The sequence below is a fragment of the Odontesthes bonariensis genome, chromosome 20, assembly GCF_027942865.1.
Source record: "Odontesthes bonariensis isolate fOdoBon6 chromosome 20, fOdoBon6.hap1, whole genome shotgun sequence".
Taxonomy (NCBI): domain Eukaryota; kingdom Metazoa; phylum Chordata; class Actinopteri; order Atheriniformes; family Atherinopsidae; genus Odontesthes; species Odontesthes bonariensis.
Genome location: NC_134525.1, coordinates 8470219 through 8582113, shown reverse-complemented (window position 1 = coordinate 8582113; position 111895 = coordinate 8470219). Strand labels below are relative to the sequence as shown.

The window sequence follows — 111895 nt, the reverse complement described above, 5'->3', positions numbered from 1 at the left end:
TTTCACTGCTTTTTTGCATTTTGATCGACCAAAACAAGGTCCTATATGGAAACTACAAAAGTTACACTGCTCAAATCTGGATGGAATTATTCTAAAGAGGCTATAGATTCATTAAAATCTTGTTTGGGATTTGTGAAACCTTTTTCTGATTTGTAAAAATACAGAACAGGGCCATTTCACTTCTTTTTTGTTATTCTGATCACCCTGAACTGGATCCTGTATGGAAACTACATTACTTAGACAGCTCAAATCTTGATATAATTATTCTAAAGAGGCTATAGATTCATTAAAACCTTGTTTGGGATTTGTGAAACCTTTTTCTGATTTGTGAAAATACAGAACAGGGCCATTTCACTGCTTTTTTGTTATTCTGATCACCCTGAACTGGGTCCTGTATGGAAACTATATTACTTAGACAGCTCAAATCTTGATATAATTATTCTAAAGAGGCTATAGATTCATTAAAACCTTGTTTGGGATTTGTGAAACCTTTTTCTGATTTGTGAAAATGCAGAATAGGGCCATTTCACTGCTTTTTTGGTATTCTGATCACCCTGAACTTGGTCCTGTATGGAAACTACATTACTTAGACTGCTCAAATCTGGATGGAATTATTCTAAAGAGGCTATAGATTCATTAAAACCTTGTTTGGGATTTGTGAAACCTTTTTCTGATTTGTGAAAATAAAGAACAGGGCCATTTCACTGCTTTTTTGGTATTCTGATCACCCTGAACTGGGTCCTGTATGGAAACTATATTACTTAGACTGCTCAAATCTGGATAGAATTATTCTAAAGAGGGTACAGAGTCTTTAAAACACATTTTATTATTTGTGAAAACTTTATTTGGTCATTGAAAATTCAAAAAGTTCCTCTGAGCTTTCTTTCTTCTTTTCATTTGGACCATCCAAAACCAGAACCTGTATGAAAAATGATTAAATATGGGTTTAATCATTGATCACATGATATAAATCATATCAAACACACTTTAGAATTTGTGAAACCTTTCTTTGTCCCAAAATTCACTGGAGTCCTCGCCTCTCCATGTTCATTTTAATTTCCATGAGGATCTCCTGTCTTTCACTACATAGGAAAAAGAAAAAGTTCATGCATTTTACGTCACTAACTACTTACAAGAGTCTTCTTTACTTGTTGACTTTATTATCATGTTCTTTTATCTAGAAACAATGACTTCTCTCACCTTTCTTCCATCTGCCCGTGGTCAACCTCTGCCACCGATTCAATCCGTTTCATTTTTCTGACTACTTCCAGAGCCTTTATTGTTGCCTGCATCAGACATCCCATAGTCCAACCATTAATATGCTCTATTCTGTATTGGATGCTTTGATGAAATCTGCATCACACATTTATTGCTGTCATCTCATGAATCTTTCCACTAACATGTGCTATCATTTCAGACCCTGCTTGTCTTCTCCTGCTCCCATCATAGTCATCTTACCTCCCATCTGAGTGCAGACAGGACCTTCTTCATCCCATTATTAACACTATCTTAGATGTCTGTAAAACAACTGTTCAACATTGTCTTTGCCTTGCAGCCCTTTAGCCTATTTGTGAATGTGATAACCTGCCATTGTAATAATGAGATTAAAAACTGTCTATTTGGCTAAAGTTTGTTTCCAGTTGCCATTTTACAAGACACGTCAAGAAAATAAAAATTAATTTTATTTGACATATTTAATGTAAAATAATGGGTGGTTAAGATCAACAGTAATCATTACGTTGTGCTTACATGATTTAGAATACTGTACATGGACATATGTATCTGTTAGGATGGCCATGTAGCAGCTGGATACGCAAGGTAGGAGACTTGAGGCAGAGGTAGTGATGAACCAACCGGGTGTTTTATTCACCAACATTTACATCAATCATACACTTTAACATGGACACATACTGCGGACCAGGAGCACTGTGGTCCTAGCAGCATTCGTAGTAACAGGACCAACTCTCTCACGTGGTCCAACTGGCAGCCTTATATCCTACTCTGGCTCCACCAACCAAACCCGTAGGGGATTCTGCTCCTCCCATTACACATCCCCATAACAACAACACACAAAAACCTTAAAATACATTTACCCTCTATTATAAAATCAATCAATTCCTAGCATGTCTAAACAAAAGTACCAAATCTACCAAAGACTTCCCCTAACTGATTCTGGTGCACTCCCCCCTACACTAATCAGCACATGGTACGACCCGGAACCTTCAAACGCTGCAGACTGAATGTAGGGACTCTTTTGACTGAGCACCCTGGAGAGGAGACATAGGTGAATGACTTTACACACAAATTTCAGAATTCACAATTCCAAACAGCATAGTCACCTCACAGTTTATCACATCCTTTAGCTACACGTATCCTTATCACAGAGCATTTCAGGCTACTAACTGACTGGATGTTTCCCTTTACAGGCCTGGTCCCCCCTCACTCCCCGCTGAGGGCAACACAGGACCTGCACACCCACCTGTTGTTAATATACACATTCAATAAAACATTTGACAATTTATTTATGCCACATTATTAAAAATACTACTCATGTGACCTCAAAGACCAAAAGTCAGTAATGAAGATTACCTTCATTACAGTAGCCCATTTTCCCATTGTAATTTATTTTACTCTACTCTGGAGCCACAACAACACTACACATTTTTAACTGACCAAACTACACACTGTACTATCTATATTACAACAACTTAACAAGAAGTTTATTTCTCACTGGCAACCACTTGGAGATATGAAGAAATAGTTTAACCCAAAAGACATCTTCAACATTCCAGAAAGACAAATCTTGATTAAGTAAATGTATTTCAACCTTACATTCACAAATTGTCTGGTATAGGGTGAACTCTAACAGCAAAATGTAATGTTTAATATCCAATTCATCAGTGCACATAACACATAATGGCAAAATACTACAGGTTTGATAGACGATATAATCAGGAAGTTGTGGTACAGTATCTAAGATAGTGTTAATAATGGGATGAAGAAGGTCCTGTCTGCACTCAGATGGGAGGTAAGATGACTATGATGGGAGCAGGAGAAGACAAGCAGGGTCTGAAATGATAGCACATGTTAGTGGAAAGATTCATGAGATGACAGCAATAAATGTGTGATGCAGATTTCATCAAAGCATCCAATACAGAATAGAGCATATTAATGGTTGGACTATGGGATGTCTGATGCAGGCAACAATAAAGGCTCTGGAAGTAGTCAGAAAAATGAAACGGATTGAATCGGTGGCAGAGGTTGACCACGGGCAGATGGAAGAAAGGTGAGAGAAGTCATTGTTTCTAGATAAAAGAACATGATAATAAAGTCAACAAGTAAAGAAGACTCTTGTAAGTAGTTAGTGACGTAAAATGCATGAACTTTTTCTTTTTCCTATGTAGTGAAAGACAGGAGATCCTCATGGAAATTAAAATGAACATGGAGAGGCGAGGACTCCAGTGAATTTTGGGACAAAGAAAGGTTTCACAAATTCTAAAGTGTGTTTGATATGATTTATATCATGTGATCAATGATTAAACCCATATTTAATCATTTTTCATACAGGTTCTGGTTTTGGATGGTCCAAATGAAAAGAAGAAAGAAAGCTCAGAGGAACTTTTTGAATTTTCAATGACCAAATAAAGTTTTCACAAATAATAAAATGTGTTTTAAAGACTCTGTACCCTCTTTAGAATAATTCTATCCAGATTTGAGCTGTCTAAGTAATATAGTTTCCATACAGGATCCAGTTCAGGGTGATCAGAATAACAAAAAAGCAGTGAAATGGCCCTGTTCTGTATTTTCACAAATCAGAAAAAGGTTTCACAAATCCCAAACAAGATTTTAATGAATCTACAACCTCTTTAGAATAATTCCATCCAGATTTGATCAGTGTAACTTTTGTAGTTTCCATACAGGACCTTGTTTTGGTCGATCAAAATGCAAAAAAAGCAGTGAAATGGCCCTGTTCTGTATTTTCACAAATCAGAAAAAGGTTTCACAAATCCCAAACAAGGTTTTAATGAATCTATAGCCTCTTTAGAATAATTCCATCCAGATTTGAGCTGTCTAAGTAATGTAGTTTCCATACAGGACCCAGTTCAGGGTGATCAGAATACCAAAAAAGCAGTGAAATGGCCCTGTTCTGTATTTTCACAAATCAGAAAAAGGTTTCACAAATCCCAAACAAGGTTTTAATGAATCTATAGCCTCTTTAGAATAATTCCATCCAGATTTGAGCTGTCTAAGTAATGTAGTTTCCATACAGGACCAAGTTCAGGGTGATCAGAATACCAAAAAAGCAGTGAAATGGCCCTGTTCTTTATTTTCACAAATCAGAAAAAGGTTTCACAAATCCCAAACAAGATTTTAATGAATCTACAACCTCTTTAGAATAATTCCATCCAGATTTGATCAGTGTAACTTTTGTAGTTTCCATACAGGACCTTGTTTTGGTCGATCAAAATGCAAAAAAAGCAGTGAAATGGCCCTGTTCTGTATTTTCACAAATCAGAAAAAGGTTTCACAAATCCCAAACAAGGTTTTAATGAATCTATAGCCTCTTTAGAATAATTATATCAAGATTTGAGCTGTCTAAGTAATGTAGTTTCCATACAGGACCCAGTTCAGGGTGATCAGAATAACAAAAAAGAAGTGAAATGGCCCTGTTCTGTATTTTTACAAATCAGAAAAAGGTTTCACAAATCCCAAACAAGATTTTAATGAATCTATAGCCTCTTTAGAATAATTCCATCCAGATTTGAGCAGTGTAACTTTTGTAGCTTCCATATAGGACCTTGTTTTGGTCGATCAAAATGCAAAAAAGCAGTGAAATGGCCCTTTATGCCCACCCCTTTAATGCGCGAATCGGAGGCTGGCGAATCGGATGCCAACTTCAGCGTCGTGTAATCCTGTGGGCTGTGTGAGAAGATAGACTCAGGCTCTGCATGACCTGTTGCTGCTAAACAGGCAGCGCTGTGGGCAACAGTTGGCCTGTGGACTGTTGTTTGACCACTAATGACGTTACGTATTATAACACAATATAGCACTAGCACATAGCAAGCCTCTGTAACGTTACTTAAGTGAAATAAACAATTCAATTAGCCGTTAGCGCACCCTGCTAGCCTGCCTGACAATATGAGGCGTCAGATATCTAACACAATCACACAAATTAGTCAACGTGAGCTAAGTTAGCAAGCTGTATGTTTAATCGAAATATCAAACAGAGTAGGCTAATAACGTGACACCAATCATTTTAATACGGTTTTATCTACTTACCAACAACTCCACCACTGCCTGACCACTGCTTCCTGGCTCGCTGGCGAGTGGCGACCATGACTTGCTTGTCAGAAAGACGTCGTTGGTGTAGACACTTGTCACTCAAACATGTCTGACCAATGGGGAAGCACCCGCCCACTGCGGTACGTTTGTGTCAAAATGATTTAAAAAAAAAACGACTTCAAAACTTTTTTCACTTCATTAAAAAAAAAAGAAAGTTCAATCAAAAAAAAAAACACTTCAAATGATTTTTTTTTTTTTTTGCATTTAAACAGTTTTTTCTTTGATTGAAAATATTTTTTTTTGATTGAAAATGTTTTTTTTTGATTGAAGCAACTTTTTTGGGATTGAATAATTAAGACACAAATGTCCTACCCATAACATGGTCCAAACACAAAAAAGATTACTTCAATCAAAGAAAACATTTTCAATCAAAAAAAAAGTGTTCAAGTGCAATTTTTCGAGTCTCAAATATTTTTTTGCATTCAAAAACATTTTTTCTATGATTGAAAAGGTTTATTTTTTGATTGAAGTGATTTTTTTATTGAAAATATTTTTTGTTTGTTTGAAGCAACTTCTTTTTTGATTGAATTATAAAGACACAAATGTCCTACCCATAATATGGCCCAAACACAAAACAACAATACTTCAATCAAAAAAGTTGCTTCAAACAAAAAAACCTTCACTTCTATCAAAAAAAATATTTTCAAGCAAAAAAAAATAGTGTTCAAATGCATTTTTTTGAGTCTCAAATATATTTTTGCATTCAAACACTTTTTTTCTTTGATTGAAACGGGTTTTTTTGATTGAAAATATATTTTTTGATTGAAGCAACCTTTTTTTTGATTGAATAATAAAGAAACAAATCTACCTCCATACATATACACAAAGAAACTACTATATCTGATACTTAGGTCAGATTAGTAGACAGATTAAACAGAGTTGAGAGCAACCAAATATTAGGAAAGGTTCAGCACAAAAGGACCAAAATATTTAGAAAAGTACATATAATTCAAATTGAACTAGACATTTAAAGCAAACAAGATATGTATTTTGTTTTTAATCTACAAATAACTCGAAATTAAAGCTATGGAATAAATGCAGTGGTGTAAAAAGTACACCCCAGTCTTGAAATGCTGGAGTAGCATGAAATAGTACGGATTACGGAAGCTGAATGTCAGAAAAAGCAGTAATAAAGCAGTAAAGTAGCGCGAGTAAATAGTGGTTTTTAACCGGTGACCAGAATGAACCAGCTTCCACGCCTTATTGTAATTGTTATGTAACAACGCCTCCAATTGGCCCGCTCTTAAATTCCAAATTTAAACTGGCCCTGTGATTGGGTAACGCCTCAGCGAGGGGGCAAGTGGAGGGGCGGAGCTCCAGCCGAGTAGGCAGGGAGATTCGTCAATCTATGTTCATATTGTCGCGCCGCCAACCGGGACCACGTAGGAGTACACGTTACTTTTTTTTTTTTTTTTTTGTCTCTACATGGGGGAAATTTAGCATCGAATTGAAGCTCGGAAATGCAGGGACATGAATGAACACCGCGGGTTAATTTTCGGTGGCGTCTCCCTGACAGAGAAATGCACGCGGAGGGGCGTTTACCGTGTATTTTTCAGTGTGTTTTTCCTAACAGGTAGTGAGCGTCAGCGGTCAGAAGGAGACTGAATATCCCGCTTTCTAACCTCCTGACAGCCTTTTTAAACCCACCTTTGGATCGACGGAACCAAAATATGGACGGTTTTGTGTTTTGGCTCGTTTGGGGGCAGTTGTTTTAATTTGTACCAGGTAGGTTTTGTTCGCAGTTATAGCAACAACCTGTCGTCCGCCTTGTTAGCTCCTATGCGTGAACAGCGGCTCGTGGTAACGGGCGGTATGTGCATTTAAAAATGAAAAATAACAGTGTTTTTCCCGCTTGTGTGCCATGCAATAGACAGCATTGTTTACCTTGTGGTGTGACTAGGTTCATAATGGCTGTTATAGCGCTTTTACACTGCAGCTCTTACTGTAATTGCCTCGTTGTGCACTTTCCCTCCCATAGAGAGCCATGAATCCCTGCTTTATTTCACACGCAGGTCTCCTGTTTACGACTTTGTGTGGAAATGTTTTTAAAGGTGTCACCTGCCTGTCTTTTTTTTTTTAATCCACGGTAACTAAACCATTAAGAAGCCTTGACTGTGCACCTGCCATTGTTGACCCATGTCTGTTATTGCGCGTGCAAGAGTCAAGCCTCACCATCTGAATAGCACTCCTCTTTAGTGCCTTTTTGTGGATTTTACTGTCATAATCCTTATCATATACTTTCAGAGCATAATGCATTATAGACATTTGGAGAGTTGGTGTTTTTCTTATGAGAATTAGAAGGAAAAGTTGTGTTTCATTGTTGCCAAACTGACTCATTTCCACAATTTTTCTGCAGATTTCAGTCTCTGACATGAAGCAGGAGGACGGTGTGGATTAGGATCTTTTTCCTTTTTTTTCTTTTTCCTTCTTTCTATTCGGGGCTTCATCATCCTCACTTCAATGTGGGCTCTGAAGGACTTCTTCCCCCTCTGTGGTTTGATATGAAATGATGGCAGCACGTTGGAGTGATTCGCCCCAGGACAATGAAGAGCACAAACTCACAGCTGCAACTCCGTCTCACCAGGTAGGACTTTGGATAAACCGAGGTGCTTGTGCAGCAGCAGGACGGCGGGCGCTTGCCTCTTGAGCTGCTTTGTTCTGCTTGTGTTCCACCGTTTTTTTTTGGAGTGTAAGACACAGGATTTAATCTTTGACACTTTTTGGCCGTGTGGCAGAGAGTTATAACAGCCGGACTCCTTATGGAAGATCTATATCTGACACAATGCACGCTCTGTGCTGCTGCACTGGTGTGCAAAAATGCTTGCATGAGGATTCGCCTGTTAACGTGTTATAGCCGCCATGAAAACGCTGACTTTGCTTAACTTGGTCTGGGCTGTTTCAAATGCTTTCTCGCTTTGCAGAACGCTTGTGACATGCCTCAGAAGCGCTGTTCACTCTGAGCTGGAAGGGACCAACGTGAGCTAAGTGTTGCAGCACATCTGCCAGTGTTCGGGGTGATGGGGTTCGTTTTCTTCCTCCCTGACAACTGTTTAAGCGCACAAAGAGAGTTTTATACTTGCTGCGCTGATGTTGCTGGGCTCTTTGTGGGTCTGCGTGCCAAACTCTGAAAAATGGCACATTGTCAAGCTCATCCTTTTCCAGTAGTTTAAGTGGTTACATCATCATAATCATCGCAGCAGTCCAGCTCGGCTAGATGAATGTCATAACAGCAGTGCAGCGGTGGCATGTTTTGGATTAATCCACCATCAGGAAATGGCAACAGTGCTGTGTGTATGTGTGTGTGGGTCTAATCCTCTTATTGTACCAGAACTAGCTACGGATGGATGACATAAATCTTTGCTAAGGGGGGTAACTCAGCATCCTGACCGACCTGGAGTTTATGAAATGGTTGATGGAGTCAAAGAGGAGCTCAATACGCAGGTATCTGTTGTTGCTTTTTATTTAAAAGAAATCTTTCAAGAGGCATAGTTAAAAGAGGTAGTTTCTCTGTAGTCGTGGCAGATTTTTGCTCACAGTGTGTGTCTGTAAAAAAACTGACAGCGAGGCGCGTCTGACGTCGATCTCACCGTCTTTATCAGTCCGCAAGCTTCCGTCAGTATCAAGTAAACACAGTTATTTTAGATAATCATCCTCCTTCTGTTGCTTGAAAACAGCAAACAGAAGAAAATGTTGGGTTTTCATCCTTTAATGAAACTGACACCCTTTTAATGATGCACCTGTCTTCTTCTGAGGGCCGAGCATGTGGTCCAGGTCCGGTTTTCTCTTTAAAAGCCTGATTTCTGACAAAGTTTCACCATTTGAAATGAATGGCGGATACGCTTTGAAAGGGTTTGGTGGATTATTAGATCGTTGGTGGATTTGATAATGTGTTTAAACTGGTTTTTAAGCTTTGGATCTCTTCCCACTGTCTGTAGCAGCAGCTGCTCTGAAGCCCGGACTGTCACCACCCAACACTGTTTTCTAAAGTCACAACAATCTGAAACGACGAGGTTATTTTGCCATTTTTGACTCGACCCGGGGAGTCGGCAGAACAGAGAAGTTAGTTTGCGCACGTGAACACGGGAGCCGTGTACTCCGGCTTAACTTTTTTCTTTTCATCTCTCTGGCTGCAGTTAGTGTTACAGTGGTGAGGCTGACCTCGTATCCATCTCTGCAATGTAATAAATGCTTCCCGCAACAACACTTAAGTCTCCGTCTGCACCTCATCCTCAGAAGCTCTCAGCCGCTCACAGACGTCACAACAGAAACTTCCTTTCTGCTGAACCTCTCAGGTGACATTTGATTCCTCCTGTTTCCTCATAACCGGTGGATCAGAATGATTGTCCTCAACGCTGACTCACTTGCACGTCAGTGGCGCTTGTTTAGCCTTGTTCGCAGCCCGGGGAGCGTGTTTTTATCTACCTGATGCTTCAAAAATCTCACCCTGACTTTGAAGCTTCGATGCAGATGAACGGCCGTCTCCTCGGGGTCTATTGAGAGCTGAGACCGCAGGCGGGCGGGGCGAGGCTTCCCTCTCCCCCTTCCTCTCCTCCTCCTGCTCCCCTCCATCATTGTGGCTCGCTAATGAGGCAAAAATTTCAAGGGGTGTCTTCTTCTGAGACAGACCCTGCAGCACACGCAGATACACCCCACCCTGGTGCTGCCAAAAGCACGAGAGCAATTTACCACGGTGTGGTAATTTAAGCACAGCTGCTCTGAATATTAAGAGAAAAACACCCCTTGTGTACCATGCCAGCTCCTCTGTTTCTGTCTTCTTCACTCAACCTGCTGTCACACTCCAGCAGCTGAGGCCCTTCCTTGTTTTGAGGGGAAAAAAATGATAAATAAAAGATTTTTCCGTTGCATTTATGTTCATAAAAACCTGCAAACTTTTCAGTTGCTGTTAAGATTGGGTGCTATCGATGTATTTGTACCTTTTGTGGGCTGAAACGGTGAGAGTGAAGCTTTAATAAGAAGTGTGTTCAAACCGTAAAGAGTAAAGGTGGCAGTGAAGCTATCCAGGATATGTTTACTACATCCCTCATTCATGTAGGAGGATGAGACCAATGGCGGTCCCCAGAGCGATGCTCTCTGTGTTGGACTAAATATAGCCCCTCCTAACTCTATAAAGCCCCTGCTCTTTTTTTCTTTTTTTTCCTCCCCCGTCCACATTCTTGCCTTTCACCCGTCCTCTATTCCCGCGTGTTTTCAGTGATGCTATATTTAACCCGTGGAAAGATGAATGTTAAGGGGAAAAATAGAATCACTGTCTCTTTCTCCTTAATGTTGTTTAAAGCTGCAGCTATGCGAGTGTCGGTCAGCACGGTATCATTTTAGGAGTCTGGGAATGTGGCGGTGGTCAGTTTGGGTCGTGTGAGAGCTTGTTTGCTTTTTCCATGGAAGCTAAGAAGAGCTCATGCGCTTTTTTTTCTTCTTTTTGCCACAGAAAAAAGAACATATCAAGAGACAACTCAGTTTTCCAGTTTGAAACCTAATTGGGTGCTTTGTGATCTCGTTTTTTAAGTCATTGTGGGGGAAAAACAAAGAGTAAAGGGTCTCCAGAGGATAAGGACACACACATTCAGCCTTTAGAGACATGGCAGCTCATCAGTCAAAGCAGAGACGGGCTGATTTTGGTTTGCACACATCTGAGAGGCAAATGTGCTGCTCTGCCATGTTCAACAAACAAGACATTGACCTGGATGTGACCAGACTGCTGCCGTAGCGCAGAGCCGAGGTGTCACTGCACGCTCTCCCACCCAGATTATCGCTCTGATGCCTGAATCGGACGGCGTGTTTCGTCATCTCGTTTCAGACTCAAACTTTCCCCGATTCCCTGATTCTATTTCCTCAGAGGAGACGAAATAAAAGGAAATCTGAGCTTCTCGTTCTGGCTCCGAATCAAGGTCACCCAGAATACGGGTGCGCAAGTGTGTCATCTTTTCCTCACGTGGAGGGGTGACGTCCGCGCTCGGCCCGGCTCCTCTGCGTGGCGCTTCCTGTCACGCTGGAAGCTGCTCGGTTAGATGGATGATTGACTGTTTGGATGTGAAGGGAGGGGGGGGGGCATGGCTCAAAGTTCAAGTCAGAGTTCAAGTCATCTCCTGTTTTTTTCTTTTTTTTTGGTCGTATATTGGCTCAGTGTCACCATTTCTCCTGCCTGGATGCCCCCGACCCTCGTCAGATAAAGGCGATGCTGAGCGGTGGAGGTTTGAGGGGGAGAGGGTTTGGCAGACATGCAGAACAGAACCAGTCTAATGCTCAGTGAGCATGAGACGCTATCCATTACACACGCCCAAAGGCATCTCTGTCATTACTTACCCGCTATCAGACTCCATCTTTAGCTCTAATGCATGGCATTGGTCATCTCTCTGTGTGTGTGTGTGTGTGAATCGGATAAGACTTCAGTTTATCTGCACAGCACATTTCTCAAGGCAGTATTCACACTCCTCTTCCAGCCCGTCATATTTTGCACCCTGCAGGCTTCATAATCTACAGATGATGCAACGTACCGTGTCCTAGTTTATAGATAGTGAGTTTTTAGACTCCCAAACATTTTAAGATGACTCCTCACACTTCTCCGTACAGAGTTTATCCTGCAGACATTTTGTTTTTGGTGTGTAAAGCACAAATATCAGCATGTGCAGTGGCAGTATTTGCTTTTTTTTAATGAAGCCTTATGTAACACGATGTTATCAGGACCCGTGTTGGTGTGGGCTTTGAGGTCTTGGCAGGAAAACCACATTATTTCCTGCAAGTATTAGGAGTGGAAATGAACAAGGGCACTCTGATGAGGGAAGGATTTCATGAATGGATGGCAGAAAAGTGACAGAATGGCAGAGCCAGCGTGTTTCCGGAGCACCGGACAAGGCAAGGCCGATCGACTGTTGAAGCTGCTGGAATTCAGCACTGAGCTGCTGCACTTGTTCCAGGCAAACATTGGGGATTATAGACTAACCTTACTTTACTTGCGTGCAGTTAAATCTCTCTGTCTGACGTCCTTTGAACATCTTTAGAACTCAACGTTTGCCCTGTTGTTTAGAACGGGAGGCTGTGTGGCACTGAGAGCGCCACGGGATCCATAACTCGACATTGATTGGATTATGTGGGCTTCGTCGTGGGGGCAGGGCGCATGCTTTTACTCTTTACTGAACTATTTCTGGCTTGTGATGGCAGGGGGCTTTTTTTTTTTTTGCAGCTGCATGCTGCTTTATGATGTCACAGTTGTTTACTGTGTGGATTGCTGTGCCTCACTAATGTGGCATTTCATGCTTTGAATTTCCAAATGGCTGCACGACTGTTTCTATAAGAAGTGCATGCTCCTTCACCCACCGCGGTGGTAATGTTCAGCACATTTAAAAGGTGGCTCATCGTTTAGAGCAGTGATACTCACTATTGTTTTCACAAGAGCCACATTGGCAGAGCAAAATCAAGGGAAGAGCCACTTTTATGACAACATACTGAGTCCCCTTTTGCAAATATGCATTTCTACATATAAAACATCCCACAAAAAAAGAAACAACACAGCCAATACATTTTCAACTAAGACCATATTTACCTTAATACTGGGATGAGCGGAACCTGGCGTGCATGTCCTTGACTTTCTTCATGTTGTATTTGTAGTTTGTTGTTGTAATCATAGTGAGACATTGAAGATCAGCATGGTTTTTGTGCTGGTTTTTGCCCTTTTTTAATGAAAAACCGATCCATTGTGCCTGCATCTCGCGCTGGCTAAAGGAGCTAGCGTGCACTGCTGTCAAGTGTGAGGTGGTTTAAACGGGCTGCTTTGCCAGGTTTAACAGTGGCCCCCTTTTAGGAAACACCATTAAGCCTTAATTAATACTGAATAAAAATACTTAATACTACAAAAACGCAAACTTAATAAAAATACCAAATACTGTGCAGTATTCGCTGTGTGTTATTGGAAAAAATGTATTGTTATTGTTACCATATTGTTATAAGCTACTATGTGAGTGCGAGCCGCCAATTAGAGCTTGAGGAGCCGCGCAATGAGTATCTCTGATTTTGAATGTTTGCCCACAGAGTCGCCTGCCCGGATTTATTGGGAGCTGTGTCATTTGGGACTTAAGGAAAAAACTCACACTTTAAACTGAAACAAGAGGAGAGCACTGAGTGATTGTGTCACATTTTTGTGGTCCTTTGAGAGTCGAGCTGCCCAATATCGATATCACAATGGCCACAAATCACATTTCAAGACGTGTGATGTCAGCGAAGACCAACTCCTCATGAAGCAACCTATTAAACATGGCAGCACAGAGCAGAAAAATCCCATCTCATGTGTGTCATGGGTCCTGGGGAGGCTTGTCTGACCTCTCTGACCAGACTGCGTGCATAGCCTCCTGACCCAACACGCTCTCGTGTCTGCATGATTACTCAAGCTGTCTGGCTCGGCTTTTTAGAACCGTGCACGTTGCAGTTTTTGTTCCACTCCCCCATTTATAGTTTATAACCGCCGGAGCTGCACTCGATGTTTGATCTGCTGACATCCAGAGAAAAAAAGACCGATAAAGCCCCACTCCAGGTTACTCCTTCCTACTAATTACTTAAAGCTTTTCTCATTTGAAGGGAGCTCAGCATCTCAAACAAAGCTGGCTGATGTCGGAAGGAACATAAACTATCCCAGACAACTATTCACTGGCATCCAGTAGCTTCTAAAGTTTGTCCCTCACATACTGAATGACTGCTGAGCTCACTCTGAGAAGAAGTCTTCTTACATGATTCCTGCCATGGTGGGGGGGGCTGCTGCACTCCTCTTGTTGTAGAGTGAGGAATTTAATAAATAAATCAGGCTGCACGGCATACTGCATTTCCGGCAAAGTGCAGAAAGAGTAAGGTTTGGACTTTGAGGCAACACAGTCGTCTTCTGCAGCTCGATGCGGGACGACCCGAAACCTTCCGAGGTTTTACGAGCCTTCAGTGTGAGACGGTGGAGGAAGGTGCAGATTGAGACACTGAATGAGACGTTTTCAGAGTCAGGAGTTGAAGGGGTAAAATCTTCCCTGCATTGCGGCCTGATGCATGTTAATGTGGAGTGATCTCTGGCTGCCTCTGCCTGGCACCGCTGCAGAGACGAGCACAGGGAGGCACAGCCGGCTGGAAAGAGACGCAGAGTGCACCAAAAACAGGGTGGCTGACCGAAATGCAGAGGCAGATAAGGAGAAACGGTGCACCCTCCTCTGCCGTCTTTTCTGCTTCCTTTTCACCGGCAGGCAGCTTGCATTCTGCTGCGTAATGGTGGGATGCTTCTCCCGTACGTCGACACCCAGGTGGATTTCTTTTCATTGCACCGGACCGCTCATAGAGGAGCTTTCTTAATGCTCTGTTTCTGATAATCCCAGGAGCTTGCGTGGAGCATGAGTCATTAACATACTGCTAATGAAGCGTGTCCAGGCCGACGGCCGCAGCTGACGGGACGCCCGCTGGGCTCGCAGATGGGCGAGGAGGTGCACCCTTTGCTTTCTGCTGGTGACTCCGGCTCGCCTCCTCGCACTCGCCACTGAATCGAGGTGGCTTCAAGAAGCACTGCTGCCAGCGGGGTGCCACAGGGCACAGCAGGGCTCGGTACACTGAGCTGAAGGGCAGGTGTCCCGGCAGCTTGTATTACTTCCAGTGCAAATGGCTCATCTTAAAGTTCTGGACTGTATGGTTAACAACAACTGGAGCCTGATCTGCGATCTGTACTGCGCCTGGAACAATCAGGTCGGTTTTACCTTCGATTTTCTTTTAGCACATCATTTATCATACTAAAAACAAGTCTGGAATAAGTCTCTTTCTGACACACACACAGGTTTTCAGACACAATTTACAGTACTGTGCAAAAGTCTCCAGCCACCAATCATATGTTTATAATTAGTTTTTGATTGATTGATAGATTTCTATTTTCTAACATGTATAAAATAGAAAATGTATGTAACTATTTGTACATACAAAAGAGAAATAAAATAGAAATTTTTTAAAAATTCAATCACATAAAGTGCTAATACATAACAAAACACCACATGTTCGAAAAAGGAATGGGAAGAAGTACAATACTTTTTTAGTTTCCCACCCCTTTTTAACTACTCTTCAGTTTGTAAATATCCTAACTACAATACACCTATATAAATATATGCCATATATACACTTACTAAATATCTAAATAAATATATAATCACAAAAATAAATATATACTACACACATATCCATGTTTCCAAGGAGTGAAATCTTCTTGTAATCTTTTAAAGTGGTCTTGAGCAACAGTTCTGCTGGTTTCTGAAGGTCTTTCTTTGGGCGTTTGCTGCTTTTTCACTCGTTTTCAGTCCAGTCAAGAGGCTCGTAACTCAAGGGATGAACCGGTGTTGTGCTACAGGCCTAACAGTATCTGAAACGGATGTCCTTAAGAAACAGGAGTCTGTGCCTTCAGCTGATCCATCTGCTGTTGGCCCAAGCCTCATCAGAAATGGGCTCCATGGAAGGGTGGCTGTCAGGAAGCCGTTCTTAAGGAAGGGAAACAGGGAGAAAAGGCTGAGCTGTGCCAAATGACACAAGAAGTGGGCTGAAAATCAGTGGCAACAGGTCTGATGGATGGATGAATCCTCCCCAGCTGCAGCTAGAAATCTCATCAGAAATGAGTCCTGCAGACTTTGGTCACCTCTTCTCACCCTTCCTATGAGCTTGAACTCCTCTTTGCCCCCTGTTGCACTCAGGAGTTCTCCAGGAAAGGCATCCCTGACATGTTGGGTATTAATAGCCGGCATTCATTCAGAAGTGCAGTGCGGAACAGGAGCCCGTGGACTGCTCGGCATGCTGACCTCTGAGTGTCCCTGCCTCTCCATACAGAGTATGTCACGCAGCCTCGTGTGGCTCGACGATAAACTCTTGTAAATAGACCTTTTCATGAAGGATATTTGGTTAGCGCGTTGCTTCATGGAGATAAAAGCGAAATCCTGGAACATTCTCAGATGCAAACACGTCCTGCAACAAGTGTAAGTTCGTCCAAAATCGGAGCAACTGTTCATCCCGCTGACTACAAATTTAGGAGTATGAACGTGATGAACAGGATGTTTAAGGGTCAAAGCTGTCAGAGAGCAGCATCTGAACATAGAAATATGAATGTTCTCCGTCATAAAGTTCTCTTCTTTGTCGCGTTATCTAGAATATGTCATTTCGTCTCCATATGCATAGAAGTCAGCTTGGCACCCTTACAAACACTTCACATCTCTGACATGCCTCTTTGGCTTTTTCTCTGGAAACTCACACAGACAACTCATTGTTTCACAAATCCCCCCCCCCCCTCTTTCTCTCCCGTTTTTCATTTCGCCATGGAATGCCTGATGTGAGGAGTAAAGAAGTCTTGCCGTGTAGAGCAATGTGTGCAGCTCTGCTCTCTGGCTTGCCCCCTTCCCCTAATTTAATTTTAGCTGTGCTGAAAATTGTTTGCGTCCCGAGCTGAACTGATGGGCCTCTGTTTCCAGAGGGCCGGTGCTGTCCGAGGCGCTGAAAACAGCCTTTGTGTGCCAGTAGCACGGCACCGAGGCCTCATGAAATATTTACAGGCCGACACCTGGTGCGAGATTGAGAGAGAGAGGAGCCAGGGAACCAACAACACTGCCAACGATTACCGTGCGGGTCCACTTCTACTCAGATATTGGCTCTCTGAACAACTATGTCTTATAATTTAAACAAATTATCGCATGTGTGACATGCAAATATGTTTTCACTCTTCTTTGCGTGCGGTCAGTGCAGGTATTTATGCATGAACATATGTTTTCCACCTTATTGGTAAAGTTAATAAGGTTTTAAAACTTGAAAATAGCACAGTTTCAAAGAAAACAGACTCTTTGTTTATTTGTTACTCAGTTTTTCTTTTGTGCTTCCAACATTTTTAGTGTCTACTTGGAGAGATAAAAATGTGTGCCATTATCCGCCTTGTTTAATAAAAGATTGCATCTCTCACAATTATGACCATCTTTTTGTAATGAGCCATTATAAAACACTCGGGTTACTGAAGAACTGGCTCTGAGAGGCCACAGTTTGTCCCCTTTGCGGTAAGGATGCACCGGTCCGATATTTGTATCGGTATCGGTACCGATCGGGTATCGTGACAATGGGCCGATCCATATCGGCCGATCTTTATGGCAGCAGAATTGTAATCTGAATACCGTTTATGCCAAACACATTTGCTTTGCCAAGGGAAGCTTTATTACTGCTTATTTATTTATTCTTGTTACAATACTTCACATGTAATGGTGCCGAACCGGACCAGGGGAAAGAGGAAGAGCAAAGAAAAAGAAACGGAACAGAATAGAAAGAAACAATAAGAGAAAACAATGAAAAAACAGACAACCAGCTGCTACATCTGTAAAACCTGTAAAACAGAATGATCCCAGACTTTTCCACACTATGAAACTTACCGTTTGTTACCATAATTCCACACTGTTTTTCTGTTTCGGTATTGGATCGGTATCGGCCGATACTAAACCTCAGATATCGGTATCGGAGGTGAAAAAAAAACAGATTGGTGCCATGATTGGAGTCATGATTAAAGTTTAGAGAAGGACCCCAATTGCTGCAGCAGAACTAGAGATGGCAGCATTTTAACCTACCTGCTGAACAAAAGCCGAGACCTAAAAAATACCTGCAAAGCTACTTTTGGACTAACACACCCAGATAATGCAGTTAAGGATCGAATCATCTCTGTGCATGCTCGGAAATTCGCCTGCATTGAAGTGTACGTGTACATTGACAAGTCCAAGTTAAATGGCCCAGTCGAGCTGTAAACGAGCACAGATTACCTCGCCTCTTTCTAACTTTGTATCTCTGCTTCGGACACACAAAGAGACCATAACTAATAACCATGCTTTAATGTGTAAAATTGGTTGTGGTACTGGCCCAGAAGCAGTGAAATAAAAGATCAAAGATTGCATTATTTTTGCTGTGATTCTTATATTTGTTGTGAGGAGCATTGGGGGGGGTTAAACAGGAGAGAGTTTGCATGTCAGAGGGCACATTGTCACAACTATACACTGTCCTAAACCTCAAAAAGAAGCAGGCTTAATAATTCATAGATGAGGAAAGTAATTATCCAAGGCTTCTGTCGCATGTGGGTGGGGGGACCCAGGGGACTCTAATTGGCCCACCTGCTCCCTGTCTCCGAGGGGTTGGCGGAGATGGCCGTGTGGGTGTAAGGGTGGTGTGTGTGTGTGTGTGTGTGTGTGTGTGTGTGTGTGTGTGTGTGTGTGTGTGTGTGTGTGTGTGTGTGTGTCCTCTCTTTGTTCGGCTGTCTCTGAGCTTTTCTCGTGGGGGGATGGCTTCCTCTCTGGTATGTCGACAGTGGTCTCAGCTGGACATCCCTGTACTGACGGACCACGCCCAACACAGCAGGGAGGCTGCAAAAGTTCGGAGTTGCTCGGCTATTCTGTGTCACTTCTGCCTCCATTCACGAGGTTCTTGGTCTATAAGTAAAACAATAAGAATATGTTTTACACTGAATTGCAAACTCTTCTTTTTCTGTCCACGTCCGGTGGATTTATGGATTCAGCTTTTAATAGTAACAGTGGATTTGTTGAGCTTCTTGTCCTATTTTGACCAGTGGTTTGGACCTCTGTTGTGTGTCAGTCCACTATCGTCTGTTTTTTTCTTTCTGTCTATCTGTCCCTTTCTCTTCCATCTCCATTTCCCCTTTGTGGGCAGGAATTTGAGGCTGTTGGCTCGCACAATTGGGCTTTCATTAACATATGAAAGCAGCCGAGGGGCAGTGAGATGAGGCGGGAAAAAGGGAGGGAAGGAGGGTCATAAAACTTCCAAATCAGTCCCGAGCAGACATCAGAACCTTAATCAGCCTCATGCAAACTCATGTGCCTGTGCGGCGCAGATTGCTATCAGAAATCTCTTCATTCTTCAGCGTAAAAACAGCAGAGATATGTCTTCTCTTTGTTTCGTCCTGAGAGTTTCATGTGTGAACAATGTCCAGTTTTGCTTTGCAACTCAAACATTTACCAGTTTATCTTTAAATCCACTCGTCTTATGGTCATATTGACCGCTCCCTGTACGCTCGTGCGTCTCAGGCATAAAATCAATCAATCAATCAGTCTAAAGAAGTGGCTTCACTGTCTGTAGATCTTGATGTGATGGGGGAATCTAATGATACTGTGTTTACACGTGCACAAGTGTTTCTGGTGTTTTTCAAAGGTTTTAATTGCCAAAGGAGACCAGCATGCAGTCGGTACACAAATCTCACAGCCACGCCTGCTTTTTATGGTTGATTTCTGAGGAAATGACTTCGCTCAGAACAGTTAGCCTGCCAAGCTAATGGTCCACTTTGACTGTTTTAGTGTGAGTGGCTGAGTTTTGGAGGTAGAGTGACCTTAGAAATGAAAATAACTGGACAGCAGTGTCTCTAAAGCAGAGATACTCATTGCGCGGCTCGCGAGCCACATGCGGCTCCACAAGCTTTAATTGGCGGCTCGCACTCGCATAGTAGCTTATAACAATATGGTAACAATAACAATACATTTTTTCAAATAACACACAGCGAATACTGCACAGTATTAAGTATTTTTATTAAGTATTAATTAAGGCTTAATGGTGCTTCCTAAAGGGGGCTCTGTTAAACCTGGCAACGCAGCCCGCTTAAACCACCGTGGCTCCTTTAGCCAGCGAGATGCAGGCACAATGGATCGGTTTTTAATTAAAAAAGGGCAAAAACCAGCACAAAAAACATGCTGATCTTGGATGTCTCACTATGATTACAACAACAAACTACAAATACAACATTAATAAAGTCAAGGACATGCACACCAGCTTCTGCTCATCCCAGTATTAAGGTACATGTGGTCTTAATTGAAAATATATTGGCTGTGTTATTTGTTTTATATGTAGAAATGCATATTTGCAAAAGGGGACTCAGTATGTTGTCGTAAAAGTGGCTCTTCCCTTGATTTTGCTGCCAATGTGGCTCTTGTGAAAACAATAGTGAGTATCACTGCTCTAATGCAAAGGTTTACCTGCAGATTGAAGTGTTTTTGCTCGGAAACAGGAAGCCGTTGTACTCGGTGCTATGTGAGGAAACATGCTGAAACTTCTCAGGGATCCGAGTGCCCGAGATGAACAACTAAAACTATGATATACTGACAACCGGGGCTTCCATGGCTCTGCAATGTATTTATTTGTTGTGTTATAGGAATAGTAACGTTGTAATGGTTCGACTCATGAAGAAGAGTAGCTGTTTATTCTGCACGTGGCAGATACGTGGATGACCGAACCTCAGCCGATGACGCCATTAACAGGGCGGAAACTCAGCTGACTCATTAAATAGTAGAAGTTATTTTCATAAAAGGGAATGGAGACAGTTATTAGGCAGACGTGATCGCGATTATCACAAATAATTGCAATTGCACGACTGTTAAATGAGACGGGCCCACCAGGAACTTGTCCCAACATGCCTGCTGTCACTAGTAGAGCGTGATTCTTTCTGCTCGGTGGTTCGGTTTGTGGGTGTCGTTTGGTGGAAGGAAAATACTCAAAGGTACTTGGGTTGGGTCGGCATTAATCCTCAGGAAAGCAAAGCAGAATCTTATCGTATGAACAGGTATTTTGTACGTCTGTATCGTCTTGTTGAGTGAATGACTGAAGATCTAACTGAAACAACAAGACCTTTATTAATCCACCCCATAGAAACTAATAGATAGTAAATATTTAATAGGTTTTATGGTTGATTAAACTGGTAAATAGTAGAATTAGTAATGCGTGGAAACGTTGTAATTCTAAGCGCTTTATTTACTTAAGTTGCAATATTTTTAGGTAGTGAACAGCTTGGGAGGTTAAGCATCACCCCTGCTTTTCCGCCTCCCGTCGGGTCCACTCGTCCTCCCCCACGTGCGTTCTCCTCCCAACTGGGAGCTCAAACAGTGTCAGTGGATTGCCTGGAAATGTGAAATGGTTATCACTTAAATGGATATGGTATTAATTCTCTTTCAGTCTGACTTTGAGATCGTTTTATTGACCAGGATAGAGAATGGCCTTGGCAACGCTTGGCTTGTTGCCTGTGAAAGAAGGCAGACATGATGCAGATCCAGTGTGTTGTGTGTGCTGTATGGGTTGAAAAAGTGGTCGTTTGGGCCCCAACGATTCACAGAAAAGACTCAAATTGGACGTTTACCGATCGATTAGGGCCTTGAGGCCGATATCTACAGAAGTCGCACAAAAAAAGAACGTATTTGTTTGACTTTTGATCAACCTAGCCTTTAACAATGTCAGAATAAATCAAAAAGAGGAGTAGAAGGTTCATGCGTCTTGTGTGGAAGCGTAAAATCTGGACGCACTTAAGCGTGAAACCATGAAGTAATGCCTCCCACTGAGACCGGTTGGTATTTACACACATTTAACTCTCTGACACTGATTGTTTCTATGTGCTTTCACATCCAAATATTTTCACAGGATCTTGTTACAAGCAGCACTCAGTGGAAACCTGAAAACACAACCGATGCATAAATCCCTAATTTGATTAGGAAAATGGTGGGTTCAGACTGTGCTTTTTCTACCCATCGAAGAAAAGCCACGATTTGCCCCTTTGCCGCAGCAACGTTGCTGCAGCTTCGGCTGGCTGCGGCGCTTTGGCACGGCTGCCCCGCGGTCGTAAATTTCAGCTGTGCTGTCGTCCTCGGCAGTTGTAGTGAACGGAATGCTGATTCACCTCACACTGCCACAGTAACCCCTTCACTCCCCCGCCACTCGCAGCCGCACGGGCGCATAATCCCAGCGACATATGTGCGCGCTGCTGTTCTGCAGAGCAGCAAAGGCAGCGGCCGTCTCCAGATGCAAAAACCAAGAAACACCTCGTCCTTGGAGTGTAACCTTGGAAACGCAGAAAAGGATGGTACATGAAAACGACCCTCCTTTACAACCCCCCCCACCCCCCCCCCCCCCCCCAGATAAAGCCAGATAAAGGGTCAGGGAGGGAGAAGTGAGTGCAAGTTGTGAATAAGAAGTAGCTGGATGCTGCTGAGTGTGCCCGGCCCTCGCTGGTGGAAAACAAGCTTGGAAAAGATGCAGCTCTCTTTGGTGCAATGCAGACGGAGGCTGGTGGGGGCATCGCTGGTGGGTGGAGCTGTGCGAGCATGCATGTGTGATTGTTTTTATTGGAAAGTAGCGTTTTCATCCATAATTGTTTACACATTGCCCCCCCCCCCCCCCCCCCCCCCCCCCTTCAAGCTCTCTTGGGGTAATGTTATAAAAAATCACCGGGAAGCTGGAATAGAAAAAGGTTGCTATGTCGATTTTCCCTTTCTTTTTTTTTTTAACTCATCATCTCATGTTTTTCTCATTGCTTGAATGCTCGAGCTGCACTTTAAACGACTCAGAGTGGTGACGTCATGCATGACGGTGAGTGGGAGGAGCAGAGCGGGGTTGAATAATCCCTCTGCAGAGTCCTGACAGGGAATCTATAGATCACTGGTGTGTGTTGGTCACCCTCTCCAGCCCTGCTCCTGCCCCCCTCTCTGCTATCGGGGCAAAACAATCATCCCTTTGCATTCTCATCTTTCTAAGATGGATTGACTTTGGGTAAATAGTCAATTATTGGTTTTAAAAACCTGAAATATAAACACGCCGCCGTGTCCTTCCTCTGTCCTCTCGGCTCTGAAATGTTTTCCTGTTCTCCTCGTACAGCCCGTAGGCATCGCAGGAAAAAAGGCGGTAACTGGCTGCCTGTTTGCAGCCGGAGCGTGTGATTGGCCGGAGCTCATTGTGATAACGATGCTCTCTGTCCCCCCCGTCAGTCAGCCTGCGTGCGCCGCTTTGTTCTCCTGCTGATGGCTGCATTAACATTCAGAGCACATCCACACCTATGCTCCTCTGACAGCGTGACAGAGATGAGCTGATTTATAAATCGGCCGTGATGAATTGCGAGCAAAACCAAGTTGACAGTGTCAGAGGTGAGGTCAGCAGAGGAAGACGGTGCCTGCACGCGTCTCCGTTGGCCCCTGGAACCGTTTTCCCACTTCACATTTTCTGCTTTTATGAGACAAACGACATCCATCTGTTTTCCTTTTATTTTTTAAAGGCGTTTTTGCATGCCAGAGCGAGTGGCTCACTGGCTGACTGGGTGTTTACTGTGGCCATGGAGAATGCAGCGGACACGCCCTCTCTGTAAGATGGCCCGTGCGTGATTATCAAACCATCCGATGTGGACGGACAAAGTAAACAGTTGAGCAAACGGAGAGTGGGTGAAAGAGCCTGGGGATTGAGAAGCTGAAGTAGTTGGTGTGAAGCGTGGTGAGGTTGGTGAGGGGCAGGAGGCTGCCGGGCCCAGGTGTGGTCATCATGGCCTGGAGACTTGCTGTGTTTTGTTCCTCCTTCACAGCCTCTGACACTAACTGACTCCACTGTGCTGTTTCTTCACGTGTCCTCGCAGGGATAATTCACTTATTTTGTCTCATTTTCACCACTTAAAAACGACTCGATCCTCAAAGAGAAATCCTAGTGGCTCGTATGAAAGCTCTGTGAAATTCATCTTCCACCTTCTCCCTTTGGATTCAGACGTTTTTATTCAACCGAATAATGTGCGTGTTGTTCCGTATCATTGCATGCACTGTGGCTGATCAGTGTGTTCTGTAAACGTCTGCTGGTTTAATCTCAGATTATCCTCTGTAAGACAGTGAAAATGAGTGAAAAGCACAAACACAGCGAGTCTGACACAACTCCCGACGGACTCAGCTGATCTCCCGCAGGATACGTTGACCGGCAGTGCAGATGGGAACTGGTAAACCAGTTTAAAAAGGATAGTTTTCTGAGATGGGGGGGGCCTAAAAATGATTTTAAATGGTCAAGTTTCATGTTGATGTTCTTATCAGTTCAGTATTTTAGACATATGGAGCTGACAAGGACACTAAAGTCAAAGTAGATTCTGTTTGGGATATCAAACACCCCTTTAACGGTATTTTATTGTCATTTCAAAGTGAAATTGTTCCATTTTTGGGGTTCATGTGCAGATTTTCTGTATTCACTGTGTAGCTGCAGGACTCACATAAGCTAATGTTATTTTCACTTCCTGTACACAACAATTGAATGAAATGTTTGGTAAGCTAACGGGTGGAATATGTGTCCTCAGGCTGCAGCTGTCTGTGATAGGAAGACAAACAAAGCAGATGCATTTTTCAAATTTCTTTATGAGAGTTGAAGAATTCCATGTGTCAGCGTCCAGAAAAGCTAAAAACACCTGCAGCTTCATCACTGCTTTGTGCAGTTGTGCAGATATATTCCCTGTTGCACCACATTTTTGAGTAAGATTCAACACTGTGTACGAATAGAACGGAAAAAGCAACAAAAATCATCCAGGACGACAAAACAAACATCCAAGTGGTTACGGGAAGAGAGCAGGCAGCCAGATGGTCTGTGAAAAGGCTCCATTAGTGAGAACATGGCTTGAATGGGCTGTTATTAGCCAAACTGAATTATACAGCATGGATCCAGTTACATAACATGATGCTGCCCTTCAACCTGCAGCGTTGGCGATCACTTTGATTGATAAATCCGTTGTGTCACTCAGGGCAGGATTGGGTTTTGGCATGTTAAAGATAATGAAAGTGTCGCTGACAGCCGCGCAGCTTATAAAAAGAGCGAAGCATTCGGCCCTCGCCGCATGATACTCCTCTGGCAGCTTTTTGGTGCAGTCTTGGTCGTGTGGTTTTTTCCTTCCCTCTCATCTCCTTATTATTCAATTAAGCAGTAAAACACACGTTGGGTCTAATATTTACCGCACGGACGAGCCCCCGTTGGGCCGACGGCTGTGAAGATCAACGGCGGGCTCTTATGCCGTCAGCGGGGATGAGATTCTCCGCCTGGTTTGCATTTGACCGAGGTGATGCTGCGCAACGGGTGCAGCCAGTAAATAGTTTGGTTTAGAGGGTGCAAGTGCAGATATCCAGGTTGGATGAGAAGCAGAAGGGTTGTCAGTAAAGCAGAAAATAGCTCAGAGATGTTTTAGCTTTTCTGTTGCTGTGATTCAGGTGCTCCAGTGCTCCCATTCAGCCAAACCATCAGTCCCAGTGGAGGCATCCATCAACCCAACTCGGGGGGCCATTTATTCTCAGATTTTGATTGATCGCTGTTGACTGCCACTAATGGACACGTGGCTCCACGCGGACATGTGATCCAACGACGACGCACGAAGCACGCAGAGTATCACATACGCATTGCAGACATTTACACACCTCAGACACACTTATTCTGGGCCTTTCCACAGCTCCAGCATTCCACTGGCCGTATCTCACCGAAGGCCCCAACTGTTTTTAATCAGTTGGGTCACGAGGCGCTCCAGATGGGCCTCAGCGTTGGGTGGGACTGCCGTGGCCGTGGTGGAGGAGGAGGAGGAGGGGGCTCCTGCTCGTAATAGTCAACATATTTGTGCCTCCTCTCCTCTCTTCTCAGCATCCCCTCCCGTCCTGTATTGCGTCACCCTCCTCAGAGACCTGCGTTGGACAGCGTTGCGCTGCACTGGCCTGGCCATGCAGACTCCCACTTTTCCAGCGTTTTTTACTAGTTTAATATTTTCCATCGTCAGACTGCCGACTCCGGGTGTTTTGAAAGGAGCACTGTGTGCTTTTGGAGACCCTCATCACAGGATGTGCTTTTACAGTCAGAGGAAAGATGTAGGTGCACATTGCAATTTAGTGTTACAGCCCATTACATTCAGTTCACTGAGTCCAAATTGTCTTGATCATGCAATGGTTGGCAGGGAGACATAATATGTGCAGAATGTGTCTTTTAGCCCAGTTTGTAGTGACCTAATCAAAGCAGCAGTTAAACCTTTTGGATGTAACATCTCTAGTTGGAGAAAGTACTCTCAGAAGCAGCCCAGTGTTATTCACTTTCCTCCTTATTCATATAGTCTAAACAGCATGTGCATATGCTGAGTAATATCATCCTTTCAGTTGTTTAACCACAACAATAGCTGGTCTCTGTCAGCATATAATTACGCCTTCTCTTTCACTGATTTGCTCAGCGTTCAGTCTTGCTTTGACTGTGTTTACAGCTGTTACCTGGATACTGTAGGACTAATCTTCCCTTTCCTGTCTCCCTTCATCACCTCTCCCCCTTAATGTTGAGGTTTCACATTACAGGGCCTGACGTTGCCTCATTCCCATCATTGGACCGTTGGGATAATGCTCACACAGCCTGGGTGAAGGTCACAACACAATCGTGTTACAGGAAACTTCTGGGATGGTCTCAGACAGATCGTTCCTCAAAGCTCAATCCCGTCAGAGTCGTCCGTGTCCTCGCGCTGAAAGCATTTTCAAAATGTGACGTGTTTTTGAGATCAGGAGCTGCCCGAGGATGCCCGCCTGGCAGCCTCCAAGAACAAAGAGTCACAGCTAAGAGAAGAGAGATTCAGATTCTAGTCTTTATGTGAAAGTTTACCAGAAAGTTTCCTCTCAAGAAGAGCAGATCATTTGTCTCAGGAAGTGATAAGTTCATGCTAAACCAACACAGCTGCATAGCTGTGGTTTAACTATGGGATTAAAACAAGGAAGTCATGTTCGTATGGAGGGTAATAATCGAGTAATAACACAAGCAACTAATCACTTCAAGTTGTTCTTAACACATTATTTGACTGGTTCATCTGTTTTTTTCCTGCAGGCCAAGCCTGTATGTTGGGTTGAAATGAGATGTTGCAAAACTTTCTATGAATGAAAGCATTTTATTTAACTTTTCATCAAGGTGGAGTGACAGATTTTTTTCTTTTTTGTTGTCTTTTTATAAACAATACCATGATAACTAAGCACTGCCAAATGAGCATCATGTGATATGACTCAACATGCAAATATGGATTCCATAAAGACATTGTAGTTCATATAGTTTGAGCTGCGTGAAACAGAACTATCACCCCTCTCTGTCTTCATTTCTCCTTAACTCACACTCTAACACACTCTCAAACATCTCTCCGTCTCACTCTTTAGAGCAGAGATACTCATAGTGCGGTTAGCGAGCCACATGCGGCTCCTCAAGCTTTAATTGGTGGCTCGCACTCGCATAGTAGCTTATAACAATATGGTAACAATAACAATACATTTTTTCAAACAACATACAACGAATACTGCACAGTATTAAGTATTTTTATTCAGTATTAATTAAGGCTTAATGGTGTTTCCTAAAGGGGGCTCTGTTAAACCTGGCAACGCAGCCCGCTTAAACCACCGTCACACTTGACCACAGTGCACGCTAGCTCCTTTAGCCAGCGCAAGATGCAGGCACAATGGATCGGTTTTTAATTAAAAAAGGGCAAAAACCAGCACAAAAACCATGCTCATCTTGAATGTCTCACTATGATTACAACAACAAACTACAAATACAACATGAAGAAAGTCAAGGACATGCACGCCAGGTTCTGCTCATCCCAGTATTAAGGGAAATGTGGTCTTGATTGAAAATGTATTGGCTGTGTTGTTTCTTTTTTTGTGGGATGTTTTATATGTAGAAATTTGCAAAAAAAGTGGCTCTTCCCTTGATTTTGCTCTGCCTATGTGGCTCTTGAAAAAAATAGTGAGTATCACTGATTTAGAAGCTCAATCATTGGACTGAAGGCTTTATGCAGCAGAGCAGGGCTGCAGAGTGACTCCTGTAACTATTTCTGACACAGTGTGGCAACACAGCTGTCGATGGGATTGACTGAGTTAGGTTTGCTCAGTTTAGCAGCTGATCTTGTATCTCTCAGAAGGATTAAAGAGGTTGCACCAATAGGATAGACGCTGGGTATCCTTTGACTTCTGCACCGTTGCTTAAAGTTGTCTGTGACGGCACAGTCCTGCGCTCACCTGCAGTCTTATCCTCATACTCAGTTTATATTGTCATGGTGCTAAACTAAAGCATTTAATCACGGCTTTCATCTGTTTTACAGGTGCTAATTGGCAAAAGAAGAAAGAAAAAGACACTTTATTGTGATAAAATACTACTTTTTAATGGGGGGGGGTACATTTGCAGTGTTTCCCACAGATGTGAAGGCAATGTGTGGTGGTGGGCGGGGGGGGGCGTGTTGGTTGGGTGTAAAAAATTAAAATTCTTCAAAATAATTCCTTCGTTAATAATTGGTCACACAAAACTTTATTGTATTAACCCTTAAGAACCCAGACCCATTTCTACTTAAATGAAAATTAAGGGGGTTATAACACAGACTAAATAGACCACATAAGCCCTTTTTCCATCAGATTCTGTAGCGAATTAAAAGTTATATCGCATTACTTTGTTGCGATATAAGATGCGTTCGGTTGGTTTTCCATCAAACAGGACGATTCTAGCGAAATAAAATGACATCACCGGAACGTGCTGATGCGCATTATTCTGACTCGACCAGATGATTTTCCATTACAAAAGTGGCAAATTGTAGCGAATTAGAATTTCTCGGTAGCGGGAATTTAATTGCTCGCGCTGTTATTGTCAGCCTCCTGTTATAACAGTTGCTATAACTTTCAAGGCTACGTACCTTTTCACCACCGGCTTTCGTTTTATTTAGTAGGCTAGTTACTTATTTAGAGTTATGGACCGCAGGATAGGACTAAACATGCTGCTAGTGCTGCTATGTCAGCTTATAATAGCCGTCAGAAATTTAAGAAGGAGGATCCTTCATCTGCAGGATCCGCAGCATAATTAATTCTCGCCTCGCTCTCATCGATGAGAGCGAGGCGAGAATTAATTATGCTGCTTCAGGACCTCCCGAATTGTGTTTAAAAAAAGCAGAGTCTCTGCTCTCGACCAGTTGTTTCTTTTATCATCGGACATTGTTGTTACTAGTTGTTGCTGCTGTTTTGATACCGACAGGATAGGTGAAATGGGGCGGCTGAGCGGCTCAACAACAACATTCGAATCCTCCCGCTTTACCAATACCATCTGCGCATGTGTGGCTAGTCTGAATCGCATTAACCTTTTCCATCACTTCTGTAGCGATACAACATAGCCCTGAACCACCTATTTCGAGCGAATTGATTTAATGCGACAAAACAGGCGTTCTAGCGATTTAACCGTTTTTCCATCACATGTATCGCACTAACTTCTTGATGCGCATCAAATTAAAGCGAATCATGTCGTTGATGGAAAGAGGGCTATAGAACCCATTTCAGAATTTTTTTCCAGAACACCACCCCCCACTGTCAGAGATCTGTAATGTGACATATATGTCACATTGGGAGTTAAGAACCTGGATAATTTCTCCATCAAGGAAAATTATGGGGGACGTAAGGATGTGTGACACCGGCTTATCTGCAGATATTCACATCTTCATTGTAAACAAATGAATAACATAGCTAATTACACCGGTCGGACTGTTCAGCTCTGTTTCAGACTAGGGCTGAACGATCTATCGTTTTCGACCGAAAATCGCGATCTCAGACAACACGATTCGTCAAAGCTGCGGTTTTTTATGGTGCATTTTTTTTTTTTTTTTTTTTGAAAAGCTGCCGTCGGCAGGTTTTCAAAATTACGAGTCTAAACTCGGAAAATTCGAACTGATACAACTTTCAGGTCCCTCTCCAACCTCTAACAAGCTCCGAATCGCCCCCCCCAAACCCCTCCCCCTCTGTGGAGGTTGTGCACGTGAGTTCACACCAGTGTTGAGCGCACACAAGCTGGGGCAGACTCACGCTCAGCAGCGTGTGCACAAGCTGTGATTGACAGGTTGGATTCCTCCACCCTAACTTGATTGGTTAAAAACAGCCGGGAGCGCTCGGTTTTTGCAAGCATGATTACAGGCTTCAGAGGGAGCTACAGATTTCGTTATTTTTCCTAAACAGCCTATTTAATATTCTACTTCCAGAATCCCATGACAGTTCAAGCTAATATGACTAAAAAAAAGTTGCCGACCGCAGCTATTTTTTGGGGCTTTTTATGCCTTTAATGTTAGGACAGTTTGAGAGAGACAGGAAGCAGGGGGCAGAGAGAGGGGAAAGACACGCAGCACAGGGCCGCCCGGTGCGGGAGTCGGCCGCATTGAATTAATTTACACTGAAACTTGATTTAAAGAAAATAAATCGTGGTTGAAATCGAAATCGCAATCTCTGCCAGAAAAATCGCAATTTCAATTTTTTCTTAAAATCGTTCAGCCCTATTTCAGACTGATACCTCCGGTTCAGGCTGCTCCTCGATCATCATCAACACCCACTTCTCTTTTTCAATCGCGGAAAATATTTTTCAATACTCATCTGGATTGAAGCAGCAAACATTCAGTGTAAGAGTTTAAAAAAACTACTTTATTTGATTCACAGCTGCTAGTGTTTAGACCTCGACAACCCAACTACATTTTTTTTTTTACGGCAAACTTGCAACTAGTTAACTTTATAAAGAAGGCGTAATCGCTTGCTATGGGTCGGGACGGGACGGGACAACATTGTATTAAAAATATAAAATATTTTTATAGGACTTTTTAATGTGTGATTTTATAAAGGTGCACGTGATACCAACCTTTCGTGAATTCTTTCGGTTGAGCTAATCTACGCGACGCTGAGACTAGCAAGCTTCCACGCTTCCAGGGAAGCACGGAGGGGAGGGGCTGTGTGTGTGAGTAGGCTATGCGAGAGAGACGCAAGGGACAGAGAGACGGAGGGAGAGCAGGGAAAGGAAATGCAGCTTAACGAATACGAGTATTTTTTAAATAGTGTTAAAAAAAAATAATAATAACGAAACGCAATATGTGGCGGCCGATGTTTAATCTGTGGCGCACCGCCACGATTTAGTCTATGTGTGGGAAACACTGATTTGGTATTAGAAAGTAGAAAAATCCTTTGCAGAGCATAATAAACTACTATAACATACTATTTTTTTGCCAATTTGCACATGTAGTAGCAGACATCCTGCAGGTTTCTGAAATGAAACCAACCCACCTGATCTGATTCTGTGCTGTGTGACACAGTGTGAAGAGCCTTCATCTGTTTAAGTCTCTAAGTGTGCTGCTCACTCCTAACCCTTGACCTGTAGCCTTTAGCTTGAAACCTAATTCCATTAAAAAGGTCAATATTTTCCATCGGTTTTCTGTTTAGTCTCATTATGAATGAAAATCAGGTAAAAAGTGCCCTGCAGGTTTGAATAGAAAACACTTGCTGAGTAGCAGATTACAGATTTAATGCTTTTTAGTGCAGGTGATCTCGCTCAGCACCACTTCCATCACTCGCTTCTTCTCCACAATAGCACGGATACACTCTCCCAACACTCCTCCCTCCCCCACGAGCAGGCGGCAGTCACAGGGGTTTGCTGGTGGAACCATCTGGCCTTCAATCTGGGCTTGCAGGAGCACCAACAGCCCTTTCCCTTTTACATTAACCTGTGAGGTCACACATTTTCCACATCCCAACACAAACAACAGATCCTGTGCCACAGCGATGGACACGTTTGGTTCATATGGACAAGTGATCATTTGTATTGTTGGGCAGTTATTTTATTTCCTCTCTATTATAGAGTATATTTGTTTTCTTTTGATTAAGGCGGTCTCTTTAGCAACAGAGTATTTTGTTTGAATGTGTGCAAATATGGAATGTGTTTGGTTACTTTTGCAGTCAGAAGAGCTTCCTTCCAAAGGACAAGAAGTAAAGGGAAATGATTAGCACAGAGGAGGTGATGATGCTCACACACACATTCACCGATATTTCTGCAGCAGTGGGGGTAACAAAGGGCGTTTTTACACTCCTAGCTTAAGGCCTCGGTATGCTTCTCCGTCGCTATCCGTCAATCCGACTCCGTGGTCACGCAGAGGCTATTAAACCTTTTGAAGTTCTCCGTCGGGATGTCGGATACGCAAGGCAATTCACCTCCCGATCAGTAGGCGTCGCTACGTTAAACGACCCAATCTCGCGACGTCCATCGTGAAAGTCGTTGATTGATTGTTTACCTTCCGGCTCCGTTCCACTCCTCACAGTGAACGATGGCGACCGAGAGAGAATAGAATAGAAAAATACTTTATTCATCCCTGTTAGATTCGGTTATTTAATTGGAAGCTCAAGAACGGACCGGAGTAATTCAAGGGAAAATGAAATCTTTATTGATAGCAACAAGTGAAGTATCTCAGCGCTGGTCTCGGTATGACAGAACTCTGGCAGGAATCCGTCAGACAGAGCCTCGACTTCCGGTTATCATTTGTATTTATAGCCTCATAGGTTGGACTCACACTCGACCGAGTATGATTGGACATGAGTAGGTTCAACATGCTTCGTCATATTCTCTGGATCAGCCCAAAGCAATGTGTGTGTGTGTGAATCTGCCCTTGCTTTCCCAGGCTTTCCCAATTGTTTTGTCTTCCTATTCCTGGATCACTTTAGGTCATCATGGAAAAGTACTGAGACTATTTCATTCCTAATGTCTAAGAACAAAGCCAATTTTTACATCCCCCAATGGGGGGAAATTCAAATTAGTCAAGTACAAGTAGCTCAAAAAAAATAATTTATATTTACAATGATTGTATATTAACAACAACAATAATACCAATTCTAATAAAAATACTACTACTAGGTAATAATAATGATAATAATAATAATAAATGACTAAATAAATAGAAAAAAATCAATCAATCAATTTGAGAAGAACTCAGCAGTCACTGTTAAAAAGCCTTATGGCTGTGGGAACAAAGGACCCAGAAAGAGAGAAAGACTGTTGTTGGAGTTGGAGCTTGTTGAGATTGAAATGCAAATAATTTTGACCAAATGTTGACCGGCCACACAGTAAACTCTTTCAAAAATGGCGGTGTTGTTGTTCTGAGAGGAAGGAGCTAAACCGGAAAAGTGATTCCGGAAATGACGTAGTTAGTCGACCAATCACAACCCTTGAGGCCTCCCAGAGTCTCCATTGCCTCGACGGATAGATGGGAATGTTGGCCGACGCACGCAAGCGACGGAGAGCGTCTCCGGGAGGGTCTCCGTCGTACGTAGGCGACCATAAATCAGCCTCAAGTCTGCCTCCTGTGAAACACGTTGTGTGTTTGTAAACCAGTAAAAATTATTAAAGATGAGTTTTTTTTTTTCTCTGAAGGTCGCAATCATCCCAGCAGGAACCACCCTCGAGTCTCCTTGCTGGTTTGAGCTCGTAGTCCACTTTGCATGAGCAGATTTAACTGGTGATGAGCTGGTGGGTCACACTGGTCAAACAGGTCAGCAGCCATCACGTCCAGCTGAAGTCCTGAGAGGCGACACGTCAACCTTCCCCCAAATGACAATGTGGAAACGGGTGCGATTCATATAGCGTGGATGAAAAGGATAGAAATGAGTGAGAAAAGCAGTTTTCTCTCGAGTTTCGGTCATTGGAGACGAGCTGAGCCGGGATCAACTTCATGCAAACAGTTCACCCTGTGGTGTCGCAGTTTTGATGTTAAATGCTCCGGACCTCAGCCTTTTTATTGACTTAAAATGCCCAGAAATGACACAGTCGATAGTCGAAAATAACAAGAAGAGAAAGGTTTGTTCGCTAAGGTACCTGCATGTTGCGTTGCTGGAAGTTCTGGCCTTTAGAAACACGCTGTTAGCCTTCAGTTGGAGCACAACTGAAGCTCTCCTGCTGGGTTATCTGCCCGGTGCAATTACACCCAGTTTAGAATCGGACCAGGTTGGATTTTTACATGAGAACTGGATCGATGCGACTTAAACAAAAGTGCAGCTTAAAGTTCATTCTCTAGTTGTTATTTACATTGTAAGCTTGGTCTATTCTCCCATCTTTTATCCTCATTTTGTGAGATAAACATTCCATATTGTGTATTTTCCATTCAACCATCTTGTGCTGCCTCATAATTATTTATTACATGCTGCCAACAAGATTTGCTACATTCTTGTCCTTCTTATACATGACACGATCGATAGTCCAGATTTTTTTGTAATGCTACCAAACTGTGCTGTTGTTTTCAACATGGTTGCACAGTTTTAGGGTGAAAGTAGGTGTTTTTCCTCACATTTCTGTTCAGTTGCAGGAGGTTTGCATGCAGAACAAAGTTTTGAGGTGGAGCCAGACCTACAGTCTCCCGGAGTGAATTGAGTTTAATCTGTTTAAAGACATTTATACGGAGCACATGACACACGACTAGGGGCGATGTTAAAGATAACAAGCGTTTGATTTAAGGTGTAACCTTTTTGGAGTCGGCCCGTTCTTGCTCCTTTAGCTGTGAGCTGCTTGTTTTGTTGGTTTGCAGCCTCGCTCACAGTGTTGACTGCACCAAAACGAATCCTTATGGAGGACAGCGGTGTTGTTTTTTTCTCTGGAGCGTTTAAATGTTGGGTGTGTATGTTGATGAAATTAGTCAGAAATCATTCTGTGAAGTGGTTCCTCTAAAGGGTTACTCATTAGTCAACTTGGAGTCATTTACTCCAGATTAAGAAAACACAGACGGCCCCTCGGAGGACTGATTCGTCAGCCCTGAGGTTTTCGGGGTCCCGGCCCCCCAGGACAAACATGGGAGGAAAACATTCCAGTGAATAATGGTTGAGCCGCTCCACGCTGCGGGCAGAGAGGTGAAGAGCTAAATAGTCTTTTCTTGGGCTCATCTGGCCCACGTCCTTATTACATAACCGGGTTTTGTTGGACAGGCTCACAGAGAGCAGAATGGAACGGGTCCAAGCCGTTAAGAGAGACACTGTTTTGGGTAAGGCAAGGCAAGTTTATTTGTACAGCACAATTCAACTACAAGGCGATTCAAAGTGCTTTACAGATACATTAAAACAGTAGAAATAAAAAGCATGATTTAAATTTTAAACAAAAAAGAAAGAAATAAGAACAATAGATGGAATCAGATAAAATCAGAAGTTAAAATGTGATTAAGTTTTGAAACTCAAGCTTCAGATTTGGAGCTTTATTCAAATGCAGCTGAAAATAGGTGGTGGGTAAACGCACCATGAGATGGGTCAGACTCAGTGGCATACGTCGGTCAGTAATTTACATTTGGCAAAGGAAGCAGACAGCCATCAAACGGCATCAGCCAGAGAGCCGTTCTCAAGCAAAGTCACGTTAGAGCTCAGCTGAAAGACGACATTCTTCCCTCCTCGGCTAATACAGGACATTACTGTTCGGTCACACCTGCCCCGCCCTGTACAAATCCCATGTCTGTGTCTGTGTCTGCAGCAGGTCACATGAACTCTGTGGAACCTCGCCCTGAGCAGTCCTGGCAGACGTTAGCTGAGCACATCACCTCCCGGGGCTCCTGCTTTAAACTCAGTAATGACTCCTTTTTCTTCTCGGGATGCGTTCCTCATCCCCATCCTACCTGCAGCCCGACACCTGGCACCGACCCGAGTGAGAAGTAGCAACTCAGCTGACATCAAACAGCAGCTCAGACACGATTGCTTGATCCCCAGAATCAGACCTGCGTCCTGTGCTGCCAAATGAGCTCAGAAGGAATGGCTTTCCCTGGAGCAACACGAAAGCAGCTGACTGACATAAATCTCCTCCCACAGAGATGAAATCAAACTGTGTGATCCCGTCCCAGGAATCTTGTTGGGTTTTTCTTGGGCCATGACATTTGAGTTTTTCACTTGCCACATCACAACTGGATCGTGGTTTTCCTATTCTTCTGTGACACCGGCCCGTGTGGCGCTGTGGAGCTTCAGCATGCAGCAGCCGGGGTTTTAGCAGAGACCTCTCGGCCAAACGCCACAACGGGTCGATTGGATGTGATGCAACATGATGTCATAGAGGGAATCTGGGCAGCCATGACAGGATCTTAATTGTTTAAATCTCTGCGGCTGGACTCAAAGGTATGATGAAGTGCAGCAAAGTGCGTCTGGAGAAGGAGGAGGAGAGAGGGGGGATGGTTGAGTGGACACACCCTATTGGCAGAAAAGGGAGGGATGAAAGGAAGTGGAGAAATGAAGAGGGGAGGGCAGATCTCGCTGTACCGTATGTGCTGCAGCTCAGGCTGTGCACACAGGGGAAGCACCGTGGTGCTTTCCAAAGACCGTCCCCTCTCAGACACCACCGACCTCCACGTTGAATCAGAGAAACGGCTTTTTTCCTCTTTCTCTCCCGTTGTTTCTCTCTGTTTTTGATCACGCTTCCTAATAGTGGTAACAGTGATGTAATTTACAGCTTTTCAACTGGGTTTTGTGTGTGTTGTTTGAAGGGCGTGTCCCTCAGTCTTCATCATTGTTGGCTCCAGTGTACGGTGCCTCTCTTTGTAACACATACCAGATTTGTCCCATACCAAATCTCTTACAGTCCACTGAGCGCCTCAGCAGGAACGCCACGGCAGACACGGACAGAAGATGTTTCAGCTGTCCGTTTATGAGAAGTTAAAAGGTTAAAAGATGGATGAGCATTAAAATCCTGTTTTTTTTAACCTGAACATCTTACAAAAGCTTCAGTTATTATTTTCACTTTCAAATATGGTTATTAATGGAGGACAATCCTGTTTTGCCCGTAAAGCAACAATAGATATGTGAACAGGGCTTATATCTCACTTGTGCGTCTTGACCACAAAGCCGACGTGGCAGTAGGGATGCACCGATCCGCTTTTTTTCACCTCCGATACCGACACAGAAAAACAGCGTGGAATTCACAAACGGTAAGTTTCATTGTGTGGAAAATACTGGGATGATCAGACTTGACTTAAACGTTTCTCTCCTATTTTTAAAAAAATAAATAAATAAACAGATATTAATGTGCTGAATTACTTATTTATTTAATAATTGTGCACCAGGGGCGGTCTGTGGCGTAGTGGGTACAGCAGGCGCCCCATATACAAGAGGCTATAGCCTCGCTGCAGCTGGCCCCAGTTCGAATCCCGCATTGGACGGCCCTTTGCTGCGTGTTGTTCCCCCTCTCTCTGCCCCCTGCTTCCTGTCTCTGTACACTGTCCTATCTAATAAAGGCATAAAAATAAATAAATAAAATAAAATAATTGTGCACAAGTAGTAGTAATAATAATAAGTGTAACTGGTTAAGTCGGTGCAATATAGGGATTCAAAATCCATATTTGATATTTATTATAAATAATAAAGGAGCTGAAATTGAGAAAAAAAACAATAGCTACACCAGCTTGGTTGGAAGACTTTCAAAAACTGAATAGATCGGCCGATAATGGATAGGCCCCTTGTCACCGATACCCGTTCTAGAATTTTCTTCAATATCGGGGCATCCCAATGTGGTAGGAGTGTGTCACAGCTCCTTCTCACCTGTCTCTGCCCTCCATGTGCAGCTGGGGTTGTGCCAAATGGGGGAAATGTCTCTGGCCTGGGGAGTTTTTGCACTAAAGCTCTAAAGCTCTTTGTTTTTAACACTTCTTACACTAGGAGTTACCCCACTTATTGCTGGGGTTTAAACAGCCAAAATGCCTCCATATTGTTTCAATCCTCTGCCCCTTCCTTTTAACACTGTCCTCGTCTTTTGAGACCGTGGGTGTCTTCTTTACTAATGCTGTCACTCCAGTTTTGGTGTGCACGGTCTCGGTTTTTAGCCACGGTTTCAGCCATGCGATTGGTTCAACGTGGCGCTACTTCCGTTATTATTGGTTTATCCACCAGCTAACATTCAAGTAATGGATAGCTGATAAAGAGCCAGGTGACAGGAAAAAGTGTCCCAGTTTCCCAGCAGCACAGTTGACATAATCTAACAGTAAGAAACCCAAATATCGCAGTGATGCACCCTGGATTCTGGCTCTTTGTGCGTGTCCTTCCAGACAATCACCTTTATTTGGTCTACACACCTCACATGCACGCAGTCAGGACCGCACTTCCTCAGGTCACCCACAGCCAGTCAACGCTCACTTTTTGGTGAATTAACGCGTTTCATAAACACTCCTATCTGTCAAAATCCCGACTCCTGACATTACAGTTGAAAGAGATGCTAAGAATGTCACCAGAAGCCTGTGAAGTGGTGAGACGACCTTGTGTCAGGCCTTGTGTGAACCCTCCAAACAATCAGGAGCACGGCAGCTGCTGCTTTGGCTGCAGCGTCCTGCAGCTGCTGCACGTGAGACGAGTGTTCACCAGACCGGCAGGCATGGCCCAAAGCTTCATACCAACATGCATATTTCATATTCTGTTACGCATTTGTGGGTATTTTTAGAGTTTGGTCGCATCTCACAAGTCACTTATGAATTTTGGATGACAGTTTTGAATATTTTACTCCAGGACTAGAATAGCTGAGCTGGATGCAGGAGCAGATATGTTTGGTATTTCCTGGGTGGATGCATCCATACGTGGTGGTCCTCATCTGTCCTGGAGCTTTGGCTTGTTTATGAGGTCGATGGTTCTTTATTTACAACAAATTCAGATAGATTGTTTATGGTTTTAGTTTTAAAATGCTTTTAGATTCTGATTATCATCCCAGTCTAAGCAGTGTATTATCAGAGAAAAACGTAACGTCCTTAAATGTGACGGTCATGAACAATAGAAACATTTCACTGTTTAAGGTTATACCGTAGAATAAGCTAATGTTTGGTATTTATGTTGAGGCAACTTAAAGTTGAATATTTTTCTCATTATTATATGTTATTTTGAATCATGTTTGAGCTCCAGTTGCATTCTTAATAATTTTTTTTTTTTGGCTTTGTATGCCTTTAATGATAGAACAGTTTGGAGAGAGACAGGAAGCAGAGAGAGGGGGAAGACATGCAGCAAAGGGCCGTCCGGTGCGGGACTTGAACCGGGGTCCACTGCAGTGAGGACTGTAGCCTCTGTACATGGGGCGGCTGCTCAACCCACTACGCCACCGTCCGCCCCTCCAGTTGCATTCCTGTAGAATATATTCAGGGTTTTGAGCAGCACGAGCAGATTAATTCACCAGTTGACGAACAGAAAAACAGTTATTTTTAACCTAATGTTGCTGTTCTTGATACATTTAGGCTCTTTTAAATGCTAAATGTGTTCGTTTTGTTTCGTCTCCAGTGTTTAGGAGCCTCAGTGAATACAGATGCAGGGTTCGTTTGGGTTTTTGTCTTTTGTCAGGGTTATAGCTTTGCTAAAACTGCTCCCCAGCTCGTCTTTGTTGAGGTAGAAACCTGTATAGATAGGATAAGATAACACGGTGATCTTTTTTAAACCTGAACCTTATTTCTGGCATAAAATACGTTCATCTACTCACCGATAACAATTTGGTGAAAGTCGGTGTCCTTCGGAAGATATTTAGATCCATATAATGGGAGAGAATACAGCCTCTAAATACGTGGCCTTTATTTCACCAATATTTTAAGAGGAATGAATGAATGAACGCGTACTATTGCACTGTTAGCTCAGAGCTGCCGTGTTGTTGTTGGGATGACGTCATCGACGCGCCGCTGCAGCACAGCTCATTCACTCCGTGCTCTGTGGCGGTCGGCTAACTTCACACGGAGTTTGCGACTGCCGGTTTTGTGCAACATGGCAGGATATTTATCAGATTCTGACGACTGCTTTGAGTACGATGGACGTCCTTACCGTTTTGAGCCAGAGTATACGGATGAGGAGCTCCTGGAAAGGAGGATGCAGAAGCAGAGAGAGGAACAGCTGGCCAGAGGTGGCCGACTTTCACCAGACTGTTATCGGTGAGTGGATGAATGTATTTTATGCCAGAAATAAAGTCCAGGTTTAAAAAAAAAAAAAACGCATTTCCCCTTAAAGATCTATAAAGTAGATCCTCCTGTTTGAGTCTTACTGGACGTGGGAAAGGCTTGGATGTGCGCTGGATTATGATGGTCCAACACTATGATGGAGAAGGGACGTCATGGAGGAAGGAAGAGGAAAGGTGGACATTTCCAGGAATACTGGAGTTGTGCTGCTGAATGTGAGGCTTTTAAAACCTGGAATTGTACGTAGAAATGGACTGAGATATGAGTTTCAGAGGCTGATTCTACAGTTTGAGTGAAGGATTCAGGGTCTGTAGGAGACCTGCAGAGCAAACGGGAACCAAACTAATGATGACGTGCCGTGCATAATGTGGTGAAAATGATGGACTTTTTGTCAGAGCACTCTTTCTATTTATATATCGGATTACCAAATAAGGAATGCAAGGTCATTCAAGTTATTTTCTGCTCCTCAGATAGTGCTTTGTCTCTTACTCCGACTCCTTTCTGAACTGTTTGAAGCCATGGAAACCACATCACAAGCCTTGACTCTGTTCAGGCAGCATAAATAACTCAGTCTTATTCATATCTTTGGCTTTTCCTTCACCGTCAGGCTCCATGGTGTCAAAACGCTCTCCACTGTCGCCCTTTCATCGTGTTAATCCAGTTTAAAAAGAGTATTCCATCCTTCTGTGCTCAGGGTTGTATTGACAGCTCACTGTTAATCTCGTGTGATTTATACACACCTGCTGCATCATAGAGAAAGCCTCGAGTCAACTTCTTAATACATGACGCTGAGCCCCACAGAGCTTCATGTGTCTGCCTGGCTGTAACTATTCCATCTCTGCCCCTCCTCTGATTCCACAGCAGTCCAACCTCAAACCAGCTGCAGGAATTCCACGATCCCCTTACGCCGCCGCTATATGGGCTCTTTATGAAGCGCTCGCCGGCTAATGGAGGCGCTGCAGCTTCTTAAAGGAGCCTTTCAGGCAGCTCGAGCACCAAAGTTTACATTCAGGGTGGACAGGTTGGTCTGAGTTTCCAGGTGGGGTGGTTTGTAGTGTAACCGATGAACAGTGGTGTCTTATGTATGTGGAAACCTGCTTCACTTTGGGGTCTAATTTCCCTCCACCGCTTCAGTTGGCTCTATAGAGGTACACCAGCCGGAGGAAGGAACTTTTGTTTTGTTTTCTTGCTTTATTACGTCTTAGAACGATCTGGAGAAACATCTGGAGTTAAATGTTAAGGCTGCTATCTACTACAAAAACCTTTAAAAGCTGGAAGAATAATTCTTACTATCCATGAAGTCTTCACTTTTTAACACAAGCAGTGGTGAAACTTAAGTATTATTTATTAATCAAATCAAATCAAATCAAATTTATTTGTATAGCACATTTCATGTACAAAACAGTTCAAAGTGCTTTACATAAAATAAAAGCATTGCAGCAGGGAGTGGAAGAAGCATTAAAAATACACAAAAGAATATAAAGAGAAACAAATAAAATCATTTAAATGAATTTAAAAACAAGCAACAGTATAAATTAAAAGATATCGTGCAGATTTCATGCATAGACACCTGAGAACAGAAATGTCTTTAACCTGGATTTAAAAATGTCTCCATTTGGTGAAAGTTTAATCTCCACTGGCAGTTTGTTCCACTTGTTTGCAGCATAACAGCTAAATGCTGCTTCTCCATGTTTAGTCTGGACTCTGGACTGGACCAGCTGACCTGAGTCCTTGGATCTAAGAGCTCTGATCTTATATTCTCTGAACAGCATTAAGTGCTATTATGATAGTCTTTGTGTTTTTATTGGACTTGAAAGGAAGAAGTCTCCCTCGTTCTTTGACTTCCTTTTCAGTTTTACTTGATTCAAATACCGAAGAATGACATCATCTGGTGCCCAGCTCTGGTTCTGGAAGTTGTGATAATGCCGTGTGATGTTAGTTTTGGGTAATAGGTGGACGTGGCTGCATCGCAGTGTTGTGAAGGCAGATAAAATGATGGATGTTGACCCCGTGACACTGAGCCTACACCCTGGTTAATCTGAGATCCCCCTGACAGGGAATCTCTTTGTCTTCTCAGCACTCCTGAGCCACATGCCCTCTCCCTAAGGGAGCCCCTCTGAGTGATGAGGAGATGCAATAATTAGACTTAGCCGATATTTTTTTTTATTTCGATTTCAAGAGGTGTGAATCGGGGTGTCATCACAAACAAATCTGCTGCTTTTTTTTTGGCTGTGTGAGAGCAGCTGTTGGGGAGTGAATGCGCAGCCTCCTGAATGCTTGATTGGCAGCCGCATTTATCTGAAGGTGTCTGGGGACCTCTGGAGACAATTGTCCAGATCAAGCAGGGCTCCTTCACGGGGGAGCTCAGAGACACACCGAGCAACTCCCTCCTCCTGGGTTCAAGCATTTGTGCAACACACACACACACACACACACACACACACACACACACACTCTCCTCACTGCACCCTCGGCTCACTTCTGATGGAAATCCCCTGCATTTTTTTTTCCTCCTGGAAGTTTGAGGCTGTCCTGCATTTCTTATGCGCTGTACACACATGGTCTCCATAGCAAACTGTGAACTGCGAGGGTTGTTTTTGCCATTGGAAGAGAAGTGATGCTCTGGGTCATAAATACGTGGTGGGCATGACTCACAGGGAGTAAATGCGGTGGCTTTTGGAGTTGTAGTGTCATGATTTATGTTTAAGTCGGATGCATGTAGGAATGAATTGAAAGCTTGTGCCAATTTCCTCCTCACAACCAAAGCATGCAAGACAAGAAAGTCGACGATTGTACTGATTTTAACCTCGAGTTCAGCATGAAAATAAATGCAGAAGTGAGTAGAAACTGAGCTGATTTCCACAAGATGACAATGAAACGATCTTTCCAACAGTTAAGAAGGATTATTGTTATTTTTTTCCAGAGATTTAATGTAAAACAAGCAAAGGCTTGTTCTCAGTTATGGCAAAGAAAGGAAGAGGGATATGAATTTCAAAGCTTTTTATATGTTTGGACTCCTCAAACCTACAAATAAGTTCCACAGGGGAGTGAAGTGAAATGAAACGTTTTGGCTGCAATGGGCAGAGATATATTTGGAGGCTAGATTAATTTAAGGAAAAACTACATCTCTGGCTGTTAAGCACAGGGCTGGAGCAACTTTGCTATGAGCTTGTATTTCAGCCAGAGCTAAGATGTCAGTGGAAGACGGAGGAGGAATGGATTTAATTAAACACCAGAACATTCAGGACATCGCATTGTCAGAATGCTCATGCATACTTTCACTGTCCTGTCCATTTAAATTCCATCATGGATCTGTTGAAAAGGCAGTGCAAGCAAGACGGTCCAAGAATCTCTCCGAGTTTGATGGTTTCTGCAGCAGAAATGAGCAAAAATGTCCTGGACAAGAATAAAAATTACTCTTAACTGGCTCCGAAACCGTTTCCAAGTCGTGTTTTTGCAGGGTTATTAAAGAACGTCCCCGAACTTCTGCTTTGGGTCTATTTTCTTTTTCATTTTGAATCCATAAAGCAATCTTACCGCATGTAAATGATAAATGTGGTTGCGCTTTGCAATGTAATTTAGATTAAAGCAGCTTGGAACGGGGTCAGTGGATGTTTACGTGAACATATTTCCACTCCTGCCCGCCCAGTGGCAGCTGGGACAGGCTCCAGGTCCCCCTGAACTGGGTAAAAGCAGGTAATGGAAATGGACGGATGGATGTGACTCATATCAGACTTGTAATAAATCACTTTCTTTTTCACTTTTACTGTCTCAGTTTCTTCCCTTCCCTCAGGGCAAAGGAGGCCTGGCTGCGTGTGCGCAGCCTCCCTCCTCCTGGTGTGTTGGCACATGAGAGTGCTGTGAAATTATATTATAAGCCTATCATCCCTCACATGCACGATGTGAGTCAACCCCTGGCTGCTACACTCAGACTGAGCCTAAAACAATGTCGGTGGTGGGGTTCGTACCCGTCTGCATCGAAGAGGGGTCTGTCCCCTGGCCCTCATTAGCCGGCTCTTTGTTACCTCACGGAGCTCAGATGCAGCATGTCCAGATTAGATCTTCCACCCGCCGGGGTCCTGAAAAGCCACCCCTGAATCGAGCCTAATCCTCCTGCAAGACTTTTTCTTTTTCTTCTGCCTCTCCGTGCCACACACAGACACAAAAACACATTCAAAGCCACAGATACGTGGAGCTGGTCACACACCAGCACCGACTGCAGACTTCCAAATGACATATTGTAGTTCTTGGAGCCCCGTCGCTGCCTTATGTCTTTAATCCCCGTCCAGAGACCCTGTCGGCTCCCTTTGTTGAGCTGCAGATAGTCATCTAATAAGTCCTGGACTCCGAGATTTTAGTAGATTAAAACAAAGCAGCGCCATGAAAGCACCTGGTTTTTATTGTGTTTTGTCCTCCAGAAATGTAAACATCTGAAATGAGTTTCCCAACTGAGAAAACACAGCTTTGGCCGACAGATTTCTTTTGTTTTTTAGGGTATTTCTGTGTTGGTGTTCAGCTCTTACTGGGAAGGACGGAGCAGTTTCCAGCTCCCTCGGCCTCGGCAAACTGGAGTCTGGACCCGTCTCTTGTCCGCCCTGGTGCTTCAGCACACCGCTCGCGTGATTTAATCTTACAGAGTCACGCAAGGCTTTAACAGTCCTACGCCAGCCCCCGTAAAGCTTGTTGATTTCTCCATCCCTGTTATTTCACAACAGTAGCAGCCTGTAAGTTGTGTTTGGCTCTTCATGTGAGGTTATGTGAAGCCACAAGACCAGCAGCAGGGGGACTCCGAGACCAAACTGCACCACGTCGGGCCCAGAAACCGGCGGCGACGGCGCAGGAAGGGGCAACAAACCCCGCCTCTGATTGGTCGGTTATTCACGGTGCCGGCCTCCACACCCACCGGTAGAATTTCACAGACTTCTGTCACACCGGTCCCATTCCGGGATGGACGGGCCTAGAGTTTACCCCTTGGTGTCATCTCATAAACGTCTTCAAAGCGTTTTCCTTGCTTGTGTTAAAGAGCTGTTTTATTGTGTGTTTGAACACGGCCAGCACCTCATTAACCTGTTACTGCCTCTCTGTTTTATATCAAACAGAGCCGAGTGCTAAAGCAGCCTTTTAGCAGTGAGCCCAACCTTGATAAAAGCTTGGTTTCCAGAGGAAACCAGCATGCGGCTTTCAGAAACGTCTCCGTAAACAAACACTGATGGTTCACAATGGGTGAAAGACTGAATTTATGTTGCCTTTGCAGAGCTAAGAAGCTTCATGAAGGGATGATTTGTTCGAGGCTGTTAAATGTGCTGAAGTTGTTGCAGCTTTTGCAGCTCTTCAGTGGTTTCCCAGAACCCGACTCCTCTGTTTACTTTACTCTTCAGCCACGGTACCTGATATGAGCAGAATTACCCCCGAAGCTGTGCGAGTTCTGCTCGGACGTTGAAACACGCCCCAGATTCCCTGCTGCTAAGACAAAGCCAAGTCCACGGCTTACCCACAAATCCTCCTCTCCACTTTTTGCCCTGTGTTTGCACATCGAGCCGCAGAGAGCATTTCCATCCTTTAATCCCGTGTGTGGCCAATCAGCCGGAGTGCCATCGACCTCAGTGAGATGGACGGCCGGTCTCGGGCCTTAAATCCCTTGTTTGCTATCTTTCACGGTGCCTGCGGCCACACTCGTCTGCACACACAAACCGTGACATCACATGATCGCCCACGGAGAACAACCCAGCTCTTTTGGACTGGACGGCATTGTTGTGGCCTTGCTCGTTGCCTCGGTAACGGCACAACATTTCTGGGTGGCGCGCCTTGTGTTTTGTGCTTTGCGTGGCACCGAGCGTCTCTCCCTGCCAACCGGTCCTTTCCCTTATCATGTGCTTTGGATTTACAGGGATCCCAGAGACGCATACGATGCGGTTCGAGGCCTCGTAACAGTCTGAGTGAAGTGTTGTTTGGCTGGAAGTTGGACCTCAGCTGGTCATGTGGCGCACAAACACAAACTGTGCGGCTCTCATGGATAACAATCCCCGTTTTAGCTTCCTCAGCTGGGTGTTCGGCGGCTTCTATCTCGGCTGTCTTCTCCGTACAGAATACCGCACGCTATGTGAATGTGGTAACAAGATGCTCATCGGGAACATTCCACGCCTGGATTCCTGATGTTCCTTTCATGGTCGCTGCTGTCTCGGATGGCAAATATTCCTCTGAATCAAAATAGACTGGTATTTGCATTTTTGGCTGTTTAGCAGATGCTCTCATCCAGAGCAGCTTAGGAAACCACATGTTCTCCGACATGCTTTAGCTGATGAGCCACTGCTCACTGTACAGCTAATAACTGCTGCGGACATGGGGAGGAATTCAGTGTTCAACTGGCTTATTTAAGCTTTGTTAGCAGGTCTCAGAGCAGCACGGAGTCTTAAAGTCACTGCTGGAGTGGCACAAGTGGCTCCCCACGGGTTAAATTATAAAGAAATGATAAAGTGATGTGTTGGCGCGGCTCTCCTCCAGAGAGATGAACTCAAATGTGTCGGAGTCGTGTTCATCCAGCTCTCAGTCACTGCTCCGAAAATAAGGGCAGTTGCCAGGCCTCTGTGGAGTTTGTTTACCTGGAGGGATTAAGGAGGTATTCCCTTGTTGAAGTGTGAATGTGTGTGTGTGTGTGTGTGTGTGCTGCTGCAGCTTTATATTTACGTGTGAGCTAAAGCTGTAAACGGGAACAAAATGTTCCGAGCAAAACGGGAGGGTGACACCGTGATGCACGAGGTCATTTCAGTAAAGTTTAAGGGATTGGATGTCTGTCTTTCTTTAGTAGGTGGGGTTATGTGTTGTGGGGTTTCCTGACAGATGGGCAAAGCTAAAAGAAAGAATGGAACTGACTTTATTGATATGCAGTTAGACCCATTGGTTAGGAGGTGGCTGATTGGTCTGAGGAGTTGGAGACGGGGAAGGAGGCAGGTTACACTTAGAGTGATGGAGCTCAGGATGAAAAGCCTGAACACAAGGAACTGAAGGCAGATGTGAGGGTGAAGATCTCCCTTCTTGAACTTAAGCTTCATTCACACAAACTTGGTCCACGTAGCCTCGAGCATAACGCACGTGTTTGACGAAGGATAAATAACTTGTCTGATGTTGAAGTGACACGGCGTGAAAATTGAGGTTTGAGTTGTTTTTGTTGTTCTCATGACGAGGGCTGTAGCGATACACTAATCTCACGATACGATACGATGCACGATATTCAGCCAACGATACGATTCGATAGGATAGGATTCGATACACTTACATCATTTTCTGGAGGAAAAAAGGGGACAGTGTGGGGACTATTCATGACCCCCTTCTGAGTAGCTTTTAGCTTTTCTTTTAGCTTAGCTCACCCATTTGGAGTCTGACGATATCCCAACAGACGAATAAACATCCCGAGCAGGGATAATTGTGCCAGTTGTCTCTTTCCATCTGCACACAGTTCACAGACTTGCAGGTGAAGTTAGATAACACTTTGAGCCACATAAAACTTTAAAAATGTCCTTTTATATGCGTCTAAAAGAGGCTGCACAAAGGTACTCGATGGTTCGCACTACTTCAAAACCTCAAGACAAATTTGAATCCGTGCGAAAGACACACGAGATGAATCAGAGCGAGACAAATGTGGGTTCTCCTTGGCAGAAATATCCAGATTTACTTCAACCAATCTGGAAACAATCTGCAGTTCCTATCTGTAAGTAGGTTTTATAACACATCATCTTTGCTGTGGTGTGGGCACATTTTGGTTTTAAGGTAAATTTAAGGTCAGCTTTGCTGACAAAAGGCGCCAAAATCAAACTTTGACTTTGTCAAGTGAGTCGAGGCGGGCACTAAAAATGGGTAAAAAGCCAATCGAAAGACGGGCTTTGATTAAACGCCTCATATGAATGAGATCCGCTGCATCACGCATCCTTATATGACCAGGTTTTACTGTCCTGTTCCTGTTAGATGGGCACATAGATGAGTTCTATATATGCTGCGCCTTCGTGCAACGCATGGTGTTCCCTCAGGCGTTTGTCCTCTTGTTGCCAGATGAGGTGCAGGAATTCAAAGGGGTGGATTAGTAGTGCATTTTTGTGCCTTATACATTTCACAGCATCCACATGCTTCCTTATCCACGCGTGACCTGCTCCACATATTCCAGTTGCTTTGAGTTATTTCGTGTCCTGCTTTTTGGTGCCTTTCGTTCCTACTCTGAAACCTTTCTTAAAGTATTTTTCTTTTCTCGCGCTCACGTGCGTCTGGTTTCATCCCTTGGTTTGTTATTATGATTAATTGATCAGCCTCGGCACGTGTGAGCGCTCGGCTAAAACTTTTAAAAGGCTCCCTGCTGAAGAACAGCGAGGGAGGCGGATGAAGGAGACGGGGAAAGAAGGAAAACTCACTTCAGGCTGCCTGGTGTGTGCGTGTGTGTGTGTGTGCATACTTCAGAGAGACTTTAGTGTGGTGAGTGGGTGGGTGCATCAGTCAGTCGGCCTGGGCTCTCTGCAGTGCACTCAGCTGCTGCTCTCCTCCCGGCTGAGTGGAAACATCATGTGTCTTTGGGACGCTCGCAGGAACAGCCCCGTTTCTCCGAACTGAGACCAGAACAGACGGACTTGAGGAGGACAGAGGACGCAAAGCGTTCATCCTTGCACCACCTGGACCCACCAACCCAGACTTGGCTATGCCATGCTGGCCCAGAGGAACGGGCTCCCTCCAGGCTGTAAGCCGGTCCCGCTGAAGGATCGCCCCGACCTGCGGGACGTGGACGCGGCCGCCGAAGGCTGCTGCTCCCTGTCGCCTTCCCCGTCCTCTGGAGGTTGTCCTTGGGCTCGGCTCGCCGGGGTGGACGGCTGCCTGTCGGAGACGTACTGTCTCTGGTTCCAGCTTTTAGCCCGAGCCTACTGGGGTGAGGTGGAGCTGGGGCTCACCGGTCCCGCCCGCAGCGTGTCCTGGGCTCGGCTTCGAGAAGCCTCCAGGAAGAACTGCGTCCAGTCTCGGGTAAGGAGCGGAAAGCATTCCTCGCTCGGCGCAGATTTTGTGTTCCATTTTTTGAGGCAGAAGGATGTTGGTGACTGGCAGAGGCACATAGGTTTACATAGGAAACGTTTGAGAGAGGGGAGGAGAGGTGGGGGGGCGGCTACATTTTGTTGTGCTGTCTCAGGAATTTCGTGTGCGTCATCCCGCTCTCCAGCAGCAGGGTAGTCCTGTTTCGCTGACCGATATCTTTTGTAACGTGAGTGTGTCTGTGTGTGTTTGGTTTAGCTTTCGTTTATTGTTATTGGTGCCCGTGGAGGTTCCAGCAACTCTTTTCTGTTTGCTGTGAGAGGACGGCGTGTTTTTTTTTTTTTTTTGGTTCCAGCTGAGCATATAAAGAAAGCTCATATTTGCAGTATTGCTTCTAAACTAAAAAAAAAACAATCGTTTGTTGTTTTGGTGTCGAGGCAACTAAAAGATATTAGTATAAAGTCAGTCATTGTTTGCCTAAACGTGGGGAATCGGACAAACATTTTCCTATCATAAAGGGAATGAGGGTGACTAATGTGGGGAGAAAAAGCATGAGAGTGAAAGCTGCACTGCGCCAACTTTTGAGTGACTCACAGACTTAGAAACACAGTTTGGAGAAAAGCTGAGACCACAATTAACGGCGTTCAAATTCAGTCAAACTCCTCATCTCACATGCATAAACAAGCAGGGAAGGGCATGCAAATGCACCATCCTGCAGGCTGTGCCACCATATGGCAACAAAGCTCAGCTTGCACAATGATAATGACTGTTTTGATGAGCCGTCTGCATGCATAATTGAGTGATATTTATCAGGTAATTGCGTGAGCTTGTTGGGAGCAGAATTACAGCATCGTGCCCGTTAAATACGACCATTTCCACTGAAGCATCGTGGGAGTCTTTGGAAGAGGCAGTTGCACCTCAGCCTGTGCTTTCCCGCAGCTTCTCTTGCTCTATAATTCAACATGTAGATTATATACAAAGAAAGACAAAGTGTATGTGTGCGTGCGTCACTTTAAACAAACGGCACTCCCTCAGCTCCTCTCGACTCTTTCCTCTCAGTTACATGATGGACTGTGGCTCACGTCCAGCTCCACACCGCTGGGTATTGGTAGTGATTTCACCAGCCAAACCATTAAGCCCACACCCTCCCACTCTCCAGAGGCTTCTTCATCTCCTGCTCCCAGACAAGCAGCGGAGAGGTGGGGAAAGAGAAGCCCGATGGGCGGTGGGGGAGGATGTCTTTGTTTTGGATCCATACCCCAGATATATTTTGGTAGGCGAAGAGCCTGCAGAGTGATCTGAACTGAGGCTGAATCTCTTGGCTGGCTGGAGCCACTGTGGTAGTGTTAGGATTAACCGCTAACGCACGCCCTGCGGTGCAGCGGTTCAGCTCCGTCGTTATGTTGATGATGGATGTGACAGAAGCCTCACAGCAGCAGGAAAGATCAGCCATGGAGTGGCTTTCATTAAGAGTAACTGAGTATTTCCCACTTCACGAGTGAGGGGACGTTGAATCTGTCTGATGGTTTGACTCCACTCTTTCATTTTTAACAACTCTCAGGATTAAAGGGTTCATGCAACAGTTATGTTATTGATTCGTCACCTGCTTTAAAACACCGTTCAGCCGAGGTTCCCACGGGGTGTGTTTGTGCATCTATTTTCTGAATTTCAGAGCCCAAACGGCCTTGAAAAGCCTCTGCAGATCATGCTGAATGTTGATCACGATCAACACTGCCATGATCAGTTTCTCCTGCTGACATCACAGGTCCTTCCCCTTCTTGATTTTGATTGGTTAATTAAAGCACTGATGGTAGTTTGACACCAAAGACATGATTGGACCTGTTGGGATTCTTATTGGGGTCTTCCATTGGACACATTAAGACGGTATCAATAATTATCGGACATTCCACTGATGTTATATCTTAGGTGATAAATGGGGCTGCATTTATATTGGGCTTTACTCAAGTAACCCTAACCTTATGCGGCCGTGCTTTCTTTCTTTCAGGAGCCCCTTTCCTTGTGTTAATTTCCCACATGATTGTTCAGAGGAATCCAACAGTTCTGATTGGACAGATAAGTAGCAGTGCTGTTAAAATGGTTTAACCCATGATACTGTGTATCTGTGTGATATTGCGACTTCATTGTAAAACATGTTAGGACTTACAGAGGTGTGTTCAGGGGTGAGGCTTCACCTCTGACCACCAGCAGTGAGGGCGACTGATTTGGGTTTTCTGATTGGCTGATCTCCTCCAAATGAAAGCAGCTGATGGCTGATATAGGAGCCTGTTAATGGCAAATGTTATCAATACAGTTTAATTTCATCTCTATAAAGCTAATTAGTGTGTTTTCACTGGAGAAACTGCTAATTAGAACAGCTAAAGCTAATTTACTTTTTACGTTTCCAATCCAACAAAACCGCGCCGCCCACCTGTTAATTAAGTATGCTCAGGGGCGCAACTACCTACTTTCTGAGGGGTATGCACCCCCCCTCCATGAATCTTATTTATCAAGTATAGCCTATGAAGACTTATTATTAGACTTATTATTCCCGAAGATGTTTTCGGGAATAATTTTCGTTTTCATTTTGAAGCAAGTCATTAAATGCAAAATGTCCAACATCTGAACAACAGTTTGTACTTAATGTATCAATGTTTCCACTAAATGCAAATTAACATAGAGAGACAGCTGTTAGAAGACTTTCTTCTGCAGGTTTCCTTCTGATTTATTTTTTTAACACATATTGAGGAGCAGGATGTTCATCAATTAGCTACTAATAATGAATTATGAGAGGCATTTTGCGTATTAAGAGCGACTCATCATTTATATTTATATGTAAATAAGATATATAATACTCACAAGAGTTCCTGATTATTTATTTATAGACAAAATACATCCTCCTCTCTTTATGCAGGAAGACTTCAATGACTTGAAAAAGGCACATGAGATTATTGTTTGTGTTAATGAGCAACTGAACAGGTGAGGCTCAAGCTTCATGTAAACCTAGAAAACGGGCTGCAAAGTGTTGCTTGTTGTCCAAGGATTCTATTCATTCATTCTTAGGCCAGAAATATACTTGCTTTTGATTATGGATACACGTGTTTATCCCGGCTGCCTCTTTGTTTGGAGCATCCCTTGTGCGCATCCTCAACAATTAGCGCTACACGCTTGCAATTTTCTGCGTCTGTGTTTGCAAAGCTCATTTAGCGTAAAAAGGGTTATTTTTTATTAACAAAACAATTATATTAACTCAATTTATTGACAAATTAACCCGGTAGCTGGAACTAGCGGCTGGAACTAGCGGCTGGAACTAGCGGCTGGAACTAGCGGCTGGAACTAGCGGCTGGAACTAGCGGCTGGAACTAGCGGCTGGAACTAGCGGAAATGTAATTTTTCCGTTCCGCCACTAATTCTGCGACCCGGTGTGGTCTCCTGCTGCTGTAGCACATCTTCTTGTTGTGCGTTCAGATGTGGTATTCAGCCCGTCTGGCACCAACAACCATGCCACGTTCAAAGTCACTTAAATCCCATTTCCGTTAGCGGAACTAGCGGAAATGTCATTTTTTCAGATATTATAATTAGGTTGTAGATATAAGTTGGTGCTTCTGATAGTTAATCAGTTCCGTGCCTCAGGTGTTAGAAAAAGAAAATATTGATGACCGCTCTGCCTCTAAGCAGTGAACGTGTCCTCAGGTGAGATAAACATCACAGTTTTCGTAGTATTTAACAACTACACTGTTACTGTAGTGCAATTACACCCTCACGGGTGATATTTCCAGCTGCTTCCCTCCACCGCGGCTTGCGCTCGGTGTGCTAATATCCGTGGTTGTGGACACTTCCATATCCAGGAATCAAACACCAATCTTCCCATTGGCTTTTCCGTCCTTTATTAACTTTTTCAGGCATTTTTTTCCTCGATTGTTTCCACCCGTTCGATGCATGTGTGAGTGGGGTCGGTCATGCTGTCAGAAGGTTGCCGGTTCGATCCCCAATTTCACCGCTCAACATGTCAGAGTATCCAGATGCTGAAGCTCACATTTCCCCCTTGAATAAAAGCACCTGCCATGTGAATAAAATTAGTATTTTCTCTTGAATCAAAGCTCTGCAGTCTGGACCGTGTTGTCAGCTTAGCTACGAGCCAGCGTGAACAGAGAACATTCAAAACACACGTGCACGCGTTGTGTTATGTGGACATGCACGCCGTGTTGCGTAAGGGTTGTTTTTTTATCTCGTGTTCGCCACAGTAGGAATGTAGACGATAACCCTGTCAGCATGCAAACACGCCAAATAGCCCTGAAAAAAGCCCAAGTGTGCAATAACCAAAGCCAGATGTATGGCTGTGTGGGATGTGGGCTGGCACAGATGTGGCTGAAATGATCAGTCCCGGTTATAAGGACGGGGAGTGCGATCTCCGATGTGGATGACAACCCAGACACAAAATAGTTTTGCTTTAGTGTTGAAAAACAAAGTGAAATTCATCCGTCTTTACAGGCAAGCTGAACTGAGACTGGTGGGATGTCTTAATCAACAGCTTTTAGAGAAAGTGACTCACTGTTCACAGATCTCAGCATCAGAGGACTCATTTTGAGCTCTGTGACTTCATCAAAGACTCATATTCGTAGGGATGCACTGATCAGAGGTGGGTAGAGAAGCCAAAACTTGTACTCAAGTAAAAGTAAAAAGTAGTCATCCAAATAATTACTTGAGAAAGAGTATAAAAGTGCTTGGTGAAAAAACTACTCAAGTACTGAGTAACTGTTGAGTAACGTCTGATTTATTTGTTAACACAAAGCATTCAATCAGACAGACAAAAATACTAAATAATCATCTTTAGGCAAATTAGAGTTCATCCAGTTGATAAAATAAATTAAAATGAATTAATTACAAAATAGCTTAAAAATTAAAATAATCCAGGTAAACTCAAGTACTTCAATAAAAAAAGAGACTTAGGAAATGTTTAAAACATATGTAACCCATATGTAACCTAAAAAACAAACATTCACCTATCCATGGGGGAAAACGAATTTAGGAAACTTACCGCTACATGTTTCCTCAAGTTAGATGTTGAGTTTCTGCTGAAATGTGCGTTTGTTTTGGTTGACACAGAAGACACATAATGTAGCTGCTGTTTCTCACTCTTTGTAAGGTAAACATGCTTTCAGTATGAGGCCTCGTCTGTGTCTTTATTTCCCACCGTTGATTCTGACATTTTTCATCTGTTTCTTTGTTTGTTTGCTACGACTGCTAATGCTAAAGCTAACCCGTCCCGCCGCTGAGATTGAGTATGGTCACGTGACCAGACTGCACGGCTGCGTCTGATTGGTGAAACACAGTCAGGTGGTAGAGCCTTTGGTGGAAGTCTCTCGCTCTGTCAGAATAAAACATTAAAATGAGGCGTACGCGCGGGGGATAAAAATAATGAGGCGTAGAATACCAAAGAGGTAAGAAGAAAAGTAAGAAGAAAAGTAACGAGCTCATTGTAGCCTAATGTAGCGGAGTAAGAGGACAGTTTCTGCTGCACAAATCTACTCAAGTAAAAGTAAAAAGTATAGTGATTTAAAACTACTCCTAGAAGTATAATTTTTTCAAAAACATACTCAAGTAAATGTAACGGAGGAAATGCAACTCGTTACTACACCTCTGGCACTAATACCAAATTTTTTCAAAAACCAAGTACAAGTATTACCTTTTAGTACTTGCCAATACCGAGTACCTATATGAGTACTAATCACCATTCCAGTTAAACACATTTTCTTTTCTTTTCTTTAGGCATATTCAGCCCAAACACAGCTGCACTTTATATAAAACTACTCTTAGTGCAACATGTTGTTTTAACATTTTAACTTTCACAAACGCATCGCAGGAAAATGAAGCTCCCGTCACACCGGTATCGGTTCTCCGGTATCGGAAACACTTTAATGAGGACCGAGTATTATGACACCTGATCAGCAAAGCAATCCCGTTTAAATCACGTGGAGCCGGCGGCATACTTGTGCGTTTCTTTAGTGAGGGAACTGTTCTCCCCAGTTACGTGTTACTGATGTCTGTATTTTGGTCACAGACTGCAAAACGATGGCCAACATCAATTATTTACGTCTCCTTCCTCAACAAACTCTGAACTAACAAAGGAGCCTGTTGTTGACCGACAGAGAGACACCTCCTGATTCATCCGTAAGAACCTGTTCCCGTGTCAACCAGGGTCATTCTTTTCTGCTCGGTTTCACAGGAAACGCTCTGCTTTTCACGCAGTTATCGGAGGTGAATTGTCACATGGAAGTTGAAGGATCACGTCTTTTCAAACCAATGAAGTTGGAAGCAAAAAGGCCTCTAACGTTGAACATTTACACAGCCTTCAGTGTCACTATTCCTCTGTGCTCAATGTGAAGCAACAGCTGGTTGCTTGGTTTAGGAGGAGAAATGCCACCTTGGCTCTTTTCAGTCCAATAAATCTGCCAACGAGCTCGCTTCCGATCCAAAGCACACACAAAAAAAACCAGAAACAAACCCAAATGTTTCAACTGTTTCCAGTCAACTTGTTTGTGCCAAAACTTTCTTTTTTCATGCGTTTTAAAACCATCTGCTCTCCACTTTTATCTGTGTCAACAACTTGTGTTCTCAAGATTAACTCCCTCTCTGTTTGTCCTCTGTTCAGGCCAAGCAGAAGGATGGACGCGATCAGAGCGAGACGTCGGCCGCCGCTTCTCCCGCCGCGGAGGAGGAGCTCTTCTCCTGGCCGGGGCCCAAGACGCTTCAGCTGCGGCGCACCTCGCAGGGCTTCGGCTTCACACTGCGACACTTCATCGTCTACCCGCCCGAGTCTGCCGTCCACAACTCGTTAAAGGTGAGGGAAAGAAATGAAACACTTTTTTACACACAAGCCCAAAACAACCTGAAGAGAGAAAGCTCTGTACACAAAGGCAGGAAAACCACGTTGAATATCAAAAACAGACAATTCTGTGGAGACAAATCCTCTGCTTTGCCTCAGGAACACTTTTGGGAATAGTTTGTCTCCGTATCAGCTTTTTTACGTGTGAAGAATTCTTCAGGGAAAAGAGAAGAAACGTCAACAAGATCCAGAAATAAGAGCGAAAGAGCAGAGAGGCCATCCGGCTCGTTATCAGCACGCCGTTTAAAGGCCTTTATCTGCACAGCACGGCCAAACAGCACATATGTACCAGCTTCATGGACGCTGAGCGATAAACACGGGCATCGGAGCAGCACATTCCGCCCATATGACGTCATTTTCCTCAAGCTGCGAAACTACATTTTACACGGATTATAACAGGTGCTGAATTAAAACATTTGGCTCATTGTGACGGGAAAAATGGCTCCAAACTGCAGCTAAAATCCGATATCGAGCCAGAATCGGAAAATATTTAGACTTCGACGCTGCAGCGGCTTTTTTTCATGGTGGTAAACGTCCTCCCGTCGCCGTGCTGAAAAGAGGCGCACGCATCAGATTTAAGTGGAGAGAAAGAAATGCTTCCTCATGTCTGACTGACAGGATCCGAATTCTCACTTTTAGCTGCTGCTGCTACACTCGGTGCAGTTAAAGTGCAAAGAAATGGATCTGCTTCTGTGTGTCGCACTGTTAAGACTTAGCTTTTCCAGCCGTGGGCAGCACTTCCGTTTGGAAGTGGGAGGAAGTATTTATTCCCTCATCCTGCATTCTGATTTTAAGAAATGACTTCGTTGGTGTTGGTGCTCAGAAACACAGGATTTTCTTCTTCAGGATCTTTTGTATTTATTCAAGCCATAAACGTGCTCCAGATGTGAGTGAAATCTAATTGTCAATATGGGAAATTAAGGGAGACACTACAGGTGAATAGGGTAATATTTTAAAATAATAGATATCACCATGAAACTTCCTAAGTTGATTACTTATATAAGTATGAAAAAAAAATGTATTACAAGTTTTAAAATTTGTATGGTTAATTTAGCAAATTAGACATTATCTCATTAAATATGCACAAATTTGCATATATTTCCGGAAGATAGATCTGAACATATGATAAAGCCAGGTGCAAAATTATTTTTTCATTTTGTTTGCACACAAAATGAAAAGAAAATTACAAAGGGATTTCAGGATATCTGCTTTCATTTCCTAGGAGATCAAAATATACTGTCCATAGCCTAAAAAACATAGATTTTCGCCATATCTTTTTATTATAATGCCACATAAATCAGACCAGGAATGATCTATCAACAAATCCTTCTGTAAATATCTTCAAAATACTGCTAAGTGTATATCTGGAAAGTTTGGTGTTAGTAGGTGCTCCATAGGCTGAGATATTGATACTGGAAAAATACAAAAAAATGATTTAGAGAAAACGGCATTTAAAGATTTAAATAGGAGAATTCAATACATTTGTATTAGAAACAATTGCTCAAAAACAGGTTGAAAGAACACATATTGAAGGAGTAGACTGGCCCAAAATCTCAAAATTGACCAATGCATGAAAAATCCCTGTTTTTGCCTGCCGTGTCTCGCCTTAAGGAAACACTCTCATCTTTAATGGATAGTCATTTATCCAAGGTGGATGCATCACACTTTGAGTTCCTCTCATGGAGAACTGGATGCACGGCCACCACTGATACCATCTTAAAGTAGTCCAAATGGGACTCTTTCCTGTTGTTTTTCTGGCCTGCGTCATCCCACCTGGGAAGCCTGCCAGCCGGATAAGAGCAGCCTCATCTGCCCTCTGGCACTAATCCCCACGTTACCACACTTCCGGCTCCTAACGGGCACAGGCCGAAGGGCTCCGGGTGCGCACGGCGGGGGCTCCTGTAACCAGAAAACGCACCGGTTTATCGAGCCAGCTTTCTCAGAGCTTATCGCGGCCTGCCTGCTATTAGTTTTTGTAAGTGATAATTCAGGATGAGTTGGGTTTACTTTTCTCTGAAGTGTATTTGGTTAACCTCGTGTGTTTGCACAGAAGGATTTCCTACAAAGTTAGCATTACACTCTGTTTATAGATTTTGGCTTTGGTTCTGCGTGTTGAAAGAGAAACTGTAGCAGGACAGCGAGTGTTTTCAGACGTTCGTGTAACCGAAGAGATAGACGGCTTCTCCCAGAGGTCTTCCTGGGTATCACGGCGTTGTTTTCGGGCTCTTTTAAGTCCAGTCTGGGCCAGTTTTTGCTCCTCTGTGAAACTTCTTCATAAGAGAACTTTGATTTCCCTCATTGGCAGCTGGTTCTGTTCTAAGCCTCAGATGTTATTAACTTTTTGATGCTCGCATGAAGAATTTGTGAGGCTTATCGATGACTTTCTTATAAGAAGAGATTCTGGGAAATAATCAAACCGAAAGCCTGACTTTCACTCACGGTAAAACCCTCCCACCAGCTCTCCCGTTATGTAACCTCAAACTGACGAGGAGAGGCTTCAAATAAAATCCTCACACGTTAGTCACTTCGTGTAGTAATTACTTTTAGGGTCTTGGATTGAAGCTGTCGACTAATCACTGTGTGAGGATATTGGGGTTAGCTTGAAGAGGGTCGGGCCGCCTTAAGGGAAGCCTCGGGAGGGCAGTGAGTCTTAAAGGACCCACGGAGAACTTATGTGTCAGCGAGGGGAGGCGGATTAAAGCGAGAGTGTGTGGATCTGTGAGGAAAATGAAGGTTTTTATGTGTTGAGGGGATGAAAAAACATGCAGGGATTGTTGTTTTACTGACAGATCTGTGTGTAAACGTAGTAATTTAATCATAAATGATTTTGGATTGTATCCTGTATGTGTTGATCGCTGCGACACATAGTCTGTGGAGTCTGTTTTGGTTAGATGCACATGCATAGATGTGGTGTCCCAGTGGGTTTGAGTTTATTTATTTAAAGCAGGGACAATACATATTAATGAACATATACATGTAAATATGCAAGATTATAGCCAATGGCTAATTTCCATCTTTAGTCCCTTTGGCAGAATGAGGTCAACAACATAGGATAGTAAAATCAATAAAACAACTGTAACAACAATTAGAATAGTTAGCCTTCATGGCCAGTGTGAAAAGAGGGAATAATTACAGAGAGAAAACACAATAGGACAGAAAATAAAACAGAAAAGCAAGAACAATGAAGAGTTTAGTGCATCATGAAACACATATACACCACACAATATACATGTTTAGGCAGGATTGTGGTTCCTCCAATAGCCGAGCTTTAAGATGTTCGTTAAAAGAGGTCAGAGGTCGGGAGTTCACGTATTTAATTCCAGGTGTGAGAAGCACGAACAGAAACCGTGGTTTGACTAAAGGCACTCTTTCTGAAAGGAACCACACAGTCACCTCTAGAGCCAGCTCTTTTTGATCTGTTTGAATTTTTTTTCACAAATTCTTGTAATGGAGGAGGTGCTTTGCCGTGGAAGATTCTGTAAATCAAGATAGCATCGGTGTGTTTAACAATGTTGTCCCAGTTTAAGCGCTGATGTTTTTTTTTTAAGTAGGATTTAGTTTTTTAGTTTGGCAGATGGGGAGAATAAACAGTTCTAAAGTGAAATGTTTGTGTCATTAAAGAACCTGAAGTCCAGCATCAGTGGAAACGCTCTGCTTGGTCTCGGCTGTCGCTCACGTTTGAACCACACCAAAACGGACGAGTGGCTGATTTAGTGAATCCTGTTTTCTCCATGATCTCTGGAATTATCGCCTTGACTCCTGTGAGCTCGGCACCTCTTGAGGCGTCAGCGATCCCAGCTGACTGGCATGATGGTGGACGATGGAAAAAGTTAAACATGTCTCCCACTTTTAGAGCGTACAGTTACGATAATCAGGTGAAAAGAACAGGCAAGAATGAGAAATAGAATTCAAAATGAGGTGGTTTTGATGCTGTTTCGAGGGGAATGAAACGACTTTTACCAAAGATTAAAATAACGCGACTCGGCAGCTGTTTCAAACGGTCGATCGCCATCTTCGAGCATACGATACGATCTTCCAGCAGGGATAGGATTCATTTTTCTGAGGAACTCCTCGAGCTTTGTTTCCGTTTGGTAAAACCACTTCTTCTGAGTATCTTCTGAGATCAGCAGCGTTAGCTTGTAACGCCGCCCTCTGGTGACTCGACTGAGTCGTGAATAAAAACCCAGCCAGTGACTGATATGTTTGCACATTCTTTAATCTAAAGTCTTGATAGATATCTTAAATGATTAATCTGCTAATTACTTTTCATTAGCTTCTTTATCTCGTGGTCGACTTGTTTGATTAACTGCTGCGGAGACTGAACTGAGTTCTGATGATAACAACAAGATAAATGATGTCTACTTTAGAGTTTTACCTCTGTGTTCGGTAAGAACAATCCCACAAATCACCTGACATGTATTTTCTGCCTTTGTTTTTCTTCCCAGGACGATGAAAATGGCAGCAGAGGTGAGTCTGGAAGCACCACACTTTGTTTAATCACTGCATGCGTCAGAGATGTTCACCGCCAGCTCAGGTGGAAATCCCAAAAACCACTTACTTTCAGCTCTTCTTTTGTCGCTCTCTTGAATAGCAGCTAAATAGGATTGACAGTCCATTACTCTAAATGCATTCTCACTGATTGTAGACAGAGACGGACGCAGTCGTGTCTCGGCCTTAGCGCCTCATTAGCTCGGGGAATGTCAGTCTAATTGGTTGCTCGGTAATGGTTGCACAAAAACAGCAGGTTGCAGGCGAAGTTGTCTGGTCTGGAGGTGGCGTTGTGCTGCAGTTTGCTGTTAAAAGTCGCTGCTCTGCTGTGTGGCAGTCCTCGGCTGCCTGTGCTGTTAGTTTGGCACGGCCTCAGCATTCCTCAGAGCATCCGGCTCGTCATTCCAGCCCCTCGGCATTCAGCTCACGTCTGCAGCCCAGCTCGGACGCTGCAGGATCAGCTCTGCTGTTCCTCATCAAAAACCCTTCTTTCACAGCAACTGTTTGCTCTTATTGAAATAGATTTACACTTCTGTGTGTGTCTTATAAACTCTTCATGTTGCTGAGGTTATGTAGGCTTCTGGATTTGCTTTTCTGAGGCTTTTTTCCCGTAAAATACGAGTGCCAGAAATCCGTTGGAGAGAGATGCAGAAAAAGCAAGATAGTCATCTTCTGCTATTTGTTTGTCCTGTAACGGTCCCAAAGCCCTACCAGGTGCGTTTCGGGAAATCATTTTAGCACGAGTAGGCGGTGAAAGTGAAAATCCCAGGGTTACAGGAGGGTCAGTGGAGCTTTTCTGATGAATCTGACTCTTAAATGCCTCTCAACGGGAAATTGACAGATTCCTGTAAGTGTCCCTCATCATCCCTGTTGGCCTGTGGTGTCACATTCCTCATGCTACCCCCTCCTCCACCCGTTTTAACTCCTCCATGTCGTCCCGTCTCATTCAGCACAGGCCTAAAACATTAAAGAATGCACACACACACACACACACACACACACACACACACACACACACACACACACACACAGGAGACTCAGGGAGTTAGTGTGGCTGGATTACACCATTTCTCAGCATGCATTCCTTTGTGTTACGTCCTTGAAAGCAGTCGTGTGTAAACTCATATGTGACTGTGGTAGTGGGTCATTAAAACCTGCATTGCAAGTGCATGAGAACTATTAATGACAGAGCTCTGTGGATGGAGAATAATGATCCTCGCCTGAGAGCCCCTCGCCTGCTGCTACAGGAAGCGTCTTGGCTGGCTTCCAGCCCCTCGTAAATCCCTCCCGGGCCGCTCGGCGGGCGGCGAGACCCAGCAGTGGGGATGATGCTGACAGGTAGCCTGGCAGGATGTCAGAAACTGATATCAGGAATGTCAGGAATTTCCCCCAAAAGACCTCAACCGGGGCGCAAAATGAATCTTTACTAAACATTTATAGTTGTAAAAAGAACCAAAACATGCAGTTTATTCTAAATATCCAAACTGGGGAAATACTGAAGGATTAGCTTGTTCCAGTTAACATATCAAGTTGAGTCAAATCAAATCAAGTTTATTTGTAGCACATTTCATGTACAAAACAATTCAAAGTGCTTTGCATAAAATAAAAGCATTGCAGCAGGGAGTGGAAGAAGCATTAAAAATACATAAAAAAAGAGAAACGAATGAAATCATTTCAATGAATTTAGAAACCAGCAACAGTCCAGATAAGTTCAAAGATATCGTGCAGATTTCATGCATGGACACATGAGAACAGAAATGTTTTTAACCTGGATTTAAAAATGTCTCCATTTGGTGAAAGTTGAATCTCCACTGGCAGTTTGTTCCACTTGTTTGCAGCATAACAGCTAAATGCTGCTTCTCCATGTTTAGTCTGGACTCTGGACTGGACCAGCTGACCTGAGTCCTTGGATCTAAGAGCTCTGCTGGCTTTATATTCTCTGAACATATCACAGATTGTAAACCATCAGCAGGCTTTTAAAATCTATTCTGTGACTGACTGGAAGCTAGAGTAAAGATTTTAAAACTGCTGTGATGTGTTCAGATCTCTTAGTCGCTGAGTAGAGCCGTCGGATTAATGGTGAGTTAAGTTGTGGGAAAATACCCTCAGCAAACATTTATCTGATGCGCATCAGGAAGCCACAAAGTTACACGTTTCCTTTGAACTTCTTTACGCACATCCTTTTGAGATGCTTTCATATGCGGCTCTGTTTCAGCGACTGAAGCTGCGGCTTCAAACCAACGCGATCAGAGAGGGTAAACAGTTGGTTAACGTGAAAGAACGCGAGAGAGAAGGCTTTTAAGGGTGTTTGAACACGTCTGAAACTCCTAAACAGAGCGTGTGCAACCAGAATTTGGCTGACGAATCGCTCTTTGAGGTGCGAGCAGACATCCAGACTTTTATATGCTTTCAGGCTTGGAAACGAGGAACATAAAAACATCCAGAAACCAGATTTCTGACCACAGGTTGATTTCCTGGTCCCCGAGTTCTTTGATAGGTCACACAGATCCCAGTCAAGACCAACCGCCTTCAGTTCAGATGATGATGCCTAAGGGCGGCAGCCGTGTTTGAAGTTTCATTTCTCAGGTGGCGTGTTGTACGCAGGTTCATAACCTCTGACCGGTTGATTTCTGGCCCTGATATCAGATCAGGAGTCTGCACCGTGTTGCTTTATTTTTTAAAACTGACCGGATAAACTCAGACGTTCCAATTAGTGAAAACACAGAACATTAATATAATACAATACAATGCCAGGGGGTCACATTCTACAAAACAGTGACAAATTAGTGACAAATTAGTATAAAAATGTTATATAAAGTGCATAGCTCTCACGTTTGTTTCTGCTTGTCTGGCGGTGTTGTCCTACCGCTTCAAGGGACGGACCACCAGTCCAATCAGCGATGATTCGTGTCAAATCACACCGTCCCTTTTTTTCAGAAAATGATGTAAGTGTATCGAATCGTATCGTGACTACAGTCCTAGTTATAATGTATTTCTGCTGAAAGATCACATGACAAGTCACAGACTCAACCTTTAAATCACCGGTGTTTTCCTCCAGGCGTCTATCAAAAGTCCTCTCAGTTCGGACCAACCTTCCTAAATAAACGTTAGTTCAGTTAGTTTATTCAGTGATTAAAAAGAAACAATACATCGGATAGGATTGATTTTTACAATATGAACACATTCAAACATCTGTTATGACTTAACAGGCTCTACTTGGAGCCGAATGCTCATTAAATGCTCATCCTTATTATGCTGTGAAGACACAAACCCCTCAACTCACATTAATTCTCCTGCATCGATAAAAAAACATCTGTAAATCCTACGTTTTGTAACAGAACAAGTCCTTAAAATTCATATCCTGAGACGATAAGTAGGGAGTAAAAGTACTTACAGTTACATTTACAATTACAGTTCTTACAGTTTTACCGTTTTATTTTCTTTAGGCATATTCAGCCCAAATACAGCTGCACTTTGTGCATTTTAGTCATATAAAACTACTCTTAGTGCAACTTGTTGTTTTAACATTTTTAACACATCGCAGGAAAATGAAGCTCCTGTCACGCCGGTATCGGTTCTGTAGTATCGGAACACTTTGATGAGCACTGAGTACACGCACATGGTGTCGTTATCGGTGCATCCCTAACGATAAGTCCATGTGGTCATAGTGTCGAGCCTTTTTATTCGTACGTAAACAGGGACATACAGTAATATATGCCAGGTAGGATAAAAGACTTATCATTCAGGTTGTTGTAATCGTGTGTTGTAATCGTGGTTTTAGTGTTCCTTTTTAACTTGAATTAATTAATTTATTAACTCTAAGTGGAGATACTCTGACGCTGCTGATTGGACAGTAAGCTGCTTCCTCGTTTTACTTCTGTTTTGCTCCTGAGCAGTTAAAAACAGTTAAAGTTGACCTTTTTCTTATTATTTTTTGGGGCTTTTTATGCCTTTATTAGATAGGACAGTGTAGAGAGACAGGAAGCAGGGGCAGAGAGAGGGGGAACAACATGCAGCAAAGGGCTGTCCGATGCGGGATTCGAACCGGGGGCCAGCTGCAGCGAGGGCTATAGCCTCTTGTACATGGGGTGCCTTCTGTACCCACTACATAAGTTGACCCTTTTCTATTAGAACGTAGCTCAAACGTAGCCATAAAAGCGTGTCACAGGGTGTGCGCCGTGACTTTTAGGCATTCGGCGTTACGTCTCATCGAAATGTATAAGTCCTCGCTGTCGCTACGCGACAACTGTGGACTCTGCTGGTCACCGTCATGGCTCCAAAACACTGGTAACATCATTGAGAAACCATGTGAAGTCACACCCAGTGAGTCTCAGACAGATAATACATCCCATGTGCTCGATTATTTTAATGTCGGGGTCTGTGAAGTTCACTGCTGCCTCCCCGGCGCGCTGCAGCGCAGTTTATTTGCTTGACTCGGGGCCAGCGTGTGTGATCAGCCTGTTGGTGTTTGTAGAGGAGGTCGGGGGGGGGGGGGGGGGGGGGGGGGGGCGTGTTGCCGCTGGATACACTTCAAACCTCCAGAAAGCACAGACACACACACACACTGATGCGGACGTACACAAATAAACACGAATCTACGGTTTATCGCTGCACAGCGGATAGAGGGCGGCGTTTCCAACTCTGTTTATTTCCTTTCACAGCGGTTGTGTACATACCAAGCGGCTGTTATCCCAAATCGTCCTCTCTATCTCACTTCCTCTCCTCTTCCCTGCCTCCTCCGTCCGTCTCTCCCATTCCTGCGTGTCTCTTCTCTTCGTCTGTGTATTTTAACAAGTTGTTGAGGGATGAAGTCCGAATGTGCAACTCTTATGAAACCGTGCAAAAAACTTCTCCATCTATTCAAATATTTGTTTTTCGTTCAACTCGAAACTCTTCTCTCTGCAGATAGGAGCTTTTATTTCCTCCCTTTTCTCGCTTTGTTCCCATAAAGTGTGCAGAAGGAATGCGATGCAGCACAAGCAAACAGAATTCCCCCGTATTCTCTGGTGGGCTTTTTAATGCCCCACCTTGTCCAGAGCAGCTCCGTCCAAACTTTTGTCTCCTCTCTTTATTTTCTCGGTCTCTCTCTCTGCTTCTCATATCTCCGTTCCTCTCCTCGTCTCTGCTCTCTAAAGCGACTTCTCCGCAGCTTTTGAGATTTCTCATTAAGCCACATAATGGAATATTTCCCCTCTTGTTTCTTTCAGGGTCAAAGTTGGCATAAAACCTGCGTGCACTCATGAGCAATCAAAGACTTAACAAGTTGTTTTGTTGGTACAGAGCACACCCACTCACACAGAGATTCCAACAGTATCATTTCAAAATTTGCTGTGGATTTGTGGACAAACCTGGTTTATTGTTGCTTTCTTGAAAGCACTTTTACTTGCGGCCTGAAAGAATCTTTCATTTTAAGTTTTTATTGATCCTTTAGGACCTTTCGATCCAAATTGTCGAGTGGATTCTAAGTGAACTTTTGATGCATCTATCAGGAATGGGGGATGTAATCAAGACTTTCTGGCTTGACTCAAATTCAGAGGCACTTTGGCTTCTTTAAGCTGATCTTACAGATTTTCTCTTTGCTCTTTCTTATTTGTTGGTCAGCGGTTGTGCGGTCCTTGTTCATTCGAGGCCGTTATTAGTATTATTATTATTATTCATTTGATTTGCACAATGCACATTAATCAACATATCAGCAGTGCATCAATGTAAATATGCCAGAGTTAGCACAGTTGCTAAATTTCATCCGTTGTACTAAGCAGTGTTGGTCAAGTTACTTTAAAAAAGTAATTATTTACTGTTACTAGTTACTGCTCCCAAAAAGTAATTGAGTTAGTAACTCAGTTACCACATTGTAAAAGTAATTAGTTACTCAGCAAAGTAACTGTGGCATTATTTTTGTGTTCTATAACGCTCTTATGTTCTATAACATCTTTAACATCAAATATGTTTATATTAACTGATTTAATTCATTCAAGGTGAACACAAGAAACTTGTGCTAAAGGAAAAAAATAAAAAATGGACCAGACTCAGTGAATATTTCCCTATACTCCCTATATAGAAGATATAAAAACACTATATACAGTAATTTAGAACATTCGGTATTTATTTGAACTCAATAGATTGCAGCCTGCCATATGATGACGAGTGGCTCCGTCTCCTCGCTGGGGCTCACGCTAGCTGCATTTGGGCCTGGGGTTGGTAGCAGCTGCAGAAGCAACAAGTGCTTCATATTCCATGGGTTGATGTGAGGTGCTTCATTACATTTGAGTTACTTGAGGCAGACGTGGATAAAGTTTTTTTCCCTGGGCATAGCGTGCATGTTACATACACATTCTTAGCTTTTATCTCCACGGGTGAGAAGTAGTGCCGGTACTTCCAGTTAGAGAACGCTGCCTGTGAACTCGTCGCCGCTGTCTTGTGTGTGTTTAGCGCGTGCAGTGAGACGGCGTGAGCAGGGCATGATCCGCCCACCCAGCCAATCATCATCGCATTTGCAACGGTGTCATCATCCCCACCCCTGCTCTCTCCAGGCAGCATGCAGCTGATGTGTAGCCGAAAGCCTACAACCAAATTGTATTAACGCGCCACTTTATATTCTCAGTAACGATAACGGCGTTGTAATGATGGGGAAAGTAATTAATTAGATTACTCCGTTACTGGAAAAATAACACGGTTAGTAACGCCGTTATACTTAAACGCTGTTACTCCCAACACTGGTCCTAAGGCAGGTATCATAAAAAACATACAGACAATACACCATGACAAATGGATATAACATGTAGAAATCTTACATAAAACCCCCCCCAAAAAAACAACAACAAAAAAAAACTAATTCACATCAAAGGATACATGACACGGGTCTCTGTAACGATGAGGCTGTTAATTATCCCTCTCTTAGGTAAGATTGGCTACTGCTTTTACCACCACCCTGAGCCTAAGCTAGGGTAGCCTAAACTAACTTGGTTTTGAAAAAGCTGTGAACACAACTCTCTTCAGAGGGTATAAACGCAGCATTGTCGTCCAGCAATCTGCCCGGGGGAGGCAGTTTAGCTTATTTTAAGATGGCTGAAAACACTTTTAACAGGCTAAAATCCCCCCGTCTGACTTCATATGTTTCCCTGTTGGTGTGAGTGTTGGGAGTGATATCAGCACATATTCTCTCTCCCCCTGGGTGGGTTTGGTATTTGGTATTCTTCGGAAAGAAAACTGATGGAAAGAACGCCGCCACCTTCCTGTCCTGGTGGGAAAACACACCAGCCGTGTGTGCGTGTTCATGTGTGTTTTGATGAGTCGACACGCGGACAGATGTTTTCGCATCGTCTCCCACGGGCTGTTAATGCCGGTGAATTTCGCCCTGTCACATGCACACGCACACGTGCACATGTGGTTTGTACAGCCTGCGTCCATAAACACATCCTGAATATTGGCTGTGGTGTAAACGTGATTTTGAAAAATAAACTTACCTCAAGGCATTTCTCAGCCAGAAGGGACTGCTTTGTTGCCACGGCGATAGAATAAGTCATCATCACATGACCCGAGAGTGTAACTTTGGTCATGTGATCACTGTTGGTCGTGAATGAAGGCACTTATGGCCACTTATTTATTATTATTAGTGATTTTATTCTGAGTAATTGTCTTTGAACCACGTTTAGAGGGTTACCATGGCTACCACGTGGAGTAGAAACATGTTGAATGTTCTTTACTCTTTTCGATCTGCTGGCCAATAAAACTCATCAGGGCAGACTGAAGCAGCCATGTTGAGCAATCCCGGCTCTCGTGGTTCCTTCGTGGTTTCTCCAGACACAAGCGTTACAGTTTTGAAAAGAGACGCTATCAGTTGGCGTTTGACACGTTTAGATTTTAACCTTAAAGCAACATTAGAGAAGTTTTGTGCTTCGGACTTAATTTTTGCACATTCCCGAGCCTGAAAGCGTCCCAGAGCGCCCGGGGGCTGAGATACAGCCGTTCATGACACTGTTTTGCTTTTGATGGCGTCATTTCATGTGCGTGGCTGTACATGTGCAGGGCTCACACAACAACTTGTTTTGTAGGGGGAGCCAAATTCTGTAGTTTCACTTTAATAAACAACATATTACAATGCCCACATGTGAGGAAAAGCCTTTTATCAAAGTAGATATTACTGCTGTGGTTTTAGGCGATAGAACAGGCAACGGTTAGGTTAATTTACAGCTTCCGACACGTGGAAATGTGATGCCAGCCTTGCTTGGAAGCTCTGGAGCTATCAGTCAGTGGGGTTACATGGCACTGAAAGGATCGGATAATTGGCTAAATTACAATAAGATTGAGTTATTAAGTTCATGTAGACACCTTAATCTGACAAGAAATTGGATCGGATCAGATTAAGACCCCGAGATAACTCGGTTGAAAGTCAAATTAAACGTGTTTGCAGACGGGTGAAGCACATGGGGAATCAGACTTTGCGTTCTGCGCATGCTCGAGATGTTTTCCCGGGATCGTGAACCGGAAGTCGAAGGAGACGATATTACTGTTGTTGTCGCCGTCAGAAAGAAACAAACAACGCGATGGGGAATGCGCCGTCGTGCATCGCGTTTGTGCAACAAGCAGCTCATCACAGACCAAATGTAGAGGGACGTAGCTTCATCTTGCTCTTCCTTCGCCATTCTCTCCAATGCCAGAGTTTGATTCGATTCATTCACCCCCATATATCCAAGGATAATTACCCTTGCTCAACTCACTAATTTAGCCAAATTATCCGATCCTTTCAGTTCCATGTAACCCCACTGAGTAGTACGCCGTCAGCCCCTTTTATACGGATCAATAACAAACAAACAACAAAACACGAACATCTACGAACTTACAGCTTTTAAATTTTATGGGTATTAAGTCCTGCATTCCTGCACATGAGTCAGCAGCAGTCACGAGTATTTATCTGCTTCATCTCCTGTCGGCATTGATGGAAACACGAATGACAAAGACGAGCGTTCGCTGATCATAATGTCTTGCGTAGAAGCTCTGAAGCTGACGCCAACAACTCACGGGCATGAGTTGGTCCTGACCGAGAAACAGCTTGCCGTCTGCGGTTGGATCTAAAAGGATAAACGTGCCTGATTTGATTATCTCAGATTGTTGAGATTATCAGAAACTGAGGTCCAACACGGCCTACGGCATCCAGTGTGATACCATCCCTTCATGCTGTCGTAGTTACAGGTGTATAAATGTGAAAAACTGTGCTACTCTGGTTGTAAAAATGGCACAATTGTTCATTTCATTCAGGCTGTATTTAATGTTGTAGAAGGATATGTGATGAATGCGGTTTACTCACTTCTGCAGCGCTGACATGTGCTTCCAGGTGTGTTGACCTACTCTACTCCAGCGTGCGTTCAGGTTTCCTACAAAAAGCTGCGCCTGTTGACAAAGTGCAGCGATTAGTGAAATGAGAGCCGTCCACCCGTGGCTGCCTACCAGTCGGTTGCCAGTTTGTTGAGAATTCAGAGGCCAGGACTTCGGTGCGCAGGTGTTTCAGCACAGTTTGGGCTTTCGGGGAGAGGTTTATGTAACCCGGACTCTGTGTTTCTCTCTGCGAATGAACAGAATTAGAGTATTCATTTTCAAGATGGCTCCGTCTTTAGTCCATCCAGTTTCTTTGAACACACATCTGACAATAAAACATGCCGCACCGAAGGAAGTCAGAGTTTATGGATTTATGTAAAGTGTATTTGTGCTTTGACCTTCCCACACCGCCGGGGGAGCTCCTTGTGCCAGGTTTCTACGCTTCCCATCTTCATGTTTCTCCGCTGGAACAGACCTTCCTCAGATAGCCATCTAAACATAAACACAGGCCATCTCCTTTGGATTTGAAGTGTCACAACACATGTGCGGACGTTTTTGGTGTGGTCGGACATCTGTTTGTGGTTGCGGTGGCTTGTAAACCCGATGGCGACACAAACGGTAAAGAGCAGCGGGTTGGACGGAGAGATATGACGCCAGGTTAATGCAGAGAGTGGGCAGCAGGCCCGGCCCTCTGTAGAATAACATTATCTAACCCAGAACAGCAGGGAGCGGGGAGCTGGCCCACAACCAGAGCCAGCTGTGCAGCTGGAGACAGCAGCCAAAGCTCTGACTCTCAGCCTCGCCTGCTGGCCCTTGACGGCTAACTTGTACATCTGACCTCAAATATACTTTAAGAAAAACACATTGTCTTCAGCTGACACGTTTCTGTTGATCTAACAGGCTCCACATGGATAGAAATGTGTGTCAGGCATCAAGCTGAAGCTCATTTCTGGCCTCCATAAGGCCAAATCTTATTTGTTTAACTACTTTTGTGAAAGAACAATTTTGTGAAAGAAACAAACAAAACTGCATGTCATCTGATGAGTCTGTAACAGATTTGGTTGGATCTCACACTAATATTGTTATTCAAGCTGTTTGTGTTAAGGCACGAATTGATTTGTTCAAAACTAAGTCGTTAATCACGTTTTAAGGTGAGACTCAAAAACAGCAGGTTTAACGAGCTGGCCATTAGAAATGATCTATTTTTAGCTTTAATGTGTTAAAAACATTCTACATTGTTGTTTCTATTAGTCTGACAAGAATTAGTGGTTGTAAATAATGGTTTATATAAAGATTTGTGGAGTTTGAAATCCAAATCTTTAAAGGTTTTTAGCCTTTTTCTAATACAATGGATCAAAAATCTCCACTTTAGTTGGATTTAAGTTCTCAAAATGTTGCAGTTTTCTTGCTGTGCCCAGAAGTGTTTGTTCCTGTCTCAGCTATAGTGTCTCATTTTATCCCAAACATATGTCACAAATTGATGTTTCTCTGGCTGTTGACAGTATTTCCTAAGTAAGTCAAAATATAATAAGAGTTTTTAACCTGGCAGTAATGGAAATCAAAGCAAATTATCTCACTTTTGGCTGTTAAACTCACATTACAGAACATGAACACGATGGCACTTGTCGGCTATTCTTTGGGTTCAGCTTGAGCTCTGAAGGAGGATGTTGGGACACCTAGTGGCCAATCTGCAGACAGATTTAAATGTCCACATCCGGTCCTCGAGGGCGGCTGTCCTGCAGGATTTTAGATGTTTCCCTGCTTCAGCACACCTGATCCAGGTGAAATAGATCTATTCAGTAGATTGTTAAGTTCTGCACAGTTCTGTGTTGAAACATGTGGACATCCCTGCTCTAAGGCAACGAGAAGGTTTATTCTCACGGGATTCTACACGACTAAAGCGTGCAGCATTTCTGCTTCTAGGTCACCATCGGTGTTAAAGACCGGAACTTTACATTTTCAGAGATTTGCACGATGAACCAACTACTCATTTTGATATAACTGCCCTGGCTTGATGGTGTGAATATCAATATTTTACTGCTGTACACTGTAGGTCTTCCTCTCCCTGCACTGACATCCAGATGTTATAAACTCTTTTTGGTGGCATTTAAATGTAGAAGAAGAAAATATGGTTCTGTGGATACTGCCAACACTTAACTTCATGAATAAAGTGTTGATTTCGGTTATAAAGAATATTCTGTTTCATACTGGCAAAAACTGCCAGATTTTTCAGTTAGGCAGGACTAAAGTATGAGGTCAACCATCTACGAACCTGTTCACTGTGATGTAAAAGCCTTAAAAGATGGAGCACCAAGTGTTTAGTCCTCTTTCATTAGAACTTAAAAGTAGCTTCAGCCAGTCAGCTGTAAATCAGGGTTTTGGAGCGGCTGAAGTCACTTCAAGCCAGGCCGGTGCATTTGATTAATCCACGCAGTAGTTTATGGTTTGGAAAGAGTTTCGGAGCATTAAAAATGTCCAGAGCTTTAGATTTGCACATTTAATCCTGTTCATCCAGCTGCAGGGCACGGAAAACTTGCAGAATCCAATTTGTGCCTTTGGAGTTGGAGCTCAGAGCGACTGGGAATTTGCACTGGGAGAGGGGAGGGGTGCGTCCGTAGACATCCGCACGTACAGCACGGGTCAGACATCCATCAGTTGCAGGTTCTCACGTGATTCTGTGGGCTGATGAAACAGAGCAATGCTGCAGCATGTCAGGCTTTTATCACGTGGTTAAACAATCCAGTTACATCATAACCAGCAGAATCCAGAGGAGCCTCAACTATGTAAGTTTGATGTTAGTTTTAGAGTCTCTGCTGCCTTCTACTGGCTCAGCTGAGCGAGTGATTGTGTTTCAGATACACTAAAAGGGATCAGACCTGCAGTCCCAGATGTTTTCTGCTGTAACTTGAGCTCCGGTGGTGATTATGTTGTTTTTATGAGGTTCAGATAAACTGAAATGCTGGACGGTAGCCAGTCAGGTATCACCAAAACTCTCCCGTTGATGTTTTACATGGAAATCATCATGCAGATAAGCTGCAAATCACCAAACATGGCATGTCCTGAAAGTTGATCCTCTGCAGGAACATGTTTAGCCACAGGAGGGAGGTGGTGTTGCGCGGCGCTGCAAACTGCAGCTGCATCAGAAACAGTAATCTGGAATGCAGGGAAAGTGATACAGCAGCCTCTGCTGAAACATTTACTGGTTTCCTAACCCAGCTGGAGTTCAGTAAAACTCGAAACGTCCTGATTTAAGCACAAACAGACAGAAGACGAGACAGAATGTTCCAGGTTTGGACCCCTGACCATTTTTGATAAATTGAAAAAAAAGCCTTTCCTCACATTTGAAGTCGCTCTCTCACAACAAACTGAAATCTACCCAAATCCAGCTGTTCTGCACTCTACTCTACACAGAAGGTCTGACTAACCTCTGTGAGTGTGTTTGTTGAGTGAACTGGAAGCAGGGCGCCCATGAAAAGAGCAGAATAAGTGAGTGTTTTCTGCAGAGAGATGGCACATCCTCACAGCCTGAGGGCTCTAAAGGCATCTGATCTGCTGGGATCGGGGGAGACCTCTTTAAACACACACACAATCCGAGTGTTTTCTTCCTTACAGCACAGATACGAGGATGCCTCTTCATTCTAAATACAGTGCCCGTAAACCTATTTTAAATCGGGGTCCTTATTAGCTTTAATAAGAATCCAACCTCGTGTTTTACAGCATCAGGAGACGACTCCAAACATTTAGTTTAGGGCGTGAAGGGTCATTCTGGCTAAAGAACAGTTGGGGTTTTTATTTTATTTAGCCTGTGGTTGTTTATCTAGAAAACATTGATGGTAATCAGGGATGAAAACCCTGAAAGAATTAGACACCTGTTTTCATCATCCTTTCATCGCCTTGAGTGAATTTGTTCCCACCATCTTCCACTGAGGCTGCATTTGTTCACCCAGCCAGCTCCACTGCATCAAGCACAGATGTCTTTGAAGGAGCCCAAGGTTTCTAGTTTAATCTGCTCTCCTTGTCCCTCACCTTCTGTTTTCTAAGGATAAGGTGGTCATTTTCTTTTCAGGATCAATGTATTATGGTCCTCCGGCCCTTCAACTGGGTCATTGAGGGGCCGTTAGGGTGGCAAGATGACCACTACTGCTTGTTCCCTAAAGGTAACGAGGGACCTATTCTACTTACAAGATGGAGAGACAGAGGTGGGGGAGGCGGGGAGGAATTAGGACTGGGTCATAGTGGAGACCCAGTCCTAATTCCTCCTAATAAACCATCTATGCTGGGAGTTTCTGGCTGTTCAGCGCATGCATTCGTACAAGCAGGACTTTTTTACAGAATATTGTAGTGTATTGTATAAGGTTTAACAATATGCAGTGTTATAGCTGTCGGCTGTGGCTCCTCAGAGGTGTAACTGAGTCAGATGCTGCCTTACAAAAGGCACTCTTACACTATTTCGAAGAAAGACTAAAAAGAAAACAGGTTTTGGGTGTGTTTCCTCAGCCTTTCTTCAGAGGCATGTTGGCTAAACGGGCTTCTTATTGGGGCTACGTACAGGCAGCGAATGCTTTGGGTTGATGTTGGATATCTTGTTGCTGGAACTGGTGAGGAGCTGGAATCAGTTTAGATTTGTGCTTTTTGCTTCCAGAGCATAAATTCCTGTCAGTGAAGTAGTTGTTTCAGCTCATTGTATTAGAAATCTTTCCCCCCGGTTTTCCCTGTTTCCCTGTCATTTAAAATCCTAAAACTGCGTTTGCGTCGTTCCTTTGCAGCCGTTCTCTGCTGGACTGCAGACTCCTCTGCTGCTCTTCTTCCTCACTGTGTAACCAATCGCCTCTGTGCATGTGCTCTCTCTCTCGTTGCCAGGGAGACAGAGGAACCGTCTGGAGCCAATGGACACCATTTTCGTCAAGCAAGTGAAGGAGGGAGGCCCCGCCCACGGAGCTGGACTCTGTACAGGTACACAAACACGTCTCTGTGGGGGGGATGTTTGATTCCTTGTGATAACTGGCAGATTGTATGATTAACTCCGTCTCAGGTCTGACCTCAAAGCACTATTTCATGCACTCCAGGTAACTCCACTTCCTTGTAAAACGCCAAGCAAAGCAGTTGAGTTAGAAAATAACAGATGGCTCCTTTGTGGGAGGTTGAGCAAAGTGTAATATGCACACTGTTATTCCGCCCTCTCCCTTAGCTTGTCCTTCTACAGCTCCTGCCTTCTTTCTTCTCTTATTGATACATGAATCATTTCTAATTTTAAGCCGCGAGGATAAAAATACTGTAACAAACTCCCTTCTGGTGAAGCAATGAATCAGCGGCTTTGGTTTTTCCCTGAAGTGGAGGTGATGTCTTCACGCTCCGAGCTGCCAGGTCCGCACTCTGTTTTTACAGGAAATGTTGCAGTAAGTGGTCTGGACGGGCCCTCAGAGCCGCCTGCTTTTATCTGGTCACCCTCCTCTCCTCCCTTGGGAGAGAGGAGTGCTGTGTTTTCCCACAATCATCCAGTCTCTCCCCCGAAACCCGCGTCGCCTCTCTTCCTGTAAGACGAACATCCTCAGAAACGTTGAATGGAGACGGATTTTCGAACACGCGGGAAAATGTAAATGTAAATGTACTTTATTTCTACAGCCCTTTACAAACAATCATTACGATGTACCAAAGTGCTTTACAGCAGGTAATAAATAAAGAGAAGAAGAAGTAAAAACAAATAAAAACAATAAAAGAACAGTGAAAGCAATAAAATACAACAAAATCGATTAAGATAAAATAAGATAAAAGTGTCGTCATACTACTGGGTATTAAAAGCCATCCTAAATAAGTAGGTTTTTAGCCTAGATTTGAAGAGGCCCAGGTCAGAAATAAGTTTATTATTTATAAATAATAAAATAAACACGTAAAAAACAGCCGCGTGTTTGTGCTGGACGGAGTTATATCGACTGGATTTCAGGCCGTTATTCTGTGCCGTAACAACCACTTATTCCCTTCATTCTCTCCAGGGGATCGGATTGTGAAGGTGAACGGAGAGAGCATCATCGGGAAGACTTACTCACAAGTCATCGCATTGATCCAGAACAGGTGGGAGCGCCACATTTCTGCTCACGGTTCAGTTTCAGGAAAACATTCCCAGGCAGACTCAGCAGATCTAATCTCTTCACCAGAAACAGAAAAGAAGCCATTATCAGCGCTGTTTCCTCATCAAGCACAAAACTACTCACACTTCATCAAGCCGCAGCTATTAAAACCTCCGTGGAATGATTAGGGGAGGTGCGTTTCCTCCCACGTGTTTTAGCTTAGCTCGAATATTTGGTTTAATAAAAAAACCAAGAAGATGCACATGAGGAACAAGGCCGTAAATCTGCTCTCTTGTACGATAAAGTGAGCGACTTTAGCACAGTTGGCTGATAAAAAAGGCAGCCGATGATGGGAGAAACAGACTAATTGTTTAATTTTTGTCTTTAAAAATCTGTGAGCACCGCTTTAAAGCCCATTCTGCTTTAAAAGTGATTCTAAAAGTTGACGGCAGAGTCTGCGGGTGCAGGAGAAGCCATCAGCATCTTCAGAAAGTCTCATGAAATCAAACACTCACAGGAAACCTGCTCTTTCTTTCTCAGCGATGCCTCATTGGAACTCTGTGTGATGCCAAAGGATGAGGACATTTTGCAGCTGGTAAGCATTCATCCATCCGTAAATATTGCAACTCCGCTCCAGGCAGCTCTCGAAACTGTGCCGCTCGGTGATGTCTGCAGAGATGATTTGAAGTTTTAACATAATTTCGGTCACAGTCACTGAGAGGAGAATGCCCGTGTCTGTGTTTAACCTCTCCAGTGCTGCCAGTGCTTGTGCAGAGCCTCAACTATTGTTCATTTTGGTGTCTGTTGAGGCTCAAAGTTATCAGACTCAGTTAGTTAGATTACATAGTTCGACTAAAACCAGACTTTTAAAATGCATGTTAGTATAATTCAGCTAACGCACCCAGATAATGGAAGCAGCAGAGAATAACCACAAAGGAAAGCGTGCATCTCGTGCACAATCACCACGTATTATAGCGGGTAAAGTGTTTCCCATCAGAGGAAAAGAGCTTTAATAGCAGCTCACCGTGACTCTGCAGGAAAACAGAATGCATGTGAAACACTTTCCCTTCGGTCATAGCTTAAACAAACCAGACACGATTGTTGACGGTTGAGTTTGTGTTAAACCGGATTTCTGTCTCAAAGCCACGAGAGTTTGACTACCGGCCGCTGCAAAAAGAAGTTGGAATTCCCAGAAGTCTTTGAGAAAATTAACCCACTTCCCCCTCGATTTAGTCTTTAAGTCACGATTCTACCGAGAGTGAAGTAAGTGATCGAGTGGAGGATGATGTAAGATGGGATTTTTCTCTTTCTTTCCTTTGTTTGCCGTCTGTGAGACGTGACACCTTTATTTTAGCCTAAGTGTGTCAACAGTGTTTCCTGACTTCACCTTCCCGACATAAGGAAACGTTGAGATCCAACAGGGTGCAGCGATGAGTGTCTGACCTGCAGTGGACAGCAGTCGTTGATGGACGAGCCGAGCTGAAAGCTTTTTGCCATCTTAGACAACTCTTCATTCTTTACTGTGAACTTCTGCATCAGACAGTTTCTCACTTTGACTCTACACTTCCTCACACACTAAACTACGAGCCGGCAAAGAAAAGATCCCAGGCTAATTCATCCACCAACATGGCAGCTCCAGGCAGCTCCAGGCAGCTCCAGGCGGCTCCAGGCAGCGCCAGGTAGCTCCAGGCAGCTCCAGGCGGCGCGAGGCATTGCCAGGCAGCGCCAGGCAGCTCCAGGCAGCGCCAGGCAGCGCCAGGCAGCGCCAGGCAGCTCCAGGCGGCTCCAGGCGGCTCCAGGCGGCTCCAGGCGGCTCCAGGCGGCTCCAGGCGGCTCCAGGCGGCTCCAGGCGGCTCCAGGCAGCCAGAAATATATTAGTTTCCCATTATGTGTGTCTCCCAGTTTCCCAGAACAGGAGTTATAGTGTAGATATTCCAGCTGAAATGAACCTGAATTACTATTTGACACAAAGAAGGACATGAGGTTGATATTGCTGTTCTCATTTACTCTTGTTAAAGGGATAGTTCGCCTCTTTTGACATGAAGCTGTATGACATCCCATATTAGCAATATCATTTATGAACATTTTCTTACCCCCTGCTGCGTCCTGTGAGCCGAGTTCCAGCCTCGTTTTGGCGTTGATGAAAGTAGTCCGGCTAGTTGGCTGGGGCTTAAAAAATAAAGCGTTTTGCTTCTCAAAGCAATATGCGTTCAAAAGAGTAATACATTTGCATCACAAAATCGTTCTCCAGGAAAAAGTCAGACCTCACAATCGCTTGGCGCTATTTTCTCTCCCTTCATATCACTGCGTGCTGTGCAGACCGAGCAGCAAACACAGTAACAGGTGCGGCTGTCGGCAGGCGGCAGCACGCAGTGATACGAAGGGAGAGAAAATAGTGCCAAGCGATTGTGAGGTCTGACTTTTTCCTGGAGAACGATTTTGTGATGCAAATGTATTACTCTTTTGAATGCATATTATTTTGAGAAGAAAGACGCTTTATTTTTGTGGCCCAGCCAACTAGCCGGACTACCTTCATCAATGCCAAAACGAGGCTGGAACTCTGCTCACAGCACGCAGCAGGGGGTAAGTCAATGTTCATAAATGATATTGCTAATATGGGATGTCAGCTTCATGTCAAAAGAGGCGAACTATCCCTTTAAGAACAGTTCAGACCACTTTCTGAAGACGGAGACAAGCTCGTCATACTTAGATGCGAGTGACTCGAGTGGCCCGGTTCCCAAAATGAGGAAGTAAAAGCAGCAGATTGGAGGGGAACTGATCTCGACTTCACGCCACAGCGCCGTGCTGTTCCACCGATCAGACCAGAGACGTAAGACGCCGACCTACGCCATCAGTCAGGGTCCAGAGCCGCGCAGACGATAAAGCAGCGCCAAGCTGAGTTAAACCAGTCGCAACACGTTCCTCGCCTGAAACTGAGTCAGACCCGAACCGTGTTGCTGAATTCCTCACATAGCTTGTTAGCTTGGCCACTAGAAGTCAGACACATCATCAGAGGCGGAGGGATTCAAATGAGGCTGGCAGTTATTTGATGTGAACCTCTTAAGCTATTACACTAGATTACTGATAATCAAGTAATTATTAGAAACCTTTCTGGTTTCACATGCACCAACACAAGCCCCAGACATCATGTTCGTGCCTGATCTGAAACATGTTTGCCTGTTTTGGGAGACTCTAAACCCACTCAGCACCAGAGGGAGAGCAGCTGCAGTCAGCTGACTCCCCTCAGCTCACTGTTTATTGGGAGGAAGCCAGCGCAGATAAGGCAAGCGTGCGGTTGTGCTCGTCCAAAAGAGGGCATACGATAAGCAGCGTGTCAGTGAGGAGCGAGAGGCTGGCAGGGACCAGGGAAGAGGAGAGTGGCAGAGAGGGCGATGGGAGGTGCTACGATAAGCAGGTGAGGGCGGCTTCGCAAAGGGAAGACATGTGGAGTACCGTAAATTACGGACTATAAGCCACTACTTTTTCCCAGGCTTTGAGCACCGCGGCTTATAATACGGAGCGGTTAATATATGTTTTTTTCTTTTTTTTTCATGCCGCCAAAAACATTTTGCCTCCTAACATTAGAACAATAAAATGAACGAATAGTTCACAGTGGTCCAATGAAATTGTACGATAAATCAAACACACTTACACAACTAAATTATTGTAAATTGGTCATTTGTATTCACCCTCAACACGGAAAACAAACGTATAAATGCGTACGATGCAGCTTTTAAATTAAAGGCGATCAATCTGGCTGTTGAAGAAGGAAACAGAGCTGCTGCACGTAATCTTGGCGTCAATCAATCGATGGTGAGACGGTGGAGGGCGGCGCTGTTCGAAAAAAAAGTATTTCCGCTACGTATTTGTGCTTTACCGATAGGTATTGAAGTTAAAACCATCGGTGTTACAGGCACTGTTCGGAGGGAAAAAACATTTGCAGTATGTATTTGTTTATGTTACCGTACGCATTTAATTAAAAGTTTAAAAATCCTCACGTGTAACATCTTTCTGTGTAAATATCTCATATTACAATGTGTACACCCGCGGCTTATAACCAATACAAGTACAAAATGGATTTTCTATGTAAAATTAGAGGGTGCGGCTTACATTCATGTGCGATCTATAGTCCGGAATTTACGGTAAGTGGAAGGAGAAGGTTAGTGCTCTGACAGCAGCTGTGATGGTTGAGGGAGAAGGGATGATCTGAGCGGGACACCAAACACCGCTGCTCACTTTTATTCTATGTTTCCAGCCTCTGCTGAGGTCAGAGAAGTTGCTGTCTCACCTTCATCTTTGACTCTTACCTCTTAATGCTCACCTGTTTGCTTCTCTTTATTCCCTTTTTTTCCTCTCTGCTTGCCCTTGTCTAACGCGTGGACTGCAGTTTTCCAGGGATATCACTGCTCTGGTAAGAAGTGAAGCCACACTAACTAATAACTTTCCTGGTGATTCACGTCTCTCGTGACGCCTTTCATCACCTTCGGCGCTTGTGTTTGCACATGTAGGAGTTGGCAAACCCCTGATAAATTCCCCCGCTTGCTGTATTTGCTCTGTTGATTCTTATGAATGGGTCTTGTTTTTTTTTGTTTTTTTATCTTTTCCTTCTGGGAAAGCTGTAGAAATGAATGTGTTGATATAATCCGTCCGCAGACCTCAGCGCAGGAAACTAGTTTCTATTTTTGAGTGCAGGAGTTTGGCTCCAGTGGGTGGCAGCCCCGCGTGTCACTGCAGTTGTAACCTGACACCACAGGTAGTGTGCTGTTGATTAAAGTCCAGCGCAGCCAGCGTCTCCCTTTCATTTTCTCAAGAGAGAGTGCGCCGAAAGGATGAGAAAAGTCTGCGTGCTCAGTATGAAGCCGGGAGTTTTCCACGAGCACCAGCGTTAGGTTTTAATTCAGGAAAGGAGCCATGCTGACAGAAGTAGCATTAGTTGCCAAAAGCAGACCGAGGAGACCCCCGTTTACCCTCTCCTCGTGCCTGAGGGCACACTCTCCGGTACCGAAGGTGGGTAAGCCGCTGCCAGCTCCGTGGGTTTGTTTTGAGCTGTCCTCATTTCTTCACCCAACTTTAACACATCTGCTGCCTTTCAGGGTGGTTAATATGTGTCCCGTTTGTTTGGCGTCTCTCAGGAAAAGCTTGAGAGACTGTGAGGAAGGCTGCTGTGTTTGATGTGGAGAAACGGCACCGTAGCGCTGTTAGTCTGTTGTTATCGACAGACCCCATCCGTTAACGGCAGCCGTTGATTTTTCTTTCTGCTGCTTTAAAAGAGAAGCAACCTCGTCACAGTGGTGTGGATCTTATTAGGGGGAGCATGGAGATGAATATTTGCCAGTAAATGAAAGAAATGAGGTGACGGTGGTTCAAACAAATAGAACAGCCTTTGTAATCTTAACTATTTTTGAATTTATAGCCAATTATTATTCTTGAATTGAGTTTTTATGTAGCAGCTTTACAGCACTCCCTGCTCCTCTAATTTCTCTTAATAAAGGTTTAGGCCCTGTCCCCGGATGACTGTGGTCTCTTTAGGTTTAATCTGTGTTAGCGTTTAAACGTCATGGCAACCGCAGTGACATAATGTCCTGTAATCTTTTGCAGGCGTATTCCCAGGACGCATACCTCAAAGGAAATGAGGCGTACAGCGGAAACGCTCAAAACATCCCCGAGCCCCCTCCCATATGCTACCCTCGGATAGAACTCAAGGCTGCTGGCATGGCCCAGTCACCAGAGCCCCCCACGGTGGGTGACACCCCCAGAGGTCCGGGGCAGGGACCGGCAAGGCGAGGGGCTGCTGCAGAGAAGAGCTATCGGGTGGAGATCCCCGTCCCTCCGTCTCCTTCAAAGTCTCCGACGGCGGTGTGTGCTGAGAGTGCGAGGACAGCCGATCCAGTGGACAGGGGGTCCCGGGTGGCTCGGGCTGGACCCAGCCACAGGACAGAGGAGAACCGGTACAGTTCTTCGGTGGATTCTGGCTCAGTCCGACCCAGACCCCTTATTCCCTCGGTCCCTGGGGGGGCACAGTTGCAGTACCCCTCTCCCCGCCCCACAGAAACCCCAGCCTACTCCCCTTCCTCAGCCTCCAGGCCTGGTGCGATCCATAATGACACCTTATCTCCACCCGTGCGTGCTCCTCTCACTGCTGCCTCACCAGATGCATTCTCCACCGCCGTCTCACCCAGCTCCAACCACTGCTCGCCCTCTCCAACTGCCCCCACCACCTCTCCTCACCAGAACATTGACTGGAGAACATACACCACCTATAAGGACTATATCGATGCCAAAAAGCTGCACACATATGGCTGCCGCACCATCCAGGAGCGCCTGGACAGTTTACGAGCAGCTGCCAGTTCCAAGTCTGCCTACGCCCAGCAGCGGGCTCCACCTTCGTGCAGCAGTCAGAGGGGGGCTCAGGGCTCCCAGGTCAAACGGAGGAGCGCGTCCAGCGATCGCGGGGGGGATACGGGTGGTGCAGCGACAGCGTCACTGCGCAGCGTCTCCCAGGAGAGGGTCGGAGGTGGAGCGGACCGGACGCCACCTACGAGGAGCTGGTCACGCAGCGCCTCTCAGGACGCTCTGCCTTTCTCCACCTCCGCGAGAGTCGCCAAACCTCGAGCGCGGTCCTGTGACTACCTGGGCCAGCAGCCCGGAGACAGGACAGCGGTGGAGGACAGGCTGCTGCTGTGCCAGGGAGGGGAAGCCCGGGCGAGTAGGCAGGAGGCGAGCCAGAGAGCTTTACCGTATCGGAACCGGACTCTCGCCGGACAGGAGGAGGAGCGGCGAGGAGGCGGATTACCCAACTCACGCGTAGCTGCTTCGGATATCACTAAAGGTACGTCAGATTCTGCACTAGCAGCAAGGACAGACGGTCTCATAATGAGACCCTCTCGCCTGCCTGTCAAGAACTTCATCTCAGACTCCTCCCCTGCCTTACTGTCCACTAAAACCACAGACCAAAGAGCGAGCATCATGGGGAACCACCTGGGCCACGCCTCCCCTCTGCACCTGCAGCACAGGAGCCGGGCGGACAGTCTGAAAATGGAGAGCAGGTCAGAGTCTGGACTGGCAGCCAGATCCTCATCCTGCTCTGGTGCCTCCTCAAAACTGCCCCTGCAGAGGCATCCACTGAGCGGAGTTGTCACCACTCCCCCCTCCACTAACGGAGCTGTAACCCAAAGGCCAAACGTCAGAGAAACTTCCAGTTCTACCGGCGCACTTGTTCGGACTAACGGCGGCGTTGCAGCGGGCGTCGAAGGACCAGACGCAACGGTTGTGGTCTTAAGAAGAGACAAAAATTCTGGCCCCGCCCATGTCCGCCCTCCGTCCTACGTGTTAGCCGTTAATGACATCCGGGAAGCGGTCACTCATAAGTCCCCCCCACTGGTGAAGGCAGGCTCTGCAGATGGAGCGATGTGTTGGACGTCCAACGACAGCTGCAGGGAGACGCATCTGAGACGGCTGGGAGACACGCGGCAAAAGTCTGGCTCCAACAACCTGGACAACTCCCTGGATTCGATCCCCTTCATAGGTAAGACCCAACACTTCCTGTTTCTATAGCAACAGTGGGTTCGTGGGAGTCCTGTGAAAAAAAAGATATTCTCACTCTCTGTTTTCTCGTTATGAAATATATGGATGGTCTCACACAGAGTCAGGAATTAATATCAAATGTTGGCAAAAATCCAGTATCGTGCATCCCTGATTCACAGTTAGCATTGCGTTAGCATGCTAGCATCCGAAGCACCAGGATGACGAGTTTATTTGTACAGCACAATTCAACAACAAGGCGATTCAAAGTGCTTTACAGATACATTAAAACAGTAGAAATAAAAAGCACGATTTAAATTTTAAACAAAAAATAAATAAATAAGAACAACAGATAAAATCAGAGGTTAAAATGTGATTAAGTTTTGAAACTCAAGCTTCAGATTTGGAGCTTTATTCAAATGCAGCTGAAAATAGGTGTGTCTTCAACCTGGACTTAAACACACTGAGTGTTTCAGCTGATCTGAGGCTTTCTGGGAGTTTGTTCCAGACATGTGGAGCATAGAAGCTGAATGCAGCTTCTCCATGTCTGGTTCTGACTCTGGCAACTGATAGAAGACCGGATCCAGATGAGCTGAGGGGTCAGGAAGGTTCATACTGGGTCAGGAGGTCACTGATCTGGTCTTAGACCATTCAGAGCTTTATAGACCAGCATCAGAACTTTAAAGTCTATCCTCTGATGGACAGGCTGCCGGTGTAAAGACCTCAGAGCTGGACTGATGCGGTCCACCTCTTTGGTCTTAGTGAGGACTCGCGCAGCAGAGTTCTGAATGAGCTGCAGTTGTCTAACTGACTTTTTAGGTAGACCTGTAAAGATGCTGTTACAGTAATCAAGCCTACTGAAGATGAATGCATGGAGTAGTTTTTCCAGGTCCTGCTGAGACATCAGATCTTTTAACCTTGATATATTCTTAAGGTGATAGTAAGCTGACTTTGTTACTGTCTTAATGTGTTTTTCCAAATTAAGATCTGAGTCCATCACTACAACCAGATTTCTGGCCAGGTTGTTAGTTTTTAGGTGTATAGATCAAAGCTCTGTGGTGACCTGTAATCGTTTCTCTTTGCCTCCAAAGACAATTACCTCAGTTTTGTTTTTGTTTAGCTGGAGAAAGTTGTGGCACATCCAGTCATTAATCTCCTCAATGCATTTACCAAACGGGTTAACGATTGCCAGGTATCATGAAAAATCTAATGAGTAACGCTCCAACTCATGATGTGTTCATGTGACTTGTGGCGACTCGTAGTCTTGAGGACGGACACTCCCCTCTTGGACTTTATCTTTACTGTTTTGTGTGTCGTTTTACAGCCGTTTGACGACGCACCCAAAGCTTAAAAAGAGTCGACGCAACACATGATGTGTGCCTGAAGTGACCGCTATGATGGAGGCACATATTTCCTCTATAATTATTTGGCTGCTTATGTTTGTAATGGCATCGACAGCTGTCTCAGATATGTTTGAGAAAGAGCTTAAAACATGCAGTATTGTGCATTCACGGTTTACTCTGTGTCTGTGCTCCGTGTACCAGGAGCGTTCGGAGTCTGAGACTTTCAGGGTTACATCACTTTTGTGTTCAGGTCCAAACTTAAATCCGCAGTGCTTTGCTGTGTTTGGCTTTTCAGCTGAATCCATAATATTAAACTCAACAGATGCTGATGGAAATGCAGCTTTATGTGTGTTTAAATTCAGGAGGATTTGCTCTCAGGTGTCGTTCACCGCAGCAGAGGAGCAGAGGAGCGTGACAAGCGACGGATAATGATGTGAAAATGGAAATAGAGACGACTCAAACTATTTGGTTGTCGTCGGTTCAGATAATTGTGATGGTTGTGTAATGATTACGAGAGGCCTTCGTGGAAACCAAAGTACAAAAAAAGAAAAACAAACAGCCCAAAGCTCCCATCAACTCCGTGATCTTGTGCATATAATCATAAAAATGCATTAAATATCAAGTGTAAGCCTGTTCATTGTTGCACAGCGTGTTACATTACAAGGAAATCTATTGTGTGCGTCTGCCATGATGCATCATTACAAGTGCTGATAGGGAAACGTCTCGTCCGGGGTCATTTAATGTGTAGCCAATGAATCTACTTGACCCATGTGATGAGGACAGTGTCAGAAAAACATGTGATAAAGGTATTTGAATGCTAAAAGATGTTGTTGTTGTTGTGTGGCGTTCTGAACTCGGTTGACATCGTGTCAGGCGTCTGGTTGTGTGAGTGTACTGCAGGCATGCGTGATGTGTTCAAACCAGAGTAGGGCAGCACAGTGACATACATTCACAGAGCTGCTGTTCAAGTCAACACACACACACTCGTATTTCCTTCAGTGGTGTACAGACAGAGAAACCTGAGAGCTTTGCCCAAATAGACTGTGACATAACAGAGAAATAAGAGCATTCCTGCAGAAGCGTTCCGAAGCTCGATTTCTCTGCACAGCTCTAAACAATAAGTGGAACATTAGCTGCCTCCCAAACATTTTGAGCCTGGAACGAAGCGCCGCTGCTGAAATACATCCATGCATGATGTCACGTTCCTTCCTCCACATGATGATCCTTTCATATGTACGTTTGAGCTTATAGCCGCATTCCCGTAGGAACCTTCTGCAGTTCCTATAACCTTTTCAGGACGGGGCCGTTTTTTTCCTACATTCGCACATAAAGGAACTCGGGACCACGGCCCTCAGTTCCTGGAACCATTTTAGCTCCTTCTCCGAGGCTGGGTCTGTTCTGGTTTCCATAGGAACACATCTGACGGAGGTGTTTGGTGGTCGGTAGCTCCGCCCCTTGTCATGCTGTCACGGCTGAAATGTTTCCTCATACGACACGGACACAACCAGCGCGTGTTTAATAAGTTAAACTTACACTGGTCTCCTTTGTCTGCAGCGCTCTGCTCTCCTTCCTTCCTTCATGAAATGAAAAAGTATCTCCTGACTCTCTCTGTGAGCTCTTCCAGCCTCTATGTTAGACGCCCGATGTGATCGTCCATGATTAATATCACCATCATGCAGACCATGATCACGGTGGCCTCCCCGCTCTCCATATTAGCTTCTTGGTGGTGTTTTTTTCTTCTCTCCTTACTTTTACCGGGTTTTGTTTTGTTTTGTTTTGTTTTGTTTTTGAATGTGGCGCTAAAGTAACACGTCTCTGTCGCAGACGGTTGCGCCGCATCAGTCTCTATCTGGGTCCCGACTCATGTGCGAATGCAGACTGAAACAGTTCCGCTGGGGAAGGACAGTTATCAGAACGAAATCGAGGAGGACCGTTCTAAAGGCTGATTTATGGTCGGAAACCAGGTCGTCTGCGTGTGTGTCGCAGTTAACGCAGACATGCCCCCCCCACCCTTACGCAGACACTCTGGTGCACCTCCCCAAAATTGTAACTCACCGCAGACAGTGCCGCAGATATCGCCGCAGGGAGGAGAGAAAGAAGGCCTCTGATTGGTCAACTCTACATCCGCTCTACACCATGCGTATTTCCGGTTTGCTAACCGGCTAATGGTGACGCTAACCGTGCTAACCGTGACGATTCTTTCCCTCTCTGCCAGCTCCAGTAGTAGCAATATTTCTTCTATTTCTAGATCGATCAGCTGCATCTCAATCAAAGTGCGCATTCGTCCAGTCGCCATTGTTGTTGAATGACCTCCGTAACCGTAACTCCCACAATCCTAGCTTGTTCGTGATTATCCCTCTTGCGTTGTGGCGTGGGATTAACATAGCGCAGACAGCGCTTCAAGGCATAAATCAAAAATAACTGCGTCGTGTCTGCGACAAGCTCGCTGCGACACACTGCTGCGAAGTATACACGAGCCTTTAGAACTGCTCTGTCCGAATGCGGCTAATGACTCACGAATGAGGACAACTTTCACACTTTGTTGTTGTTCCGTATGAAGAAATTTGAGTGATGTTGGAAGCTTGCTGTTGTTTCCCATCTCTGCTAACGTCAGGGGCAGACAAGCTCAAACTCGAGTTGTTGGTGACTCATTAACCTCCAATGAGAGCAGCTCATATTTCCCGTCACCCCTGAAAGTACCGGGGGGGTTAAGTCACGACTTACTCCGGCACCGCGTCCCACCACACACATAAACACTCATCTTCTCACTGCATTTAGATGGATATTAGATTCAGATCTGAGCGCTTCCCGCTTTCTTTGTTTATTTCTGTCTTTCTTCAAAATACTACGAGAACAATGCTCTCTTTCATTCCTTTAATGCACAACCCCTGTTCCAAAAAAGTTGGGACACAGTCTCACAAAGGAATGCTCATTCACAACAGAACAAAGAAGACGTTTTAATTCTATTGCATGAAAAAAAGAGCTCGGCTTGAATGTGATAGCAGAGACACGGGTCAAAAAGGCTGGAAAAGATGATCCAGAAACGCTGCCGTCTTCCCTGGACCAAAACTCATTTCATTTATCAATGGAGGCAAAGTGATCGGGAAAAAGTTACATTTTGTAATTCTTTTTGAAAATGGTGGACAGTGTCCTCCAGAATAAAGAGGAGAGGGACCAGCCAGCTTGTTATCAGCACTCATTTTATAAGCGTGCATCAGTACCAATGGAACTGGCAGCCTCCATCAAGGCTGAAAGGTGTATACAGGTTTTAGAACAACATCTGCTCCCATCCAGTCTTCTTCAGGGAAGGCCTTGCATACTTCAGCAGGGCAATGTTAAAGCACATATTCTAACAGCATGGCTTCATAGTAGAAGAGTCCAGGTGTTGGACTGACCTGTCTGCAGTCCAGAACTTTCACCAACTGAAAACACAACAAAGAAGATTCAGAACTGCTGAGCAGCTAGAATCCTCTGTCAGACAGGAATGGGACACCATTCCTCTCCCAAAGGTCCAGCAGCTGGTCTCCTCAGATCCCAGATGTTCCCAGACTGTTGTTAAAAGAAGGGGGGATGCTGCACAGTGGGAGACATGGACCTGTCCCAACCTTTTTTGAGACGTTTTTTGAGCCGCCATCAAATTCAAGATGAGCCGAATTTTTTCATGAAATAGTAAAATGTCTCCCTTAGATACGTCTTCTGTGCTCTGTTGACCAGAAAGCACCAGCAGGGAAACCAACGCCACCAGGATGGTGTTATCTGTTGTCTGTCCATGCTCCAGTTTTCATGCTGAGCTAAGCTAAGCTAACCACCTCCTGGTTCAAGGTTTATATTTACAGTACAGGCATGAGAGGAATAAAAGCAGAATAAAACCTAACTGTGCCTTTAGAGCAGGGATGTCCACATCTGGTCCTGGAGGGCCGCTGCCCTGCAGGTTTTAGATGTTTCCCTGCTTCCACACACCTCATTCAGATCATTGCATCATTGGCAGGCTTGTGCAGAACTTGAAGAGATCCATTTAATCTGAATCTGGTGTGCTGAAGCAGGGAAGCATCACAGGTGTATAAACATGACTCTGCGAAAAGGGCGTCTGGCTGGCTGGGAGACGGGAGATTTGCATGTCATGGCAGATGTGTTCATAGTTCTGATCCTGTGTATGTTCAGTCTGTTTGGTTCTTTGTTCTTTGAACGCCAAAGTCACGTTTCATGAGATGAAATGAATCCAGTAGGTTTGGGTAAAGTGTGAGCGGCGGGTATAAAGTGTTGTGTAAAAGGATTTTCCTCTTTTGATTGACATAATTAGACAGATCTGACAGACATAACATCCTGTCTGGTCTCGCCCGCTTCTCCTCGTCACTACACTCACCGATACGATTAGTTTCTGGACGCGTATGTTCGCCGTGCACGTCTCCTGATTTGTTTTCAGGGCTTGGCATCGTGCTGATAATCATTACGAGACATTATGACACAGCCTGGTTAGCGATGATGCAAAAAGGGAGGGAGTGTTCTGCAGCAGCTTATCAGGGCAGCACCGCCACAAGCTGACTGTGTCTCTGTCTGTACGGCTCCATGTACGTCCTTATCGCTGCCTTTATTGCTTTCTGCTCGCATTTTAATTCAAGTTCAGGCAGCGAGACGTGAAATACACCTTTCTTTTTTTTCCCCCATAGATACACAGCAGTGCTGGAAGCAGAGACAAAATGAAACAAAAATGATATTCTTGGTTCTTTTATTTGTTGAGGGAAATCTGTGGCTGGCAGAAGTATGTGCACCTTTGGTTTTAATCCGTCTCTGATGAGTTCTGCTGACCACATTCGTCCATCCACGTTCCCACTGGATTAAGTTCAGGAGCTTAAAGTTCGTTAAAAAAAACACAAACCCGTCCTTCTTTAACCGTCCTACTCGTGTGCTCATCGTCTCGCTGCATGACCCACTCTCAGTTCACAGACATGTCCTGACATTTCCCTTCACAATCTCTGGCATGATTCAGCATTCTGGGTTTGATCAGCGAGGACTCTTTGTTCTGGCCCACATGCAGTCAATCAAACCATGACACTACCACCACCATGTTTCACAGATGTGGTGAGGTTCTTATCTTAGGCTGCGGTTTTATCCAAACTTTTCCTCTATATTTTTCCAGCAGCTTTAGCAAACTTTGAAATGTTCTCGCTGACGGCTGATTCACGGCAAGAGACGGTAATTAACCAAAGTGGGTGTGTGAAAAGGAAAGTTTTGAGTTGGGTTTTAAACCTGGACACAGTTTTGGCAGACCTCAGATCAGCGGTAAGCTTGTTCCTGTGAGCAGGACCACAGTAAGTGAAAGCATCCTCAGCGGACTCGGATCTAATTCTGGGCTCAACTAGAAAACCTGAGCGGTGTGATTGGGCTATACGAGCTGAGCAAGTCAGAGACGGGCTGAAAGGCTGAAACATTAAGAGCTTTATGAACTTTGGAAGGGATTTTATATTGAACGGGTTGCCAGTTTCACTACTGAAGTGACGCATTCTGAATGAGTTCCATTTGTCTAACCTGCTTGATATAAACACATGGAACAATTAGTGATTTTCAAAGTTTGGGTTCCTTTAGCATCTCGCAGGTTATTCGCCGCTTTGCTTAGCGTGGTGTGTTTTGGTCAGCCTCTGATTCTGGGACAGTTTCAGCCTGATGAGCATCAGTAACTGAGGTTTACACACTTTCATCACTCATAGATGTAACACTGGAGCCGTTTCCTCCATGAATAGTTACTCTGAAACTGGTGTACAAACCTTTAAGTGTCTCTGTTTGAACCTGAACTGGATCTGATCGGGCCTTGATATGCTGCTGACTGCTGTACAACAAAGGGGGAAATCTGTATATTCCATAAGCGAAAAGGTTTTCAGGATGAAGGCTAATCGCTGCAGATGTGTTTGGCCACTAAATCGTGTAAAGCCAGCTGTCTGTGTCCTTCAGTTATAATTCGTCTCCCACATTTCTTCCCTCAGATGAACCGTCCAGTCCCAGCATTGACCTGGACAGCTCGATCCTTCCCGCCTCTGTTGTGATATCTGGAGCGCCCGTCATCACCACCATCCCACCCAGCCCCACCTCCTCATCCCCTCTCATCCGGCGCCAGCTGTCACACGATCAGGGTAAGTTCAGTCGACCTCAAACACGACGGCTGAATTCGTCACGACGGGACAGTTTCACTTTATTGTGTGACCCTCTTTTAATAGATTCTCTCCGTCTCACAATTATTGAGTCAGATTCTACAAATAAAACCGAGCGGTCCAAGTCGTACGACGAAGGCCTCGATAACTACCGGGTGGAAGGCAGAGGGTGAGTCGCACTCAGCAGCATCCACACAAGTAGGAAGGGAGGACTGACCGGCAGAAATGTCACCAAACACTTTAGCTTACTCTTAAAGAAGCAGCGTGTAACAAATACTGACATCTGTTGGTCAAGTTGGAGAAGGCACCCCCCTCAAACGCCCCCCTGCCACCATCAAACAGCTTATTGCATAGGAGGTCTTCAGGGGTGATTTCCCCTCTCCCTGGGGTAGATGCAGATTCCATTACCTGTTCTTGCATTACATAATAATTAGTTCTCAGTTGTATACCCTCAACAATCACTGATTCCTCCATTTTCTTCTTCTTCTTCTTCCTCTCCCTCTGATCTGCACCTGTACTCTTCTTCTGTGCCCCCTCTCCCCCCTTTAAAAAAAAAAAAATGAATGGTTCATTCTAAGGTAATAAAAAGGGATTTAACACTTTTATAACTACTAATGGAAACACGGGTTTGGACACAATCCAATGCTGTTGTTTTTGTTGCACACTGCAGCTTTAAAGCAGAGAAAGAATGACGGTTAAGTCTCTTTCTTAAGTTCTATACAAGATCTGTGAAGTAATACGGAGTGACTTTAAGACTGACAAACAGGCAGGAAAAGGATAAAAAGAGATGCACTTTAACAATGATCTGGTTAAATTCCTGTGTTCCACTCTCATTTTGAAAGTCTGCTCTACTATTTGCTATAAAATAACATTGTACAATGCCATTAAAAAAAAACATTGGACGATAGATAATGTCTGTTTGATTAAACCTGCAGTCAGGTCAGCTGTGTTTGTCTGAACCAAAGCAAATAAATATGTTTAAATAACTTCCCACAGCGCATCCAACTCCTGTAACACCACGATGTTTGTCTCTCTTCCATTTAGGAGGTCTCTGATACCCGGTCTGAAAGGTTTGAGGAAGGTTAGTATTTATCTACCAGGAGCTCAGGGACGGGCGTTCTCACCTGCCACATGACTGCTTTATCAGTATTTCCTGCTCCAAACTTTATGAGGCATCGAGTTCACACCCTAAAGATAAATGTTGTCTCACTGAAATATGGATATATATGGAAAACAGGGTTTACAGGGGGTAAATAATTGATTAGAAGCATTGTAGGAGTTTAATTTTTATGCTTTTAACTGTTATTGAACTATTTTAAGCTGCAGTTGGCCAGCACAGGTCTGATTGTCACAACATTCTTCGGTCTCTGGAGTCTTTTAGACTGTAATAATGCTGTTTTTGTCCCTCAGGCTGTCGACCGGTCATCAGAAGATTCAGGGTCCAGGAGGGATTCCTCGTCAGACGTCTTCTGCGATGCCACCAAAGAGGGTTTGCTGCATTTCAAGCAGCTGCACACAGACAAGAGCAAGGTGTGCCAGTTTTTTGCATAGGCCTCATATCATGTAGCTCACACGCCGTCACAGAAAACACATGACCTACTCGGCTTATATGAGCAGTAACGGATCCGCCCTTGTTTGACTATGTCTACTTGGCGTCTCACCTGTCTGAGGCCTCGTAGTGCGACGTCTCAAACTCACCTGGTCTTCTTGGCCTTTTTCTCCAGCGCGTCGGAGGAGGCATGCGGCCGTGGAAACAGATGTACGCCGTGTTGAGAGGACACTACCTCTGCTTGTTTAAGGACAAAAAGGAAGGGCAAGCCCACGCCAACGGCCAAACCGTAGAGGAGCCCCTGCAAATCAGCATCAAGGCGTGTCTGATCGACATCTCCTACAGCGACACGAAGCGCAAGAACGTGCTGAGGCTGACCACGTCGGACTGCGAGTACCTGTTCCAGGCTGAGGACCGAGAGGACATGCTGGCCTGGATCCGAGTCATTCAGGGGAACAGCAACCTGGATGAGGAGGTATGACAACCAAAGTTAACAGATTAGGCGAGACTTGGTTGCCCAATCTAAATCCGATGCTCAATTAGAAGGTATCTTTAGACATTATAATCAGTCAGTTATGGAGTGTGTGATTATTGCTGCTTCTTTATCTCTTTGGTATAAACTAAAGCACGAAGCCACAGTTTAGCAGGAGCTAGAAAAACTATCCCACTGAATCTTGCTGTGGGTCAGGATCACTTTTATTATTTCTAAAAAAAATGACATGAAACAGCAGGAGGATGTGCTCTGTTTGCCTTTCTGTTGGCCGGATTACTCGTAAAGTTCAGTACGGATTTGCATGCTACATCATAGTGGGCGACACTACACAATGCGCTGATTATCAAACAGGGTCTTCAGCCAGAGGCTTCTTCACACGACGACTGTCTTTAATGACCTTTTCAGGAGCGTACATTACGTACAGCCTCATTTTTCCTTCGGGTCATAGTCGATTGGTTTTCAGTTCAACTTTTGTTCAGATTTAGATCCGGAGCCACGATTTTTCTAATCAGCCTTTCTTATATGAACTTGAATTAAATAGACTTAAATAGGCAGCATCACTCCCTGTGTGATTAGGGATTTTTTTCCCCATATCTGCTCGCTGAACTGTGCAGAAATAAGCAGGTCCTGCCCTCTTCCCCCATTTGAAATTCAAACCCTTCTTTCAGGACTTAACCATCTGTTCTACACCGTAGCATTCCAATAGCCTTACCTGTGTCACCTGATAGCAGCAGGTTATATAAAGACCGGGATGGTCTGTGAGGTGGGGTGAAGGGGGCTGCTGCACATCATCTATTGTGTCTCACTTCCATTCTGTCCTTCCTCCCTTTGTTCCTCCATCTTTTTTTAGAACGCAGCTTTCACCAGTCATGACCTCATCAGCAGGAAGATCAAGGAGTACAACACCTTGATGAGGTAAGGACAAGGGGAGGGGAACAAGAGTAAGAGTAAGAGACAAGAGGGGCCACACACACTCGGAGTGAGTCAGAAAGTTCTTAATTTAGTCTTTACGTGCGTTTGTCCCGCAGTCCGACAGGCAGCAAGTCAGAGCCGTCGCCCAGACCTTCACGGCAGTCGTTGAGCATCAGGCAGACGCTGCTGGGGGGCAAAGGAGAGACCAAAGCAACAAGTCCGCACTCACCCAAACCTGAGCAGGAAAGGAAGAACATGCACAAAGGTAGGACAAAAGAAACAACTTGTTTGCATGTGCTCTTAAGATAAGAAAGCCAAATAACCTGTTAAAACTAGGGCTGTGCAACGATTCAAATTTTTAATCTAATTAATCACATGGTTTCCCTGATGAATCGCGATTAATCGCATTTGTACGCAAAATCCAAAAATGAATTCAAAAGTAGTGTATAGCTTTTAGCATTTAGTTTTATTTTAAATGTGCTGCCATATGAATGACAGTGCCATAACATTTGTTGTGCAAACACACTTTTAACATCAGCATCTTTCTGTAGTTTTTATGTAGAAGCCTCGCTCCACTGTCTGTTTCCTTGAATGACTTGCTGCTATCAGTTGTGTGTTTTGCCTTTAAGTGATATTTTAGACTGGAACTACTACGCTGAGAAGACAATTCAACTTGGCAGTGTTTACAGATGACTTTGGTTCTGTCGACTCCGCCGTCTGGAAGAACTTTAAAATGAAAATGGCCGAGTAAAAGTTCCGTACCCTTCTCCATGTTTGGTGGATCCTCCGATTACTTTCTTTTCCGGTTCCGCAGCAGACAGCAACAGACTTTTACAAAATAAAAGCCTGTGAGCAACAGACTTTTACAAAATAAAATAAATAATAAAACCTGCATTAATCCGCGATAAAATATTTATCGGCGTTAAATAATTAACAAGTTAACGCGATAATAATGAGTTAACTCGCCCAGCCCTAGTTAAAACTCATATGTATTAGGAATAAGCATTCTGTAACTACACCATCCAATGCGGTTGTAAGCAGTTGAAAGATGGTGTCAAAACTCAACTTAGCAGATGATGAAGTGTGGAACTTTGCTGATGATAATCTGTGGTGTGCTGTGCGTGTAGATGACACCAGCCCTCCCAAAGATAAGGGGACGTGGCGGAAGGGCATCCCGGGGCTGATGAGGAAGCCTTTTGAGAAGAAGCCGTCTCCCGGGGTGACGTTTGGAGTGAGACTGGACGACTGTCCTCCTGCTCAGAGCAACAAGGTCCCCCGCTGACTTTATTTCTCCTAAAACACGAGACGGGTTTTTAACTCTTTGATTAGCTTTTTAAACGTTTTCTGCTACCTTCCAGTTTGTGCCTCTGATTGTGGAGGTTTGCTGTAATCTGGTGGAGGACAGGGGGCTGGAGTACACGGGCATCTACAGAGTCCCCGGAAACAACGCTGCCATCTCCAACATGCAGGAGGAGCTCAACAACAAGGGCATGGGTGACATCGATATCCAGGATGATGTGAGTGTCCGTTATCGATCCGCGTTGCTTTAATTAAACTCTCCTTGAGGTCTGAAAATACATTTAAAGCTGCAGATAACGATACGTTCCAACAGAGAAACGTTGATTTTTTTTTAATAAGTTAATCACCTTCTCTCACAGAAATGGAGAGACCTGAACGTGATCAGCAGTTTACTGAAGTCCTTCTTCCGTAAACTTCCTGAGCCTTTGTTCACCAATGGTAAGTTGAGCTTTTGCACCCTCTTGTGGCCAAATTGTAAACTGCAGTCTGACAGAACGGCACAGTAACTGTCACGCTCGCCTACAGATAGATACAGCGACTTTATCGAAGCCAACAGAATAGAGGACCCAGTGGGGAGACTCAAAGTGCTCAAGAGGCTGGTGAGTAGTTCCCCTGTTTTACACTTTCTTGTATCTGTTTTTCGTGCTTCTGTTTCAGCATGTTTTGGAGCACAGATTCGTCTGTGGAGACCTCTGAAATGCAAACTCAGATAAGTCGTTTACTTTCAGCTTCACGAGTTACCTGATCATCATTACGAGACTCTCAAGTTCCTCTCAGCTCATCTGAAAACTGTGGCTGAAAACTCAGAGAAAAACAAGGTATTTACCTCAGAAATCTTCTCTTAAGTCTCACTTTAAACTCGCTGAAGATGAACAATAAGCTCTTGGTTTCCTTTGTGACAGATGGAACCCAGGAACCTGGCCATTGTGTTTGGTCCCACTCTGGTGCGCACCACCGAGGACAACATGACTCATATGGTGACACACATGCCAGACCAGTACAAGATAGTGGAGACGCTCATTCAACATGTGAGTTCCAGGTCCCTCAGTATTAACCGATCCACATGTGTGAACTACAACGTGACCCCTCGTGCTTTTTTTCTTTCAGTACGACTGGTTCTTCACTGAAGTTGGAAACGGGGATCCAGTGGTGGGTGTTCCTCTCTCTCTCTGGCTACAGCACCTGCAGTAAAACTCTAAATATTGTTTTTGCCCAAAAATGAGCAACTCTGAGCCAGTAAGCTGGTGAATACATGATTCAAGCCCTCAGACTGTGTTCCCACTGCTGTCCGACATCGTGCAAAAATCAGTTAATTTAGTCCGCTGAGGTAGTTTTGAACCACAGTCCCTCAAAGTTTGGCGATGTGGCACCTTCTCGTAGGGTCCATGCAGAGGTGCGGGTGTTTTTACTCTGCTTTGAAACGCTGTTCTCACACTCCCCGTCTCACTGTGCATCGGTGGCTCAGGTTGAATATTGTGTTCAGAAACAGAAACTCATGCAATCCAGCTTAAAGTTTGACCTTGAGGGTATTGAAACAGTCAGAAGAAATAAGACACTGGAGTGCTCTCCGACTGTCAACGATACTTCCTCCCCAGCAGCACCGTTTTTCTCCCCTGTACTTTGTTTAGTCGTCCAGGAGATACTCTCCCAAAGTTCCTAGTTCCGGCAGTCGATGATCACTGCTTCGAGGCTTAGAGGCAAGGCTGAATATCAGATCTTTAAGAGGGCTTTACTCAGGTAGAGTTCAGTTTGATGTTCATCAAATCACAGCCACCCAGAGTCTGGTATGGAAGAGCCCCCAGCTCTCAGAAGTTAGTCCCCGGGGTCAGACGCCGACTGCTGAAGCTCTGAAACCTCCATCTAACGAGCCGTCTCCCCCTCTTTCAGACTGTGTCCCGTGAGGAGAGCGCGGTGGAGTCTCAGCCCGTCCCCAACATCGACCACCTGCTCACCAACATCGGTCGCACGGGCACATCTCAGGGTGAAGTTTCAGGTAACGCGCGGCCTCTGGCGGGCCGGCTCGGTGGTGGGTTAACTTTTCTCTTTCGACGCTGCTGTCAGTGAGCGACGACATGTGTTTAAACCAGTAACAAATGTCGACCTTCTTCCCGAAGCCGAGCTTTTCCCTTTGCTTCTCCTGGCTGTTTGCCATCAGATAGAATCGTCTCCGGCTAACCGCGACTCTAAATGCAATTTATCTGCATCCCTGAAAAGATGCGACAAATTGTCTCGCTTCCTCATTTGCTTACACAGATCTACTCCCCCTCCTTATTTGTTAGGCTAAATAATGTACAGATGCTGTTTTCCTTTGAGCCCCCCCCTGCCCCCCGCAGACCTCCTTTTGTTCAAACCTCTCCTCTGGGCTGTGTTTCCTCCCCCTTTATCCTGCCTACTGTTGCACTAATACGGCATGTTCTTTCCCACGTCACAAATAGATGTTTTTACAGTGAAAGGCGACCTGTGATTCCTCTGTCTCTAGTGAGGCTCTGTCGGGTGTCCTAACGGCTTTCCCAGCATTCACACATACTGATCTTGACACAGGCCAAGTGGGAGGAGTCTATCACACCATGATGTCACTGATGGACTCTATAATGTCCGTGATGGACAGCTGGAACTGTAGGAAGAAGGAGGATTGTTGCCCGCAGTGTAGCTGCCTAGTCTGCAGGAACCCGCAGTTCTTTTAAGGCCAAAGAGAAAAACCAAGCGTTTGGTGATGATGGAAAGGGGGAAGCGAAGCGGCTCCACGGTACTGTACGGTGTCCGTTGTTGTGGGTTTTCTGTCAGAATATACCTAAAACAGGCCGGTGCTACTGTCTGAAAGGCTCTCCGCTGTCTCTCCTCATTGTCTCGCAAGCTTGCCAACAGGAGAGATAGCATGGTATGGTTTCTACGTCACCGCTCGGTGTGCACCTGCATATTGTGCCATCATCTGTATTGTAAAGGGGTGTGTAGGGGGGCTTGGCTATGTCACACAAATTTTAGCTGGAGATGATATGAGTGGAAGCGATTCCAGAGCAGGTGAGGACTAATTATAGGCTGCTGACACTCTCTTCCTCATGCAGTGTCTTCTCTTTTCATATAGCTAGCCCCTCTGTGACCCCCCTGTCACCTTTGTTTCATTTTTTTGGTTTCATCCATGGTCGCCTCTGTCATCATCGTGTCCCGTTGTCACGGCAGCTCATGTAACCTTACATTGCCTCGTCAGTAAAACCAAGAGTCCAATGCTGAGGATTATTTACTCGTTTACCCTGAATTATAGTTCAGTTTTAAGCTGGTTTCTTCTGTTTTAATTAGCGAGGCCAAAACTGGTCTTAACCAGCATAAAAAAATACTTATTGGGTTGTTTTATCTCCTCGTGAATCTGAAAAACTGTGTGGGGTGATAAAATTCTCCACCACAGAGCTGAAAAAGACCAATACCATCAAATTTGAGTTTATTTTGCTATTTAAAAGAAAAGATGTTTTATAATTCAGAAAAATACAAATAAAATCATCTCTGAACATTAACGCAGGTTTTATTATTTATTCTATTTTATAAAAGTCTGTTGCCGTCTGCTGCGGAACCGGAAAAAGAAAGTAATTGGCGGAATTCACAGATGTTTATTAACGTCACATCACTAAATGTTAAAGTAACAAAGTAACAAAGTAAAAGACAACATTAGTTGTTGTAATCATTAAAGAAATAGCATTCTTAGCATTGTCGCTGGTACCAATAAATAATCAGAGTAATACTGGCCACTTTAGCTGCTTCTCAACCAACGGCAGAGTCATTCTTCACGGTCAAAACTAGGATTCTTTAACTTCCACTTCTCCTCTGCATCACATTCACACAGTTACAGCAAACACCACGAAGCATGGAGGAATAAAACAAAAATAAACTAACAGGTAACATCACCGTTACAGGTGCTCCTCGGTCTCTGTGTGAAACTCACGGAGCTAACCGGCGCTACTTCCTGTTTTACTTGTTTCAACATAAAAGCACATATTTCAAAATAAATAAATAAAAAACTCCTGCATTTACAGCCAAGTTGAATTGTCTTCTCAGCGTAGTAGTTCCAGTCTAAAATATCACTAAAAGGCAAAACACACAACTGATAGCAGCAAGTCAACTAAATGCTAAAAGCTATACACTACTTTTGGATTCATTTTTGGATTTTGCGTACAAATGCGATTAATTGTGATTAATCAGGGAAATCATGTGATCAATTAGATTAAAAATTTGAATCATTGCCCAGCCCTAGTTTTAATGACGTCTTTTCTTAGGGGGGGTCTTATTGGCTTATTTCCGCAACATAACAGCAAACTGGAGTAGTTTAAAAAAAAAGAGAGAAAGATGACCTCAACTGACATAAGATGTAGACCAAACGTGACTTTTAAAGCTTCGACAGGTAAAATACTGTCTCTGTACGTCTTTCTCTCGCAGGCAGTTTAAATTGTACAAATTATTGTTTGATTACATCACACACTTTGTTCCACGCTGGGATGGAAACCAGGTTGTAGGAGAAAATTCTTTCAAAAAGTTTAAGTGTGTTCAGGTTGGTCGTATGGAAATAAACTTGGCCTGCTCTGCCACTGAGGTCGCTCTCAGAGCTTCTGGCGTGGACTCGGGTGTTCAGGTGCGGGTCAGAGTTGGGAAAGAACGCCACGTTGCAGGTAGACGTGGACCCGAGTGTAACGTGGAGCTCGTCCGTCCGTCTGTCTGTCTGTCTGTGTGCAGCATGGCCTTGTTGTTCGCTCACGTGTGTGCTCGCCTCTCATCGGTCTCGTCCTGCTCACGCTTCCTCACATCAACACGATTCTTTCTGTCTCTTGATTCATCCACCCCCCGTGTTGCACCTCCTCTTTCACGTCTTCCTCGGTGTTGAAAAATCATCTGACGTCTCTTTCTTCTGTTTTTCCCCAACAGATTCACCGACCAGTGATTCAGCTAAATCAAAGGTGAGTGAGTGCGTCTAAATCAAAGGTGAAAGTGTGCGAGGACAGGAGGTAGGAGGAGTCGAACAAACTCTGAATTAAAGGGCCACTTCACCTAAATCACTGGGGATTTTGTTACTTGTGCTCGGCTTTTGAGATATCCCTCTTTTCTGCGTCCATCTTAAAACCATAAATGGGCTCGAAACTCTCCAGAAAACGACAGGTGGAAGCAGAGGTATTCGAGTTTGATGTCTCAAAATCTAGACAAATGACAAGAAAAGTAACTGCAAGGTTGGATAAAAGAGATAAGTGGGTTATGCTTGTTGGAACTGAGCCATACGCCGATCTTTAACTGAAGTGAACTCTTGGAAGCTGAAAAAGATAAGTAGGTGCTCTCCATCAGTGCGCTGCTGTTTCCTGGCTGCTTCTCTTCAGCTTCCACGCCACTCATGGCAGTGCTCGGCCTTCTGCTTCTCCTGCTTCTGCTTGGCAGCTGGCATGGAAACAATAATGTGCTCCGTGTTTCTGACGCCGCTAATGTTCCTCTTTCTGTCCACCTCTCTGGTTTGTGGTGCTTCACGGGAGCAGGTGGAGTACAGATTTAAGTTCTCAGGCAGGAATGAAGGGTTTTGTTTGTCTCCTTTGTCTTCCCCCAGATCAACAACACTCATTTTGCTGTTCTGCTCTTTCTTCTCGTCCCGTCTCTCCTCTCCGCAGGGTTCCTGGGGTTCTGGGAAGGACCAGTGCAGCCGAGAGCTGCTGGTCTCCTCCATCTTTGCTGCAGCCAGCCGCAAAAGAAAGAAGTCAAAGGAGAAGCCGCAGCCGAGCAGCTCAGATGATGATCTGGATGCGGTGTTCTCCAAAAAGGAAATCCCTGGCCAGAAGTTGAACCACCACGGGCTCCAGACGGAGACGCCGAGCGAGACCCGTCCAAGTCCAGGCGCCAAACCCAACGCAAAGCAACAAGCACGAGCCGAGGAGAGGAAGGAGAACGGCAGGATTGTGGAGCTCGCATCCAAAACCAAGAGAGAGCAAAGAAACTCCTTATTCTTCAAGGAGAAGACTCCATCCGGACACGCCTCGCCTTGCTCCTCCCCATCCCCCAAGATCTCCGGCTCCCCCAACATCAGCTGCAGAGCAGCTCCACAGGGGAAGCCGTCTCTGTCGGACCCCCCGTCCCAGCTGGAGGAAAACACCTCCGACCTTGGGACCATGAGCTCCGGAGCCTCCGTCCCGCGGTCCAGACCTAAAAAGTGGATCTGTGGAGCGTCCCCTGACTTGCCTGCAAGTGCCGGACTGGGAGCCGGTGCCGAGGCGTCGGCCGGAGCGGAGGTGAGCTCCATCACCTCCGACTACTCCACCACCTCCTCCATCACCTTCCTGACCGGAGCGGAGTCCAGCATGCTCAGCCCGGAGCTGCAGGGCGGCGAGGAGGCAGACGACGAACGCAGCGAGCTGATCAGCGAGGGCCGACCCATGGAGACGGACAGCGAGAGCGACTTCCCGGTGTTCGCGCCCGGAGGCGGCTGCAGCCAGTCCACACCCTGCCCGGAGCAGAGCCGGGGCAGGGCCGAGGCAGCCGAGGGCAGCACCACCCCCAGGATGGGGGCGCGCCGCCTGTTCCCGTCACCCAGGATGATCGAGTGCGACACCCTGTCCAGAAGGTGGTCCCTGAGACAGAAGACAGACAGCGAGTCATCAGTAGAGGGCGCGGCGGGGGGAGGGGAGCGGAGCGAAGGGAGGGCCGAGTCCTCCACTCGGTTATCCCGAGTCCTGGAGGTGATGAAGAAAGGCCGATCCACCAGCAGCGTCAGCTCGTCCTCGCGCAGCGAGTCGGAACGTGCCGAACCGGCCTGGCACCTGAAAATCACCGAGCGGCTCAAGTTCAGGTTACGCGCGTCCGCCGACGACATGTTCACGCAGAAGCATCGAGCGCCCGACGCACACGGGAAGAAGAAGAACATTCGGCGGAGGCACACCATGGGCGGGCAGAGAGACTTCGCAGAGCTGGCGGTTATGAATGACTGGAGGGAGCAGGGCGGGGTGGACCAGGCGGCCGACCTGTCGGCCGTGGACCGCCTGAAGCCCCGGTGCTCCTCTCAGGACTTCTCCATCCGGGACTGGATCGCCAGAGAGCGGTGCAGAGGCTCCGACTCCAGCGTGGAGGTCGCACCCAAAGCCGTCCCCGAGGACGACCACCCGGAAGCCCAGGACGTCACCCCGGAAAGACCCCCGCCTTCGCCGTCTCCGGCCGCTCCGGCGGGGGAGCACGCCAACGGCAAAAACAAAGCGTCGCTCGGGGCGGACGCTCACCCGCACAAACTCTCCGGAACGCACGTGGTCCGCTCGCGGTTCTACCAATATCTGTGACACGCCACGAGCGGCGAGGAGAAGCGAAACCAGAATGAATGTGTTTACCCGTGAATGTGTGTTCAGCTAAGGTTACTGCACAATATTTTTTCTACGAAGCATACTTTACGTATTTACTGTACATACCGTGTATAGGCTTTGATGATTGTTACCGAAATAAGGCTGAAGAGGTGCGTGTGTGCGCGTGCGTGTGTGATTCTCTGACTTGTTGGCCGTACTGGAACAGACGTGGAAATCAAACACGGACTTTCTCCTGCAGGACTGAACCGTACACTAATGCAAGAATGTGACTTTTTTTTTGCTGTTTTACACAAAAACAACACACGAGGAAGGTTAAACAGCACTGTTGAAAAAAGAGGCTCGTGGCTCCGTTCTTCCTCGTGTAAGCGGTATGAAGAATGTATTACTCTTTCTGGACTAATACTAGTTGCTTGTGACAATACTGTCTTTCATGTATGTGTTTTTTTTTTTGTTGTTTTTTTTGCTTGTACTTGAAGTACGTGGAAATAACTGAGGGCTGCTTTCTGAGCTGGGTGCTGTGGGAAGTTTCTTTTTCACAGCACACTCGCATCAGCCAGATATTAGCTGGAGGGACTGGAGGATTATTATAGTTTTATCAAATAAAGACTGAAAATCAGTGATGAAATGCTGATACTATAGTATGTAATGCTTGGTACAGTAGTTTTTATTTCCAAACTTTTGTCGAGTTATAGTCCAAAAAAGTGTGTTTTTACATCCGTGAATTGTTTTTATCTCAAGAAGCAAAAGTGCCTCGTTTATTTTTGACTGTTTTTAAGAGAAGGATTGTTTTAGGACAGGATAACCTCACAGGCATTCCAGATTTCTTTCCCGTTTTTAGTTTAAACCCATAGCAGCATCTGTGTTTATGCTTCAGTTTAGTTGAAATTAATGTCTTTGACCCCACCCCCCCCCACACACACCCCTCTGTGTTTCTCAAGTGCAGTAAAATGCATGGGCGCTTAAAACTGGGAGAAAAAAACCACAGAGTTTATCGTGAGTTTGAAACTGCATGAGACCGTGTTTCTCGCCTGTGTACAGCAGAACATGGGTGCAACGCCACCTGCTCCCCAACAAACACTGGAAATAAATAATCTTTATAAGATTCTCGTGTCTTGTGGAACTATTTTTTTCCCGTTTCTTCTTCGTCTACCTCAATTTGAGCTGGTGATGACGTGGTTCAGGGCTGAGAATGCACATCCTATTTTAATTTACTTGTGAGAAGTGTTCTGCGGCCTTAAAAGCGTCACAAACATAAAAATCACAACTTACTGACGCCACAAAATGGGAGCTGATACATATAGTTTTGAGCCACGGCTCATTTATTTGTATTTTGTGCTCTTAGGCAACAATTCTCCAGGCTTTCTGAACGTCTTTCAAAAGTTTTTCTATGGACTTTGACTGCTTTCTCACCCATTTTCATTGTGTTTTTGTTGAGCCACTTAACACTGACCAGTTAAACACATTTTTACAGATGTAAAATGGTAGCTTTGCTCCAACAAGATGATTTCCATATAGCTGTTAGATCAAAAGATGCTCAGTAACATGTTTGTTCAGCCTGAATAAAACATGTTGAAGCAGATATGATTTGGTTAATCCGAAAAGGGAGAGTGAATATTTAAAAGAAGCACATAAATGTTTGAGGAAGTCTTGGGCGGTGAGCCCGTTTTGAGTTTCTTGAGGATTATGGGAACGCGGATTTTTAAATGACCGGAGGTAGAATTTATACTGGGAACTACTTATCTTCATCAATGATAATGGCAATGATCTACAGGGAAAGAATAGCTGCTCCTCCAACGAAATTCCACACGTTGAACAATTTCCACTATGAAAGTTAAAGAAAATGACAATTTAGAAGTATAACTGCACAATAAAAATTCATAGGAATTTACAGAAAGTCGCATCTCGAGTGTTTTGATCCATTCTGCTATCTGTAGTTTGGCGCCATCTTGCGGTTATGTCGACACCTCACAGGTTCAGTTTGGAGTGAATGGAAACTCTTTATTATAGCATACTTGAGTAGCGGTGTCAAAGTAATTCAGTGGAATTTATTGGTAGAGTAATTAATTGACCTTTAAAATGAATTTACAATTAATTATTCGGAGTATTCATACGATAAAATTGAACTAATAAGCGGCTAAAAAAAAGGGGAAGTTTCATTGTTAGAACTCGCTGTATCCATGGCAACGTATGACTTCCTGGATGAGCTAATAACAAGCGAACAAACAAGCTAACAAGGGGTGTTTTATCTTGTTTATGTTGAAACGTAACCTTCAGTAAGGATGAAGATGCGCAGTGGGAAAGGGTCAATGCATTTGTCCCGGGAGGTTGTTGGCATTTACACGGGGTGGGAGCGTGCACGTTATGTCAAGTTCACGTTATGTCACTTTTTCACGGCATTGTCACGTGAACTTGTGCTCGCGCTGTGGTTTAAACCCCGTGGGCTCGCGACGCTTTGACAGTTCCGACAAGCCTCAGACCTTCACCTGAGCCCTTCTCACGGCTACACACAGGTAACTCAGATAGTTAAAGCTGATGGAAATTACCTGTATGTAATAATATTATTCATTTATATATTTATTTATATATGTATATATATTATACATTTATTTATCTTTATCTTTTTTTGTTCACGCACTGATTAATTAAGTAACATACATTTTGCAATTGTAATTAGTTTCTGTAACATTTAACAAATTCTTTCCTTAACTTTAGACAAAAAGCTCTTTTACGGACTACTGAATGTACTGTTTATCACTGTTTTAAAGTGCACGTGTGGCCTGCGTGAAGCTGCTCTGTGCAACCTGAGGAACAGGTGTGGCGACATGTTATGTAGCCGACAGAATATTGTCAGAAACAACAAAAGATAGGTCAACACTCTCTGCAGCTCGCAGAGATCTGATTCTGATTTGTCTCATGAACCGGTGGTTGACCATTTTACAGCCTTATGGGGATAGCAGACACATTTTGACCTAATGTCGGGCTATATTTTGCATTTATGGCTCACTTGTGGCATCTTATGTCATCAGAAATTAAGTCAGCTTAGACAGGGGTCAAGAAAAGTGTTTTGTACCCCAAAAGGCCCAAAGAAACTGCAGATTTCTGCCATGTCTGGTGTATATGTGGCTAATTTAAAAGGATCATTTTGAAGTTAAATGTATCCCTTTTATCTGACTCAAAGGCTGCACTGAGAAGCATTTAACATTCTTATATCACGTTGCATTAGTTGTCAAAGTATTGCATCATGACAAACCAAGAATAACCAAAAAAGAATGCTGAGTGCTCAGGGAGCGGTCAGGGAGGACCGTGCTGCTGGTGTTCATTATCACCAGCTGTTTGTATCTGAGTCCATATAAATATGCAAAACAAGTTTCTCAGTGACTGGCAACTTTATTTACGAGGGATAATATTTTCAAAACAAAGAAATCCATCTTCCCTCGTCTGCTACAAACTAACTTTTCCGACAACACTGACGGGTGATCTCAATCGAAGCCTCAATCTCAAAGACAACAGAGTCAATTCTTACCATCCTGCAGCAACAACCACTTCATTTCCCTACCGACTACACGTCTGAGCGCTTGTTGTCCAAAACAGGGATGGTTTCAGAGGCCTGATTATGTTGCTGTGACCTCTGTGGGCTGGCACTTACTGTCCATCTATGTTGCAAACGTAAAAAAATTAAATGTAAATGTACTTTATTAATACAGCCCTTTACAGACGGCGTACCAAAGTGCTTTACAGCAGGTAATAAATAAAGAAAAGAATAAGTAAAAACAATAAAAGAACAGTGAAAATTTGAGAAAAAAAGCCGAAAAAAGTCCCGGTAAGTTTAGCTCCATCTTGACTGCATGAGATGATGGCACACAATCTGACACGGGCAGCCAAAAACTTTGTCTCCCCTCATCCGCTGACAACACGGTTTTTAAAAATGTTCAGCCTGGACAATCTCCAAAAGATCTGTTATGAGTGACCAAAAATTGTGCTTGTGTGACAGGCCGCACGCATAGAAAAAGCTGCCTTTGTAGGTATACCTGTGTTCATGGGGACAAGGCGTGACCCAACCTGAAGCAGAGTGAGCAGATACAGGGGAGCTGCGGGGGATGTCACAGTCTGTTTCATTTCTTTAAGCAGCAGAGCCGCATGCGTCGCCTTTTCTGCTGATTACAACCCAGTTTAATGAGTTGTGGTCTCGTTTCTATTGTGTCACCACACCTGTACACATTTCCCCATGTCCCAACGTTTCATCACCAGCACCCTGCATCTGTAAACGGGTGGATTTCTCCTCGAACATCTGTCTCTCCCCTCCTGAAGCAGCGATGCCAGCCGTGTGCCTCCTCCTGCTGCTGCTGCTTCCTCTGATCTCAGCTCAGACCTTTAACTGGGGTCCCTGTCCTAATCCGCATGTGCAGGACAATTTCATCCTCCAACAGGTAACAGAAGCATAAACCTGCAGGTACGCACAGTAAGCTACAACAGGAGCAACCAAAGTAATCATTTCTCTGCGTTGACAGTACCTTGGGAAGTGGTTTGAGATCGAGAAGCTCCCTACTTACTTCGCCAGGGGAAAGTGCATCAAGGCAAACTATTCACTGAGGAAAGACGGCACCATTCGGGTGCTGAACGCTCAGGTTATGTGAGTACTGTTTGCGGCTCCGACTGTTATCAAAATCCAAATCAAACCCAGCAGTGGTGATGATGCTGACAGGTAGCCTGGCAGGATGTCAGAAACTGATATCAGGAATGTCAGGAATTTCCCCCAAAAGACCTCAACCGGGGCGCAAAATGAATCTTTACTAAACATATATAGTTGTAAAAAGAACCAAAACATGCAGTTTATTCTAAATATCCAAACTGGGGAAATACTGAAGGATTAGCTTGTTCCAGTTAACATATCAAGTTGAGTCAAATCAAATCAAATGTATTTGTAGCACGTTTCATGTACAAAACAGTTCAAAGTGCTTTAGCAGCAGGGAGTGTAAGAAGCATTAAAAATACATAAAATAATATAAAGAGAAACAAATAAAATAATTTAAATGAATTTAAAAACAAGCAACAGTCCAGATAAATTAAAAGATATTGTGCAGATTTCATGCATAGACACATGAGAACAGAAATGTTTTTAACCTGGATTTAAAAATGTCTACACTTGGTGAAAGTTTAATCTCCACTGGCAGTTTGTTCCACTTGTTTGCAGCATAACAGCTAAATGCTGCTTCTCCATGTTTAGTCTGGACTCTGGACTGGACCAGCTGACCTGAGTCCTTGGATCTAAGAGCTCTGCTGGCTTTATATTCTCTGAACATATCACAGATGCATTCTGGGCCTAAACCGTCCTGGGATTTGTAAACCATCAGCAGGCTTTTAAAATCTATTCTGTGACTGACTGGAAGCCAGAGTAAAGATTTTAAAACTGCTGTGATGTGTTCAGATCTCTTAGTCCGGGTTAAAACTCCAGCAGCAGCGTTCTGGATGAGCTGCAGATGTTTAATGCTCTTTTTGGTCCAGTTAAAGTCCAGTTAAAAGAGCGTTACAGTAATGGAGTCTACTGGAGATGATAGATCTTCTACTTTTCTCTCAGACTTGAGTTCCTCTCTGTCTGCGCTCTGTTAGTTATTAGATGAGAAGACTGAAACTACTGACTACACTACACGACCTGCGGTCGAACAGCTGGCTCAGAATTCAATAATAAAACTGTTGTTCCCGCTTAGAAACACAGAAGTGTGAAGAGAAAAAAGCAACCGAGTCACTGACAGAAAGGCACATGAACAACATGTTAACTCATACCAAAGTAGCAGTATGTAGCTGCGTGTTTCTGTGCACACCTCTGCACTAAAACCTTTGGGCGGTGACACAAAGACACCAGCAAATAACACAGCGTAGGTGAAAGATTCCCTCAGATGACGTGTCGAGAGAGAACACATTTCTCTGTTCTTGCACAGTATGAACAGGGCTTTAGTCTGTCATTTGTCTGAAGATTCCCCCCAAAAATATATTTTTACTCATATAAAATAAACTAGACTAGACAAGCTAGCCGTTTCCAGGCTTTGAGCTAATTTAAGCTAATCTAATTTAAGATAACCAGCTGTTTAACAGATGTTGACCTCTCACAACTACAGATTTTTACTCTATGGTTTTTATACAGTTGAAAAAAAACCAATTTACATTAAATATAATATAATTATACAAAAATGTAGAGAACTGTTTCTCTTTATTTTATCGCTATGCTAAGCTAAGCTAAGCTAAGCTAAGCTCTAAATCTTCACATTTTATTCACACAAAGGAAAAAACATCCAGCATTTACTGACCTCAGCGTACATGGTGAAACATTAACATTTAGTCTTCTGTTTTCTCTTTGGTTTGCTTTGGGTTGGGTGTTGATTCAAGTGTTTCTCTTCAGTAAAGCAGGTAGTTTCTTACTTTCTCCCAAAGTACGTGGAAAAAAAACTGTGTGTTATGTGAACTTTGAACCAGAATTTCAGGTTGGAGGAGTCTGGAGGACATATTTCTCAGCATTGAACATACTGTCAACATTGCTCAGTGTGCCCGGGACACGATAAAGAAGCCATTCTCTTTGAGTCCTGTTCTGCTGTGTAGCTGACAAACGTCTTTGTGTTTCAGCAATGATGAGTTCATGTCCACAGAAGGAACAGCTGTGGTCAAAGACATTCGAGAACCAGCCAAACTCGGAGTCAGCTTCTCATACTGTAAGAACTCTTTATATCACCTTCTCGTCTGATTGCTTGTGCTTTTGCCCGACTCATTGAAACCTGAACAGACCCAAACAACAAAGGAGACACATAATGGTTAAAGATGTGACTTTAAAACACTTGACATAGAAGCCGCAGTTCGTTTGTGATGCCAGTGACTCCTTGTGGATCTCAGCAGTTTAAGTTCTTAAATGAATGTTTAAATGAAGCTGCATTGGTTTTAACATTCTGTGTCCATGACTTCTTAGTTACTCCCTACAGTCCGTACTGGGTTCTGACCACCGACTACACCAACGTGTCTGTCGTGTACTCCTGCACGGACATCCTCCGTCTCTTCCACGTCGACTTCGCCTGGATTCTCGCACGGTCGCCTTCCCCGTCTCCAGAGACGGTAAAAAAAGCCAAAGACCTGCTGATCAGGGAAGGAATCAAAATTTCCGGGATGAAGGCCACAGATCAGAGCTGTAATGATGTCTAGACTCTGCAAAGTGGGATCTTCATACGTATCTGCATCGCACTGTTGCCGCCTTTAAATGCTTGCTTTTTTAAAATTCTACGGGGGGAAAAAATCTGTGACGAATCATTAAAAAAATCAATACAACTTTCTTTGAAAAAAAGCATTTAATTAAAAAAAAAGGTCTAATTTAAGAAATATTGAACGCATAATTGTGATTATATCAAACAAGGGACGTTTTCATGATGGTTTCACAGTTTTACAGAAACATACTTTTATGATCTTATTTCTGTCCAGAACAATAAAGATGGGGGGACTGTGTTTTATAAAACCAATATTAATTAAAAGAGGTGGTTATTTAAGATGTTAAATCGTGCACTATAGATATAGTGTTGATTATATTCTAACAATGTATTTCATTTTAATTGCTTAATAATCAATTAAACATGCAGATTTGTGCTGATAGAGGAAAGTCTGTGGGATTGTGGCTATATTAAAGATGTATTCATTGAGCAGTGTGGTCATTTCATTTTAATGGTCTCTAAATCGTTGAAGAAAGTCTTTAAGAGGCAAGAAGAAGGCACAGCTTGATATATTTAAGGATAAAAAAAAGCTTTTTTTTATGTGTTGTTTTAAGCGAACTCAAATCAAAGGCAGTCAATCAGGTATAAAAACAAAATGGCTGCACGTATTTTACGTATATTCTTCGGTCTAAAGGCCACTATGTGGGAAATGAAACGTTTCTGCAGCACCTAAGTGCCTAAAAGCACAGCAGCCGCCATCGTTCTTAAATGGAAGATGTTTGAAATCACCAGCAGACCTGCTGGCTGCCAAACTGAGAAATCATGAAGAAGGGGCTTGGTTTGAAAGGCAGCCAACAAACCAATGCTTACTAATAATTTAACCGGGATAACTTTTAGCAGGTGTATTGGAAGGCATTCCTCACTAAAAAGTTACAGAACAACCTGCTGTGGATGCGAACTTTATTTTTTATATCACACTGCAAACAGCTGGTCAACCTGCAGGCAGACACTTTTTGTCTGGGAGCCACACGTGTCCGACTTCTCGTTATTTCATCATGCTAAGCTAACAATCAGTTTTAGTCTGAAAGGAGTGTGTTTCTGGGAATTTTTGACCATTCTTCCAGTAGCCTGACTCGCAGTCTCTGCTCTGATTCATCCCAGAGGTGTTGTATCGGGTTGAGGTCAGGACTCTGCAGGCCAGTCAGGTTCTTCCACACCAAACTGGCTCATCCATGTCTTCATGGACCTTGCTTTGTGCACTGGTAAGCAGTCATGTTGGAACAGGAAGGGTCCTTCCACAAAGTCGGGAGCATGAAATGGTCCAAAATCTCTTGGTGTGCTGAAGCATTCAGAGTTCCTTTCCCTGGAACTAAGAGGCCAAGCCCAGCTCCTGAAGAGCAACCCCACACCATGATCCCCCCTCCACCAAACTGTACACTTGGTACAATGCAGACAAACAAGCACCGTTCCCCTGGCAACCGCCAAACCCAGACTCCTCCATCAGATTGTAGATGGAGAAGCGTGATTGGTCACTCCAGAGAACGCGTCTCCACTGCTCTAGAGTCCAGCGGCGGCGTGCTTTATACCGCTGCGTCCGACCCTTTGCATTGCACTTGGTGATGTATGGTTTGGATGCAGTTGCCATGGAAACCCAATCCATGAAGCTCTCTACGCTCTGTTCTTGAGCTAATCTGAAGGCCACATGAGGGTTGGAGGTCTGTAGCGACTGACCGCTCTGTCATTTTTTTAAGTGGCCGAGTTGCTGTCGTTCCCTATCGCTTCCACTTACCTGTAGTTATAACACCACTGACAGCTGACTGTGGAATATTTAGCAGCGAGGAAGTTTCACGACTGGACTTGTTGCACAGGTGGCATCCTATCAGGGTACCTCTGGGATTTATTGAGCTCCTGAGAGCGAGCCATTCTTCCACAGATGTTTGTAGAAGCAGTCTGCATGCCGAGGTGCTTGAACTTCTACACCTGTGGCCATGGAAGTGACTGGAACACCTGAATGTAATTATTGGGATGGGTGAGTGAATACTTTTGGCAATATAGTTTATGTCTTGTTTATTTTCAGGCCACATTTACACATAGCCGGGTATTTAGAGAAACGAATATTTCCCCCCCTCCGTTTTCAATAATAACATTGTGCACACAACATCGTTTTCAAAAAACTTGTCATTTACATCAACCTGCATAAATACGCTGTCAAGCGCCATAATAACTATGCCAAACCTATTGGCGGCAGTGTAGGGAAAGGAATAAAGCCATGCAAGCCCATAAAAATCCTCAGAATCGAGCAAGCAAATATCACAACAAAACTGAAGGCAATAAGAAGGAAATATAGACAGTCAGTGGATACTGGACGCAGGAGCGGCCACGGAAGAGTGGTGCTCCTCTATTTTGAACTGTGCGAGCAGCTTTGGGGTGGCAAATGCAATAAGGCCAGAATCGTTTGCACAAACGTAAAAATTAGTAGAACTTTAGCATCATCCATGATAATCCTGATCAGTAGCCAAACAAACTGTAAACATAAGGCGCTCGCATGACGTTAAGCATTTTCTGGC

General features: G+C 44.3%; 2 protein-coding genes across 7 annotated transcripts; both read left to right on the top strand.

Annotated features, from left to right (window-relative positions):
* The first annotated feature begins 6703 nt into the window (after positions 1-6703).
* arhgap21a (Rho GTPase activating protein 21a) lies at positions 6704-103249 on the top strand. 6 transcript variants are annotated; one of them, XM_075452842.1, is made up of 26 exons: positions 6704-7068; positions 7700-7927; positions 55485-55673; positions 60164-60185; positions 74379-74471; positions 75509-75587; positions 76124-76178; positions 79971-79994; positions 81182-83108; positions 90426-90572; positions 90657-90759; positions 91635-91671; positions 92001-92120; positions 92315-92614; positions 93483-93547; positions 93661-93809; positions 94672-94814; positions 94903-95061; positions 95203-95281; positions 95369-95442; positions 95572-95661; positions 95746-95871; positions 95951-95992; positions 96731-96836; positions 99749-99780; positions 100474-103249. In XM_075452842.1, the coding sequence occupies exons 2-26, from the start codon at positions 7850-7852 to the stop codon at positions 102124-102126; spliced, it is 5892 nt and encodes a 1963-aa protein (XP_075308957.1). In that variant the 5' UTR covers positions 6704-7068; positions 7700-7849; the 3' UTR covers positions 102127-103249. The 6 variants fall into 6 exon arrangements, with proteins under 6 accessions (XP_075308957.1, XP_075308956.1, XP_075308955.1 ...); XM_075452841.1 differs by lacking the exons at positions 6704-7068; positions 7700-7927 and adding an exon at positions 14187-15063; XM_075452840.1 differs by lacking the exons at positions 6704-7068; positions 7700-7927 and adding an exon at positions 48322-48829 and having other exon boundaries at positions 90687-90759.
* Positions 103250-104553: 1304 nt separating this feature from the next.
* Positions 104554-109817, top strand: LOC142370043 (apolipoprotein D-like). The gene is made up of 5 exons (XM_075452463.1): positions 104554-104657; positions 106396-106574; positions 106656-106777; positions 108763-108848; positions 109100-109817. Exons 2-5 carry the CDS (start codon positions 106461-106463, stop codon positions 109327-109329), a joined length of 552 nt encoding a protein of 183 aa, XP_075308578.1. The 5' UTR covers positions 104554-104657; positions 106396-106460; the 3' UTR covers positions 109330-109817.
* Positions 109818-111895: the final 2078 nt, after the last annotated feature.

Coding starts and splice junctions, on each gene's coding strand:
- arhgap21a (XM_075452838.1), top strand. CDS start 48,518: ATGCTGGCCCAGAGGAACGGGCTCCCTCCAGGCTGTAAGCCGGTCCCG. Junction 48,830..55,484: donor AGAACTGCGTCCAGTCTCGG/GTAAGGAGCGGA, acceptor TCCTCTGTTCAG/GCCAAGCAGAAGGATGGACG. Junction 94,815..94,902: donor CTCCTGCTCAGAGCAACAAG/GTCCCCCGCTGA, acceptor GCTACCTTCCAG/TTTGTGCCTCTGATTGTGGA.
- LOC142370043 (XM_075452463.1), top strand. CDS start 106,461: ATGCCAGCCGTGTGCCTCCTCCTGCTGCTGCTGCTTCCTCTGATCTCA. Junction 106,575..106,655: donor ACAATTTCATCCTCCAACAG/GTAACAGAAGCA, acceptor CTGCGTTGACAG/TACCTTGGGAAGTGGTTTGA. Junction 106,778..108,762: donor GTGCTGAACGCTCAGGTTAT/GTGAGTACTGTT, acceptor TTTGTGTTTCAG/CAATGATGAGTTCATGTCCA.